The sequence below is a fragment of the Podarcis pityusensis genome (assembly GCF_964106645.2).
Source record: "Podarcis pityusensis genome assembly, chromosome: 6".
Taxonomy (NCBI): domain Eukaryota; kingdom Metazoa; phylum Chordata; class Lepidosauria; order Squamata; family Lacertidae; genus Podarcis; species Podarcis pityusensis.
In genome coordinates, this window is record NC_138030.1 from 98,742,934 (window position 1) to 98,887,112 (window position 144,179).

The window sequence follows — 144,179 nt, forward strand, 5'->3', positions numbered from 1 at the left end:
TAGGTTGGCAGGAGCTGGGACAGAGCAACAGGAGCTCACCCCGTTGCGGGGATTCAAACAGCCTACCTTCGATCAGCAAGCCCAAGAGGCTCAGCGCCACCCGTGTCTCTCTGCCAACCTAGCAGTTTGAAAGCATGCCAATGCAAGTAGATAAATAGGTACTGCTTCGGCAGGAAGGTAAACGGCATTTCTGTGCGCTAGCCATCTGTTGACAAACGCCAGCTCCCTTGGCCTGAAAGCGAGATGAACGCCACACCCCCAGAGTCGTCTGCGACTGGACTTAACTGTTCAGGGGTCCTTTACCTTTACCTATTGGGGAATAAGTTCAGTGGGACCTAGTGGCTGTGTTCACATTTAATGCTAAGCCAGAAAATATGAATTCCTACTTTGCTTCTGCCTTCTGCAAGTGGGGAAACCAAACCACAAAGTGGTTGGCTTAGTATGTCATCCAAACCTGGAATCATAGTTGTTTCCTACAAACAAACCACGGTTGCCATGACTTCAAGTTGGCTAGTGGTCATGATTTGTTTGAGTTCAAATGTCACAGGAAACCATACCCTCCATGGTTTATTTTCCTGAAGCAGGAATGCCTGTATCAGTGCCTAGCTTGAAGTTTAATCCATAGTGGTTTAATAAACTTTATTTTCTGGCTTCGCATTACATGCAAACACAGCCTGTGGAACCTGATTCCAAGTAAACATGCAGAGAAGTGAGAAGTTGACAGGTTTGTAAACACCATTGGAAATCATTAAGGAATTGAAACATACCTTCAGTTCACACAAATAAGCAAATGTTTTAAGCAAAGTATTTTCCTCTATTTTCAGTGTATTAGTACAAAGTTTTTGCATCCCTCAGGTGCATGCATGTACTTTTTTATGGGGTGAGGTGAAGGGGTTGGTGCTACAGGCTTGCTTAAGGTGGCATTTGGTGGCTTACAAAAAGAACTTGCACAAGTTAGACCAACTGTCAAACAAAATTGGAAGCTGAAAATTTGCATCTCTTACTGACATTACACATTGGTGAATGCAGTGTTAATGTGACTTACCAGCTTTTATCTTGATCACCAGTACTCAAATGGCATTCCTATGTCCTTGTGTCATAGAATTGCTTTAATAGCTGAAAATTCTAATTTTTTATTTTCACTATTGTAAGGCACTCCAGTTTCCCTGTAGTGTGAGATACTGAGTGAGCAAGGTTAGATCATTTTGTAATTTTACACATTTTTTTCTGTTTGGGAAACACAGGTAGGAAAGAGGCACAATTTTTCAATCTAGTCAATAGGCTATCAAAGGGATGTAGAGGCTTTTTGGAAGTGATCTTGGTCCATGCTATTTTCCATATGGCAAGTGTTCTATCACCAGTCGGGATTTAAAAAAAATATTTTATTAAAGTTTGTAAAAGAATACAAAGATTAATATCAGATATCTTTTTATCAGGGTAAAAAAATAATCTAAATAAAAACAGACCAAAAAAAAGGGGGGGGGGGGAGAAGAGAACTCCTAACTTCTCAGGAGTTAGGTACCAATTTTACATCATTTTGTAATAACTCTCTTTTAAATCACAACACAATGTGTATTTTAACTATTTAGTCCACATTTGTTTTTCTTGCATTTCAAATTTCAACTAAGTTTATATATTTCTGCAATAACATGTTTGTCATCTGTACGCAATTGTATTTCAATATCTGTTTTTTTTTTGTTCTATACCAAAAGTCTTATTATCCAACTTAAATATTTCTGTTAATTGTAAATGAGAAAACAGTTGGAGGCCATAACCTTTCACTGTTTACTGTTCCCTTGTTTTAATTGTACAGTCTCCTTGATTCCACATTTTTCTCTCTACTGTCCTGTATTGGGGAGACCACGTCATTCCAGTCTCCCATAAGGCACAAATTTTCATATGAAAAGTCCATCAACCTGTCCACAAGTTCTTTATAAAATACAGATTTCTCTTCATTTGGGGCATAAATGCCTACAACCAAAGTTTCAGTCTCTTAGATATTAATTTCCACCCCAACATATCTACCTTGTTCATCGGAAAATACCAGTTTGAGGCAAAATCGGGAATGTATATATAGAACTCCATTTTTTCTTCAGTCCTGCAGGGATAGATTCCTCACCTATTTTCTTTTAATCAAATATTTTATATCCCTTTTCTTGATATGTGTCTCTTGTGAACAAATTAGATTCAGTTTCATTTGTTTTCAAACCAATAACTTTTTTCTCTTTTGAGGAGCATTTGCTCCGTTTATATTTCACATTAAATATTTGAAATCCACATCTGGGCAAATTATTTTGTCAAGTCTGTACTTACAGCTCCCAGTTTTGTTCCTTCAGTCTCATCTATTTACATAACTGCCACACCTAGTTTAAATTTCTCTTGCTTTCTGTACTGAATCCAGTCAATATCTGTGATGTTTAAAGGTGAAAGTCACTCCCTCTGGTGTGTTCCATCTAAATTGGATTCTTTTCTGCGTATGTTTACTTGACTTTCTTTTATGCGGTGTCTGCTGTGGGATTTCTTTCAGTACAATCACATCTATATTGTCAATTTTCAACCTAGTCTCAAAATGCTGCTGCAGGACTTTGTCTCTAATTTTCTTTCTAACAGATTGGACCAGAATATCTCTTGGCACCTTTCTTAGCTTTGCAAAACGTGATTTTGTCTGTTTCTGCCTCCAAATCATCCATAGTCTTTTCCAAAAAGCATGCCAGGGAATTAATGACTTTAACCCTAATATCTTCACCCTTCTCTTCAGGAATTGTTCTAAATCATGGGTAGAACTCTTTGTCTTTCAATTCTAATAATGCCAAATTATCCAAATATCTTTCTATCTCTCTGTCTGACTTCCCAGAATTTCCACTTTATCATTTAATTGCTTCATTTCTCCAGACAGTTGCATATAAAAGGCTTCTATTTTATTAACAGCCCCTTCCTAACCATGTCAAATGTTCACCTTTTTTTAATTCAAAATGTCCGTGTCCTTTTAAATTGCCTTTATGATTTCATTTTTAATTTCATTCATCTCTGCTTTAAGAGATTTTGCCTGTTTCAGCACCATCTGCTGTATGTAGAAGAGTCTGTTCCATGTCTTATCAGATGATAGTGAAATAGTGATAAATAGTGTGTATGCTGAAAATGTCAAAGAAGCAGCAACATTATTTGTTTTCAGTAGAGGATACTCCTCACTCACATGGAGGTTGCATTCCGGGGCCCCGCACACATAAGTAAGATGCTTGTTTTCTGTCTCCCCCACTTTTGCTTGGAAGGGTAAGAGGGGAACAAGGGGCAGCGGAGACCCTCTTCCTCCCTTCTCGCCCTCAATCTCCCTTGGGCAGGGAAGCTGTGCAACTCAGCCGGCCGCAAGAAACAACTTCCCTCCCATCAGCTGTTGAGCGGACGAGCAGAGCGCAGCAGCAGAGAGCACTCCCGCCTGCCATTGTGGAATCAAGGACGGCGCGTGGTTGGCTCACATGGAAATCAATGGCAGAAGGACAAAGCATTAAGGGGGAAAGCTGCCATGAAATGAATCAGAAATTGTGGCATCAAGGAAGCCGTTTTATTTGTATGCCACTTTCCAGAGTTAAAACCATGCTCAAGGTGGCTTACAACATACAGTACGCCCACAACTTACGTGCATTTGTGCACATTCAGCTTTACATGTGGGGCAAAAAAATAAAAAAGGGGATGGGGTTTGGGGGGAAATGACTTTGACATTGCAGCCCACCATTGAACCCAATGTGTTTTTGGTATACACTATTTTGGCTTTAGGCGCAAGACCCTGGAATGTAACTCCCACATAAGTTGTGGGTTTATTGTATTAAAAAAACACCTAACTACAGACATACCAAAAGTAGTCATAAACAATAAACAAAATATCAAAAATTACACAACCAAATTGAACAATTTCCACATAAATGATAAGATCCAAAATAAAGATACAAAAAATTAACAGAAACAAGAGCAACATCCCACCCCCAGCACCACACAGCCACTAAGCAACACCCCAGGCCAAAAGTCTGTTCAAGGCCAGGCCAGGTGGGAAAAGACCTGCAAGGCAGGAAGCAGGTCTTCCAGGACTGTCAGCTAAGTTCCATAACTACAGGTTGGGTGAATGCACTGCATGATTCATGAGTCAGCAAGAAGCAGTGCTGGAAAATGACGCTAATGTTGATGCTAACCTTTCTGCCTAGCAAGGCTTTTTTGGAGTCAGAACGCTCTGGAACGCTGTTCCGGCATAAACTTGCCTGCTGCACCTCTGGTTCACAAGAAGACCCTCCCTGGAGTGCAAAGGGGACATCCTCTGGACTCCAGAGAGGGTGTTCTTGTGAGCCAGAGGTGCAGTGGAGCTTTGATGAGGCTCTTCAGCCTCCCTGCGCATCTGCTGTGCAAAACACCCTGCTTGTGTGTGCAAGCCAGAGAGGCAGGGCTGCTCTGTGCACTGGCAGAGCTGATGCATATGGACTCCTAGTACAAAGGTCTGTTTGCGATGAGTTCCTGCACCGTTTTTTTCCTAGAAAAAAGCCCTGCAGTCTAGTATGTCTGTTTCATACTAGTAGGTAGGACTTTCTCCTTGAGGAAATAGGTGTTACCCTTAGAAAGATCAGGTCCAAGGGTCATGACATGTATGTGGAAAATGCCCAAAGATTCCTCTGCTGCTAAGAATGCACAAAATGAATTGGCTCCCATAATGAACTAAACAGATGCTATAATATGTCACTCCACAAGGTGGAAGCATTTTTCTTTTTTCCTGCATTAGTAATAAATGTGCAAGAATGTCAGTTACCTTTCAGTTTAACACAGTTGGTCAAACTGCCAGAAAGGAACAAGCCCACTGATAGTATTATAAATAAAGAATAGTAGCATCTTGAATGTTGTGTTCCATGTTGGACTGAAAAATAGTTGGGGGACTATGTCTCCCACTTGTTTTGGCTTCTGGGAGCTACATCTAATGGAGGGCTGCTTTTTCTGCAATACTTGTATGCACAAGATGGCTAGGAACCAGAGTAGGCTCCCTTTTCCTTCCCATCCCTTAGATGTTAATCCAAGTCATGTAAACAATTGCCCTCCAATATTAGCTTAGGTCTAGGTAAATTTGTGCAGCCCACTGCTAGCTTGAACAGCAGCAGCAGCAACAGCAACAACAACAACAACAACAACAACAACAACAACAACAACTTATTATTTATACCCCGCCCATCTGGCTGGGTTTCCCCAGCCGCTCTGGGCGGCTTCCAACTGAATATTAAAAACAGTACAGCATCAGACATTAAAAACTTCCCTAAAGAGGGCTGCCTTCAGTTGTCTTTTAAAAGTAAAATAGTTTATTGCTTTGACATCTGCTGGGAGGGCGTTCCACAGGGCAGGCACCACTACCGAGAAGGCCCTCTGCCTGGTTCCCTGTAACCTTACTTCTCACAATGAGGGAACCGCCAGAAGGCCCTCGGAGCTGGCTGAACGATGAGGGTGGAGACGCTCCTTCAGGTATACAGGACCGAGGCCGTTTAGGGCTTTAAAGGTCAGCACCAACACTTTGAATTGTGCTCGGAAACGTACTGGGGAGCCAATGCAGATCTCTCAGAACCGGTGTTATGTGGTCCCGGCGGCCACTCCCAGTCACCAGTCTAGCTGCCGCATTCTGGATTAATTGCAGTTTCTGGGTCACCTTCAAAGGTGGCCCCACGTAGAGCGCATTCCAGTAGTCCAAGCGGGAGATAACTAGAGCATGCACCACTCTGGCAAGACAGTCCGCAGGCAGGTAGGGTCTTAGCCTGCGTACCAGGTGGAGCTGGTAGACAGCTGCCCTGGACATAGAATTAACCTGTGCCTCCATGGACAGCTGTGAGTCCAAAATGACTCCCAGGCTGCACACCTGGTCCTTCAGGGACACAGTTACCCCATTCAGGACCAGGGAATCCCCCCCACCCCCCTGCCCCCTGTCCCCCAGAAACAGTACTTCTGTCTTGTCAGGATTCAACCTCAATCTGTTAGCCGCCATCCATCCTCCAACAGCCTCCAGGCACTCACACAGGACCTTCACCGCCTTCACTGGTTCTGATTTAAAGGAGAGGTAGAGCTGGGTGTCATCTGCATACTGATGAACACCCAGCCCAAACCCCCTGATGATCTCTCCCAGCGGCTTCATATAGATATTAAAAAGCATGAGGGAGAGGACGGAACCCTGAGGCACCCCACAAGTGAGAGCCCAGGGGTCTGAACACTCATCCCCCCCCACCACTTTCTGGACACGGCCCAGGAGAAAGGAGCGGAACCACCGTATAACAGTGCCCCCAGCTCGTTATGGTCGATGGTGTCAAAGGCCGCTGAGAGATCCAGCAGAACTAGGAAACAGCTCTCACCTTTGTCCCTAGCCCGCCGGAGATCATCAACCAGCGCGACCAAGGCAGTTTCAGTCCCATGGTGAGGCCTGAATCCCGATTGGAAGGGATCCAAATGGTCCGCATCCTCCAGGCGTGCTTGGAGTTGTTTGGCAACCACCCGCTCAATCACCTTGCCCAAGAATGGTAAATTTGAGACTGGGTGATAGTTGGCCAATTTGGCTGGGTCTAAAGATGTTTTTTTAAGAAGCGGTTTAATGACCGCCTCTTTCAGCAGGTCTGGGAAGGCTCCCTCACAGAGGGAAGCATTCACCACCCCGCAGAGCCCATCGCCCAGCCCTTCCCGGCTCACTTTTATCAGCCAGGATGGGCAAGGATCAAGGAGACAGGTGGTCGGTTTCACTTGTCCAAGCAGCCTGTCCACATCCTCGGAGGTAACAGATTGGAATTGATCCCATGTAACAGGACTAGACAGAACTCTAGCACTCTCCCACCCTGGCCCTGCTCCCATGGTGGAGTCTACCGCCTTCTGAATCTGAGCGACTTTATCTGCAAAAAAATTTGCAAAAGCATTGCAGGAGATCTTGGGGCCCCGGTGGTGCAGGTGGTTCTGATAGATTGCGAACCACCTGAAAAAGTCTCCTGCTGTTTTCTGCAGATGCAATGGAGGCGGTGAAGAAGGCCCTCTTCGCCGACGCCATTGCCACTTGGTAGGCTCGACGTTGAGCTCTAGCCCGTGTCTGGTCTGATTCAGAATGAGTTTTCCGCCACCGGCGCTCTAGCCGTCTCAACGATTGTTTCATCACCCTCAGCTCCGGGGAAAACCAAGGGGCTGTCCGGGCTCCATGCAATCGGAGAGGGCGCTTTGGAGCCAGACAGTCAATAGCCCTGGTTAACTCCGCATTCCAGTGGGCCACCAGGGAATCAGCTGAAAGGCCATCAACTTGGGATAAAACATCCCCTACCACTCTCGGGAAGCCAATTGGATCCATTAAGTGGCGGGGCGGACCATCCGAATCGGTCCCACCACCCTGCAGAGGGGAAGGGTCGCGGAGAAGTCCAGTTGCACCAGGAAGTGATCTGACCATGGCACTTCTTTTGTTTCGCTTTTAGTTAATGTCAGATCACCAACATCCGTAGAGGTAAACACCAAGTCTAAGGCATGTCCGCAGCTATGAGTTGGGCCAAAATTATTCAGGGACAGCCCCATGGAGGCCATGCTTTCCACGAAGTCCCGAGCGGCCCCTTGTAAGGTCGTGTCGGCATGGATGTTAAAATCCCCCAGGACAACCAAGCTAGGTGTCTCCAGGAGCATATCCGCCACGACCTGAAGCAGCTCGGGCAGGGAATCCTTGGTGCAGCGGGGAGGTCGGTACACCAATAGGAATCCTGTACTGCCCCTATTGCCCAACTTCCAGAACATGCACTCAGAGAACTGGGTCTTCCCAATAGGACGCCTGGTGCAGACTAATGACTGGCATATATTATTTTATCAATTATATTTTTAAATATATATATAACAAATCTAAGAAACGATAAAGTAAACGTGTTCCTAAAGTATCTAACGAAGGTCAACTGCATCACGATCTATTACCAAATGAAATGAACTAGGCACCAAGCACAGGGGGAGGGGAGAAGCTTAGCAGGGCCTTAAGTATTGTCATAAGATTGGGGAGGGGCAGACTCCCTATAACCTCTAGATTCAGTAGAGGGTTAGAATTGGATCAAACTCATAAATTCATGGGTTAAGCAAAGTTTGGTTAAAAGTATGCCAAGTGCAGTTGCATTAAAGTTTAGGATCACAAGCCCAGGCAGCTCGCCTAGTTTGGGGGCTGGGAAATAAGCCATTGACAGACAAAGGTGTTGATTGTTGGTCACTAACACATCAAATGTGTTATTGGGTGTCCACACAACAGGAGTTGCCAAGGTTACCATAGGGGGTTAAGGTGTAGAAGTCCAGTTTCCACAAGTAGGAAGACAGTCCCACTTTGCTGTAGTGGAGTGTATGGAAGCGCTGCCTGGGGCAGGGGCACAGGGAGGGGGGAATAGTGGGAGCCTGCTGTAGCTCCTTTCATAAAGCGCACCCAGGGCGCACCTGGGAGCAGAACTGCAGCCAGGCACGAGGAAGGGGCACAGCTTCCCTGCAGAGGCGGCCTCCGCCCCTGGGTTGGGAGCCTGCTGTAGGAGTGTTTGGTTGTGGCCCCTCAAAAATTGCACGCAGGGCCACGCCCCCCCTCCTACTACAGCACTGCCACTTTGGAAAGAATATTATTCATTTATAATGAGCTTGAAATTGTAGAATATAAGAAAACAACTTTCAGGGCGAGGGTAGGAAGGTGATTTCTTATAGTATAAGAAATGTATTCCACACCTCTATAGGACAATGTGTGAAAGTGTTGGATTAAGACTTCTATATTGACCTCTTTTGGGACAAAAGGGAGGGCCACAGCTAGTGGAAGAGGAGGAGAATCTCGTGCTACCAGTGTGAGCCAATATGTTACTAGGTCTGCTGAAATCCAGTGGATGGACACAGTCATAGGAGCCAACTCCTAGGGGCTGAGCCCCACCCCCCCAAGTCAATAGTCACTGCCATTCAAATAGTATGTGTGTGTGTTGTGTCATGTGATTGATTATGCAGGCCAGGGCTTACCTGGACCCCCCAATATTTTATTCAAGTTAGCACTCCTGGATGCAGTCCTGGGTCACACACATCAGGCTTAGCAGGATCAGGGTGCTCATTCTGGGAAGGTAAACAGTGTTTCTGTGTGCACTGACTTTCGTCACGGTGTTCCGTTGCACCACAAGCAGTATAGTCATGCTGGCTGCATGACCTGGAAAAGCTGTCTGAGGACAAATGCCTGCTCCCTTGGCCTGAAAAGCGAGATGAGCACCGCACCCCATAGTCAAATTCAATGGGACTTAATCATCCAGAGGTCCTTTACCTTTATCTCTGGTATGTACAGTTTGGAACTGGGATACCAAAATGTTGTTTCACTTCATATGTATTCAATTGATCACTGCACTTTACAGAGAAGGAATCGGGTCTTTAGTGTGGCACAGTCTCTGATTGCTTGCAAAAAGCCATGGAGAGGAGGGGACATAGGTGGCTGTGAGGAGGCCAGGACTTTCAGTCTTGGCAACTGATCCATGGGCAAAAGCTACCAGAAATGAGGTGCTGTAATCATTAGGCCTGGCACCCTGCCAAGTCTGTGCAGCTTGTGTTCTTGCTCACAAAGAGTTAACTCCAGCTTGCACAATGTGATTTATTACCAGCTCACTCCTGACAGTAATACAAAGTGTATTAAAAAAATAATAAAAAAAATCCAGTCAATACTCTGGCCTCCCCTTCCCTTAAACGTTATAGAGTTTCAACCAACTGTAAAGGTAACCCATAGACTTTAGGACTTCTTATGGGCCGTTAGGAATCTTTCAAATACTTGTACCAATGCATATTTCCAAACACACATCAGTGTGTAAGAAATAATTGGAAGGAACACGCAGGACTGGATTGACAAAGACACTGACCTGGCTATTGCCAGCCTCTGTGTAAGAGATTTTCTGGCAGCTCTGTCCGCCCACAAGGCCCCAGAGTGCCAACTGCTGCGGCTTTTGACGAAACCTTTATGTCTTGTGAGCAGTGCAGGGAAAGCGCCACCAAATGCATGAAAGAGAGTATAGCCATTACCTATGGCAAAAGCCTGGAGAAGCCTAAGGCAGCGTTGGAGCATTGATGACAGGCAACTGTCTTCGTGATGGTGATGTGATCCTTCTGCTGTTTATTTTCAGGAGAAGGGAAAACTGCAAATTGTGCTTTTCAGAGCTCAGATACACATCTTGGCCTGGGTGGGGGGCAGGGATGGATTGTCTTGAAAATAATTTTTATTCTGGAAGAGGGGAGGCGGGCTTAGCGTGGTTTTGCTATCGTGGAAGGGGGCGGCTGCTGGAGACGGAGGGAGGCGCGGGGAGGAGCTGTGTGGGAAGAAGGAGGGATCAGGATCAGCTGCGCTGCTCCCTTTGATGTGGGGGGGGGGGCAGGCACTATTGGGAGGCGAAGTTGAGGCGCACGGGCTATACAGGGGCTGCAGTGTGAGATAGACAATGATGCTTTCCCCCCTCCCTCCCGTTGCCGTGGAAAGAAAATGCCCTCTTCCTCCTAGTTCTTTCCCCACCTTTCCAGGTCCAGTCTAGCTGTGTTTACTCGAAAGTAAGCCACTGTCCCCCTCCCCACGGAACTTTTCATCTGGTAAAGGGGGGATTGGACATTTCGGGGTGTGTAGACTTCCCACCTGCGCCAAGGGCCCTGGGAGGGGGCTGATGTGGGGGTAATGATTTATTATTATTTTTCTCATCATAATAATTTATTATTTATACCCCGCCCATCTGGCTGGGCATACCCAGCCAAATATATGTTTAAGTTGAAGAATGACAATGGGAGAGTGTGGTAGATCACTGCCAGTTTTTGATACTCGATAGTAGATTGCAGGCTGCTGGCAGTTGGACATGCCTGCTTTAAAGCTTCTCTTGGAAGAGATTTTGGCAGAGCTACAGATTCTGGTGAAAAAGCATACCGTGTTTTTCGCTCTATAGGACGCACTTATTCCCCTCCAAAAATGAAGGGGAAATGTGTGTGCGTCCTATGGAGCGAATGCAGGCTTTCGCTGAAGCCTGGAGAGTGAGAGGGGTCGGTGTGCACCGACCCCTCTTGCTCTCCAGGCTTGAGGAAGCTATCCGCAAGACTTGGGAGCTTGGTGGGAGTGCCCGCGGGCCCCCCAGGCTTGTGGATAGCAGCCTGCATCCCGAAGCCTGGGGCGCGCTTCGGGCAGATATCTGCAAGCCTTGGGAGCCCGGCGGGAGTTCCCACCGGGCTCCGCAGGCTTGTGGATAGCAGCCTCCAAACCCGACCTGGTTTGGAGGCTGGTGGTGGGGAAAGCAGCGCTTCTCTCCACCGCCAGCCCCACAAGCTGGGGGGACAGTGGGGAGGCGGAGCACCGCCTTCCCTCTGTTCCCTGACCTGGTCTTTGGGGCTGGCGGTGGGGGAAAGCAGCGCTCCCCCCACCAGCCTCAAAGAGCAGGTGGAAAGGAACCCAAAGCCTCCAGAGCCCAGCGGGAACTCCTGCTGGGCTCCGGAGGCTTTGGGTGAACGCACCTTGAACGCACAGAATGCATCTTGACTTAGAGGGGGAGAACAGGAAAAAAAATGGTCTGGTGCGTCCTATGGTCCGGTGCGTCCAATAGAGCGAAAATACAGTAACTAGGTGTCAAAATATTGGGTAAGAGCCGCATGGTTGCATCACATCTAAATATTTCTGTCTTAAATATTAGTTATTAACGGGTTTGTTACGGAAAAATCTAGGTGCGAGGCTGCTCAGTCACCCAGCTCGTCGGGCAGAGCCCGCGGGTCCCTGCGGAATAAAGGAAGGATTCCAGCCACCAACTGGAGCAAATAGCTGTAGACCAGAGTTTATTGTGCAATAGGTTCAAAGAGCAAATTTGAACCCCGAGGATGGGGTGACAAAGACTTTTAAAACTTTCCCACCATATCCCAGAATACAGTTCGTACAGCATCATTGCTACATCACTGACATGTCACAAAAAGGGGAGGGGTTAACCTTGGCAAACATGTCCAGACAAGTCCTTGGTACAAGATTAGCATAAGCAGACATGGCAGGGCAAGACTCAGGTGTAAGATTAGCATAGACAAATATGTCTTAAGTACCCACCACCCAAAAGTACAATAGAAGTTCCTTTGCCTGTCTGGAGCCTGAGGCGAGTCAGGTGATGAGATATGGCTTCCTTTGGCTAAAAATGAGCCCAGCAATTGTCACCTCTGGGAACTTCCTAGAGTCCTTTTTCAAGGGGAAAATAGCTTTGGAAAGAAGGAAACTGGGAAAGGAGATGATTTTATATTATTTTTAAAGCTAGGTAACTTCCCTGAGCTGTCAAGTTGAAAGGATACATTCAGGCATAATATTTGTAATATTTAACTTTAAAGATGTGGCCCCCCCCGGTAATTTCCATAACAGGTTCCAAGTTGAATAAAATATTGGGGGACAGGTAATCCCTGCCCTGCATAATCAATCACAAAACATGGTGCGAACACACTACTTGAATGGCAATGCCCATCAACGGGGGGGGGGGAGCCCCCTCAAATATTTTATGTGGGGTCCAAAGGGGCCTTGGCCCCTAGGAGTTGGCTCCTATGGTTATTAAGCTTTCTTCCATTGATTTTTTGGGACTGAAGAAACAGTCCCTGTTCACATGTACACTGGGATTTTTTATATTTCATTTTAATTAGACAAAAGAGGGGAAGGAGCAAACACATTTTAATCCTTTAGCACTGGAAAGGATGATGCACCAAGGTTAAGAAGAAGGATGTCCTGAACCCTGGTGTACCCCGAGGCAAGTCCTGATAGTGCACACGGTCCCAAGTGCAACACCAGAGAGTAGTCAGACAGTCCAGGCCCAATACAACAAGCAAGGTCTGAAGTCAAACTGTAAGGTCAGGATCGCACCTCTGCAGAAGGTCCAGGGTTGGAACATCTGTGGGTCAGTCCCAAAGTCATCGTCCAGTGGAGTTCCCCAAAGCAGCCAAGTCATGGTCCATCAATGGAAAAAGCTGCGTAGACCCAGAGTCTCTGGCTTGCTTCTCATTTATCCTTCCAATCTGGATGGACGTGTCTGGGTTTGCTCCAGCTGAGCAGCTATGCCTCCCCACTTGCAAAGGCATGTGATCCTCACCTGCCCTTAGCCTTATCCAACTAAATGACCACAACCTCCTCCCAGACCCAAAAATCCCCATGATCTCCACCTGGTCACTAGTGAGCCGAGCTGCATTCTCTTGCCTGCCTCAGTTGCCTGGGGTGCAAGTCCCACTGTTCCCCCAACCTGAAAGTCCGCTGTCTCTGTGGGGACAGGGGCCGCTCCTCCTAGACCCACTGAGCGTCAGCTGTCCCTTCGATGTCATCTGATGTCCCATGAGTACCCCCTAAGTCCCTAACCTCCCCTTCCTCATCTTCAGCTTGTCCTGAAGTGTATACCAGTTATGGTTACAACAGTTGCCAGGATCCTCCTATTCTGCCAGAGGAGAAGTATGTCTCTCAGTAGAGCCACAGGGTTGGTGGCTATTTAAAATTAATAGGCAATTTGGTGTGGATGGTGGACATCCAGCACCCTGTTCATTTTCTGGAGGCTCAGAATGGGAGCTGTATCACCCGCTTTCCTAATACAGTGGTGCCTCGCAAGACGAAATTAATTCGTTCCGCGAGTTTTTTCGTCTTGCGTTTTTTTTTTGTCTTGCGAAGCACGGTGTCGGAAAAGTTTTGGAAAAGCTTCAAAAATCACCAAAGTCTTCAAAAACCTCAAAAAAGGCTACCACACTGCGTGCTATGAGTTGCTCCTCGAAGTCAAGTCACAACTGTATTAACGGTTTTAAGAAAAAGGAAACAAACTTGCAAGACGTTTCCGTCTTGCGAAGCAAGCCCATAGGGAAAATCGTCTTGCGAAGCAACTCAAAAAACCAAAAACCCTTTCGTTTTGCGAGTTTTCCGTCTTGCGAGGCATTCGTCTTGCGAGGTACCACTGTATAATCCTTTCATAACAATGGCAAAAGTCCCTTTCTGCAGTGCCCCAATAGGGATGCTCTCCCTCACTACCAGCCCATTGCCTGTTTCCTCTGCCAGGGAAGCCAGGTCAAAAACAACCACCGTAAACTCTGCACTCACCACCAGAGTATAAACCACCATGAACTTTCAGTCAGGGATGACCCTGCCAGTGAGGGCTTCCTTCTCAAGGAAATTCTCTCTCCAGCACTTCTACCTCTTACTTGGGATCTACAGTAGACTGCCCAGAAGCAAATAATTACCCTTTGTTCTTCTTTCAGGAGTAATGCAATAGTGTCATATATTTAAAAAATCTCCTAGGGCCAGCCCCCTTGGCAGCTGCTACTTGCCACAGGCACCTCAGAGAAGCTGGCCCAAATCCCATGAGGCTTTGCCAAAGTTTCACAAGATGTCACCAACCCTTTGGCAAAGTCCCACACGTCTCAGCAACAATCATGACACATGACTGGGTGAGACTTTGGGCAGGAGCAGGTAAGATATCTCTCCACATGTTCAGCCTCAGTCTTAGGCAGGCCCTGCATGCTCTGATGCTCCCAACTGCTAGGTGCTGGCAGCCATGGCTGGGTAGCTGCTGCCATTACTTTCTCTTTTGTTTGAAGTGTAGCAGCTGCTCCATTTAAAATAAAATAAAATAAAATAAAATAAAATAAAATAAAATAAAATAAAATAAAAAAGGGAAAGTGGCATAACAGTGGTTCTCTGCAGCTGCAGCAGGGTGCTGGCCTGGCCACAGGGTGCTCAGCCAAGTGCAGCTGCTTGCGTTGCAGCTCACAGCTGGTGGGGACATGGGGCTCAGGCTGGTGGTAGGCTGGTGCTCATTCAACCACCTTTGAGACAAGTGTGGTTAGTAGTGTGGCCAGTCAGGGAGTCCAGTTATTAAAATCACAGTTGTGATCCCTTGCCTTTGTTCTCTCCAAATGTCCACTGCAAGGCAGATTCAATTAATGAGGACTCTGGCTGACCAACTTACTTTGTGGTTAATGTTGGGAAGTTTCCTGATGTGGGGCAATGGACATGAGTGTACGTTAGAGCACTGCCACCTATGTGCAGCCTGTATATTTGTAAATAAGCTCAAACGCTGCAAAACACATTGCCTCCAGCAATTTATTTGCAGACAAAACTAAACCTGAGTAAGCACTGCCCCCTCTGAAGTTCTCATAGCACAACAATGGTGGGAAATGTAACAGTCTTAAAAGGCGCATCAATGAAAACATATACAAACCTCACCCAAACTGCAAACATGTACATTTAAAAAAAATAGATCAACAACAGCCCTTGTAATGGAAAACCACAGGGAGAGAACAGGGAAATTTGAAGGGCAGTTTTCTGGCAAGATCTCAGCTATTCAAAGAAATAAAAAAATTATACTGGGGTAGTGCAAGCCCCTTGCAGAAATCAAAGTCTCTGTATCATGTTCACTGCAGCTCTTAAATCCACAGGAAATTGCTTTCCTTGGCACCTCTGACCCCTGCCCAAATATTAGTCACTGGACTGAAACTATTTTTTAAAAGGACAGTCCTTTACTCAATATGTGTTGTTCATCAATGTGCTGACAAGCCCTTTTAAAAACAACAACAACAACCCCTCTACAGTATTTTAAATGCTCCTTGAAGTTGATTCTTTAATGCCCCTAACAGGTTTGTTGCAAACAGGTGTTAGCATACCAACTCATCCCACAGTGATAAATCACGATGTTGTCAGAAGACCTCCACCCTCGTCCTCTGGCAAGCTACATTGAGATAAGTTCATCTCACGCCTGAGATGACAAAGTTGTTGGAGAGCTATCTTGTGACAACTGTAACTGCCCTGTACTTTGCCCAAGAGAGAGAGAAAGAGAACGAGAGAGAGAGAGCACACCCCTTCACAGGGAAGAGCCACCCAGCTCTCTTCTTCCTCCTGCTGTCCTTTTCTGGCTGCATGTGTAGATGATAGATAGATAGATAGATAGATAGATAGATAGATAGATAGATCTCCACATCCCGTGAGCGGACATCTCTCCTGGTTGTGCCTGGGAGGTCCGCTTCCAGCTGCATTTTCCTCCCCCCCCCCCCCGAGGATCCTAGAATAGCTGCGACATCCTCATCCTTCTCCCGCTAAAGCAGCCTGGGGGCTGGGGGAGGAGAAAGCAGCGAGGAAAAGCCATTGCGAGCAGCTGCTGCTGCTGCTGCTGCTGCCATCTCGTTGATGGGAGGAGCAGAAGGGTGGGATTTTGTGCAAGGAAGATCCCCCTTTCCTCACCCAGCTGCCGCCAACACCAAGTTGCTGCTCGGGACTTGATGTTGTGGAAGGAAGAACAGCCTCCCTGTGAGAAAAGGGGCTTGGTAAAAGGAATTGAGGGCTGCTCCAGAACCGCCTCTTTTCATCCCCAATGTGTGCTGCTTCTCCCCAAAATTGCGGGCTGCGCTTATTGCTCTTGAAAGATTCAGGATGGAGATTCATGCTTTATGGCTGGTGCAACATCTTCTCTTTGCGCTGTGGGGTAAGTACATGCTGCTGCTATTCATTTCAGCCATCCTGTCAATCAAAGGAATGCTGGTTCTCTTTTGTAGCCGATTTCATGGTTAATATCCCTCCCCTTCTCCCCGGAATTGCACGGCTTCTCCAGGAGTCCTGCTAACGAAGAAAAACAAAGAGTTTGCTAAAGTCTTCTTGTGGGTACTTTAAAATTCCTCTCTGGGAATGTTCTGATCTTGTTTGAAGAAACAAGGCAATTCCATGGGCATAGGAGCCAACTCCTAGGGATCAAGGTCTCTTCGCTTCCGCCATAAAATATTTGAGGGGGCCAGCCCCCCCCCCGTTGTTGGGCATTGCCATTCAAAGGGTGTGTCTTGTGATCAGTTATGTGGGGCGAGGCTTACCTGCATCCCCTGTTTTATTTAAGCTGGCACCTCAGCATGGAGGTGAATAGGAAATGGTTTTCTTACATGCTAGAAGAACAATAATAAAGTATTTCGAGAAATACAATGCACCCCCACTCTTCTCCAGCTTTTTTCTCGAATTGCTTCTGTTGGCAATGTTTCTAGCAGCCTGCATTCTCCAAGAGTGGGATGTTTGTAGGCGGACTCACTGCAAAAGCAGAAAGCTGGTATTGGGAGAGGACTCAGGTCTTTAGAACTTTTGCATGCCCCTCCAGGGCTATGGTAGATCAAAGGGCCTTAACTTTAATTGCGTTCCAGTGGAAATTTGGTGCAGTCAATAATATCAACATTTTCACACAGAATTAACATTCAGGGAGGGTCGCTGAATCATTGAAGCTGCAACCATGTTGTATATATAAAGAAAAAGTGAAGGCCCACCCCCAGTCAAAACTCACATGCTCCAAAGAAAGTCCTTTCTCCAAATCAAATCATTATCACTCCGTGGCTGATTTATTTAGCAGTTTATCTCCTTGGTCCAGAACATGCCTGTAGATTAACTCCAAATCAGTCAAAATCTTAAACTACAGAAGAACTTCTGCTCGTAATGGCTGAGTCGGAAGGTTACCGATAGGCAAAGCGCTTGAACTCAGCACCTCCTGCCTCCTGGATTCCGTTTGGAACTGAGAGCCAGGTATCAGGTGAACTGCGAGCGTAGCTCCCGCCCCCCAACCCTGGAGGAGGCTTACAAGCACAATTACCCTCAATCATCCTTGTTTATACTCAGTGAAGCGATCCCCACAAATGCGGGTGTGCCTCCACTATGGCAGTTAGCACCGGAAGTCACACACTGCAGACATCTTAAGCCTCCCCCCCAAAGGGCTTTACAATGTTTATCTCATTTAATCTTGTGCCAGACTTGGGAATTGGTAAAGGGTGTGTGCGTGTTCAGGGCTGCCTATTTAGGGCCATTTTAAACATTGCAGAAAGACAAACTTAGGTTGGCCCGGGTGTGAACCCTAAGCAGGATGGAGGCACTTATTGCCGCTCCATGACATTTGTTTCTGTAATATTTACACATTACATTTAGCTGTGTGTTTTAATGTCTTGCTTTAAATGCCCCCCCCCCCAACTGTAATGTGGAATGGCTCCTTTGGGTGGAAGCTGAGTACAAGTTCTGGTTGTTTTATCATCTGGGTTAGCTGAAACATACAGTGGTACCTCGGGTTAAGAACTTAATTTGTTCTGGAGGTCTGTTCTTAACCTGAAACTGTTCTTAACCTGAAGCACCACTTTAGCTGATGGAGCCTCCTGCTGCCACTGCGCCACCGCTGCACGATTTCTGTTCTCATCCTGAAGCAAAGTTCTTAACTCAAGGTAATATTTCTGGGTCTGTAACCTGAAGCGTATGTAACCCGAGGTACCACTGTAATTATTCTTATGAATTCTAGCTACCTTTAAATTAGAAACTTGTCCAATTGCCTTCATAATTATTTCTGCATCTATTTTCGTAGGCAAGCTGGTCACTGGTGGCTGTTTTTGACTTGGCTTTTTTCATAGTAAATAAGTCCTAATGAAAGCCAGAAGAAGTGCTTTATTTGTCTTCATGGCGGGTCATCTCTCTAAGGGCAGGGATTTGCTTACAACTCTTTCCCCTTCCTCTCTCTCCCCCCCCCCCCGCTTCCTTTGAAAGCAAACATCTGCTCCACAAGTGAGATAAGTATCTCTGGGGAACCGAGACTGTTCAATCCTGTTTCTTTTTTAAAAAATAAAATCTTCTCTTCTTCTCTCTCCTCTATTATCAATTAGTGAGAGATCTTTGTTCCACCTAAACGCTTCCCATGGGCTGCTCTCTTGCACAACTGATGACTAGAGATGCAGACCTAAATAAAATTAAAAATTAAAAACCAAATTTTCATTATAAATGGTGCAAACACATTTGTGCTGGTTTGGACATATATACAATAATGCTAATATTTCCTTGCCATTTCTTTTTAAAACACACACACAAAAATCATATGCAAATGTGTCCATCCATTTGGGGGGGGGGGAATCCAACGTTGACTAGGAATAGTTTAAAAAGAATAATTGCAAAGCAGTTGTGCTTGGCCAATTTCTTCCTTACCCTGGGCCATTTCATACACTAAAAATAAATACAAATCTTAGTCACAAACCTACAAAATGCAACATGAATGAGACAAATGTGTCTGAAGTATGTGCATCATGCAGGTATACTCACCAGAGACACACAATTAGGTGCAGCTCACAGGAAAGTGAACACACAGGAAATCCAAGTTTGTTCCTATGTATTGTGTAGAGTGACACCCCCCACCCCCCAAAATTAACCAAGCAACACAACAAACATGTAGGACTGTATTGTTGACAGAGTTTCATAGGGTTCTCAGTCTCCAGCCTCGAAGCAGCATCACACACCTCTCACCTCCATTCTGATCATCTGTCATTTTGCTTGGCAACGAGTTTAGTGAAAGTGCTGCCTTGAGCAATGAGTGTGTGTCTGTGGTTGGCCCGCATCACCTGTGCCAGCCTTTCCCTCCAAATTATTTGGCCATTCTGGCTTGGTCTTATGGAAATTGTAGTCTATTACATCTGAAAGACACCAGATTGGGGAAGGTTGCCCTCCTAAAAATGGAAAGTGAGCAAGCCCCCGTGCCAAAGCCACAGCACCCTCCATCCACCACTTGACCTTAGGTTTGGCAGCTAGGGGCCAGTGGGTACTTCTTAGGAGCTGGATTTGGCCCTGGGGTTTCAGCTACTGACCCAAACCTATAAAGTCCGGATGGATCAAAGTGTGCTGTGAGTACAATTAACAGCACCCAAATACCTGCAGGGTAGAGTGAGCTCAAGCCTACAAGGCATTTCTCTCTCTAAAGGACACAGGAGCAGCCTCTCGCTCCCAGAAGGCCATTGATAAATTTGAACAGGCCAAAGTCTGCTTGACCCAAGAGTGGTGTTCTATGAAAACCTGAACAGGAAGCACATATTATAAGAATTCCTAAAAGTACATTATGAAGCTGATGCTGAATTAGCTCTCTTCAGTTTAGTGTTCTTACTGGAACAGTGAATTCAGTATCCAATTTGTCAGGGATTTTATGTTTTGAATTGCTTTTATTGTAGCTTAAACTATGCTGCAGCTCAGCAGGCTCAGTGCCAATGACTCATTTTAATAGAAAAGTATACCTGAGCAGATGCAGAGTGCATTTTTCTCACCACTATCCCTCCCAGTTTGGTGTCATCTGCAAATGTGACAAGCATCTCCTCAGTTCCTTCACCCAAGTCATTTATAAAGACATTGAACAACAACAGGCCCAGGGACCCCACTTGTCACTTTTTTCCAGGATGATAAGGAACCATTAATGTAGTCTTTGGGTTTGGTTAGCCAACCAGTTTCAAATCCACCTTACAGTTACCTCATTTAGCCCACATACCACATACCAGCTTCCTCACAAAAATATCATGGAAGAGTTTGTCAGAAGCCTTACTGAAATCAAGATACACTGAGTCCACAGTATTCTGCTGATCCACCAAGCTTGTAACTGCATTGAAAAGAAAAAAGAGATTCGCCTGGCTTGGCTTGTTTTCGAGAAACCCATGTTGGATCTTAGTAATCACAGCATCCTTTTCTAAGTGCTCACAGACTTTATTTATCTGTTCTAGGAACTTTCCTGGAATTGATGTAGTTAATGCTTTTCCCTTTTGAAGATGGGGACATCATTTGCCCTGGAGATTTGAGTTCATTTAAACTAGCCTGGTGTTCTCAGGCCACCCCTTTTCCTATCTTGAGCTGCAGCTCTCTCCTTGCTTCATTTATGTTGTTTTTACCAGGTTGAGCACTGCTTCGCTTTTGGGTGAAGACAGGTGAAAAGTAGGTGGTGAGCAGCTCTGCCTTCTCTCTGTCACCCAATAGCATTTCTCCATCTTCTCCATTCAAAGGAATCTCCTACAGCTGTACCTTGGTTTTCGAATGGAATCCATTCCGGAAGTCCGTTTGACTTCCGAAAACATTAGAAAACGAAGGTGCATCTTCTGATTGGCTGCAGGAGCTTCCTGAACTCAGTCGGAAGCCGTGGAAGCCACACCAGACATTCGGCTTCCAAAAGACATTCACAAATAGGAACACTCACTTCTGGGTTTGCGGCGTTCGGGAGCCAAAACGTCTGAGTACCAAGGCGTTCGACAACCAAGGTATGACTGTACTTGCTTTTTCTTTCTCTTGCTTCAAACATAGCTGAAGAAACATTTTTTATTAGTTTTAACCTCTTTTGCAAGCCTGAGCTCATTCTGCGCTTTAGCCTGCCTGACCTTTACCCTGCAACTGTTGGCTACTTGTGTATATTCCTCCTTTGTGATTTCCCCTTTCTTCCGTTTCTTATATATGCCTTTCTTAAGTTTCAGCTCATCTGTAAGCTTCTTCTGCAATTTTCAAGGGTGCTCCTCACTTTTCTTTTTTGTTGGAATAGTCTGCATTTATGCTTTCAATATTATACATTTAAGAAACTCCTATCTATCCTGGACTACATTCTCTTTCAGTATTTCTGACCATGGGATATCACCCAGTAGCTCTTTAGGATTTTTGAAATCAGCCTCCTTAAAGATGAGAGTGCATGCTCCCCCCCCCCCCCGGTCAGCTTGGAAAGCTTGATGCCCAATGGGAATGCTGTTGGCATCTTCACTTAGGAAAAATAGATCCAGATATTGGAAGTTATCCAGGCAAACCAATGTGGGCAAGCGGCAATGCTTTTTTACAGTCAGGCAGGGCTCTATTTCTGAGAGAATGGACAAGGAAGTACATCCTAGGCTTGCTTCCCAGCCCCAATTTGTCCTGTTAATCCATCTTTTTGTTTCCCCCCACATTAGCTACTCTTATTGGTGCCAGTCATTTTTTTCACTCCCGTAGATTTGTGAGGGCTTCCGTTTACAACATGCATCCTTGCTTTGTGCAGTGCTTTTGTTTCCCCTGTTAACTTCACTTAGCTCATTTCCTCTGTTCTTTTCACATCATGTTATGATTGTTCTCCCTATTTTCCCACTGCAGGCTACTTTGCTCCTAAAGTGGGCAATGAGTAATGGAACAAAAAAGAACCTTCCAAACTAGACAGAAATGGGTATCTTTTGTATTGTGTTTGTTTTGTTGACATAATTATTTCAGTTTGTGTGCCTCTTAAAAAATGAGGACTTTGATTTTAACTTTATTTTTAGTGCTTCCATTTCCAGGACTAACCAGGTCTGCAGCATGCATGTATACCCTCCAGCCTTTTGTGAGAAAAATTCAGGGCAACCCACCACCACCTATCTTCACTGACCACTTCCTCGCCTGCCCTCCCTACCTCCCTCCTCTTACCTTTGCTGTCTTCATCCTCCTGAAGTGGCCTCCATGAGACGCCGCGCAACCTAGAGTGGCCTCCAGCAGATCACGCCGGGCCATGTGGCTTCGGTAGAGGCTGCCTGGCCTAGAGCATCCTCCAGGAAGCTTGTGCCAGGCTGTGTTGCGTCAGGAGAAGTGGTGTGGCCTGGAGTGGCCTCTGGGAAAATTGGGGCATCCTGGATTGGTATCAGAAGCCAGGGCAGCTTCTGTAAATTCGGGGTGTCCCAATTAAATCGGGACACTTGAAGGTTCTGCACATGTAGCAAATATTACCTGAAGTATTGTAGTATATGTGACTTTGTATATATGACTTTTCAAAGATAAAGCATGCGTGTCTGTACAAGTCATTTGTGACACACCCATTTGTTAATACACAAATCCCTGGCACTTGGTGATGTGGCTCACTAGCTGCCATTCTTTTTAAATTTCCTTCATGTTCCTCAAAGACCTATGCCAGGTCATACAGTGGCTGAAATTGTGAATGGAAAAGTTGACCCACTCCTACTGAGATCTCCTTAGGTAGGGTTGCCATATTTCAAATAGTAAAATTCCTGACACCCACAAAGTTGAGGGCTTTTTTTTTGTTTTTTTGAAACCGCCAAAATTGTTTCCACTGCTTTTTCTGTCGGGGCTTCCCTGACATTTTGGCAATTCAACAAAATTCCCTCAACACCATTTTTACACCAGAAAACCAGGACATGTCAGGAATTTTCCTGACGTATGGCAAACCTTAGGGGGCCTTTGGCAAGCCATTGTTCTCTCTGCCCCATCCCTCACCTGCTCTGCACACAGTGAGGATAATACTGAACATTTAGTTCACTGGGTTCTTGTAAAAATTACCAAGGTAATGGATGAAGTGCATTGAATAAAATACTATATTATGCTGGAACTACCTGCTATCAAGACAAATCACACATGGGACAGACAATCCACCATTTTTTCTTCCCCCTGACTTTGAATAGGATAAATTGTGTATTTGGGTTCAGTCTGCAACATTTCTGAGTAACAAGTTGTTCTGGCCTTCTTTTTCACCTCCCTGATGGTGGGAAAGGGGGCAGTAGGGGAGGAAGGGCTATGGAGATCTCATGAGCACATCAGATGCATAAGGGAGAAGGGCCATCAGCTCTGCCTCCAACAAGATGTGTCCTGTCCCCAAACCTTTATTTACTTGATTTCTCTGTTGGTTTACACATATATGCTCCCAGGTTCCGCCCCTGAGAATATCTTCTCATTGTTTCCGCCCTCATCTTGCATTCTCATTTCCACCTCCCATTCCCTGGCCCTGCTCCATTCACCAGCCTCTCTCTGGCTGTCCAATCCCCACATCTTATTATTCTCTTGCAGGGAATAAGAAGTGTAAGGGGACGCGGGTGGCGCTGTGGTCTAAATCACTGAGCCTCTTGGGCTCGCTGATCAGAAGGTTGGTGGTTTGAATCTGCTTGATGGGGTGAGCTCCCGTTGTTTTCCCCCAGCTCCTGCCAACCTAGCAGTTCGAAAGCACATCAGTGTAAGTAGATAAATACCGTATTTTTCGCTCTATAAGACGCACCAGACCACAAGACGCACCTAGTTTTTGGAGGAGGAAAACAAGAAAAAAAATATTCTGAATCTCAGAAGCCAGAACAGCAAGAGGGATTGCTGCGCAGTGAAAGCAGCAATCCCTCTTGCTGTTCTGGCTTCTGGGATAGCTGCGCAGCCTGAATTCGCTCCATAAGACGCACACACATTTCCCCTTACTTTTTAGGAGGGAAAAAGTGAGTCTTATAGAGCAAAAAATACGGTAAGTACCATTGCAGTGGGAAGGTAAATGGTGTTTCCGTGCGCTCTGGCTTTTGTCACGGTCCTCTGTGCTCCAGTGGTGGTTTAGACCTGCTGGCCACATGATCCGGAAAGCTGTCTGTGGACAAACGCCAGCTCCCTTGGTCTGAAAAGCGAGATGAGCACCACACCCCATAATTGCCGTTGACTAGACATACCTGTATGGGGTCCTATACCTTTTACTTTTTACCTCAGTTTAGTTTTCCACATCAAGCCAAGCTGTGTGCATAGGATCCCCTGCTCCTGACTGCCAAGATTTAGAGGTGGTGTGGTTAACCTGTGTGGCCCTCCTCATATTGTTGGACTACAACTCCTATCATCCCTGGGTCATGTCTAGGGCTCTGACTCCTTGTGCTCAGGTCATGGATTCAGAAGATATGTCAGACTTGAAGCAGAATGTGCCCTTTGAGCCAGTTTGACATGCCTGCCTCCTCAGGAATCCCAGCACCAGAGGAGCCCTTGTGGCAGCCCTTGTGCAGTCAGATGAAGTTCATGGACTTCCACTTCCTCTGCTCCACTGGGCCAGTGGCTCTGAAACAGGCTGGATCGCCTTAAGAATTGGACTCATCAGAATTGGGGCTAGCTGCTCAAAGGAAGCTGTCAACCTATTTAAGAGGCTCATCCACACCTCGGATTTGTCTCCCTAAGTGTGCTGCCTGTCAGCTGTGGGCTTCCCCTACTTGCTTAAAATTGTGCTACTCCTTTGGCTTCAGCTTTCTGTAAGGAGCATCTGCTTCAGTTTCCATACATATCTAGGGGGGATGTTAAATGCTCTCGTGCAGCAGTGTCAATTAAACAGACATCTGGCACGTAAATTCAAATTGCTATTGTTAAAATTAGCACTTTAATTAAGAAGCTTGAACTTTATTATGATCGTTTAGCAAGTAGATTGCTACTGAAATTTCCAGCACATGTTACTACATTTTAATCTTTAGCGATACTTAATTCAGTTGAATTTAATGGAATCAATTTACATTGGAATATTTGGACAGAACTGCTTTGGAAAATCATACCTAGGGCTGAGGAAATAACTTTGCTTTCCCTTTTTTAACATTCTGGTCAACTCCGGGACTCATTATGGTGTCACAAGCTCCAAGTGGAATATTTCTAACAGATCTGAAGGTCTTGATGCTGATTATTATCTGATTTTATTAAGCAGATCCAAAAAATGTTTCCCTTCAGGCTCTTGCTGTACTACTTTGCTACCACCCAACCAGGGGAAAGTGTTTCCTAGAGACCTGAACGCATCATGCCAAATCAAATTACAAGTTCTATGGCTTTTGTTATACAGTTACAACTAAATATTTCTGGCAGGCAGAAGTGCCCTTTCCTTATGGGAAGCGGGAGGGGCTGTAGCTCCTTGGAAGAGCCTCTGCTTCGCATGCTGAGGAACCTTTGGATCCACCCTGGACATCTCCAAGCAGGGCTGGGGAAAATGGTCGCCTGCAGTGCTGGAGAGATGCTGCCCCTCACTGCCCCCATACTGAGCTAGGCAGACAACAGCTTCCTAAATTTATATTTTTCATATCTTATTTGAAGGCGGAGAGGGTGAGGTGAGGGCAAGATGTTTTTTAAAAATAAAGTTTCAGATAACTTATTGGTCCCATTCACACACAACAGTAAATATTTGGCTTTATATTACATCAGAGCTGGGAACTCATAATTTATTTCACTCAAGCAAACTGCAGTTGGGAAGTCAAGAACAAACATTGGCTTTACCTTGTGGCTTGTTAGGAACAAAACAAATCACTGAAATGTTTTTGGATATAATGTTAGGCCAGGAATCATTGTTTATTGCTCCCACCTACATTGCAGCAAGAGCATAGAGGGAGCCACGTGTGTGTTTGTGGTACACCATTAAGCATGGAAACAGCTGGGAATCCTCCAGGCAAGCAGATTCTGAGTAATGCTTGAGATTCCCAGAGGGACAGGGTGGATGGTGTCTGGGCACAAGCAGGTCCAGTTGTGGAGGAAAATGCTGACTAGATACAGGACTGTCAGGTCCCTGGAGGGAGAGTATTGCAAGAGTCTCAGCACCAGCTTAAATCTTAAATCCTTCCTCATCTGACTTCCCCTCTGTTATGTACTGAGCTTGAATCCTAGAAAATAGGCTGGTAGGATCCTAGAATGCAACAACCTGATTGGCCAACAGGAGCACCCAAAAGTAGTATATTTCACCACCCACCTTGCTGCAGAGGGAAGTCTTAAAAGGAGCATACTCAGGCCTGGGTATGGGTGTAGCCAGGGCAGGGCTGGGGGAGAGCTCCCCCCCAATTAAGTAAGTAAATAAAAATACTTAACTAAAAGTAGAAATTGTAGAAAGATTTTGACAGATTTTCCTGAGCACTTGGATGTGGGGAGCTCCAAGCTGGCAGCATTCTTGGCTCTCCATGGTGGATGATGGCACCATTGGTGGGATTTGGCTGATCCTCTGCCCCACTGCCCCAAGGCTGCTGCGCATGTGGTACCCAATGTCTGAAGGGGGCCTAATGAGTTGGGGACCTTGTTCAGAGTCAGAATCAAGGAGATCTCTACACCAAGAAAGAGTTCCAGAGTAAACTGTCTTTAGACTTGTTAGCAAAAACAGTTGTAAATTCAAATCAACACATTACTGTTAAACAACTAGGAATGCAGTTCAGCTTTTTTTAGGTTCTTGCTTGTTAATTCATGCAAGTCCTTCAATCTGCTTGCTCACTATGTGAAAATTCACTAATCCAAAGATAAAGAATCATGCCCTGACCTCACTATACACTTTGCACAATCAGATATCCAAACAGCCAGTTTGCCCACTTCCTTGCTTGCTTGCTTGCTTGCTTGCTTGAGCTTTGCTGGTTTGCAGCAGCCATATTAGGGCAGAAACCATGTAGGGCTGGGAGAGAGATCCGACAAATCAGCTTTTCCTTTATCTCTTTTGCTGGTTGGCTGCAGCTATTTCAGGAAGAAACCATGGAGGGAGGCAGGAGAGAGATTGGACAAATCATGGATTAGAAATGTTCCCGTAGGAATCATAGAAATAGTTGACTCTTTGTGTGAATGCTCGACTAATGAACAATTTCCAAGGAACGCGTTGTGTTAGGGTAGTGGGACCACGTGCAGAGTCCAAGTACTATTCTCCCTCTGGTCCCAGAGAGCCATTTGGATAAGCAAGTTCATTAGGTAAACATTTTGCAGCTTTAGCTGCACAAGTACCTTTTGCACTTGCTACAGTTCTCTGAAAAAAGCAGACACTCTGCAAATGCAAACCACCACATAATATTTTATATACATTGAACATATATCCTTTACATAAGTTTGCACTGAAATCAAGGAAACAAACTAATAATGAGTTTCTATTGAAATCAATAGCATGTAATGCCACCAGCTTCATTTCTATCTAATTGTTTATGATTAATTTTGTTTATATACTATATTTAATAATAATATATATATAATATAAATTCATATGTTTATATATGTTTATATACTATATAATTTTGTTTATATACTACTTACTAATACTATAGTGTACTTCTGATAATTTTGGAATAATGGATCTCTAATAGCTACTTTTTTTCTTTCTAGTTAACGGTCTACTGACAATTGGATTAGCAGGTAAGAGGTCTAATCTGCATGTTTCTGTTTGCTCTTGTTCCTGATGTCTCTTTTATAAAGGAAACTTTCAAAGTATTGATTTCTGGTGCCTTCACTGGGCTTTTTTGATTATGTGCTGAATTAAAGAAAGATGGCAAACTGATTATATTTCAGGGTGGCAAGCTTGAAGCTTTTACATACAAACTCGAAATGTTTGCAAGAGCTGCTTTAGAAACACAATTTCCCCCCTACCTGGAGAGGTAGCATGTGTGAAGTCTGGTATGAAGTGCTCTTTATTTTTTCTATGAGTGCTGTGACTGGGAATTTGACATGTATCTCCGTATGCAAAGAAAAAGGAAAAAGCCAACCATACTTCACAAATGAGGGTTTTCACATTTCATCCTATACAGATTTAATATGAAGCGGCCACAATGATGGGAAGGATTGGTGCCATTCCCATAAACAGGTCTTCTTGCTCTATAGCTGGAATGGCAAGGTTGGCCTTTGCTTGTATGGCCTCTCTTGCACATAGACACATTCACAAAGAATGATCTGGATTGTTGCATATGCTGAATCAAATGTCACTCAACAGTGACAAAAATCATACTATAAAATAAGGGGCCTGATCCTGTTGCTTTTAATGCCTAAATAGGGCAAAACAGTGACTTGAATCCCAGGCAGGGGTGCCGACTTGCCCCCAACATTGGGGGCGTGGTCATGTGATGCCGCCTGGTGTTCGCTGGGCGGGGGCTATCTTTGCTTCACTCGTCCCAGCTGCAGTTCCGCTCCTGGGCTCCCAGGCTATGGCTGGGAGGAGCAAGTGCAGAGATTGCCCTCTGCACTTGTCCCAGTCACCTTCTGGCTCCTAGGCTGCTGGCCAGAGGCTGGGGTGTGCAGAGGGCACCTGGCAGTGGCAGGAAGTAATAGCCCCCTCAATATTGGAGGGGGTGCTGCCCCTTGCCCAAAAATATTGGGGGAGCTGACTTATTCAGACTTATTTATAGTGGGGTTTTTTCCTGTGTGTAGATCCACCCCCAATATAAGATAAGAAATCCTACCCTACTATAGTCTCCAGCTTCTATTAAGGCAAAAATAGACATCATTATGCATTACTTACAGATTTTGGTCAGAAACAGAGTTGTAAACCAGGAGCAGAGCAGAGCAGAGCACTCTACTGCCTGAGCCTTAAGGAACCAAAATAACCACACTAGAACAATGAAATAGTAACTATGCAGTTCATGGTACATGGTACATCCTGAATGTCCGTATGCACAAGGTGGTGGCACGTTCACACTCTGCGGCTTTGAGCCCCCGATAAGGGTGTGTGCTGTTTGGAATAATATGTGTATGGATGTGTTTGCACAATGTGGTGCGAGGAGCGGACTTCACCTACTCACGCATAGAACTGGTAAACATCAGGCTTGCAAGGAAATTAGAGATAACGAGAGGGTTTCAGCAGTCCCACAGTATACCAAATTGCATAGCGAGATCTCCAGGTTCTCCATGGATTGTCATCGGGAGGGGGAAGTGCCAAGAGAAGCGAAAGAGAAAGGAGCGAAAATAAAGGCGAGGGTGCAGAGCTGGTTTGTTGACTCGGCTTTGAAAACAACCTACTAGATCAGCACTGCCAAGTGTCTTCCTGGCTAACATCAGATCTCTCGTCCAAAAATTTGACAAACTAGAGTTACAGATGGCAGTAAGTAAGCCTCTTTGTGAGAGCTGTTTTGCAATTATTACGGAAACCTATTATGGAAACTTTCAGCAATACCAGATGCGGCAGTGGAGCTGACAAACCAAGTAATTTATCGCTCTGATAGAAACAGTAATTTTGGTAAGTGTCAGGGAACTGCCATCGGAAGGAAGGGAGGTGGAAGGGCTCACACAGGTTGGGAGAGACTCAGCAGCTGAAGAGGGAACCAGTAGGGGGAGAAGAGCTGAGCTGAGGGAAAGTGAGCAGGAGGGATGGCTCCGAGACACTTCCAGCGAAAACAGTGGGGAGGTTTCAGGACCTCCTGTAGGGACACCCACTCCTCGCCGGAAACTGTCACGCAGAGAGTCCAGAAGACGTGTTTCCGTTAAGGAGCTTTTATGTTGGAAGCGATTCCGAAAGCAACCACTGTCGGAATCTGCAAGCGACTGACAGAGCCATGTTTAACAGACAGAGGTTTGCAAACTTGACCAAACTCTGAGGGACTTGGATTTTACGCACAAGCAGCTCATCGTCCCATCACAGCATTCCGACAGTCTCTGTGAGCAGTTTGTGCAGGAGAAGGCATCATGAGCAACCCAGCCGGAACCGGAGAAGCAGGAGCTGGAGCGGGTCCAAGCCTGGAGGAAAGGTACCGGGCGTTGGAGGTCCAGCTAGCGCTGCAGACGGCGAGGCTCGAGGAGAGGAGGGCTCAAGATGCAGAGAAGGGGAAAACCACCCCGCTCACCAGAAAGTTGCCAGGATTGGTGCAGAAGTTTGGGGGGGAGGCCAAGGACTATCATGCCTTTAGGACAGAGATGCAATATGCCCTTAATCTGCAGTTTGATGACTTTCCCGACGAGGAATCGCGGGTGGCTTTTGTGATTGGGCATCTCGAAAAGGGGGCGAAAGACTGGGTGAGGCCCCTGATGGCAACAAACAATGACATCCTGAAGGATACGAGGAAGTTTTTTCGTGCAATGGATTTGATGTTTTCCAGCGATATTGAGCAGGGAGTGGTACGCAGACAGTTAATGGCGTGCAAACAGGGGAGCCGATCTGTGCGTGAGTACTGGACTGAGTTTACCATGTTGATCCATAAATTGGGGTGGGATCTATCGGCGGAACCCATTCAAATGCTCTTTGAAGAAGGGCTTGCTTCGGCGGTAAAGGATGAACTTTCCCGGGCGCCCAGGGCGGAGTCTATGGACCAGCTGACCAAATCAGCGCTGACCATAGGAGCGCGCCAAGAGGCGAGAGCCTTGGAGAGGCGGGAAGGGAAGGGGGAACGTTGGAGGGAGCTTCGCATTCCAGAGATTCCAGAGCCACCGTTCCCGCCGGGAGAGCCGATGGAAATTGGAACAGCGCGCGCGCGCGCAGTTTCAAAGCCCAGTGAAGAGCGGAAGAAGGAGGGAAAGGGCGCCAAGAAATGTTATCTCTGCCAACAGCCAGGTCATTTTGCCAGAGTCTGCCCCCAAAGAAAGGAATGGCAAGGAATGGCGGGAGCTGTTGGGGAGAGGGAGGAAAAGGTACCGGAGCAAGTAAAAGCCAACGCCTGGCTGCCACCGTCGGGGCACAGCAGCCAGGCCAAAGAGCAGTGAAAGTGCCCACGCCGGAACCTCCTAAACCCGCCCTAGTGATAGAGGTGTTACTAGAGCTGCCTAACGGACACCCACTAAAGATAAAGGCGCTATTGGACTCAGGCAGCTCCTGCAATTTCATGAGTAAGGAGTTTGCTGCTGAGCACCAGATACAGACTATCCCTTTAAGTAACCCTTTGCAGGTGACCACGATCGATGGAAGGGAGCTGCTGGGAGGAGAAGTCAGCCAGCAGACCGTCCCAATGATAATGAGGGTAGCAAGACACACTGAGCTAATAGCGTTTAATGTGGCTACCTTGGGAGGAGCTCCCATTATTTTGGGGATGAGCTGGCTAGTGTTACATGATCCGCTAGTGGGCTGGCATCAGAGAGTGGTCTCCTTTGGGTCAGCACATTGTCTAGAACACTGCAAAGAGCGGGAGGCTCAAGGAGGGGCCAGAGCCACTCTAGCAGGGACGGAAGTAACGGAGAAGGGGAAGGTTCCCCAACAATACGCCGACCTGAGCAACGTCTTCAGCGAGAGGGAGGCAGACAAACTACCCCCACATAGGCCCTTTGACTGTCAAATCAATTTACTCCCTGGGGCACAGCTCCCTGTAGGCAAGCTGTACGCCATGTCAGACAGAGAGATGCAGGAGCTAAGGGAGTTCATTGACAAGAACCTGAAGAGAGGGTTCATCAGAGAGTCCAGGGCGGTGGGGGGCAGCCCAGTGTTTTTTGTGGACAAAAAAAACACGGACAAACCCAGGCTTGTAGTGGACTTCAGGGCCTTAAATGCAGTGTCAGAACCAGTGACTTTCCCGATGCCCAGAATTGATGACATTTTGACAAGGGTCAGGAAGGGAAAGATTTTTACTAAACTGGACCTGAGGGGGGCGTACAACCTGATACGAATAAGGAAGGGGGATGAATGGAAAACCACCATGTTCACCCCTTTGGGGGCATTTGAATATTTAGTTATGCCCTTCGGCCTACAAGCAGGCTCCGCGTGCTTTCAATCGTTTATGAACCACGTCCTGGGGCCTTTGCTTTACAAGAATTGTGTGGCCTTCTTAGATGACGTGTTAGTATATTCAGAGACTGAGGAGCAGCATGTAAAAGACGTCAGGGAAGTGTTGGGCAGACTGCAAGCCAATCAGCTGTGGGTGAAGCTAGAGAAGTGTCAGTTTCATGCCAAGGAGGTGGAATTCCTGGGGTACCGCTTGTCGGACAAGGGATTGGCCATGGATCCTGGCAAGGTCCAAGCGGTACTGGAATGGAAAACACCGAAAACAAGGAAGGATGTGCAAAGATTCCTTGGATTTGGAAACTTCTATCGGAAGTTCATCAGAAATTTTGCCCACTTGACGGCTCCCATTACGGACTGTCTCAGCAGTAAGAGGAAATTCGTTTGGACGGCGGAGGCGGAGCGAGCTTTTGAGGAACTGAAAAGGGCGTTCGCTTCGGAAGAACAGCTCCTGCATGTGGATTTACAAAAACCGATGCGAGTGGAGACGGACGCATCAGACCGGGCTGTGGGGGCGGTGCTTCTGCAGCCTGGGAAGGAGGAGTCAGAGTGGAGACCGTGTGCCTTTTTTTCGCGAAAGCTGAACAAATCTGAGAGGAACTACACGGTGTATGACCGAGAACTACTTGCCATTCATGAAGCGTTCAGGAGATGGAGGCATTTATTAATTGGGGCACAACATAAGGTGCAAGTGTGCACGGACCACAAGAACTTAGAGTATTGGAGAACGGCACGAGTGCTCAACCAACGGCAAGTGCGATGGGCCCAGGAGTTCTCCAAATTTCACTTTGAAATTTGTTATGTGCCAGGTCCAGAAAATGTTAGGGCGGACGCTCTCTCACGCAAACCTGAATATTTGGAAGGGGAGGGGGGACCCGAAGAGAGACATGTCATCCCAGAGGACCGCTGGGTGTGTGGGGCGGCATTGGTGGGGCAAAGAGAACTGGTAGAGGAAACAGAGAATGATGAATATGCCCAGAATAAGCTCAGAGGTCTTAGGGGTGAGGGAGAGGAACCAGGGGGTTTTGAGGAAAGAAATGGAGCGTTGTATTACAAAGGGGCACTGTATATCCCCGAAGGAGACTTAAGGGGGAGGGTACTCAAGCAGTTGCACGACAGCCCCACGGCGGGGCATTTTGGACAACACAAAACCATGTGGTTGGTCACCAGGGAATTTTGGTGGCCTAAGGTGAGGGAAGATGTACGGGAGTATGTAAGAGGGTGTGAGCAATGCCAGCGAGCCAAAGGGGAGAGGCGGGCGCCGGCGGGGCTATTAGAACCCTTACCAACCCCAGAATGACCTTGGGAGGCAGTGTCGATAGATTTTATGACTGATCTGCCAAAGTCCAAGGGGAAAACAGCCATCATGGTGGTGGTAGACCTACTAACAAAGATGTGCCACTTTGTAGCCTGTTCGCATGCAGTCACGGCGGAAGAGACAGCGAAGTTATTTGTAGAACACATTTTTAGGTTGCACGGAGTGCCATTGAGGGTGGTCTCAGACAGGGGAAAACAATTTACTTCCAGGTTCTGGAGGAAGCTCATGAGCTTACTGCAGGTGGAGGTCAACTTTTCGACTGCCCGGCACCCTGAAACCAACGGGCAGGCGGAAAGAGCAAACGGTGTCCTCCAGCAATACCTGAGGTGTTATGTCAATGACAGAGAGAATGACTGGGTAGAGAAGTTGGCGCTGGCGGAATTTGCCTACAACAATGCAGAGAATGTGTCCACAGGGATGAGCCCCTTCTTGGCTAATTATGGGTGTCATCCCAGGGCATTCCCAGGGGGAGGAGGGGAGAGATGGAGCGTCCCGGCAGCCGAGCATTTCGTAGAAGAAATGGAAGCAATCCATCGTCAGCTCCAACTCAACTTAGAAAGGGCGAAGGAAGAATACAAGAGGCAGGCAGACAAGAACCGAAGGGAAGGTGAAACCATAAGGGTGGGAGATCGGGTGTGGCTGTCAACCCAAGGGTTGCCGTTCAAAGGAGGTTGTAAGAAATTAAGACCCAGGAGGTTGGGTCCCTTTGAGGTCATTCAACAAGTCAACCCAGTGGCTTTCAGGCTCCGGTTACCCAACCACATGAAACTGCACCCAGTATTTCACAGGTCGTTACTGTCACCGTATGAGGGGGGACGAGAAGGGATGTCCACTCGGGGACCGATCATAGAAGAAAGGGAATGCAGCAGCCATGTGGCAGAAATCCTCGATGCCAGGTGGAAGGGGGATCAGGTGGAGTATTTGGTAGCGTGGGAAGCGGAGTCAGAAAACACTTGGGTAATGGCAGAAGATATCAATGACGAGGTATTGATAGAAACGTTCCATCAAAGGTTCCCAAGGAAACCTCAGCCTGTGGAGAGGTTCCGGAGGGAATACTTTGGGACCACCGATGAGGAGGAGGAGTTGGGAGGATTCACGGATTCGGAAGGGGAAGGGGAGATGGACTCTGAGGAGGAGGAGTACTTCGAGACCAGGAACCGCAACAGGTGGAGAGAAGTGTTCGAGACATCGGAAGGTGAAGGAAGTTCCTTCCGAGGTTTTGCCTCCTCACCGCCCATAGAGGAGGGGGCGGGAGGGGGTGAAGGGGGCCCTGGAGGGGAGGTGGATGTCAGGGAACTGCCATCGGAAGGAAGGGAGGTGGAAGGGCTCACACAGGTTGGGAGAGACTCAGCAGCTGAAGAGGGAACCAGTAGGGGGAGAAGAGCTGAGCTGAGGGAAAGTGAGCAGGAGGGATGGCTCCGAGACACTTCCAGCGAAAACAGTGGGGAGGTTTCAGGACCTCCTGTAGGGACACCCACTCCTCGCCGGAAACTGTCACGCAGAGAGTCCAGAAGACGTGTTTCCGTTAAGGAGCTTTTATGTTGGAAGCGATTCCGAAAGCAACCACTGTCGGAATCTGCAAGCGACTGACAGAGCCATGTTTAAGGGGCTCCGTTACAGACAGAGGTTTGCAAACTTGACCAAACTCTGAGGGACTTGGATTTTACGCACAAGCAGCTCATCGTCCCATCACAGTAAGGCTAGGGGAGGAGGAATCTGAATTTATATACACAGTGGTTGGTGTATTAACAGCAGAGTAGCTTATACGTACTGCTCCCCAGATGTGGAATTGATGGTAGTTACATGTAGGCCCCCCTTCATGGATCACTGCCTTGCTGTGGCAAAGGGGCTTGAATAACTCAGAGAAGCTATGAACTATGTCGAGCAGGGCACCCAAGATGGACAGGTCATAGTGGAGAGTTTTGACCAAACGTGATCCACCTGGAGGAGGAACCGGCAAGCCACTCCAGTATCCCTGCCAAGAAAACTCAATGGACAAAGACAACAGACATATAAAAGTTATGACGCTGGAAGATGAGCCCCTCAGGTCGGAAGGCGTCCAACATGCTACCGGGGAAGAGCGGAGGACAAGTACAAGTAGATTCAGAGCTGATGAAGCAGCTGAGCCAAAGCCGAAAGGTCGCTCAGTTGCGGATATGCCTGGAAGCGAAAGGAAAGTCCAATGCTGTAAAGAAAAATATTGCATAGGAACCTGGAATGTAAGAACCATGAACCTTGGTAAGTTGGATGTGGTCAAAAATGAGATGGCAAGAATAAATATTGACATCCTGGGCATCAGTGAACTAAAATGGACAGGAATGGGCGAATTCAGTTCGGATGACCATCATATCTACTACAGTATGGGCAAGAATCCCATAAAAGAAATGGAGTGGCCCTCATAGTTAACAAAAGAGTGGCGAGAGCTGTACTGGGATGCAATCTCAAAAATGATAGAATGATCTTGATACGAATCCAAGGCAGACCTTTTAACATCACAGTAATCCAAGTTTATGCACCAACTACTGGAGCTGAAGAAACTGAAATTGACCAATTCTGTGAAGACTTACAACACCTTATAGAAGTGACACCAAAGAAGGATGTTCTTTTCTTTTCTTTTCTTTTTTAAATGATATTTATTGGAAAAAAAAAATTTAAATTACACACAAAAAAAAAACAAGACAGAAAAATAAAAATAAAAAATAAAACCATCATTCTCAAATTCTCCACTTTCAATACCTTCTTTCTTTGACCTCCTCCTCCTCCCTTTTCTTGTATCCTGATTAATAATAATCACAGCAAATCCTTTCCATAATTCATAGTATTCTGTCATTACATTACCTTAATGTATTTTCATCTCATCTTATAAAAAAAACACCTTAAAGTTTAAAACTTAAATCTTATTTTTACCAACTTCTCCTAGCCATAACATTCTTAACAAATTCTTTAGACATTTTTACAAGAGCCAAGTAATTTCATTTCAACATTTTTCTAGCATTCATCAATTTTATAGAACAATCCTAATGATAAAAAAAAAGAAATAAACAATCCAATCTTCATCCAGCGTCCCTTCCTCCTGGTCCCGGGTTTTGTCAGTCCTTTTTATCTTATTAGTCTAGCACATTAACCTGGTAATCTTATATCCGAAGCCCTCAAGTCTCTTCCATGTCGCTTCCGCAGCTCTTCTTCATATTTTCCTTTCATTCGTGGGAACTCCAACTTGGTAATGTTTTTGACCCTTTTCAACAAATCAGCCCCTTTTCCATAGTCCAGACTAGACTCCATGTGGTATTTAAAAACAAGTTTCAGATTCCCTCCAAAATTGAGAGCCCCCACAGCTCCAAACATCTGACGGCCCATTGCCAGACTCGAAAAGTCCAAATCTCCCTGTATAGGGGGGTCTGTCCAACCCCCCATTTCCAAACCAAACCAAACTTTATCTTTCCAAGTCTGGTTTTTTCCAAGTTCATTTGTCAAATCCAAAAATTTATGTTCCTGCTGGGCCGAAGCTCCCTCCGTCTCTGGCGCCCAAGATTCAGCAGCATCCTCTTCTCTCAGCTGTTCTGTCATGGCACACTCCTGTTTTAGCTCCTGGGAGGGCTCCATATAATTTCCCACTACCTGTTCAAAGGTTCTGGCCGCATTAGTCATCAAATCCGTCTTCTGGCTTAACTGATCCAATAGGGCATTTATTTTGCAGAGAGCACCCAACAGTGCTTCTGAAGACATTGTCCTGCAAGGTCACAAATCCTTTGCCACGGTTGTAATCTGTGGCAGCTGCAAGCTCCCAGGGATTAGTTACAATTTCACAGTCCCCCTCTAGGGGGAAATCTTCTGATTGTTCTTTCTTTTAAAAACAATAGCAACAAAGTTTCTTTTTTAAGGTATTTTGTCCATATTTGTTCTTTTTAAAATGCGAAAGGAAACAATGGAATCACTATGTTTCTCTTCTTTTAACTATCTGTCAAAGACATTTGTTTCTGGTCAATGAGCTTCAAACGTCAATTCTGACACCCTGCTCCAGGATCAGGACGGTGGAAAATTACTTTGCTTTAAACTCACTTCTGCAGGTTTAAACAGCCCAAAAAAGATCCCCCTTCTTCTCCTGCTACCGAAGGGGGGTTCAGCGATTTTAAATGATGAAAATCAATCCTTTGAAAGTGATTTTTAAAGCTCTAGTTTATGTTGTCTTTGCTTTATTCTGGCTACAAGGAAACGGAAGGCTGACTTCCTGTTTAGACCTTACCGTTTCAGTACCAAATTAAGGTAAATTTTAAAGTCCAAATTCCTTTCTATTTCGCCAGTTCTTATTTAAAGTCCAAATGTTCAATGTTCCAGTACTCACGGGTGGTTATTTTAGATGCCAAATTGTCCCAGGAAAAAGGCAGCGCTCTCCGGCAACGGCTATGCGGCTTCGCTCCGCAGAAAAAGCAATTGACTCACAGCACCGCGCCACTTCCCCCTCTTTGCTTCGGAGCCCGTTAGTGGGTTCCTTTGCGGGTTGGGGGGGCGCTAAGGGTGCCCGTCGAGTCCCACGGTCACAGGCTTCATCCGCCTGTGATTTCCAGAAGGGTCCCCGCTTCGCCGTAGCGGAAAAGACCCGTTTCATGCGGAGCTAGTCCCTCCAGTTCAGAGGGAGTCCGCCATTACCGATGGCGCCACCCCGGAAGTCGAAGGATGTTCTTTTCATCATAGGGGATTGGAATGCTAAAGTAGGGAATCAAGAGATAACAGGAACAACTGGCAAGTTTGGCCTTGGAGATCAAAACGAAGCAGGGCAAAGGCTAATAGAGTTCTGTCAAGAGAACAAGCTGGTCATCACAAACAATCTTTTCCAACAAGACAAGAGACGACTCTACACATGGACATCACCAGATGGGCAGCATCGAAATCAGATTGATTATATTCTCTGTAGCCAAAGATGGTGAAGCTCTATACAGTCAGCAAAAACAAGACCTGGAGCTGACTGTGGCTCAGATCATCAGCTTCTTATAGAAAAATTCAGGCTTAAACTGAAGAAAGTAGGAAAAACCACTGGCCCGGTAAGATACAATCTAAATCAAATCCCTTATGAATACACAGTGGAAGTGAGGAACAGGTTTAAGGATTTAGATTTGGTGCCTGAAGAACTATGGATGGAGGCTTGTAACATTATACAGGAGGCAGCAACGAAAACCATCCCAATGAAAAGGAAATGCAAGAAAGCAAAGTGGCTGTCCAACGAGGTCTTACAAATAGCGGGGGAGAGAAGGCAAGCAAAATGCTAGGGAGATAGTGAAAGATATAGGAAATTGAATGCAGATTTCCCGAAAATAGCAAGGAGAGACAAGAAGGCCTTCTTAAACGAGCAATGCAAAGAAATAGAGGAAAACAACAGAATGGGAAGAACCAGAGATCTGTTCAAGAAAATTGGAGATATGAAAGGAACATTTCGTACAAAGATTACCATAATAAAGGACAAAAGTGGTAAGGACCTAACAGAAGCAGAAGACATCAAGAAGAGGTGGCAAGAATACACAGAGGAATTATACCAGAAAGATATGGATGGCTCGTATACCCCAGGTAGTGTGGTTGCTGACCTTGAGCCAGATATCCTTGAGAGTGAAGTCAAATGGGCCGTAGAAAGCACTGCAAATAACAAGGCCAGTGGTATTCCAGCTGAACTATTTAAAATTTTAAAAGATGATGCTGTTAAGGTGCTACACTCAATATGCCAGCAAGTTTGGAAAACTCAGCAGTGGGCAGAGGATTGGAGAAGATCAGTCTACATCCCAATCCCAAAGAAGGGCAGTGCCAAAGAATGCTCCAACTACCACACAACTGCACTCATTTCACACCCTAGCAAGGTTATGCTTAAAATTCTACAAGGTAGGCTCAAGCAGTATGTGGACCGAGAACTCCCAGAAGTGCAAGCTGGATTTAGAAGAGGCAGAGGAACCAGAGACCAAATTGCAAACATACGCTGTATTATGGAGAAAGCTAGAGCGTTCCAGAAAGACATCTACTTCTGCTTCATTGACTATGCAAAAGCCTTTGACTGCGTCGACCACAGCAAACTATGGCAAGTTCTTAAAGAAATGGGAGTGCCTGATCACCTCATCTATCTCCTGAGGAATCTCTATGTGGGACAAGAAGCTACAGTTAGAACTGGATATGGAACAACTGATTGGTTCAAAATTGGGAAAGGAGTACGACAAGGCTGTATATTGTCTCCCTGCTTATTTTACTTATATGCAGGATTCATCATGCGAAACGCTGGGCTGGATGAACCCCTAGCCGGAATTAAGATTGCCGGAAGAAATATCAACAACCTCAGATATGCAGATGACACAACCTTGATGGCAGAAATTGAGGAGGAATTAAAGAACCTTTTAATGAGGGTGAAAGAGGAGAGCGCAAAATATGGTTTGAAGCTCAACATCAAAAAAACGAAGATCATGGCCACTGGTCCCATCATCTCCTGGCAAATAGAAGGGGAAGAAATGGAGGCAGTGAGAGGTTTTACTTTCTTGGGCTCCATGATCACTGCAGATGGTGACAGCAGCCACAAAATTAAAAGACGCCTGCTTTTTGGGAGAAAAGCAATGACAAACCTAGACAGCATCTTAAAAAGCAGAGACATCACCTTGTCAACAAAGGTCCGTACAGTTAAAGCTATGGTTTTCCCAGTAGTGATGTATGGAAGTGAGAGCTGGACCATAAAGAAGGCTGATCGCCGAAGAATTGATGCTTTTGAATTATGGTGCTGGAGGAGACTCTTGAGAGTCCCATGGACTGCAAGAAGATCAAACCTATCCATTCTTAAGGAAATCAGCCCTGAGTGTTCACTGGAAGGACAGATCCTGAAGCTGAGACTCCAATACTTTGGCCACCTCATGAGAAGAGAAGACTCCCTGGAAAAGACCCTGTTGTTGGGAAAGATGGAGGGCACAACGAGAAGGGGACGACAGAGGACGAGATGGTTGGACAGTGTTGTCGAAGCTACCAGCATGAGTTTGACTAAACTGCGGGAGGCAGTGGAAGACAGAAGTGCCTGGCGTGCTCTGGTCCAGGGGGCCACGAAGAGTCGGACACAACTAAACGACTAAACAACAACAACAACAACAACAACAACATGTAGGCCATTAAATCTGCCTAGAGAAGTAACTGTGATAATTATCATAGCCGCTTACATTCCACCTGATGCTAACGTCAGAGCAGCATTTTCTAAACTATATGACGTTATACCTTTGTTGTTGTTGTCATACCTAGGCAGCAGCAAATCCATCCAGAGGGTGTCCTTGTTGTGGCAGGGGATTTCAATCAGGACTGCCTGAAGACAGTTTTTCCTAAGTTTGAACAGTATGTGAATTTTGCCACTAGAGGGAAGAATATTTTGGACTGTGTGTATTCCAATCTGAAGCAGGCATACAGGGCAATTTCCCTCCCCCACATAGGTTCATCTGACCATTCTTCACTTTTTTATGTCCAAAGTATATCCCTCTTAGGAGAAGAATTCAGCCAGTTATAAAAAACAGTTAGAATCTGGCCAGAGGGCGCTTTCAGTCAGCTCCAGGATTGTTTTGAAAGTACTGATTGGAGCGTGTTTGAACATCAAAATCTGCACAGATACACAGACGCTGTACTTTCTTACGTTAAAGTGTGCACTGATAATGTAACAATGGAGAGGTGCATTAGAGTCTATGGGAACTGCAAACCTGAAGTAAGGTTGGGATACTGAAAGCTCGGGATACTGCCTTCAAGGCAAGGGAACATAGATATATACAGAGGGGCAAGAACAAAGCTCAGGAAAGGCATTAAGGCGGCAAAACAACAATATAAGCTTAAGGTGGAGAATTGCCTAGCCATTAACAACACGAAACAAGTGTGGCAGGGACTGCAGCATCTAACCAACTATAAGGGCAATATGAGGAACACGGTTAAGGCCGATGATTTGTTGGCAGAGGAGCTGAACATATTCTTCGCCCACTATGAGGTAAAAAGATCAGGTATCATAGCTCCTGCCGCCAGCCTACAAACTCTCAGCCACTTATTCTATATGACCATCAAGTGAAAGCTGCATTGAGGGCGGTGAATCCCAGTAAAGCTGCTGGACCGGATGGGGTGCTGGGGATAGTGGTAAAAAATTGTGCCAATCAGCTAGCAGGGGTCCTGACAAGGATTTTTAACATCTCTCTGCAAACGGCTTGTGTTCCATCATGTTTGAAAGCAGCCACCATTGTCCCAGTCCCAAAGAAAACAGCAACTAACTGCCTAAATGACTACAGACCTATTGCATTAACATCTGTAGTGATGAAATGCTTTGAGAGATTGGTCCTTCAACACCTTAGGACATGCCTTCCACTGGATTTTGATAAACATCAGTTCACCTATAGGAGAAATAGGTCAACAGATGAAGCCTTTCCCCTTGCAGCGAGTCATCTGGAGAGACTGGGGAATTATGTTAGAATTTCATGTTAGAATGTTGTTTATTGATTAAAGCTTGGCTATTAATACCATCCTTCCAGACATTCTTATCAAAAAGCTGATGGAACTAGACCTTTCTTCTACCATCTGTGACTGGATTAAAGACTTATTGAGGGATCGGACACAAACAGTGAGGATTGGGCCTGTTGCATCTACCTCCCTGAAGCTCAGCACTGGCACCCCACAGGGACGTGTGTCAAGTCCCTACCTCTACTTGTTGTATACATATGACTGTATTTCATCTGATCCACCCACTGTAATTATTAAGTTTGCAGATGATACTACCGTAATGGTGTGTCCCTTAGCTGCTCCCAGGTGTGTCCCTTAGCTGCTGGTGGCGCAGGCCTAGATTCTTGGCATGCTTGACAGGCGGAAACCCAGGCAGTGATGGCATCGTCCATGTTAGGGCACCAGACGTAACACAGAGCCAACGCCTTCATTTTGATGATTCCCGGGTGGCCAACGTGCAGAGTTTCAAAGATGTTTGACGGAGTCTTTGGGGAATCACGACGCGGTCTCCCCACAGCAGACAGCCGCGATGAGCCGAGAGTTCATGTTGTCTGGTTGCGAAGGGCTGGAACTCCGATGCAAAAGGCCCTTGTGGCCACCCCCACCACACCCAGTTGAGCACACGGCTGATGGTGCGATCCTGGGCAGATGCAGAGGCCACAGTGGCAGCCGATACAGGCACTGCCGGAAGATCCTCAATGAGGAGGAGCGATGAAGCAGGAGCCGGGTCTTCCACAAACACTGGAAGAGGGCAACGGCTGAGGGCGTCGGCATGGCCCATCGATTTCCCCAGGCAATGGACGAGCCGGTAGTGGTAGGCAGCCAGGAAAACAGTCCATCGCAGCATGCGCGGCGAGAGGACCGGTGGAGTTGGTCGATCACTGGCGAGGAGGCCCAGGAGCGGCTTGTGGTCGGTGATGAGGTCGAAAGTCCTGCCGTAGAGGTATTCATGGAATCTCTTCACTCCAGCCACAAGTGCCAGTGCCTCCTTGTTGAGCTGGCTGTAATTCCGTTCAGTAGGAGATAGCGTCCTGGAAAAGTAGGCAAACGGTGCTTCTCTTCCGTCTGGAAAACGGTGTTAGCGCCGATGCCAAAAGGTGAGGCGTCGCAGGCAAGGACCAGCAGCCTGGCTTCACTGTACTGTACCAGCACTCTGACCGATGAAAGGAGAGCCTTGACCACGTTGAAGGCCGCCGTCTCCCGATGACCCCAGGACCAAGGCGTCTTCGTGCTGAGGAGTCGATGAAGAGGCTCAGCCACCGTGGCTTTGTGGGGCAGGAACATGTTATAAAAGTTCAGTAGTCCCAGGAACGCCTGCAACTCCGTCTTGTTCTTTGGGATGGGGGGCCTGGCCTGCTGGATAGCGCAGATCTTGGATGTGGTCGGGTGAAGGCCGGAGGCGTTGATAAGATAGCCCAGGAAGTCCACCTGTGGAACGGCGATCTGGCACTTCTCCCTCTTTACCTTGAGCCCGGCCTCCTGGAACCTGGTCAGCACAGTGCGGAGGTGCTCGAACAGCTGCTGGTGTGAGTCTGTGGATACCAAGACATGGTCAAAATACGGTACCACGCCTGGAAGCCCTTGCAGGAAATGCTCCATAAGGCTTTGGAAGATGCCAGGAGCCACACTCACTCCAAACTGCAAACGGCGGCAATGGAATGCCCCTCGGTGGGTGACGATCGTCTGGGCTTCAGCGGTGGCATCATCGATGGGCAGTTATTGATAGGCTTGGGCAAGGTCCAGCTTAGCGAAGACCTTACCCTCACCCAGGGAATGCAGCAGGTGTTGAACAACAGGAACCGGGTAAACGTGCTGCTGAAGTGCCTTGTTGATCGTACACTTGTAGTCGGCGCAGGTTCTCACCGACCTGTCTGGCTTGACAGGCGTGACGATGGGGGTTTCCCACTTGGCGTGGTCAACCAGCTCCAAAACTCCTTGGGCTATCAGCTTGTCCAGTTGTTCGTCCACCTTAGCCTTGAGAGCAAAGGGAACCCGGCGTGGCTTTAGCTTGATGGGGGCAACTTGTGGATCAAGGCTAAAGTACCTGTATATTGCCCCAAAGTGCCGTCAATAACCTTGGCAAAGTCTTTGACCAGACCCTCAGTCTCTGCGTTAGAGATGCAGTTGATGCCGGTGACTTCCAGTCCGAGGGCATCAAACCAGTCTAGCCCTAGGAGGCTTGGCTGCTGACCTTCGACCACCACCAGTCGGAGCAGGCCAGAAAAATCCTTGAAGGCGATCCGGAGCCGGCCAACGCCTACCACGGGAATGTCGTTTCCCTGGTAGTCTCTCAGGTGTACGCGGTGAGAGTCGAGTTGCCTTTTAGACACTCTGGGTACCAGTCTTTCGATGGTGCTCCAAGACACGATGGACAGGGCAGACCCGGTGTTGATCTCCATGTCACATGGAGCTCCTTCAATGAGCACCGTGACGTTCAGTTTGCGTCGCGTAGGCGAGTCGGTTTGGCTAATTGTGGTTCCAGACGGGCAGTGGCAGTTGGTGAGAGCGAAACAGCTTTCCTTGGCGGACTGGAGTGAAGACTTAGACTTGCGAGTCAGTGAAGGGGGGGGTGCTGGACGGAGCCAATCGGCAGACCTTAGCGATGTGGCCCTTCTGGAACACTTCCGACAGATGGCGTATCTGAATCGACACTTGGCACGGGAATGGTTGCCTCTGCAGCCGGCACATTCCGATTGGCCCTTGGACTTCTGTTGGAACTTCCTGCGCTCCCGCTTTGTCTGGTGCACATCATCGTCTTCACTGGAGGATGCCTCATCAATGCTGGCCTCTTTGTGATGCACTGGAACTGGCTTCCTAGCAAGACGCGGGCTGCTGGCCTCGCGGATCTCCTGGGCGTTCAGCAGCTTCCGAGGCCATGGCCTCCTCAATGGCTTTCTGCAGCGTGAGGTCTGGCTTGGCGAGGAGACACCGTTGCAGACGGATGTCCTGGACCCCGCAGACGATTCGATCCATCAGGGCATCGTCTAAGTCTCGGAACTCGCAGTGCATTGCAGCCTGTCGGAGGACGGCAGTGTAGTTGTTAATTGGCTCCCCCTCTGCCAGGTTCCGGTGGTAGAACGCATGGCGGGCAGCAATCTTGGACGGCTTTGGTGCGTAGTGATTGCGGAGCTTCTCTTGAATTGTGTCCCACGGTGCTGCCTGGACTGCTTCAGGTGTAAGCAATGCTCGGGCTGTCTCAAACACCTCAGGCCCACAGAGGCCGAGGAATAGGCCCCGCTTCCGCTCCTGTGATACTTCTGTCAGCTCGTTGGCTTGGAGGTAGCAGTCGAACCGAGCGAGGTAGGTGTCCCATGATTCAGAGGCTGGTAGAGGCACAAGTGAAGCCATGATTCCGATGACGGCATGGTGGGCGATGGATGGAACACAGTGCTCTAACTAGAACAGTCAGCTCTGAATTGGTTCTGTTCAGTGATTTCGCTCAGTGATTCCGCTCAGTGATTCAGCTCAGTTCAGAGGGTGGCCGCATCTGGCTGTACTCTGATGTCCATCGATCCCATCGTCGTCGCCAGTGTTAAGTTGTGGGTGAACATATCAGAGGACACAGCAATTCTTCAAACAGCTCTTTTTTATTCAGAGGCCAGAACAGAACTGAGCTGAAGGGTTCAGTCAGCCTGCTTATATAGAGCTCCAGTACACATAATTGTAACAACTTTCTAAAACTATCCAATCACTGAACATCACTTTCGATCCCTTATTTGCATAACTATCTACAGTATCCCCCTGCTGGCCCAGGGTGAGAACTTCGGTGCATAACATACCCCATGATGCTTAGAGAATAACTTGCACCTAAATATTAGCAAGACAAAGGAGATGGTGTTGGACTTTTGGAGGAAGAGAGGGGAACTAGCCCTGTTGTATATCGGGGGGGAGGGGTTGTGTGGAGAGAGTCTCTTCCTTTAAATTCCTGGGAGTTTACCTTAGTGAAGACCTCACTTGGAAAAACAATATAACACAGGCGGTTAGGAAGGCCCAAAAAAGACTCCATTTCTCAGGGTCCTGCAAAAGGACAATGTTAAACAACAATTGATGACCTTCTACCAGTCTACAAAAAAAAGTGTCCTCTCATATTGTATCACAGTGTGGTGATACAGCCACGTACAGAAAGTCTTTACAGAGAGTGGTGAACACAGCACATGATATCATGGGCTGTCACCTGAGCCCGACAGATGACTTTGCAAGCGATCGTTGCCTTAGGAGAGTGAGAAAAATTCTCAGGGACTATTCACACCCTGGCCAGCACCTCTTTAATCTTCCAGCCTCTGGCAGGAGATATAGAAGTATAATCAGTCGTACCAACAAGCTAAAAAACAGTTTCTATCCATGGGCTGATAGGCTGCTAAACAGAAAATTATATATATATGTCAGAGCTGCTTCCAGATCCTAGCTCACAGAGGATCACGCTAGCCAGCGATCATTAAATAAAAGTCTTTATTGAGTTACAGTTTCCATTCTCAAGCTGCTGCGTGCAACTCTACGTCTCATGGTTAGATCGGCGAAGCTCCATCTGAGTCTCCGCCCCTTGTACACCAACTTAATATCCTAGCCTTGCTCCACCTTTTCCGCCTGACTGTTCTTCTCTGGGTCCCTCTGCCCCCCGGGGTCTCTTCCTTCCGGGATTCCTCTGACGCTGACGCTGACCCCCCTGACTCTTCTCCCTCCTTTCGGCGGGCTTTAGGACCTGGCTCCCTTTCCGGGCTGCCTACTGCGCCACTTTCCTGTGCATTTGAACTTGGCACGCGCGCCCAACCTTCCACCTTCCGTCTGACCGTTTCTTCGCTCCCCGATGGAGGTGTGGCCACTCCTGACTCGTGCCCTCCCCCCTGTTGTGAGCTGCCAGCGCTTGATCCCTGGCGCCCTTCCTCTTCCCTGCTCTCTGGCGGTGACGCTGGTCCTGATTTCCAACTGCTCCCCTCTGAGTCCCCTCTGGCTCTATCTTCCTGGGGTGTCCCCCTAGGCTCCCCCCTTGCCCTGGCCACTGGTGCTCCTTTCTGTGAATCTTCTGATTCACTGGAAAGACTCGGAGATCTCGGGTCGTCGTCATCACTCATCTTTTCTTCTGCCTCCTCTCCCTCGCTCTCTGTTTCCTCCCTTGCCCTTGCCTCTGCTCCTGAACCCCTGACATCCATCCCCCCCTCGAAGCCCCCTCTTCCCCCCTCCCCTCCTTCCGGTGCGGGATCTGGGTGCTGCCGTGTCAGGGGGATGAATGTCGGATACAGTTCGCTTCCCGTGGCGGGCCGCCATCCGAAGTCTTCCGGTTCTTCCTCCCTGCTCTCGTTGACGACGGTCACCTCCGCTTCCATCTCTGTGCCGCCGTGCTCGAAACCCGGGTCGTCCCCGAAAACGTCCATGTCCGTCTCTCCCTCGTTGCCTTCTGGAGACGTTGCTCGTCCTGGACCCTCCAGCCACCTTCTGCGGAACTGCTCCTCTGGTCGATCATCCCACCAATACGAGGGTTCTGAAGCAGATCCCGAGGGTGACCCCTCTGGGGAACGGGCGTCTCGTGTCGGTTCCTCGTCCGAGTCGAACCCCCGGAACGTGCTGGCTGAAAGCGTGGGCGTGAAAAGCCAGTCGTCGAAAATGTCTGCTGGCATTGGCCTATGTGGGAAGAGGGCATGAAACTCTTCTTTGAGCAGAGGTTCGTCTAAAGCGTAGCCCGGCACCCAGTTGTTGGCACTGGCCGGGGTGCCCTCCTTGGCGAGAAGGTATTCTACCCCCTCTTCCCCCCATCTGGAGTCCAAAATCTCCGTGACTTCGTTGATGCGCTCCTCCTGTGCCACTCCCCCTTGCCCGGTTCTCTCTCGGAGCGGACCCGGTGCCGTTCCTGGTTCCTGAAACCTGTGAGGTGCCTTGTAGGGAGTGAGCACCGATCTGTGGAACACCGGATGCATTCTGGAACCCTCCGGAAGAGCCAGCCTGAAAGCCACCGGGTTGACCTGTTCGTCGACTTGGTAGGGCCCCAGTTGTTTATGCCCTAGTTTCTTCTTCGCCAACGACCTGGCCGGCACTGCGTGGGCTGCTAACCAGACCCAGTCTCCCACATGGATCTCTTCGCCAACCCTTCTGTGTTTGTCCGCTTGTACCTTGTATGCGTGTTTAGCCAGCTCCAGGTGCCGCCGCAGCTGATCGTGGACCTCCTGCAACTCCGACGCGAACGCATCTGCTGTCTGCGGCTCCCCCTCCCCCATTCTTTCCAGTCCCGGGAAGGTTCTAGGGTGCCTCCCGTTGTTGGCGAAGAACGGCGTGACCCCCGTGGACACGTGCTTCGTGTTGTTGTAGGCGAACTCAGCGAGAGGCAGGTAATCCACCCACGTCGCAGGCTGTTGATTCGCATAACATCTCAGGTACTGCTGCATGATGGCATTGACCCGCTCCGCTTGCCCGTTGGTCTGCGGGTGTCTAGCCGACGCCAGGTTGATCTTGACGTTCAGGAAGCCCATCAGCCTCTGCCAGAAGTTTGAGATGAACTGTCGCCCTCGGTCGGACAGAATAGACCGCGGCAGACCGTGAACCTTGAACACGTGGTCTATGAACAGTTTGGCGGTTTGTTCCGCCGTGGCCACCTTCGCACACGGAATGAAATGTGCCATCTTGGAGAACAAATCCACCACCACCAGCACAGCCGTCTTGCCCCTCGAGCTGGGCAGATCCGTGACAAAGTCCAGGGCCACTCTCTCCCATGGCTCGAACGGAGTTTGCAGCGGTTCCAGCAGTCCGGCCGGCGGTCTGTGCACTGGTTTGGCCCTCTGGCAGGTGTCACACCTCGCCACGTAGTCCGCGACTTCCCCTCTCATTCCGGGCCACCAGAAGTCTCTGGCTACTAATTCCACCGTCTTCTCCTTGCCAAAGTGCCCGGCAGTGGGCGCGTCGTGCAGCTGCTGCAGTACCTTGGCGCGAAGTTCGTCTCCCGGCACGTAGATGGCCCCTTTACGGATGAGCAAACCATCTCGCAGCTGGAACTCGTCGGTCGCTGCCGTGCCCCTGTGCACCTCTGCCATCTTTGCTTGCGCGAAGGAGTCATCCTGCAACGCTCGTCGCACCGCATCCAGGTCAACTGTTGCCGCCGCGCACGCCCACACTGTCGGTGCGAAGATGTGCATGGCGGCCGCTGGCGTTGCCTCCTCCAGATACTGTGGCTTACGGGAGAGAGCATCCGCCATGATGTTGGTGTCCCCCGGGACATACTCTATTCGGAAGTCGAAATTCGCAAAGAACTCAGCCCAACGTATCTGCCTCTGGTTCAGGAACTGTGCCGTGCGCCAGTGCTCTAGATTCTTGTGGTCCGTGCAGACCTGCACCGTGTGCTTGGCGCCGATCAGGAAGTGCCTCCACGCTTTGAACGCTGCATGAATGGCCAGCAACTCCCTGTCCCAGATGGTGTAGTTCTGTTCGGACTTGCTGAGCTTCCTTGAGTAAAACGCTCCCGGCCTCCAAACCCCCTGCGGGTCTTTCTGCAGCAGGACTGCTCCCACGGCTCTGTCCGAAGCGTCTGTCTCCACCCTCATCGGCCTGCTGGGGTTGACATGAAGCAGCTGCTCTTCCGACGCGAAGAGACGCTTGAGTGCCTGAAAGGACTGCTCCGCCTGCTCTGTCCAGATGAACTTCTTTTTCTTGGAGCTGAGCGTGTCCGTGATGGCCGCTGTCTGCATCGCAAAGCCTTTGATAAACTTGCGATAGAAGTTCGCGAAGCCGACAAACCGTTGGACCTCCTTCCGGTTGCGTGGGCTTTTCCAATCCAACACTGCTCGGACCTTGGCGCTGTCCATGGCGAGCCCTTTATCAGACAACTTGTAGCCCAGGAAATCCACCTCGGTCACGTCGAATTGGCACTTCTCCAGCTTGGCGTAAAGCCTATGTTGCTGTAGCCTGCTCAGCACTTCCTTGAGGTGTCTGTCATGCTCCTGCTGCGATTCCGAAAAGATCAGGATGTCATCCAAGAAACAGACGCACGTCTTGTAGAGGAGCCCCGCCAACACGTGATGCATGAAAGCTTGAAAAACGTGGGAGCCATTTTGCAATCCAAAAGGCATAACTCTATATTCGTAGGTGCCCAGGGGCGTGAACATGGCTGTCTTCCACTCATCTCCCTCCCGCATGCGAATGAGGTTGTATGCCCCTCGCAGGTCCAACTTGGTGAACACTCTGCCCTTCCGTACCTTTGCGAGGAGGTCGTCGATTCGGGGCATGGGGAAGTCCGATGGCTTGGTCACACTGTTCAAGATGCGAAAGTCCACTACAAGTCTTTTTTGGGGCGTGTCCCTCTTCTTAACAAAGAATACCGGACTGCCCCCCGCTGCCTTGGACTCTCGGATGAAACCGCGCTCCAAATTATGATCTATGAACTCTTTGAGTTCCTGCAGTTCGTCCTCAGACATGGAATACAGCTTCCCTTTGGGCAGCGCCGCCCCCGGCAGCAGGTCAATTTTGCAGTCATATGGTCTGTGGGGGGGTAGCCTGTCTGCCTCCTTCTCGCAGAAAACCTCCAAAAATTCTGCGTACTTGTGGGGAACCGCTTGCAGCGTGCCTAGCTGCAGCTGTGACTCCTCTTCCCCTCCTTCCTGCCTGGGCACGATGCAGTGTTCAGCGCAAAAGGAAGAGCCGAAGGTCAGCTGCCTCTGGTACCAAGCCAGCGTCGGGCTGTGCTTGTCCAGCCAACTCATGCCCAATACAATGGGCGTGTCCGATAGTTGAGTGACATTGAAGCTGATGATTTCCCTGTGATTCCCAAGTCGCATCACCATTGGTGGCGTCTGCTTCACCACTTGCCCCCCTAGCAGCTCCCTGCCATCCACCGTGACAACCTGCAGGGGCAGCGTGGCAGGCAGCAACTGTATAGCGTGCCGGTCGACAAAGTCCTGCCCTATAAAGTCCGCATTGCTTCCGGAGTCAATGGTGATTGGCACGTCCATGGTGATTCCATTGGGCAGCTGGAGCGACGCGGTGAGCTTCACTACCGGTTTGGGCGGGAGGGGGTCCATGGGCTGTAAAATCTCTGGGGACTGCTTCACTGACACGTCTGGCTGGGCCCCAGTGCCTCTTCCTCCAACCAGACTCCTTCGTTTCCCTGCTGTGGTTGTCCTTGCTGCGTTGCTGCAGTTACCATTGCTGAGGCTGCAGTGTGCTTGTGGAGCCTCTGGGGACACTCTTTCGCCATATGCTGTGGATCATCGCAGATGTAACACTTCCTGTTCCCTCTAGGAGGCTTCGCTTTCACTGCTGCCGGTGCTAGGGCTCTGGCTGCTGACTGAGCCCTTGCACCTCCAACCTCCATAGGTTCCGCTCCTCCTCCTGGCGGAGGCGTGGATTGCGCACGCGCTGCTTCTCTGGGAAGGAAGGAGGAGCCCCTGGCTGGTTCGCGCCCTCCACGCCCTTCGTCCCTGCTCCACGGACGTCCTTCCAGCCGCACCCCCACCGCCAGCGCCCTCTGAACGATCTCCTGCGTGGTCCGGGGTCTCTCCCCCCTCGCAATTTCATCTTTAACCGAGCCGTGCAATCCCTCCCAAAACAGGTCTCTTACAGGAGCCGAATCTCTGTCCCATTCCAGGGCACTGACCAAAGCGAAAAAGCGGGCATGGTACTGCCTTACGCTGGCCCTCCCTTGCTTCAGTCCATGTATCTCCTGCCGAGCAAGATCCACGTCAATGCTTGATAAAAAGCACCCATCCATCGCTTTAATAAAGGCATCCGCATTTTGGAGCGCCGGATCCTTATCTCTCCACAAATTGCGCAGCCATGCTTTAGCATCTCCATGCAAATGGGACATGATGAATCCCACCTTCTCTTGCTCATCTCTAAAGTCTTTGTTCAGCAGTTGCAGTGCACACATTACATCTGCTCTAAAGTTGGGGTACTGTTGCAAATTCCCATCGAAGTGAGAGACCAGACCGCCTGTTCGTCTCCCCAACCCAATCCCCTCCGGTTTGGGTGTCAGTTGCCCTTGCTTCGTAAGCACTTCCAACCTGACCTGGAGATCCCTGTAGGCGGCAGCTGCGTCCTCCTCTCTCTTCCTGGATGCAAGAGCCTCGGCATTCAGTCGTGTCACTGCTTCTCTGAGTTCCACTATCTGCTGTTCGGCCGTCATGTTGTCTGCCGTTCGTGAGCTCGCTAGTAGGCACCCGCTTTCTCTCCTCTCCGCGAGGACGTAGATGCCCACAATCTAGAGGGATGGAGCTTACTGTCAGAGCTGCTTCCAGATCCTAGCTCACAGAGGATCACGCTAGCCAGCGATCATTAAATAAAAGTCTTTATTGAGTTACAGTTTCCATTCTCAAGCTGCTGCGTGCAACTCTACGTCTCATGGTTAGATCGGCGAAGCTCCATCTGAGTCTCCGCCCCTTGTACACCAACTTAATATCCTAGCCTTGCTCCACCTTTTCCGCCTGACTGTTCTTCTCTGGGTCCCTCTGCCCCCCGGGGTCTCTTCCTTCCGGGATTCCTCTGACGCTGACCCCCCTGACTCTTCTCCCTCCTTTCGGCGGGCTTTAGGACCTGGCTCCCTTTCCGGGCTGCCTACTGCGCCACCTTCCTGTGCATTTGAACTTGGCACGCGCGCCCAACCTTCCACCTTCCGTCTGACCGTTTCTTCGCTCCCCGATGGAGGTGTGGCCACTCCTGACTCGTGCCCTCCCCCCTGTTGTGAGCTGCCAGCGCTTGATCCCTGGCGCCCTTCCTCTTCCCTGCTCTCTGGCGGTGACGCTGGTCCTGATTTCCAACTGCTCCCCTCTGAGTCCCCTCTGGCTCTATCTTCCTGGGGTGTCCCCCTAGGCTCCCCCCTTGCCCTGGCCACTGGTGCTCCTTTCTGTGAATCTTCTGATTCACTGGAAAGACTCGGAGATCTCGGGTCGTCGTCATCACTCATCTTTTCTTCTGCCTCCTCTCCCTCGCTCTCTGTTTCCTCCCTTGCCCTTGCCTCTGCTCCTGAACCCCTGACAATATATATATATATTAAAATGATATTTATTGAAATTTTTTTAGAATTACAAAAGAGAACAAAGCAGAAAAAGAGAAAGAAAAAAACAAAGAAAAAACAAACCACATCAAACAATACAAATTCAAAAAACAAAAATACACCACAAACACTCAAAAACAAATCCATCATTCTCAAATCCTCAACTGTCATTACCTTCTTTCTTTGACCTCCTCCTCCTCCCTTTTTTTGTATCCTAGTTGTTAATTGTCGCAGCAAATCCTTTCCATATTTCATAATATTCTGTCATTACATTACCTTAATCTATTTTAATCTTATCTTACTATAAAGAACCTTAAAGCTTAAAACTTAAATCTTATTTTTACCAACTTCTCATAACCATAATATTCTTACATAATTCTTTAAACATTTTTGTTAAAGCCAAGTAATTTCGTTCCAACATTTTTCTAACATTCATCAATTTTATAAAACAATCCTAGTAGTAGAAAAAGAAATAAAAACAATCCAATCTTCATCCAGCGTCCCTTCCTCCTGGTCCCGGGTTTTGTCAGTCCTTATTATCCCATCGATCTAGCGCATTAACCTGGTAACCTTGTATCCGAGGCCCTTAAGTCTCTTCCATGTCCCTTCCGCGGCTCTTCTTCATATTTATAACTGTATTTTCCTTTGTCTCCTGCTCCTTTCACTCGTGGGAACTCCAGCTTAACAATGTTTTTGACCCTTCTCGACAAATCAGCCCCTTTTCCATAGTCCACACTAAACTCCATGTGGTATTTAAGAACATGTTTCAAGATCCCTCCAAAATTAAGAGCCCCCACAACCCCAAACATCTCACGGCCCATTGCCAGACTTGAAAAGTCCAAACATCCCTGCATAGGCGGGTCTATCCAACCCCCCATTTCCAAACCAAACCAAACTTTATCTTTCCAAATCTGGCTTTTCCCAAGTTCATTTGTCAAATCCAAAAGCTCATGTTCCTGCTGGGCCACAGCTCCCTCCATCTCTGGCGCCCAAGATTCAGCAACATCTTCCCTCATCTGTTCCCTTCTTCCCTCATCTGTTCTGTCAGGGCACACTCCTGATTTAATTCCTGGGTGGGCTCCATATAATTTCCCACTGCCTGTTCAAAATTTCTGATCGCATCAGTCATCAAATCCGTCTTCTCATATAGCTGTTCCAGTAGGGCATTTGTTTTAGAGAAAGCACACAACAGAGCTTCTGAATACATTGTCCTGCAAGGTCAGAAGTCTATTCCCACGATTGTAATCTGTAACAGCTGCAAGCTCCCCGGAGTTGGTTACAGTTTCACAGTCTCCCTCTAGCGGGAAAACTTCTATTTGTTCTTTCTTTTAAAGACAAGTCTAGCAACAAAAGTTTCCTTTTTCAGATATTTTGTCAATATTTGTTCCTTTAAAAAGCGAAGGGGAACAATGGAATCAATGTTTCTCTTCTTATAGCTATCTTGTCTCTGGTCAATGAGCTTCAAAAAACGTCAGTCCTGACACCCCGCTCCAGGATCAGGACGGTGGAAAGTTACTTTACTTTACACTCACTTCTGCAGGTTTAAACAGTCCGAAAAAATCCCCCCTCTTCTCCTGCTTCTGAAGGGGGTTCAACAATTTTAAATGATGAAAGTTAATCTTCTACAAGCGATTTTCTGAGCTCTAGTTTGCCATGTCTTTGCTTTAATCTATCTACAAAGAAACGGAAGGCTGACTTCCTGTTTAGACCTTCCCGTTTCAGTGCCAAATTGAGGTAAACTTTTAAGTCCAATTTTCCTTTCTGCTCACAAGTCCTTATTTAAAGTCCAATTGTCCGAGTTTAAGTACTCACGGGTGATTATTTTAGAAGCCAAATTGTCCCAGGAAAAAGGCAGCGCTCTCCGGCAACGGCTGTGCGGCTTCGCTCCACGGAAGAAGCAGTTGACTCTCAGCACCGCGCCACTTCCCCCTCTTCGCTCCGGAGCCCGTTAGTGGGTTCTTTTGCGGGTTGGGGGGGGCGGTAAAGGTGCCCGCCGAGCCCCATGGTCACAGGCTTCATCCGCCTGTGATTTTTGAAAGGGTCCCCGCTTCGCCGTAGCAGAAAAGACCCGTTTCCCGTGGAGCTGGTCCCTCCAGATCAGAGGGAGTCCGCCATTGCCGATGGCGCCACCCCGGAAGTCCCCTAAACGGAAAATAATATAGTGCAACTGACTTTTGGGGTTGGTGTTTTGTGCGACAAGCACACAGAGTGCAATAAGATTGAGTGTTTGTGGGGGGGGGAGGCTCGGTTAATTTCATTGTACACAGGTTGTACATTGACAATAAAGGTATTATTATTATATGTAATAGAAGCATCTTCACCTCCATCGTCCAAAACCAGACACTGAGGTCCACCTCTGAGGGCCTTCTGCTGGTTCCCTCATTGCCAAATGTGAGGTTACAAGGAACCAGGCAGAAGGCCTTTTGGTAGTGTCGCCTGCCCTGTGGAATGCTGTCCCAGCTGATGTCAAACAGATAAACAGCTATGTGATTATTATTATTATTAGACATTCAGGAAAGTTTTTAGTGTGTGATGTTGTATTGTGCTTTTACTATTTTTTGGTGGGACATGGTTGGGGCAACCCAGTCAGATGGGCGGTGTCAGATGGCAATGGTGGTTGCTCGTGAGTCAGGACTCCGACCTGTCTTTTTCAGATTTTTATTTTGGTGCAAAACTATTTATAGTGCAGAGCCACAACTTCATGTCTGCCTCAATCGCTAGCAGAATCTGGGAGTGGTTTTTTCCGGGACCTCCCCCAGCATAAGAGCTTCATCACCCCCAGCCTTTTCCTTCCTTCTTTGCATTTTACACCTCTGCGCAGGGTGGGTGACGGAAGGGGCGTGCTTCCCTCCTGGCCGGCTTGGCCAGGAGCGGTGCTGAGGCTCCCAGCAGCATCCTTCGGTCCTTTCCCCTTTTCCCCACTGGAGGTGGGGCTTTCCTCACCACAGGAAGAGGAACTGCTTTGCAAGATTTTCAGAGGTTCCCTGTAACCCAACTGCCCCTTTGCTTCCCTACCCTGTTCCGATGGCAAGCCCCTGAAAGGCAGCATAGAAATAACAACAACAACATGCTTGACAATGAGTTATCAGGAACATGCATGTACTGTACTATCAATAAAGCTAATGAATATTTGCATATAAATTTACAATTCTAAATATTCAACAAGATAAAAAAAATCCAGACCTAGTTAATTTCTACCTTTCATTCTTAGAGAGTGCATATTTTTGAAATATCTGTGATAGATAGATGAAGCTAGATAATCTCTGTTGCAGGTAATAAAAGTATCATTTTCTACATGACTGGAAGTCCCCTCACCTATTCTTTAGTAGCTGACAACCGCTTTTTAAGTGCTGCACAGATACAATAAACAGTGGTTCCTGGGATTTAAAAGCATGGATATGCAAACATAGATTTTTAATATAATACATCTGTTAAAATCTAGTCAGATTATGTCTTGGCCTGCAGTACAGCCCAAAGCCAGGTATAATTGATGCATTGCTCCCTTTCTGCTTTTTTTTTTAATGAAGGATTTAAGGCATGCAGAAATACTTTGGATGAAACAAGTGGTCCAATTTATGTATTACTGAGGAATGTTTTTCCACTGCTGAGAATACAGCAATGTGAAAGGATTGCATTGGTGTTTCCCTGCCTGCCCCTCCCCCACTTCATGCAGCACTTTCATGGAGTGGCAAGTCTTACTACCACCACCAATGGCTGGTTATGGCGTGTAAGTGACATTTGCTATGGAGATTCTGTTTCCTCCACAAGACCTGCATGTGCAGGAGCCCTGCCCTCTTTTCCATCTGATATGAGACCATGAGAAGTCTGTCCCCTGCCTATGCTACATTTGACAGGCCAGGGCAGACTGAAGCAGCCACTGCAGGTTTGTTGTGAGCCGTGGGAAGCTGGCTTGGGCTGCTCCAGAGGCCTCCGCCCTACATGCTTGAACTCTTCCCTGTCTCCAAGGCAATGGAGTGGAGGGAGAGGAAAAATCCCTGAGCACCAAGCAGGACGCCCTTTCCCAGCTCCTGCCACATCCCCGTTGGGAGCCAGGCAATGTGAGAGCCCCCAGTTCTGCTGCCTCCCCCAGAATGCCCCAATCCTCTTCTGCCTGCTCAGTTTTTCACCGATGCCCAGCAGCCCTGGTGCCAGGCAAGTGCCCAGGCTCTCAGGCAGGCAGGCAGATGGGCAGCCCTCTCTCCTCCCTCCCTCTCTTATCTTTCTCCTCCTCCTCCTTGTCCACCACCACAGCTGCTGCTTCTGCTGCCTTCCCTTCTCCCTCCCCTTGCCAGAAATGCCCGGGGAGAGTGAGTACCAGCACCTCCCCCCCCCCTAGAAAAAAAAGCACTGGTAGAAGGTGACTCCTTACTGAGGGGGACAGAGGCAGCAGTGTGCAGAGGTAGCAGGATGTCCTGGGTGCAACGATTCAAGAAGTGACAGAGAAGTTGCCAAGGCCCACTGGCCACAACTCCTCCCTTCTGATCCATGTGCATTCAAATGATACTGCCATCCCTTGATGTGTAGCAAGGAACTATGAGACTCTGGGCTGGAAGCTCAAGGACCTTGGGGCACAGATTCTTTTCTTTTTTAAAATTTTTTATTACTTTCAATGTGAAATAACAACAAAAATTACAAACATTGAATCCAAAATAATACTATTCAAACAAGATAGAAAAAGAGAACACAAAAAACAAAACAAAAAACAAAAGACAAAGCAGACATCTACAAATAAAACCATATCTTCATTCTAATTTAGTCATTACATACAAATACACATATTGACTTCCTTCCTGTTCTAAGTGTTGGCTATTTGCAGATTAGTTGCGCTGCAGAAAGCTAGCTAGGGAGACCACACATTACAAAGAACGCAAAATAACTTTAGCAAGGTTTTAATAACAAAAACAAAAACTCCTTTTACACTAAATACATCAACAAGCATGACCGACCCAACCACCAGGGTACTGAGAGAGCTAGGTGCTGACACAGCTTAATTAACACAACTTAACAGCACCTGCTATACTGCTTCACAGCTGTAAAACTGGGTCACATTATTTGCTCTGGCCCTTAAAGACATACACATCTTGTGGAACAATAATGAACCTTCAAATTTAAAGAGACCATTCAACACTAAGACCTCAAATTTTTTACTTTTTCTAAATTGTTTTGTCTAATATAGATTACTTCTGTCTTCTGTCTGCGTCTGCGCAGATGCGATTTCCGGCACCATGAAAGCAAGTCACCGCGCTGTGCCGGTTTAGTGCAGCGCACGGGGACTCGCTGAGCAGGTGGCTCAGTTCGGGGGCGGCTTGTGGGCTGGTTAAACGACCCCTGTGGGCTGCTTGTGGCCCATGGACCTTAGGTTGCCTACCCCTGATTTGGATTCCCATATAAATGATTTATGAGGGTGGTGTCAACAGAAAACCTGACAGTATCAATTCTTTGTTTGGATGAAGTGGATCCCAAGAAAGCAACATAATTAAAATACTTAGGAGAAGTTATCAAACATGACACCATTTGCAAGTTAAGAACTCATGTACTTCCTGAGACCTTCCTTTTTCCAGTAAAATTATACTGCTGCACAGATGTCATGCGAGTCAATATTATCCCACACTGTAAAATACAAAAAAGTAAACAAATGATATGTGGGGTTTATATGATCCCACAGCCTTTCAAACATAAACCACACATTTATTTATATTTTTAGCATGCACAAGTTGCACAGTGCAGTAATTATGAGTTGTGAACAACAGCGAAACTCACAGACCTTTCATCCACATTACTGGAGCAGCCTTTGTAGAATCCCCATGTTTTACAACTGCTGAGTAGGACATGCAAAATGGTTACTTGAAGCATAGCATTGCTGTGATTTGGGATCAATTTGCCAACTGCAGAGCTGACGCTCTTGCCTTTTCTTTGTGCCAGTGGCTGCTTCCTTTGAAGTTCCATGCAAGCAACTATGTGTCTAGATTCAACCCTGGGTTAGATCAGTTAGATGAGCTCTAGACCTAGACCTAACTAGGAAGTAATGTCTTTTGAGATGTTCATGCAATTGTGCACTTGTTCCGTTTCCAGCCAACATGGCAGTACCGCCATGGCCTCCACATACACTTCCAAATGCCACATTCAGTTTTATTTTAGCAAAGAATGTGAGAGCTGGCTTGTAGTCTGGCAGTCTTTCTAAATGTAAAACTGGGTCCACTGACTTAAATATGAATTGACCTCGTTATAAACCTCAAGACCCATCTAATCCAGCATCCTGTTCTTACAGTCATCAGCCAGACATATATGGGAAGCCTGTCTAATAGTTCTGTCTAGTCTAATAGTGCAACTCTGCCAGCAACTCTGCTAGGTGTTTCCTGGTCTGCTGCTTAAGATCCTTTAACTGGAGATGCTGAGGACTTCTGTACACACAAAATTTGCTCCATCTCTATGATTTGATTTCTGTCAAGGGAATAAATTATGCTACAAAAGCCTTTATTTTATCATGTCCAAATCAGCTCTGAGACATAAAGTAGGCAAAATGATCCTTTTCAAAATTGGTTTATCTTTTTCAAAAAAAAACAAAAAACGATTCTTTTAAAAATTGGTTTATGTTCTTTTGATCTGTGTTTTCAAACTGTTTAGTTCAATCTCTCTCCAGCGAGAGATTGAGAAATCATTAATGCTTCCTTGTTGGTTTTAAAAGATCCTTTCTTTTTGTTCTAGGTGCACAGCAAGGGGTTATCTGTAATGAATCCCTCATGTTACAAAACCTGCCTTTGTGTGGGAAATCTTTTCAAGAGATGATGCACAAAGTGGACTCTTCAAAATGGTGCAATCTAACGGAATTTATCCTGTAAGCTTCATCTCTCTCTCTCTCTCTCGGGTATGGATAACTGTTGTAGTCTCTTTAAAGCATGTGTGGCCAACCAGTAGCATGGCTACCCCAACTGGAACAGGCAGCAAGAATATGTGGCACTTCTGGACAAAGACAGGAGGAGCCAAAGGCATGACCATGGCATAATGAGACTGACTCCTTTGTCTTGCTTTTCTGGCTTCCTCATCTGGAAGAATAAAGCAAAAGCACCCAAAGGCTTAGCAGATGGAATATGCATTCCAGTGTGCCTTAGAGTGGCTCTCTATAATATTTTGAACTTGTGGCAGAACTGCCAAAAAGGGGTTGCCAGTGCCACCAGTACTTTAAAGAATACTACTACTAAATGCTCAGATCCCCAAACTAAGCAGCGCCTATTTTCCTAAACAGTTTACATAAGCATATGTTTCATTAGATAATTTATTCTTGTGTAAAGTGTCAGCCCTATGCTGAGAGCCCTTACCTGAGAGTAAGCCCCATTGAACAAGGTGGTACCTACTTCTGAGTAGACATGAATAGACTTGCATTCTTAGTCTTCTTATTAGAGCCTCAGTACAAGCAAAAGTTCAATAGCCATTAAGCCCTCTTTTAAGGTGTCACTGAACTGGGTTTTTTAAACCTTCTCTTATGATCTGCCCTCTATGAGGCACAATATTAATCCATCGTAGCCCTTGCATGTCTTCAAGCAAATCTTTCAGAATGTAATGCCTACTCCCAACTATAATTCATTGGCACATAAGAAATGGCTGATGTTTACTGAATTCAAGACAATGATCTGCCATTCAAACATAAGAATTTTCTGTGTGTAAAGAAATAAGTACTCAAATTGTGTATGGTATTTTTCTCTTGAGCCATGCTTCTTTAAGTGAGAGCAACTGGTCCTTTTTGTTGCTCAGCTGTTAATATAGCACCTCCAAGATTCTGAAAGATGGCCTCAGACTAAATCCATCACACCGAAACGATTTCAGCTTGTTTTATTATCTGCCAGATGATAGCTTTAAAAGCTTAGAACCACCTGTTTCTCCCCCACTCTTTCCACAAACAAGGGATTAGGAAGTTATGACAAGGCATCATTCTATTATCTATTATTCAGGCTGTCAGATTCTTATCTCTTTCATAAGAGACAGATGAAAAACATATTTAATGCTGTACTGAAAATTTTGGTCTATAGGAAACTGTGAGAGCTTGGCGAAACCAAGCTTGATTTAAAAATAAAAATCTATGGCTCTTTTATACCAGGCTGCCTAAAATACCAGTATTTATTCTGGCATTTGCAGTAGTTTAGTATCTATCGTGTTTATGCCCAAAGAAACCTGTTTTAAATGAGAAAGCCTTAAAAATTGGTTTAAATTTTCCATTCCATAATTTCCTTCTGATATTGTGGCAGATCTCTGCATCTTAGAGAGAATTGTTTTCTAGCTACCATGTCCTGTATGTCTAGTGTGAACTTATTTTACCCACATCACAACACAGTAAACTGGTTCATAAAGCACCCTGTGAGCAAGCCACCATAAACTCATAGGCTTCCTGGCACCTGTAGCGACTGTGAATTCAGGCACCCAAAGAAATCCCACTCCCCTGCTCCTTCCATTCAGCACTGGCTGATGCACATTGTGCACCCTCATCTTTCTCTGTCAGCAGAGTGAGGAGCAAAGGCTCTGCAACTTCTCTTTGCTGCAACTTCCTCGGTTCTCCTGATGCCAGAAGAAGCAAGGTGCTCTGGAAAGATTAGCTGAGGGGGTTGGGAAGGGTCTCTTGGCCTCTCTTGTGTTGTTTATGAAAGCAATTTTTAAAATCTAGCAGGGCTCTTCTCATATTTTAAAGTGGTCTGATCAAGGTCTCCCAAGTGAGCTTCATGCTGAGCCCTGCGATTCCGAGTCAAATTCAAGCACTCTTATCTACTAGACCACGGCGGTTTTTGTTCAGCGAATTACAGGTGCTGTTTGTTTCTTCTGACGGTATTTCACTTGCATTTGCAGCATGACTTGCGCTGGCAGCCTCTGTTTTTCAAGGAGAGCTTGGCTGATTAATGTATAGATGTGGCCACAGGCATTGGTTATAAATGCTTCTGCAGAGAAGTTAGAATATTTTTGCTGCATTCAGATGATTGCCTCTCCACCTGACCTCAGTTAAACTTTGGTTGTGGGGAGAAAACAGAGCACAATTGTTGCTTATCATGCACCTGCAGGCAGCACATTCTTCTGTCAGCAGGGAGAGGAATAGAGTTCTGCAACTCACCTCTCTGCTTTTTAAGACCTGACACACAGTGCATAGTGAACTCAGGAATTCACGACAATATGGAGTGATGGCCACAGACTTGGACAGCTTTAGAAAAGGATTAGGCAAATTTGCAGAGGATGCAGCTGTCAGCAGCTACTAGTCCTGGTGGCTCGATTTCTGTAGGAATAATGGATACGACGGGAGGTTGAATGCAGGTGAGCTGTGCAGAAGCACGCTGGCAAGCATGCTCCAAGCAAGCTGCCAGCTAGTTCTGTAGAGGCTCCTTTTATTAGCAGAAGTCAACAATTGAAAACAGTAGCGAAACCACCCTGAACATGACGTATTTCCATCTAAGCACATTTCCAGCATTAGCAAATACATGTGTCAGCAGGTGTTTCCCTAGAATGTTTTCCCCGATACTTGATTATGTCTGCGTTCCCGGTCATGCTCCAGCCAAGCGTTATGTCTAGTAAACAAATCTGTGAGAGGACAAACAGTCAGGGGAAAAACCCTGTTTTCTAGCCGATAAGGCAAAAGGTCAGGGAAAGCCAGTGCAACGCTCCTTGACATACTGTTGCATGTCTAGTGTGAGGTCTGCCTTCGCAAGGTGGAGCGTTACCTCCCCAATTTCTCCCAGTGTCAGAGGCTGTATGCCTGTGCATCCCAATTGCTGTGGATCCTAAGTGGAGGTGGGCTTGTGCCCGGCTTAGGGGCTTCCCAGAGGCAACTGGCTGGCCACTGTGAGAGACGGACGTTGGACGAGGTAGGCCTTTGGTCTGATCCAGCAGAGTTCTTATGCTTTTACTTCTATTTCCCTGCTCCAACTGAAGATGTTTAGAAAATGCTGTAAAAGCATCGTCTGTGTGCTGAAGACTAGAGAATGGCACACTTGGGCAGCTGTGCTGTATTTTCTGATCACTTCATAAATGTGGGGAACAGGAAGAGAAGATAAGTATTTTCTGCTGAATCCCTGAGAGTGCTGAAATACATTTAGTCAAGGGAAATAGCAAAGCTGTTGTGAAACAGAAAAATAGAAAAAGTATTACAGGTGCGTCAGAAAGATTAACTTAGGTTGCAATCCTTTGCACATTTATCTGGGAGTAAGCAGTGCTCCTTCAGAGAAACAGGTACAGGAATGCTCTGCAAAGCTGTTATATAAATACACATTTTTTCTGATTTGTACTTCAAAGATTTTGCTATCCATCAGAGATCTCCATGCAATCTCAGAAATTTCTGAGGTCAGCTTTAGTCAGCTAATAGTCAGTGGTGGCCACAAAAACTTTTGGTCATCTCTTGTTCTTCTGAAGTTAGTTAACAGCCTCCTCCTTCTGCTCCCTGTAATTGGGATCACAGCATGCAAGGTGAGGAGTCTTACACCCCCTCCAAATGGACAATTAGGATTAGTGTATTAAAAAGTTCTCATGGAGCACCAGTGGGAACTTTTGAAAAAATCAACAACGAATCCTCAACATTGGGGGTGGGGGGGAGTTGCACAGCTGGTGACAGAAGGCATAAATCTCTTCCCCATAACCTGTGATCCTGCCAACAACACTCTCCCCTCCCCTCCCCCCGCAAGAAAAACTCCTGTGGCTGTAATTAATTAAAGAAAATGCAAGAGAGATGTCAGTGTATTCTGGGCATTAACGGCAACCTGCAGTTTGACCTGGAGATTTCAGGACATGTGTAGAATTGCCAGGATGACTTAATATGAGTTCTCTGTGGTTGTGGCTTGTGCATTTTGAACAGCAGTGAGAATATCCCCGGATTGGATTTTGTTATACAACCAGATCTTGCAAAAAATATCCCAGCAGTAAATCAATCTACTCCCCCGATATCTTATGTATAGCTTTTTTCTGACATGCTCCTATTAATGTTTCTAATGTGTGTGAAGTGGGAAATATGTGGGAATTTGAGAGAGAGAGAGATTATGGGAGGCACATATGTGCTGGCAGCTTTTAATCATCTGTAGTATTCAAACTAGGTAGAGAAATAAAAACCCCAACATTAACTTTGCTTGAGTAAGTTTGCTTGAGTAAGTGTTGTGGGTTTAAGAGGATGCCCCTTGAGCAACTGGGTAGAATAAGTCAAACCATTTCACAGTAGGTGGGGAAAATAGCTATTATTTGTAAATGTTGAAGGATGGAATTTGGTGAGAGGCAGGATACACCTTAAAGCCTCCTAAGGAATAATGTTTAGGTCTGAATGATGCTTTTAGCTAGAAGATGTATTGGCAATTTGTTTTCAAGGTGCTATGCTTTTATTTTTACAGCACTGAAGGGGGCAGGGAATCACTTCAGCTGCAACAGTTTGTATGGTGTTGTGTAGATCTGCAGAAGGATAAAATCTCATTTCATGGGCAAAAGGAGAAAGCAGCCCAAAGTGATATAATAATTCAATTAATTTTCATTGGATAGACTCTTTAGGTAATAGGGAAGCTATGCTACTTTGCAAAAATAACAGAGGACGAAACGGGAGTTGCATGCATGTGAGCTGTGCAGGAGCAAGCAAGCAAAGCAAGCTGCCGGTAGCTTTGTAGAGCCTCTTTTTATTAGCAGAAATCAACAGTTGGAAACAGTAGCGAAACCACCCTGAACTTAACATATTTCCAGCAAGGGTACATTTCTAGCATGAGTGATACACGCGTCAAACCAGGTGCTTCCCTCAAATGTTCCCCTGATACTTGAAAGTCTGCTTCACTTGTCATGCTCCAGCCAAGTGAAACATAAAGCAAAGCTTTCTGCGAGGGAGGCAAAGGCCAAAGAGTGGGCATGGCGGCTATGTGGGAATGTTCTGGGGTGCAGGAGAGGATATATTGACTAATTATATCCTTATCCAACTTGTGCTAACAAGTTCCCAAAATATCAGCAGAGTTTATAGACATTCCCCTTTAAGTTCGCAACGGTAACGTGTGCACAGGTTCGCTAGAACCTCTATAATAATTACTCTGGTAATTTCCCCTTTTGTTCCCTCTTAAAATACAAGACACGACACAGTCTTTACAAAAGTATAAAAGAGTTTACTCACGTTCTGTTCACAATATGATCCCAGAAGGCAGACAGCTTAAAAAGGTTATATACATTCAGAATCTATCTTATAGCAAGATAGTCCTTTCCTCCTCTCTTGGCTGAGAGCCAAGAGAGCATCTTTAGATGCTTCCTCATCGAAGGAAAATGGCAGAGAGAGAGAGATGGCTGCCTGCCCTGTGCTTTTGTCATTACCTGCACAGGTGAGGCCACACCCACCTCTGGTCACATGCGGAGGAAGTCCGTCCCCAGGAAGTTTACCTGCTTGCTGGACAGACATCCCTCCCCATGTTCTAACATGTACACTCTAGGAATGTTGTCATTGACTGCTCCTGTGTTTACATCCCACAGGCTAGACACGCTGTGGCGTGGGGGTGTGCCCCCATGCTGCATCCACCATCCCCACACTATTTGCTCCTTTTGGGGGGGTTGGGAGGAAAGACTGATGTTATGCTCCAAGCCTGCACAGCATATGCCCCATGGGCCGCTTGTGGCCGGCCAAAGGATTTCGAACAGGCCGTGAAAAATGTAGCGGATGTAATAGAAAGTAAAGATGTAATGTGTGCTTTGTCTTAACCTGCCTTCCACTAGTCACGATTGTGCCCGTCATGTAACTTGGTGGGTGGGTTACCACTGCTCACTCTCTCCTCTTTGTCACGTGACCCACGGCAACCAACTGACAGGCTTCAAGGAATCGTCTTCCTCCCCCCCTTGGCAGAACAAAGTGAACAGAGTCTTCTTACCAGTTAGAATTCTTTAATAAGCCAGGCAAGGCTAACCTGTAGAGAACAGCACACAAGGTGAAAGCAGTCTTTTGCAGCAACAGAGAGATTTACTGCACACAGCACAAACATCATCCATTCTCACAGTGCAGGTGCTCCCAATTGAGTTCCTCCCACTTCCCTCTAGTTACTTGCATTTTCCCATCTCCTCACCATGTGATCCCTCCACCACTGAGCCTTTTGAGAGGCTGCCCTATCCAGACGCCTGGCTCTAGGGCTCATGGGCTGCACACTTTTTAGTGAGGGAGATTCAACCAGCTCTCTCTCTTCCCGTTCCTCTCCCCTTGGTTGCTCTTCTCCCAGCTCAGCCCAGCTGTCAGTTCCCGAACTGTGCCCTTCTGTGGCCACAGAAGTGAACCATTGCTCTAGTCTAGGTCAATACTATCCTCCTGCTCCAGAGGAGCTTCAGGATCAGGCCCTTGTGCAGAGGGAGAGGAGGGCTCCCACCATTCTTCCTCACAGCATACAAAGCCCTTCCTATAATTTTGAAGGAAAATGTCACCAATCCATTTGAAATTATTTAATTGCAATGCTTCAGCAAACAGACATTCCTTAGAGAAGACCAGGAGTGTTTATTCCTTTATTGTAAATGGAGCCTTACACTGTATTCAGTGGAGCTTACTCCCAGGTAACTGGGTAAAGACCGGACAGCCTTACACTGCAATCCAAAGCATTTTTACTCAGAACTAAGTCCCAATGAGTTCAATAGGATTTACTGATCATCCTCAGTTTCTCTTGTTGTTGTTGATGATGATGATATATCCCGCCTTTTTCTCTGGCAGCTGCTCACACATTTTTTCTTTACAACAATCCTGTGAGGTAGGTTAGACTGAGAAGTTGTAATTTGCTCAAGGTGGCAGATTTATATGTGTATATGACATACATGTGTGTGGCAAGATCATACTCTGGAGAAGCTTCCTGATGTAGAAGAGAATGTCTCTATTTTCATTGGATAAATGTTGGAGGGTATGATATATTTGTGATTAATCCAAACAGGGAATACTGGCAACTTACTTCTGACTTTTGGCCCCAATCCTGATAGAGGCGACCCCAGAGGGTGGCAAAGCTGGGTATTTCCAAGGCCATCTGAGGCCATGCTACCTAAACTAACTGCTCTGAAATATCCCCTTTGGAGAATGTGTCCAAGAAGATCAAATTCAGCCTAGGGGAATGCTCAGTCTGCATGTCCCCCTCTGTGAGTGGGTTTCTGGGGGCTCCTGGAGGGTGCCAGGTCTAAGAGCCTTCGGTATCCTGAAACCAGGACTGCTGAGTTAGGACTAAGGCTGTGATCTCATGCACACCTGCTAGGGAATCAATACTAGTGGGACAATACTATTTTTGAATATTGTTTGTATATTGTATTGTGTTGTATATTGTTTGTACATTGGGCAGGCGCTGGGCGTTGAGAGCTGGGTGAAGATGTTCTTCACCCTCCACATTGACCCAGCCCTTGCTGCCGGAGCCAGGTAGGGTACAACGGGGATCTCTGCAAGGGGCACCTGGTTCGTACCTCTCCATGTTCTGTGCCCAGGGCCATGGCCCCCCAAAGCCACTGTTACAACTCTTGATGGGGGACTCCACAGATGCAAAATGCCACCTCCTGGAACATGGCATGAGGCCCAGTGCTTTTTTTCTGGGGATGCTCAAGGGTACGCAGTATCAGTACCTCCTCTCCCCCCCCCCCATGTTAAAAGTGTAGCACTTACTGCAACAACATCACAGGGATGCCTCACAGTTCCTAGAACTTCAGTACGTTTCATCCTGAACTCCTCTTCCCCTTTTTTTGCATTCTCTCACTTATTCCCTTCCTACTAACATTTGAAGCCTGACAGAAATGACAAAAATAAAATAAAATGCATGACATCAATTACCATCAATGCCTTCCATTTTAAACTTTGTCTTTGAAAACCACTTCATGATATAACAAAGAAATGCAGTTAGTTTAGGGATAAAAAGTCAGTTTTTCATTGTAGACTCATTGCATTCATGTTGCCAGTAGCTCCCTATTTTTAATGCTGCTGGGATTTTTTTTATAATAGTTCTTGTAATATGTCATTTTAAAATGTGAAAAAATCATAAATTTTCAGTTCATAACTGTAGTTCAAGTTTTTTAGTATTACTTTAAAACAACCCCATGTTCTGTCTGTGAACATACAAAGTTAATCCTCATTAAGTTTCAATGTAACCAGTGAAAGAAGTTAAATACAAAGTGCAACTGACTTTCTCTGGAATAGGTTCATTGTATGAAATAAGCCATACTATGAAGCAAATGCGGCGCGGGTGGCGCTGTGGGTTAAACCACAGAGCCTAGGGCTTGCTGATCAGAAGGTCGGCGGTTCGAATCCCTGCGATGGGGTGAGCTCCTGTTGCTTGGTCCCAGCTCCTGCCAACCTAGCAGTTCGAAAGCACCTCAAAGTGCAAGTAGATAAATAGGTACCGCTCCGGCAGGAAGGTAAACGGCATTTCCGTGCGCTGCTCTGGTTCACCAGAAGCGGCTTAGTCATGCTGGCTCCCTCGGCCAATAAAGCAAGATGAGCGCTGCAACCCCAGAGTCGGCCACAACTGGACCTAATGGTCAGGGGTCCCTTTACGTTTTTATGAAGCAAATGCTGTTGTATCACCACTATGTATCACCGTCTCAATAACACTGACATCATCTAATACATCATCAAGCACGGCCCTCTTGATAGTTGCATCATGTAAGTGCCATAGAATTGCAGAGTTGAACCTGAGGGTCATAGACCAACCCCCTGCAATTTAGGAATCTCAGCTAAAGCATCCATGTCATATGGTCACCCAACCTCTGCTTAAAAATCTCCAAAGAAGGAGAGTCCTTCTGAGGGAGACTGTTCCACTGTGGAACAGCTCTTATTTTGGACACAATGCTTCTGTGGATGTAGCCCAGAATAGTATTAGCTTTTTTTTGGTGCTGCATCACAAGGTTGACTCATATGAAGCTTGTGGCAGGGGCGAAGCAAGGCTCTTTGGCACCCGGTGTGATGTGTTGAGGGGCAGGACGAACCACCCACAGGGGAGGGGCAAACCACCTGGTGGTGCATGCACAGCGCCACTACGTACCAGCAGTGGGGCGAGCTGCAGGTGGGGAGATCCTCCTCGCATTGCGGCATTGGCGGCAGGTGAGCTGCGCAGGGGGGCATGATCCACCACGTGCTGTGGCATCAGGATGGGCGATTCCCCACATGCTGTGGCGTCGGTGCGGGTTTGTCACCCCCCCTCACGGATGGCACCCGGGGTGGACCGCCCCCTGCCCCCTTCTTCCGCCACTGGCTTGTGGTTGACCAAGACCCCAAGATCCTTTTCACATGTACTACTGGCAAGCCAGGTGTCCTCCATCTTATACTGGTGCAGCTGGTTATTCCTGCCTAAGTGCAGAACCTTTCATTTGTCCCTATTCATAGAATCATAGAATCATAGAGTTGGAAGAGACCACAAGGGCCATCGAGTCCAACCCCCTGCCAAGCAGGAAACACCATCAGAGCACTCCTGACATGGTTGTCAAGCCTCTGCTTAAAGACCTCCAAAGAAGGAGACTCCACCACACTTCTTGGCAGCAAATTCCACTGTTGAACAGCTCTTACTGTCAGGAAGTTCTTCCTAATGTTTAGGTGGAATCTTCTTTCTTGTAGTTTGGATCCATTGCTCCGTGTCCGCTTCTCTGGAGCAGCAGAAAACAACTTTTCTCCCTCCTCTATGTGACATCCTTTTGAACATGGCTATCATATCACCCCTTAACCTCCTCTTCTCCAGGCTAAACATGCCCAGGTCCCTTAGCCGTTCCTCATAAGGCATCGTTTCCAGGCCTTTGACCATTTTGGTTGCCCTCCTCTGGACACGTTCCAGTTGGTCAGTGTCCTTCTTGAACTGTGGTGCCCAGAACTGGACACAGTACTCCAGGTGAGGTCTGACCAGAGCAGAATACAGTGGCACTATTACTTCCCTTGATCTAGATGCTATACTCCTATTGATGCAGCCCAGAATTGCATTGGCTTTTTTAGCTGCCCCGTCACACTGTTGGCTCATGTCAAGTTTGTGGTCAACCAAGACTCCTAGATCCTTTTCACATGTATTGAACTTCATTTTGTTAATTTGGGCCCAGTTCTCCAGTATGAATCCTGATTCTGTCTTCTGCAACATTAGCTACCCCTCCTAGTTTGGTGTCTTCTGTAAATTTGAATCGCCCCGGTTCCCGGGGGGGGGGGGTTGCATTTTCCTTCTCACCCTCCACTCTTCTCCTCCAGCACAGTTCTTATAATTTCCCATCGTGGAATTAATGATTTTTATCAGGAGTATACTTCTCTTTCGACCTTGGTTACCCAGTCCTTGTTTTGGAATGTTTACAATGGGGGGGGGATTGACTTCCTTTTTAGATCGCCCCCGCTCGTGCCAAATCCGAAAAAAAAATTCCTTTTTTTTCTCCTTTTGAACCCGGTTTCCCAATACCTCACGGGTTGTTGTTAATAGTCCAAATTTTCAATGGAAGAAGTCAGCGCTCTCCGTCGAATGGCATGCGGCTGCGCTCGGCAGGGAAAGCAGAAGACTCAAAGCACCACGCCACTCCCCGGCACCCGATCCGAAGCCTTTAAAAAGGCTCCTTCACGAGTCGGAAGGGCGCTAATGGTGCAAGCCGAGTCACCCATGTCCACGGACTCCGTGCCCGTGGTTTTTAAGGGTCCCCGCGTCGCCGGCGCGGTAGGACCCAGCCCCTGCCGAGCAGACTCCCTCCGGAGCTCGGAGGGAGTCCGCCATTCGGCGATGGCGCCAACCCGGAAGCCCCCAACAAAATGAGTTCATTGAATGCTCAACTCCTTCATCTCGTAATGGCTGTAAGCTGTTCATTCGAATCTGTCACAGAATCATAGAATCACAGACTGTGGACTCTCGAGGGAGACTATTCCACTGTCAAACAGCTCTCACTGTCAGAATGCTTTTCCTGAGGTTTAGTTGGAATCTCCTTTCTTATAACTTGAAGCCATTTGTTTGAGTCCTACCCTCCAGAGCAGGAGAAAACAAGTTCATTCCCTCTTCCATGTGACATCTCTTGAAGCTGGCTCTCATAACTCCTGTCAAGTCTCCTCTTTTTCAGACTAAACATACCCAGCACCTTCAACTGTTCCTCATAAGGCTTGGTTTACAGACCTTTGATCATCCTGGTTGCCCTCCTCTGCACATGTTCCAGCTTGTCAACATTCTTCTTAAATTGTGGTGCCCAGAATTGGACACAGTATTCCAGGTGTGGTCTGACTAAGGCAGAATAGAGCGGCACTATTACTTCCCTTGATCTGGACACTAGACTTCTGTTGATTAAGTCTAAAATAGCATTAGATTTTTTAAATATTTTTTTTGCTGCTGCATCACACAGTTAACACATTAAGCTTGTGGTCCACCAAGACCCCTAGATCCTTTTCACATGTACTACTGTCCCCCATCTTATAAAACAGTCAGTTTGTAAACATTTAGAAAAGGATGCTGTGATTACTAAGACCCAGGATGGGTTTCTTGAAAACAAGTCAAGCCAGGCAAATCTCATTTTTCTTTCTGATGCTGTTACAAGCTTGGTGGATCAGCGGAATGCTGTGAACACAGTGTATCTTGACTTCAGTAAGGCTTTTGACAAACTCTCCCATGATACTTTTGTGAGGAAGCTGGTAAAATGTAAGCAAACAAGGTAACTGTGGGGTGGATTTGTAACTGGTTGACTAACCAAACCCAAAGAGTACTCATTAATCCTCCTCATCCTGGAAAAAAGTGACAAGTGGGGTGCCGCAGGGTTCTGTCCTGGGCCCGTTGTTGTTCAACATCTTCATAAACAACTTAGATGAAGGAATTGAGGAGATGCTTATCAAATTTACAGAAGACACCAAACTAGGAGGGGTAGCTAATGTTGCAGAAGACAGAATCAGGATTCATACTGGAGAACTGGGCCCAAATTAACAAAATGAAGTTCAATACATGTGAAAAGGATCTAGGGGTCTTGGTGGACCACAAGCTTAATGTGTTAACTGTGTGATGCAGCAGCAAAAAAAATATTTAAAAAATCTAATGCTATTTTAGACTTAATCAACAGAAGTCTAGTGTCCAGATCAAGGGAAGTAATAGTGCCGCTCTATTCTGCCTTAGTCAGACCACACCTGGAATACTGTGTCCAATTCTGGGCACCACAATTTAAGAAGAATGTTGACAAGCTGGAACATGTGCAGAGGAGGGCAACCAGGATGATCAAAGGTCTGTAAACCAAGCCTTATGAGGAACAGTTGAAGGTGCTGGGTATGTTTAGTCTGAAAAAGAGGAGACTTGACAGGAGTTATGAGAGCCAGCTTCAAGAGATGTCACATGGAAGAGGGAATGAACTTGTTTTCTCCTGCTCTGGAGGGTAGGACTCAAACAAATGGCTTCAAGTTATAAGAAAGGAGATTCCAACTAAACCTCAGGAAAAGCATTCTGACAGTGAGAGCTGTTTGACAGTGGAATAGTCTCCCTCGAGAGTCCACAGTCTGTGATTCTATGATTCTGTGACAGATTCGAATGAACAGCTTACAGCCATTACGAGATGAAGGAGTTGAGCATTCAATGAACTCATTTTGTTGGGGGCTTCCGGGTTGGCGCCATCGCCGAATGGCGGACTCCCTCCGAGCTCCGGAGGGAGTCTGCTCGGCAGGGGCTGGGTCCTACCGCGCCGGCGACGCGGGGACCCTTAAAAACCACGGGCACGGAGTCCGTGGACATGGGTGACTCGGCTTGCACCATTAGCGCCCTTCCGACTCGTGAAGGAGCCTTTTTAAAGGCTTCGGATCGGGTGCCGGGGAGTGGCGTGGTGCTTTGAGTCTTCTGCTTTCCCTGCCGAGCGCAGCCGCATGCCATTCGACGGAGAGCGCTGACTTCTTCCATTGAAAATTTGGACTATTAACAACAACCCGTGAGTAATTGGGAAACCGGGTTCAAAAGGAGAAAAAAAAAGGAATTTTTTTTTCGGATTTGGCACGAGCGGGGGCAATCTAAAAAGGAAGTCAATCCCCCCCCCCATTGTAAACATTCCAAAACAAGGACTGGGTAACCAAGGTCGAAAGAGAAGTATACTCCTGATAAAAATCATTAATTCCACGATGGGAAATTATAAGAACTGTGCTGGAGGAGAAGAGTGGAGGGTGAGAAGGAAAATGCAACCCCCCCCCGGGAACCGGGGCGATTCGCGGAGCCTGGTGAAGAGAGACGGAGACTTTGACAGCTGTCAAAGTAGCTGTCAAAGCTGGAGAATATAAAGAGGACTTTGTTATGAGGACTTTGCTGGTTAATTTTGTTACAATTTGCTACAATATGGATATAAACTGTCGGAAAATAAGGAACAACAAATTTGACTTTTGGATTAGAGGATACAAAGTTATTACAATCCCCCTAGAGGGGTTTCGGGACATTACAAGAACGGTCGTAAGTGGAAAAATACTCTGGGATTCGCACAGGACTGGTTATCTTCTGGGAAAGCTGCAAAACTGAAATAGTATTTTGTCTACAGAGGTATTTACATTAAAGGAGACAATAGAATTTTCTACTGAAGAAAGGAAGGGACTGGACGTAAGTTTTTGTTCCTGAATAACAAACCTCTGTAGAGATACCAGATTTCTGAATTAGAACGTTTTAGCAGCTGAACAGGACAAGAAACCTGAGAAAGTGAGGAATAAGAAGAACAAAGGACTGACTACGACACGGAAAGAACAATGGGAGGAGTGGTAAAGATCAAGGAAATTAAAGGCCTTTGTTAGATTGGACACTTGAAGTTAAATATTATTAAAATTAATAAATTAAAAGAAAACCGGCAAGATGGAATTGGGGAGAAATTTGGCCATGAATTGAGACCTCCAGGCTGATAACGTATAGACTGATGGACATGGGGAATTCAAACCGGAGAAGGGGGGGGGGGGATTTAGAATCCAAAGGCTGTGTAACCATCTTTTGAATCTTTTTATATCTTTTATTTTCTATTTCTTCATATAACTTACGTATGTCATTTTATTTTGATTGGACGTGTTTAAAAAAGGGAATTCGTGGAAGGAACTGGGGTGGATCTTGGGGAAAATCTTTTTTCTTTTCTTGTCAATGATGTGGGACGGTGGTAAGATTTGTACAATTCAATTTGGATAGTGGGTTAAACAAATTAAGCTTCAAACTGGGAGTGAGAGCTTGTAGAACCAAATTAAGGAAAGGGGAATACAGTTGGGAGGGGGAGGGGGGGGAGTCCCAGAAAGTAGGCAATGAAAGTAAGGTTTTAAATATCTTTTTTTTCTCTTTCTTGTTTCTTTGTATTTCTATATTTCTGGAAACTTTAATAAATATGATTTAAAAAAAAACAAAACAAAAAAAACAAAACAATGAACTCATTTTGTTGGCCTGCAAAAATTAACTGCAAAAATTAAGTTTAACCATTGAGCATGGAGATTCTTCCTGTTTGGAAATATATCGTAAATTTCCTCTTTATTCCTGGTGTGTGGTCACTGCAAAAGTGAATTTTTCTACCTCTACAAGAGAGAGAGCACTAAGAATCTCCAGTGAGTGAGCAAGCAACATGGAGGACATGGGAGGAATGCAGGTAGTCTAAAACTCAATTTCATCTAACTGGCTCTGGCACCAGACCAAATGTTCAACATGAATTAACCTATCCAATCTGCTGGGATTTTTCTACAGCTGGAGATCAGTTGGTTTCTCTCTTATTTCTGCTTATAGCTCTCTACAGTATCATTCCATAAACTGAGTTGTTGGCAGGGGTCATGCCTGATTAGTTCACAGCAAAATGAAACTTTAATGTGTCTCTTGAAAAATGGGCTCCAAATGTTCATTTGTGGTTGGCAGTCACAAATGTCAAGATTTGAGAGCTCTTCTTAGTTAATCATTGACTCTCATTTCCTTGGCTGTTCGTTCTGTGACTTTGGGTTGATGATTCATTCCAGGTGTCTTTCGTGTTGCTGCTTTGGTTTCCAGCTGTATTATTCCAGCCGGGATCTGAGCAAAACACAATTTGCTTGGCTCCAAAATCTCTGCATATTGTAAAGAATGAACACGTTTAGGGCTTTTGTACTAACACAGAAAGCATCATAACACTGACTCCCAAGTGGCCATTAAGGGTGGGCGTCTAATTTCCTTTCCCGTTATAGTTTCCCACCATCTGTCCTGAAGCTCTGTTGAAGGCCTTGAATTATTTTATTTTGTTGTTAAAGAGAAATACATGTCATATTGCTCTTCCCAAGGAGCACAGCATCACTGTGGAGGTTTGCATCTGAATTGCAGGTTTTAAGTGTCTTAATGCTGGCCTTGGCCCTGCATGTGTGAGTATGCTGGATAGGGGGAAACAATGGAGTGGATCTGGCCAAGCTTGCTCTGCATACTTCCCCCTTTTGCCACATATCTTATGCTGATCTTGCCCAGGGTGACCTTGAGGTGAAGAATGAAATCAAGGAGGCATCCAGAGAAGGAAGTGACTTTGGTTACATGTGACTTTGGTTACATGTCCATTCCAGCCATGAGAAAAGGTGGAATTTCTGAGACCCCAAAGGACTGTGCCCTAGATGAGGCGAGATGAGGTGAGGAACCTTTGGCAGCCTGTAAGCTGCATACCTTTCTGAGCAAACTTTTAAGGGCCACATTCCAGTGGTAGGTGAGGCCAGGGGCAAAAGTGGGTGGAGCAATGAATATAAATTTTACCTTCATACATTCCTAGGGTGGGGGACACATGCAGTTCACATTTGAGGATGAAGTCAAATTGCTATGTTAGCAGCACTGAAATAACCTCTCTGGGGCACAAGCCTGGGCAGTGTGGATGGAGATCCTGGGCTGCCCGGATGACAAGACCCTCTTGACCTTGTTCCTGTGACCACAGAAAGCAGAGGAAGATGTTTGGCACCAGCTTGGTTGCAGGAGTTGCTGGAAGGAGGTCTTAGGCATGGGTAGACAAACTAAGGCCCGGGGGCTGGATCTGGCCCAATCACCTTCTAAATCCGGCCCGCAGATGGTCCAGGAATCAGCATGTTTTTACATGAGTAGAATGTGTCCTTTTATTTAAAATGCATCTCTGGGTTATTCGTTCATCCCCCCCCAAAAAAAAGATATAGTCAGCCCCCCACAAGGTCTGAGGGACAGTGGACCGGCCCCCTGCTGAAAAAGTTTGCTGACCCCTGGTCTTAAGGATTGCACTCTGGATTTGTGTAGGGTTTACTCCTTAGCCACTTCTCTCTTCTCTCGAATATGTCCCACAAGGCAGTGGAGGTTTAGGATCAGAGTTTACTTCTCCCAGGTGGGCTCCCTTCCCAGGTTGATGAGCCCCATCTACTCCTCACTTCCCTCCACAGCTTGCACAATAACTGCCTTCTTGACCATTGGACCTACTCTTGGTCTCATCTACTCAATCCGCTGGAGCCTGTCTTCACGCACAGGGTGAGTGAGAGTTTAAGACCCATCAGCTACCCTCACCTGGTTTAGTCAGCCCGTTGAAATAAAGCCTGGTTTTGCTCCTGGCTTAAAGCTGTTGAACCCAAGTGATATTGTCAGCTTTGAGCTGCTGTGAGTGTATATGCCCTTTTAATCTCCACAATTCCACAAGAGCCCTATTGTTAATATTGCAAGTGTCCTTGGTAAAATGTGACTAGTAAATTGTGTTTTAACTACAGGAAGAGTAGAATAAAGAATTGAAACCTAACCAAACAGATTTCCAACAGAATGTTTTTCTCTTAAGCAGAATATTTACAATCACTGCAGGTGTGGGCCAGGAAATAAAGCATATGTATTGTGACAATAAAATACCACCACTGGGTCTTCAAATACATTGTTCAGGATCCTTAAAACTGTGTTTACCCTAAACTCTGTTGACAGGATCTTCAGTAGACTATGTCAAATACCTCTTCCTTCTGCTATAAATTTTCTTCTGCTCACAGCTGTGTTTGTCTGCAAGAAGTAATGAATAGAACAGATGTGTTTGTGACAATGAAGACTAACAATAATTATCATTATGTTGAAAAAAAATCTTTTGACTTTCAATGACATTGCTCTAAATGTATTTGGGATGAGGTGAGATCATTTATATTTGGAGTTCCAATATTCTCTCCAAAAAGGACATGTGACTTCCCTCCTGCCGAGAAAGAATGGTTCTTAAAAAAAGAAAATAATCTTGGTAAATTTTGCTAAATTAAACTTTATTGAGTAGTTGCAGTGCAGGATAAGGATGTGCAGATCAGTCCTGTTCTGGTTGGTCTACTGAATTTCAACATGCTTCTTGTTGTTTCACAAACAGAAGATCATGTTTTTGCGACAGCTAAATTAGATCATTCTAAAGAATTGGAACATTCTACAGAATTCTTGAAGTTCTGTGACATGCCTTTCTCTCTCTGCTAACATCTGTTTCTCACTCATTTTGTTGTTGCTCAGAAGCCTTCCCTGCCTTGCTGGCGTTTTGGAGAACCTCTGGCATTTAGGGGTTGTGAGAGGAGCAGAGGAGGTGAGGAAGGTCCATTGTAAAGCAAAAAGTCACTGTGCTAGCAGAACTTTTAGTTGGTTAGCACCTGTGAATAGCAAAGCTCTGTGTTAGAACTTAGTTTTTCTTCAGGACTTTTGTCAGGATTGCAGCAGGGGAAGAAAATGTTAAACCCCCCCACCCCACAAACTATGGTTCTGATGAAAATTCATCCCCATGCCTGCTATTACTTAAGAAAAAAAGATGTGATTAATACATTTCAGTAAATCTCTTTTTGATACTGCCTTCTATGCATAGTAAGTTCATGTCCAGAGAAGATGAGCTGGTCTTTCTATATTGAATAGTTGTCTTGCAGTTACTCTCTTGTTTAAGCCTCATGTGTGAAAACTTTTCCAATCTGGATACAGTTGCCTGCCATTTCCTTGGAAGTTGGGGTTGTGTTAGCTGCTGTATTATGATGTTCATCCACAGTGAGAGAACTTTTACTGAGATGACTGACGCTTGGCTAATGCAGGCTAGCAATAATGATTTAACTGCACTTAAACCCAAGATGTTTCCAGAAAGGCTTTTATTTCTCCTCTGGGAGTCTCTCTTAAAAATCCAGTACACATTGCTTAGCACTGTGACTTTACTGCTGGTATTAGAAGCATAGCGGATGAATAGTGTCATTTTATGTGTTTGTCATGATCAAACTATGTAATGGTCAGGCTATTAGCATAGACGTAACAATGATTTTAATAGAAAATTATGTTAACTTCAAATGTTAATTTATATTGATAAGCAAAAGGCGTAATTGGTTTTTAACAAGCCAGATACACCCCCCAGGTATTTAAAGTAAAATAAAAAATTAAACAAGATGGAAGTTACTAAATTGCTGGGGAAAATAGCATTTTATTTTATTTTTTAGGAGCAGTTGCCGCCTTTCTGCCCTTTCAAAAGCTCATGGACATCTTAGATTAATAAATAGACTTTTGTGCTGTTTTCTACCATCAGACATGTGTCATGATTCCCCCTCTAGAGCAAATCAAACAAAACAATGGAAACAGCTCAACACAATGGACGCTTCAAGTGGTTTTCCCAAATTCAGCTGACAATACAACTTATACTGGCTTCTTCAGGCTCACTGTATTATTCAACCCCCTAAATAGAAACCCTCACAACAACACAAATACAACAGGTGTTGTCTCAAGCACACCTGATGCAAGTAATCAAGGGCTTCATCAGTTGTACCAGGTGAGCTGGAACACCTGAAATACCTGAACTAGCTAGGGGGTTGCAGAGTGTCAAATTTGGCTGCATGTTAGAAATATGGCTAAGTCAAGAGAATGGTCCAAGAAGGTAAGAGATCATCGCCCTTCACAAACAAGGAGCAGGATACAAAAAGATAACAAAGGCACTGCATGTTCCTAGAGACATTGTTGGAAGTATAGTTCGCAAGTTCAGAGTTAATGAACAGTGGTTACACTACTTGGACAGGGCAGAAAAAGTAAGCTATTTGGGGCAGCAACAAGAATTATGAGAAGGCAGGCTGGGGAAAATCCTTGGGTGACTGCAAAAGAGCTGGAGCAAGACTTGGTGGCAGCAGGCACTGAGGTTTCAGTGAGCACAGTAAGGTGTGTACTAAATGCAGAAGATTTCCATGCCAGAACTCCAAGATGTTCACCACTATTGACCCCAAAGCACAAGAAAACTCAGCTCTGAAATGCTCACCTATGTCCTTGGTTTAAGAACAGTCCTGTTTAAGAACGATTTGGTTTATGAACTCTGCAAAACCAGAAATAGTGTACCGGTTTGTGAAATTTACCTCAGTCTAAGAACGGAATCCAAAACGGTGGAAGGGCACTGGCAGTGGGAGGCCTCATTAGGGAAAGCGCACCTCAGTTTAAGAATGGCTTTGGTTTAAGAACGGACTTCCAGAACGGATTAAGTTCGTAAACTGAGGTACCACTGTAAATAAGCCACAGAAGTTCTGGGATTCTGTTTTGTGGAGCGATGAAACAAAATTGGAACTTTTTAGCGCCCCCCCCAACCCGCAAAAGAACCCATTAACAGGCTCCGGAGCAAAGAGGGGGAAGTGGCGCGGTGCTGAGAGTCAACTGCTTCTTCCGTGGAGCAAAGCCGCACAGCCGTTGCCGGAGAGCGCTGCCTTTTTCCTGGGACAATCTGGCTTCTAAAATAATCATCCGTGAGTACCTAAACTCGGACAATTGGACTCTAAATAAGGACTTGTGAGCAGAAAGGAAAATTGGACTTAAAAGTTTACCTTAATTTGGCGCTGAAACGGGAAGGTCTAAACAGGAAGTCAGCCTTCCGTTTCTTTGTAGATAGATTAAAGCAAAGACATGGCAAACTAGAGCTCAGAAAATCGCCTGTAAAAGATTAACTTTCATCATTTAAAATTGTTGAACCCCCTTCAGAAGCAGGAGAAGAGGGGGGATTTTTTCGGACTGTTTAAACCTGCAGAAGTGAGTGTAAAGTAAAGTAACTTTCCACCGTCCTGATCCTGGAGCGGGGTGTCAGGACTGACGTTTTTTGAAGCTCATTGACCAGAGACAACGTTTTTGACAGATAGCTATAAGAAGAGAAACTTTGACTCCATTGTTCCCCTTCGCTTCTTAAAGGAACAAATATTGACAAAATATCTGAAAAAGGAAACTTTTGTTGCTAGACTTGTCTTTAAAAGAAAGAACAAATAGAAGTTTTCCCGCTAGAGGGAGACTGTGAAACTGTAACCAACTCCGGGGAGCTGGCAGCTGTTACAGATTTTTTATTTATTTATTTATTTATTTATTTACGGCTATTAGCCCATAAAGGATGTACAAACATAAAAGCACAGAGGCATAAAGACCGATATATTCGGCACCAGAAGGTGAACACCATGATGCAAGGGTGGGTCATTGAGCAGAGCCAGATAATAGCTTGGGGCCCGGAGAGCTCCAAGGGACGGATCCCAGAAAAAGGAAAACTGAAGACAAGATCCGACATGCACTCTCTTCAGAACTGTCCGATTAGTTTTTGATGTTGTTGTTGTTTTTGGTGGTTTTTGTGTGTGAGATAACCGCATTCAGGAATCTCGCCACCTGCAGAGTTACAGAAGGATCTGTATCCTGCAAAAGTAGTGCGGCATGTGACTCAACAGGCCTGCCAACCAAGCGCAGTAAAGCAGGACCCAGGAATTTAGTCCTGGCTATGCTATGTAGGGGACAGTTGAACATTATATGTGGGAGAGAATCAACAGTTTTCCCGTCACACACGCATAGCGGAGACACCAAACCCTTGGAAAATCTGTGGCTCAGCAGGTTCGATGGAAGGACATTGAACCTTGCACAAATAAATGCAAGTCGGTGTGGTACAGATGAAAGAGATGACATGTATGATGGAAGGCCAAGTGGTGGGGTTATTCCGTGATACCTGGGGGAGCAGACACCCCCACCCCCGGCGAGGTTGTGTTGATTTTCAATGTCTGCTAATCTTTGCTCAATAAGGCTTTTGGCTGAGCGTAAGTTCATCTTTAAGGAGTCTGCTGGGGAAATTCCGATGCTCAGAAGTTTGGTATGGATTTTTCCTACCCACGGATTGACAAAGTCGTCCCGCCAGAGGCACTGAAAAAGGTAATGGTCGGGAAGCCTATGCCAGCTGGACAGCCAATAACCAAAGACTCGCTTCCAGATGACAGTCTCCAATGATGCAATCCTTAACTCCAGACGTATGGCTGCGTTGCTCACACACATGGGGAGTTTCAGGAGGCGACGGAGAAACTGATTCTGCAATGTCCCCAATGATGTTAAATTGGACCCTGGGGCCCAGAGCGGGGCAGCATAACAGAGGGTGGAAACCACTTTTGCATGGTACACCTTCAATGCAGAAGGGATGTGGGAGGCTCCGTCGGCCGCAAAAAATTGGAGTAGAGTATAAAGTATTGTTTTCCCTTTGTTTAGTAAATACTGTATCTGTGGCTTCCAGCTTAGGTTGTAGTGAAAAAAGACTCCCAGGTATTTAAATTTGAAAACCTGTTCTAATTGGACTCCATCTAACTTCCAGCTGTAAGTTTTCCGAGACCTGGTAAAGACCAGGACTTTAGATTTCCCATGATTAATTGTCAGATGGTTGAGTTTGCAATAAGCCGCAAAAATCTTTAGAGCTCTGCATAAACCGACTCTAGAGTAGGAAAGGATCGCTGCATCGTCGGCATATAGGAGCAGAGGGCAGCGAAAATCAGCTAGGCGGGGGGCATGAATGTTGGCTTGAGACTCATTCAGAAAGAGCTTCATATTGCTAATAAACAAGTTGAAGAGGAGTGGGGCCAAAATGCAGCCTTGGCGCACACCTCTGTTTATTGGGACCTCGTTGGATAGGTTTCCCGCCGGTGTGAGTCTCACTCTAGCCGACGACCCATGGTGTAATTGGGTTATAAGCCATAACAGCCTTCTATCTATGCCCCATCTCTCTAATTTCTTCCATAGACAGTTTCTTGGGATACTGTCGAAGGCGGCCTTTAGGTCTATGAAAGCGACACATAGGCGCCCCCGACTCGGGGCAGAATATTTTCTGGCAAGATGATACATAATTACCATATGGTCAGTGGTCGAATAATTGTTCCTAAAGCCCGCTTGCTCGTGGCCAATCAAATTTGAGTCGTTTGCCCAATGGGACAGCTTAGACAGCAAAAATTTTGCATAGATTTTCCCGATGATAGACAAAAGGCTGATGTTCCGATAGTTCTCCGGGTCAGCAGGGGGACCCTTTTTATGGACTGGCACGATCACGGCCTCCTTCCATGACCTGTTACAGATTACAATCGTGGGAATAGACATCTGACCTTGCAGGACAATGTATTCAGAAGCTCTGTTGTGTGCTTTCTATAAAACAAATGCCCTACTGGAACAGCTACATGAGAAGACGAATTTGATGGCTGATTCGATTAGAAATTTTGAACAGGCAGTGGGAAAATATGTGGAGCCCACCCAGGAATTAAATCAGGAGCGTGCCCTGACAGAACAGGCCCAACAGGAACATGAGCTTTCGGATTTGACAAATGAACTTGGAAAAAGCCAGATTTGGAAAGAAAAAGTTTGGTTTGGTTTGGAAATGGGGGGCTGGATAGACCCCCCTATGCAGGGATGTTTGGACTTTTCAAGTCTGGCAATGGGCCATGAGATGTCTGGGATTGTGGGGCTCCTAATTTTGGAGGGATTTTGAAACATGTTCTTAAATACCACATGGAATTTAGTGTGGATTATGGAAAAGGCGCTGATCTGTCGAGAAGGGTCAAAAATATTGTTAAGCTGGAGTTCCCACGAGTGAAACGAGCAGGAGACAAGGGAAAATACAGTTACAAATATGAAGAAGAGCTGCGGAAGGGACATGAAAGAGACTTAAGGGCTTCGGATACAAGGTTACCAGGTTAATGCGCTAGATCGATGGGATAATAAGGACTGACAAAACCCGGGACCAGGAGGAAGGGACGCTGGATGAAGATTGGATTGTTTTTATTTCTTTTTCTACTACTAGGATTGTTTTATAAAATTGATGAATGTTAGAAAAATGTTGGAATGAAATTACTTGGCTTTAGTAAAAATGTTTAAAGAATTATGTAAGAATATTATGGTTATGAGAAGTTGGTAAAAATAAGATTTAAGTTTTAAGTTTCAAGTTTTTTTATAGTAAGATAAGATTAAAATAGTTTAAGGTAATGTAATGACAGAATTTTATGAAATATGGAAAGGATTTGCTGCAACAATTAACAACTAGGATACAAAAAAAGGGAGGAGGAGGAGGTCAAAGAAAGAAGGTAATGACAGTTGAGGATTTGAGAATAATGGATTTGTTTTTAAATGTTTGCGGTGTATTTTTGATTTTTGAGAGGGAAAAATAGTGGAAGTGAACAGGTATACACATCATTGATGAACACCCTTTGGGTTCGGTCAGTCAGCCAGTTACAAATCCACTGAGTGGTAGCATAGTCAAGACCGCATTTTACCAGCTTCTTTACAAGAATATCATGGGGCACCTTGTCAAATGCCTTGCTGAAATCAAGGTAGGCTACATCCACTGCGTTCCCTTCATCTACCAGGCTTGTAATTCTGTCAAAAAACGAGATCAGGTTAGTCTGACATGACTTATTTTTCAGAAATCCATGCTGACTATTGGTGATCACAGCATTCCTTTCTAGGTGCTCACAGACTGTTTGCTTAATGATCTGCTCCAGAATCTTCCCTGGTATTGATGTCAGACTGACTGGGCGGTAATTATTTGGGTCCTCTCTTTTCCCCTTTTTGAAAATAGGGACAACATTTGCCCTCCTCCAGTCTGCCGGGACTTCGCCTGTTCTCCAGGAATTCTCAAAGATGACTGCCAGTGGTTCTGAGATCACATCTGCCAGTTCTTTTAATACTCTTGGATGCAGTTCATCTGGCCCTGGAGACTTGAATACATCTAAACTAGCCAAGTATTCTTGTACTATCTCCTTAGTTATTCTGGGCTGTGTTTCCTTTGCTGAATCATTTGCTCCAAATTCTTCAGGTCGGGCATTGTTTTCTTTATCGGAGAAGACTGAGGCAAAGAAGGCATTGAGGAGTTCAGCCCTTTCTGTGTCCCCTGTTTGCATTTCACCATCTTCTCCTCTGAGTGACCCCACCGTTTCTTTGTTCTTCCTTTTGCTACGAACATACCCATAAAAGCCTTTTTTGTTGCTTTTAACCTCTCTAGCAAGCCTGAGTTCATTCTGTGCTTTAGCTTTTCTGACTTTGTGTCTACACGTGCTGGCTATTTGTTTGAATTCCTCTTTGGTGGTTTCCCCCCTTTTCCATTTTTTGTACACATCCTTTTTAAATCTTAACTCAGTTAAAAGTTCTTTAGATAGCCACCCTGGCTTCTTTAGGCACCTTCCATGTTTCCGTCTCATTGGTATTGCCTGACGTTGTGCTTTTACTATCTCCCTCTTAACAAACTCCCAGCCATCATGAACTCCCTTTCCTTTTAGTATTACTGTCCATGGGATCTAACCAGCACTTCCCTAAGTTTTATGAAGTCGGCTTTCTTAAAGTCAAGAAATTGAGTCCTAGTATGCTTGGCTGCTCCTTTCAGAAGAGCATGATCACTCACGCCTAATGATCCTTCCACTTCTACCCCACTAACCAGATCTAAAATGGCTGTTCCTCTTGTTGCTTCTCCCACTTTCTGGACAATGAAGTTGTCTGCAAGGCCAGTGAGGAATCTGTTTGACCTTATGCTCTTGGCTGAGTTTGACATCCAACAAATATCCAGGTAATTGAAGTCCCCCATTACTACTATCTCCCTTCCTTTTGTATAGTAAACTCCCACAATGAGGTCACTGTTATTCTTCTCTCCCTTAATTTTGACCCAAATGCTCTCACTTTGGCTTTGAGGTTCTAAATCTTGGATCTCTTCACAGGTATACACATCCCTGACATATAACGCCACTCCTCCTCCTTTCTTGTCTGGTCTGTTTCTCTGAAATAGATTGTATCCCTCCATTATTACATTCCAATCATGGGACTTATCCCACCCGGTTTCAGTGATGCCTATTATGTCATAAATTTAGTTTGCTGTACCAAGAGCTCAAGCTCATCTTGTTTATTTCCCATGCTTTGCGCATTAGTGTACAGACATTGAAGTCCATTAATCATTCCCCCGTGTCTCTTATTTAAGGATTTTTTCCTCCCACCACTAGGTCTGCGTGCTGTTTCCTCCATTTGGTCTATGACATTTGGATGATCATCTTCATCAATTGATAGACTCCTACCTTCAGGAGCACTGTCTCCCTCCCCCACATTAGTCAGTTTAAAGCCCTCCTGATGAGGTTTCTGAGATTTTTGGCAAAAACATTCCTCCCAACCGTTGTGAGGTGCAGCCCATCGCTTGCCAGAAGTCCATCTTCAAGAAACTGCAGTCCGTGATCTAAGAATCCAAACCGTTCCTGTTTACACCATTTGCAAAGCCAGTTGTTCACTTCCACTATTTTTCCCTCTCTCCCTGGGCCACGTCGTTCAACTGGGAGGACAGATGAGATGACAATTTGTGCATTTAATTGCTTCAATTTCCTGCCCAGAGCCTCGTAGTCTCTTTTGATCTTCTGGAGGCTATTGCTTGCAGTGTCATTGGTTCCCACATGAACCAAGAGGAAGGGGTATTTGTCAGTGGGTTTTATGATTCCTTGCAGTCGTTCAGTTACATCTTGGATCTTAGCCCCGGGGAGACAGCACACTTCCCGAGACATCTTGTCAGGCCCACAGATCACTGCTTCTGTTCCCCTCAGTAGGGAATCCCCTATCACCACTACACGCCTCCTCTTAGGTTTGGTCGGGGTTCTTCCGTGACCTGTCCGTTCCAAGGTCGCCTGCACATTCCCTGAGGACTGACTTTGCTGCTCGTCTTCATATACCTGATCGACTGTAATGAGGGAGAGATCCTCAAATGGAGTCTGCTCTTCGTCTTCCATGCTAGGGGAGAGGACCTCAAAGCGATTGTGTATTTCTAAACAATCAGAGCGAACCCTGGGCCTCCTACTTCTTTGAGTCACGTTTCTCCATATATCTGGCTCCTGTGTTGGTGAACTAGCGTCCTTCTCAGGGGAGTCCCCTGTCTCCTCCTTGGTGGAGACGGTGTGCTCTGTTGCTTCCAAGAAGAGCTCCAGCTCTCTAATTCTTTGGAGCATAGCTACACTTTCCTCCAGTTGCTGGAGGACTAAGCCGCTTCTGGCGAACCAGAGCAGCGCACAGAAACGCCATTTACCTTCCCGCCGGAGTGGTACCTATTTATCTATTTGCACTTTGACGTGCTTTCGAACTGCTAGGTTGGCAGGAGCAGGGACCAAGCAACGGGAGCTCACCCCGTCACGGGGATTCGAACCGCGACCTTCCGATCGGCAAGTCCTAGGCTCTGTGGTTTAACTCACAGCGCCACCTGCGTCCCTAAAGGCTGCTCTACTAAGTACTAAAGATGCTTCCCATGAAGGGGTTGAATAATAGTGAGACTCGAGAAACCAGTATAATTTGCAATGTCAGCTGAATTTGGGGAAACCACCTGCAACATTTGTTGAGCTATTTCAATTGCTTTTGTTTGATTTTCTCATTGCAAACAGCTGAAAGTCTGTAAAGTTTGAAAATAATCCTGATTTGCAATGGGGTTGGAATAATTTCAAATGCAGCTGTATAATACAAGAGGATCCTCACTTAAGATGTGGAGGAGCTGAGCCTTTCCAGATTGTGATACCTACAATTGCTATGCACAATGTGTTTGAGTGCTGTGATCATCAGCTCCCCAAAAGAGCGGGGGGTGGGGTTGATTAGAGGAGCACTCACTCAATGGTAAAGCCCCTCCTAATGTACAAATTTGTTGTTTTAATAGTATTTATAAAAATGCATGGAGCTGGGAATGTGTGACCTGAAAATTGAGCTAAAGATAAACTGTTTTGAAGAACTGTACTGTAGAAATTGAGTGGTTTGGGAAAATGAGAGACCGCTTTTTTGGCTCAGTGTAACATAATGAGATGCACAAGACATACTCATGAGGATCCCAGGGAAGCAACAGTCTTGCATTTGATTTGTGAGAAACTTTTTATTTACTTCTTTACTAATTTTCATTCTGCTCTTCAACCAAGAAGGCTAAAGAACAAATAATTAAATTGCATGTGATCTTCAAATAGCCCTTGTAAGAAAGTGACTATGATGATCATTTGTCTCACTGCCATTGCCTTTTCTTGCTCACAGGGCAGCTGCTACTCATGTCCCTCTGTGAAGAAGCAGGAAGCGGGGGTGGAGATGACCAGAGTTCTTTTTCTTCCCACAGTGATTTCTGTGTGTGGGATAATTGAAATACCACACCACCCCCAAACATGAATCATCTATCCTTTAAATTAATTTTGTTTGTAATTAGGCTGAGCAATCATTTATCTAAAAGTTGCATAAAATACAGGGTGCCTTTCATGATATTTGACCTGGAGAGAGGCAAAACAATTGTGCCTTCTACAGACTCACATATCTGGATTACTTATTTTTAAATTGATGTGTAATTCTTAAAACCTCTAAATAATCTGAACAATTTTATTTTCAGACCAATGCATCCAAGAATAACTGAAAAGGTTTAAAGTATTTGGGGCCTTTAACCTTGTTCAACACAGTGGTACCTTGGTTTAAGAACAGTCCTGTTTAAGAACGATTGGTTTATGAACTCCGCAAAACCGGAAGTAGTGTTTGTGAACTTTACCTCAGTCTAAGAACAGAATCCGAACGCTGGAAGGGCACCAGCACCGGGAGGCCTCATTAGGGAAAGCGCGCCTCGGTTTAAGAACGGTTTCAGTTTAAGAACGGACTTCCGGAACGGATTAAGTTTGTAAACTGAGGTACCACTGTATTGTTATTCCCATAGTATGGGTGGGGGTGGGGGTGCTACCCCCGCCTGCCCACCCTAGAGAGTCTACGGAGCAGGCAGGGCTCTGAGAGTCAGCAGTCTTGCCAACCAGCTGCTGGGCAGGAAACAGTTGCAAGGGGAGACTCTGATCTCTTCCAAATCTCTCTTCTGAGCCGCTGCTAGGCAGAAGTGTCCTCTTTTGTGAAAGGACAAAACCTGTGCAGCCTCAGATTTTGAATCTGGTTGGGAAGTTAGACAAGTTGCACCCATTTATGATTCACCATTCAGGTGGGGATAGAAACATAAGAAACCCTTTCCCATGTTTGTATCACCCCAGCTGGCATGGAAGCCACATGTTGAGGATACAAATCACAATACCAGTCCAAAATATTTTCCTATAACAACTCAGCCACTCAACCTTCTCATCCATTTCCTCCAGCTGCCTATGTTTAAATATGTTTTAGATTAGATGTGGGTGATAGATAGTTGGTTCCTACTCTGTTCCTCTTTCACTACATTCTCATATTTTGCCATCTCCTTTGGAAGATTCATGGCCTCCAGACTCAGCTTTCTTGTCAGCACCACTGACAAATATTTAATCCAAAATGCAGGTTCTCCAAGTCATTTGTCCAGAGCAATGCCTATTTGTGTGGCTACTGTCGTTCCCTATGGGAAAGAAGGAATTTCTTGAGGAAATATGCCTCCATCAGTGGTCATTCCTGCATCCGCCTGGCTTTTCATTCCTCTGCCATTGCTCCTTTCCTTGTCCACCCATCCCAGCTCTTGACCAGCCTTGCACAGCCCTCTGGCTTCTTACTTCCTGCCACACTCCTTTTCTCCCAACAGATAAAAGTTCTCCTGCCCTTCATACTTGCGTGAGCTTTTTCTACACACACCTATTGTTTCTGTATCCCCAGCCCAGCTTTTCCTTTGGCCTCTTCCTTTTTCTTCTATACTTCCTCAGTTTTCTGTTTTCTTTGTCCACTGCATTTTCTGCTGTATTTTCTCAACTTCCTTGAGTCTCTGCCTCACACAGACGTGGTCATTAATGAATATTCTATTGATAATTTCCATTCCTTCCACAGTTAGGGTTTAGCAAGGAGTCCATGACATCACAGCTGCTCAGCCTCTCACTGCCAGGAGCTTTATCACCACAAAAACTCTTCACACAGTTCAACATAGAATTCTACCATAGCTTGTGTTGAAAAGCATTCATTTTTTGTTTTCCTGAATTATTCTGGGTGTCTTTCAGCATTTTCTACTATATATACAGTTTGGAAGTTTCCAACATATATCTGCATATACTATTTATTTTCTCTTTATACTGTGGCAGGGTATCATAGGGCTACCGTTATTATTTTTTCAGCAAGTCATGTCCTCATGCTGTAGTTGCATAGGTGTCTCTGCCAAATGATACAACACATGTGAATAATCCAAGGCTTACTCACTATCAAAAATATTGAAAAGCATTAAAAATAATTAATTGAGGTTCTGCCCCCCCCCAGCAGAAGCCTGCCCGCTGCCCCACGATGTCCTCTTTTTGTGGGAGCATTTCCTTTCAGTATTGTTGTTAGAATGTTTTCAGTTGCTGAGATAGCTTCCATTTGATCATTGCAATGGATTGCTTTGAAGTCATTTCTGCACAAGGTAAATTTTTAGCTCCCCAGTTTTCTCCCACCTATCCCTTATTTTGCCTGACCAAAGGTGGCAACCCAAAGGTGGCATATCCACATGGAAGTGTAACAGAGATTAGCATAATTCAAGGACAGAGCTGGGTATGGAGTCCTCCCAGCATAGATAATATTTGTCCAGCTCCAAATTGTTGCTGCACTTCTGTGGCAAGAAAATTGCTGGAAAGAAACAGATCCCTTGTCAAGAATCTGTTAGACTGGAGTGAAAGAAGGGAAAGAGTTGTCAGAAGAGTTTTTTGTATGTATTTGTCAAACTTATTGTCATGTTCTTTTCTCTTCAGGTATTACAACAACTTTACCCTATGTACAGAAGACAAGGCTGCAACAGCAAAGTGCTTTTGGCCTAACCCCATTGCTGAGGGCTTCATCACTGGAATCCATAAACAATTCTTTTCAAACTGTACTTCAAAAAAAGTGCATTGGGAAGATCCACCAGATAAAATTTTGATTACCCTGATTTTCATTCCAGTTCTCTTGACAATTGCCATGATTGGGCTAGTGGTATGGTGCAGTAAGAGAAATGATATTTTAGTGTAGCTAAACCTTCGTCACCATTCTTTATTATTTTTATTTTAGCTTTGTTTTTAGAATGACAGATGGCAAAACAATAATAATTTATACATATTTACAGAGTTCTAAGCTGTGTCAAGCAATAAAAGAAATATTTATGCAGCCACACATGCCTACAATCTGCAGCCATTACTGGTACTTCTCCAGCAGTACTGAAATTGTTTTGACAATGAACAAAATGGCTGACAATCATATTTCTGTAACGGAAGCCATATGGAAAGAACTGAAAATATAATTTGAACCTGCTACTTATAATGGAACGTTGGGTCTTTGTTCAGTATGTAAAAAAATAAATAAATTGTATTTACTACAGGTTTGTTCTGGAATTTAAAAGCATAAGGCTTTGTATTTAAGGCTTTGAAGCATAAATTTTTACAGCCCTCTGTAACCAAAGAACCGTTAACATGAGTGTTGCTGAAGAACCTGATTTCATCACTCTTCTGTTTTCCAAAACACATAAATGTGAAAAGGAGCAGCAAATAATAATAATAATAATAATAATAATAATATCCCACCCATCTGGCTGGGTTTCCCCAGCCACTCTGGGCGGCTTCCAGCAAAATATTTAAAAATACAATAATTCATCAAGTATTAAAAGCTTTCCTAAACAGCGCTGCCTTCAGGTGTCTTTTAAAAGTCAGATAGTTGTTTATTTCCTTGACATCTGGTGGGAGGGCATTCCACAGAGTGGGTGCCACCACCGAGAAGGCCCTCTGCCTGGTTCCCTGTAACTTCACTTCTCACAGTGAGGGCACCGCCAGAAGACCCTCGGAGCCGGACCTCAGTGTCCAGGGTGAACAAGGGCGGTGGAGACACTTTTTCGGGTATAGTGGGCCGAGGCCGTTTAGGGCTTTAAAGGTCAGCACTTGGCCACTCCCAGTCCACAGTCTAGCTACTGCATTCTGGATTAGTTGTAGTTTTCAGGTCACCTTCAAAGGGAACCCCATGTAGAGCGCATTCAAGTCCAAGCGAGAGATAACTAGAGCATGCACCATTCTGGCAAGACTGTCCACAGGTAGGGAGGGTCAGCCTGCTTACCAGATGGAGCTAATAGACAGCCGCCCTGGACACAGATTTGACCTGCACCTCCATGGACAGCTGTGAGTCTAAAATGACTCCCAGGCTGTGTGCCTGCTCCTTCAGGGGCACAGTTACCCCATTCAGGATCAGGGAATCCCCCACACCCACCCGCCCCCTGTCGGGGGCTTCTGTACAGTACTTCTGCCTTAAAGGATGGCATCGGGAGCTGGAGTGTACAGAATGAACTTTTGGAAAGATGCAGGTTTCTTTTTTACATAGCTGGAAGAAGAATGAGAGAAACTTGGCTGACTATGAATTTGTTAAAAGTGGCTCCTCTCTTTTAATTACCATTTTTCTTGTTAATTTTAGGACCGTTTCTACCTTTGTAGAACTTTGGGTCTTTTGTGCTTGTAATATGCTTTAAATAGACAATTCTAGGAAAAATAAATAAAATACAGCCACTATGTTAGTAGTATATGTGCCTTTCAGAATTTGTAAACTGGGATATCCTTTATGTGTCTTCCTTTTGGAAAGGAACTTTCCAGACAGATTTGCACATACAGGATGGGAAGCAAACTTCCATCAACAAACATACTATATGGGAAACTGGATGTCAATATGAAATGACAAATATATATATAACAACTTTGAGTCTCAGATTTGCCACATTTTACGTGCTCTACAAGCTAAATATTCCATTTTGAGAGCTAACATTTTCCAGTCATAAACAGTTTTGTTTTCAATCCTCACACAAATAAAGCTAGAACTGCTTACTATTTGTCTGTTGACTGTTATCTAGTTTCCATCTGTTGAGATGCATGTCTGTCATATGTTAGCATGAAAATGTTCTTTGTGTTACTGCTGTATTTGTATAAAATTCATTATGTGTTGCAGCTTGGCCTGTTCTGTTCAGAAAGGCTTGCTAATGTAAAATGTAACTCCAGCAATTTTTTGCACATCTTTTTGTATAAGGGCAGAGAAACCGAGGCAGAAAATCTGATCAAATCTATAAGATCATCTATAAGATGATATTTATTTTAATGGTTTTTTATCCAACAACCAACTCAGAATCAAAGCTTCTGCTTTCACAAGATCAGCAAAAAATAGGAACATATATAATTTATTTCATGGAATGCTGGGAACAGTGGATTGGGTATTTCCTCTCACATGACCTCAGGCAGGCGCAAAGACTTGTGGGAGGCAGACACTTCCTCAGTTTTTTCTCCTGTCTGACTCAGCAGTATGTTTCTCCTGCCTCTCCTGCTTCTTCAGATGATATTTCAATTTTTGATCTCATTCTGTTGTTGCTTTATTTCCCCAGTCTTCCTTAGTTTTAGCAACTTAGATTCTTTGAATCTTGCTATCTATCTATCTATCTATCTATCTATAGAAAATCGTCCCTCCGCGCCCCTGTTTGTTTCCCTTGCAACCTTAGTTCATCTTGGTTTTAGTTTATTTAGTTTACTTTCTTGCAGAGCTTCCTTGTATACTGCTCTCCTACAGTGTCGCTGAATATGCTTGTTTTTCACATGCTGTGGCTCCGTTTTGCTGCACACCATTTTATTGATCGGATTTAAATATAAGCGGGGGGAAATCCTACCTGAGGCTTTTCGCAATCATGGCTCATTTTCAGTTGCTGCTGGCTCCATAGCACAGCCTCATTTCTTTGGTGATTTCTACAGTCTTCAGCCATTATTTTCTGTATCATTTAAGACTGCTGTCCATGATATGGCAGAAGGAGCTGCGGTTATTATTCCTCCCGGTTCATAATCGCAGCGACGGAGTGAGCAGGCACTGGTAGACTGCTTCTGAACCTCCTAGTTAAGAAGTGATTCATTTGTTTATTATTATTTACGCTTATTATTCTGTGACTTGCAGTCTATTTCTTCCTAGCCCGCTTGTGGTGGCATTGGAGAGACATTGGAGTTTGTGCCTTTTCCCCATAGTCCACTGTGGTGGCATTGGAAGTGAATGCTACTCAGTCTGCCCTGTGTGGCTGCATTCAGAACAGTTTCATTAATTTCCATTTATTGATTTATTATATGGAGCCTATACAAGGAGCCCCTGAACCTCTTCCCAAAAAGGCTTAACCAAAAACTTAAGCACGTCTTACCCTCTAAGGGAATAGGACGCAATAAAGCTGCTGCTTCTGTCACCCCACCCCCAAATATTTTGACTGCAGTTTTATTGCAATCTAATGAGCCTGCAGACTCCAGTTCATAAGAATCAGTCTCTCTGATTGTGCTCTTCCACCCTATGAGACTGGAAGGCAGGTTATAGAAGATATGTCCGATTCTGAACCAGAATTTTTAGGATTCACGGATGACCAAGAAATCCAGGGTGCACAATAGTCTTTAACATCAAACTCTCAGACCAGGCAGGCTTCCTCAGCTTTCCAGCCACTCCAATTGAACAGGTGATTCATTAACAGGTGACATACAACCTAAAAAATCTACCTTTGTGGTTAAAAGGTGACCTTTCAACTTATGGCTAAATCTCCGGGGGGGCGGGGGGCTCTTCTCCCAATCCATTTACTTATATGAGGAAGGATTTATCTGATGCTGAGTATGTAGCACCTTCTTCTGAAACATCTTTCTAGAGTGGATTGATAGTTCTGTCCAAGAGGAATCTATTTCCACTACATTGTTCCAGGAAGCTAATGCTCCTATTTTAAATTGCAATGCATTGGGAATGGGCCCAAAATCTACCACAATTCCCGATCCTGCCTCTGAGAGTCCAGTTTCTTTGTTCATTGATAACCACACAAAATATAACTATGTGCTACTTCCTTCAGTGCTATAAACAGTAGTCAAATCAGAGTTGGATTCCCCTATGCAGTCCAAAAGAATTTATCTCTAGCAGATAAACTATATGACCTGGATCCTGACTTCATATCATATATTAAGACACCCACAGTAGACAGTCCTGTTTTCACTCTTGTTCCTAAAGAGGGAGATGCCCAATTGAAGGATGTAACCGATAGGAAGTTGGAATTTGCACTTCATAAAATCCATGATGCAGCTGCCCTATCTATAAGGGCATCTTGTGCAGCAACTTTCTCTGCACACGCATGCATTGTGTGGCTCAAGGACCTTTTGCACGCCCTTCCCCCAGATGCCGTTCGTCAATGCCAAACTCTTTCTAAACTTTTACAAGCACAAATCTTTATGGCAGGTGCAACTATGGATGCTATGCAATTTACAATTAGAGCTAAGTCCTCTCAAATAGTGGCACGCCGCACACTTTGGCATGCAGAAGCTGTGTCCAAAGTAAACCTCTCTACTGTGTCCTTTGCTGGGGGTCAGTTGTTTGGGGAAGCTGCTCTCAAAGATGTCTTGATTGAGTCTAAGGATAAACGCAAAATCTTAGTATCTCAAAAGGATGATAGGCATATGTCCAGATGCTACTTTCCTTATTCACAAGCTCAATCCTTTCATTCCTTTAGAAACCAAAATAGGCAAGGGATTTTAGATTTAAGTCATTCAGGCAGAGGACCCAAGACCACCATGGCTTCCAGCGCCCTCCTTCCTCCAATTCCAAATTCAACAAGCAGAGAACCCAGTGATGGGGTTTCTTCCCAAGTAGGGGGTTGTCTATCCCACTTCCCACTTGGCAAAGTTCTATAAACGATCATTGGGTGTTAGAATCATAGAATCATAGAGTTGGAAGAGACCACAAGGGCCATCGAGTCCAACCCCCTGCCAAGCAGGAAACACCTTCAGAGCACTCCTGACATATGGTTGTCAAGCCTCTGCTTAAAGACCTCCAAAGAAGGAGACTCCACCACACTCCTTGGCAGCAAATTCCACTGTCGAACAGCTCTTACTGTCAGGAAGTTCTTCCTAATGTTTAGGTGGAATCTTCTTTCTTGTAGTTTGGATCCATTGCTCCGTGTCCGCTTCTCTGGAGCAGCAGAAAACAACCTTTCTCCCTCCTCTATGTGACATCCTTTTATATATTTGAACATGGCTATCATATCACCCCTTAACCTCCTCTTCTCCAGGCTAAACATGCCCAGCTCCCTTAGCCGTTCCTGATAAGGCATCGTTTCCAGGCCTTTGACCATTTTGGTTGCCCTCCTCTGGACACGTTCCAGTTGGTCAGTGTCCTTCTTGAACTGTGGTGCCCAGAACTGGACACAGTACTCCAGGTGAGGTCTGACCAGAGCAGAATACAGTGGCACTATTACTTCCCTTGATCTAGATGCTATACTCCTATTGATGCAGCCCAGAATTGCACTGGCTTTTTTAGCTGCCGCGTCACCCTGTTGGCTCATGTCAAGTTTGTGGTCAACCAAGACTCCTAGATCCTTTTCACATGTACTGCTCTCAAGCCAGGTGTCCCCCATCTTGTATTTGTGCCTCTCATTTTTTTTGCCCAAGTGCAATACTTTACATTTCTCCCTGTTAAAATTCATCTTGTTTGTTTTGGCCCAGTTCTCTAATCTGTCAAGGTCGTTTTGAAGTGTGATCCTGTCCTCTGGGGTGTTAGCCACCCCTCCCAGTTTGGTGTCATCTGCAAATTTGATCAGGATGCCCTTGAGTCCATCATCCAAGTCGTTGATAAAGATGTTGAATAAGACCGGGCCCAAGACAGAACCCTGTGGCACCCCACTAGTCACTCTTCTCCCGGATGAAGAGGAACCATTGATGAGCACCCTTTGGGTTCGGTCAGTCAGCCAGTTACAAATCCACTGAGTGGTAGCATAGTCAAGACCGCATTTTACCAGCTTCTTCACAAGAATATCATGGGGCACCTTGTCAAATGCCTTGCTGAAATCAAGGTAGGCTACATCCACTGCGTTCCCTTCATCTACCAGGCTTGTAATTCTGTCAAAAAATGAGATCAGGTTAGTTGTTGATGATCTTCTGATGTTTTGGAAGAATCAGGCTTTGTACCAAAGTACCCTAGCTCAACTGAAGGAGCACTTTGACATGAAGGATCTTGGTGAGGTATCCAACTATCTTTCTCTGCAGGTGGAGAGGGACCAAGCAGGTAATTTTCTGGTACACCAAACACAGAAAATTGCTGATGTGTTAACCACAATATGACATAATAGGCATCACTGAAACCTGGTGGGATAAGTCCCACGATTGGAATGTAATAATGGGGGGATACAATCTATTTCAGAGAAACAGACCAGACAAGAAAGGAGGAGGAGTGGCGTTATATGTCAGGGATGTGTATACCTGTGAAGAGATCCAAGATTTAGAACCTCAAAGCCAAAGTGAGAGCATTTGGGTCAAAATTAAGGGAGAGAAGAATAACAGTGACCTCATTGTGGTAGTTTACTATAGATCCCCAAGCCAAACGGAGGACATAGATGATGCCTTCCTGGAACAGATGGCCAAGCATGCAAAAGGAAGGGAGATAGTAGTAATGGGGGACTTCAATTACCCGGATATTTGTTGGATGTCAAACTCAGCCAAGAGCATAAGGTCAAACAGATTCCTCACTGGCCTTGCAGACAACTTCATTGTCCAGAAAGTGGGAGAAGCAACAAGAGGAACAGCCATTTTAGATCTGGTCCTAACCAATGTTGATGACCTGGTTAGTGGGGTAGAAGTGGAAGGATCATTAGGCGCGAGTGATCATGCTCTTCTGAAGTTTACTATACAGCGGAAAGGAGCAGCCAAGCATACTAGGACTCAATTTCTTGACTTTAAGAAAGCCGACTTCATAAAACTTAGGGAAGTGCTGGGTGAGATCCCATGGACAGTAATACTAAAAGGAAAGGGAGTTCATGATGGCTGGGAGTTTGTTAAGAGGGAGATACTAAAAGCACAACTTCAGGCAATACCAATGAGACAGAAACATGGAAGGTGCCTAAAGAAGCCAGGGTGGCTATCTAAAGAACTTTTAACTGAGTTAAGATTAAAAAAGGATGTGTACAAAAAATGGAAAAGGGGGGAAACCACCAAAGAGGAATTCAAACAAATAGCCAGCACGTGTAGACACAAAGTCAGAAAAGCTAAAGCACAGAATGAACTCAGGCTTGCTAGAGAGGTTAAAAGCAACAAAAAAGGCTTTTATGGGTATGTCCGTAGCAAAAGGAAGAACAAAGAAACAGTGGGGTCACTCAGGGGAGAAGATGGTGAAATGCAAACAGGGGACACAGAAAGAGCTGAACTCCTCAATGCCTTCTTTGCCTCAGTCTTCTCCGATAAAGAAAACAATGCCCGACCTGAAGAATTTGGAGCAAATGATTCAGCAAAGGAAACACAGCCCAGAATAACTAAGGAGATAGTACAAGAATACTTGGCTAGTTTAGATGTATTCAAGTCTCCAGGGCCAGATGAACTGCATCCAAGAGTATTAAAAGAACTGGCAGATGTGATCTCAGAACCACTGGCAGTCATCTTTGAGAATTCCTGGAGAACAGGCGAAGTCCCGGCAGACTGGAGGAGGGCAAATGTTGTCCCTATTTTCAAAAAGGGGAAAAGAGAGGACCCAAATAATTACCGCCCAGTCAGTCTGACATCAATACCAGGGAAGATTCTGGAGCAGATCATTAAGCAAACAGTCTGTGAGCACCTAGAAAGGAATGCTGTGATCACCAATAGTCAGCATGGATTTCTGAAAAATAAGTCGTGTCAGACTAACCTGATCTCGTTTTTTGACAGAATTACAAGCCTGGTAGATGAAGGGAACGCAGTGGATGTAGCCTACCTTGATTTCAGCAAGGCATTTGACAAGGTGCCTCATGATATTCTTGTGAAGAAGCTGGTAAAATGCGGTCTTGACTATACTACCACTCAGTGGATTTGTAACTGGCTGACTGACCGAACCCAAAGGGTGCTCATCAATGGTTCCTCTTCATCCTGGAGAAGAGTGACTAGTGGGGTGCCACAGGGTTCTGTCTTGGGCCCGGTCTTATTCAACATCTTTATCAATGACTTGAATGATGGACTCAAGGGCATCCTGATCAAATTTGCAGATGACACCTGTCAGAGTTGCTTCCAGATCCTAGCTCACAGAGGATCACGCTAGCCAGCGATCATTAAATAAAAGTCTTTATTGAGTTACAGTTTCCATTCTCAAGCTGCTGCGTGCAACCCTACGTCTAATGGTTAGATCGGCGAAGCTCCATCTGAGTCTCCGCCCCTTGTACACCAACTTAATATCCTAGCCTTGCTCCACCTTTTCCGCCTGACTGTTCTTCTCTGGGTCCCTCTGCCCCCCGGGGTCTCTTCCTTCCGGGATTCCTCTGACGCTGACGCTGACCCCCCTGACTCTTCTCCCTCCTTTCGGCGGGCTTTAGGACCTGGCTCCCTTTCCGGGCTGCCTACTGCGCCACCTTCCGGTGCATTTGAACTTGGCGCGCGCGCCCAACCTTCCACCTTCCGTCTGACCGTTTCTTCGCTCCCCGATGGAGGTGTGGCCACTCCTGACTCGTGCCCTCCCCCCTGTTGTGAGCTGCCAGCGCTTGATCCCTGGCGCCCTTCCTCTTCCCTGCTCTCTGGCGGTGACGCTGGTCCCGATTTCCAACTGCTCCCCTCTGAGTCCCCTCTGGCTCTATCTTCCTGGGGTGTCCCCCTAGGCTCCCCCCTTGCCCTGGCCACTGGTGCTCCTTTCTGTGAATCTTCTGATTCACTGGAAAGACTCGGAGATCTCGGGTCGTCGTCATCACTCATCTTTTCTTCTGCCTCCTCTCCCTCGCTCTCTGTTTCCTCCCTTGCCCTTGCCTCTGCTCCTGAACCCCTGACAACACCAAACTGGGAGGGGTGGCTAACACCCTAGAGGACAGGATCACACTTCAAAACGACCTTGACAGATTAGAGAACTGGGCCAAAACAAACAAGATGAATTTTAACAGGGAGAAATGTAAAGTATTGCACTTGGGCAAAAAAAATGAGAGGCACAAATACAAGATGGGGGACACCTGGCTTGAGAGCAGTACATGTGAAAAGGATCTAGGAGTCTTGGTTGACCACAAACTTGACATGAGCCAACAGGGTGACGCGGCAGCTAAAAAAGCCAATGCAATTCTGGGCTGCATCAATAGGAGTATAGCATCTAGGTCAAGGGAAGTAATAGTGCCACTGTATTCTGCTCTGGTCAGACCTCACCTGGAGTACTGTGTCCAGTTCTGGGCACCACAGTTCAAGAAGGACATTGACAAACTGGAACGTGTCCAGAGGAGGGCAACCAAAATGGTCAAAGGCCTGGAAACGATGCCTTATGAGGAACGGCTAAGAGAGCTGGGCATGTTTAGCCTGGAGAAGAGGAGGTTAAGGGGTGATATGATAGGCATGTTCAAATATATAAAAGGATGTCACATAGAGGAGGGAGAAAGGTTGTTTTCTGCTGCTCCAGAGAAGCGGACACGGAGCAATGGATCCAAACTACAAGAAAGAAGATTCCACCTAAACATTAGGAAGAACTTCCTGACAGTAAGAGCTGTTCGACAGTGGAATTTGCTGCCAAGGAGTGTGGTGGAGTCTCCTTCTTTGGAGGTCTTTAAGCAGAGGCTTGACAACCATATGTCAGGAGTGCTCTGAAGGTGTTTCCTGCTTGGCAGGGGGTTGGACTCGATGGCCCTTGTGGTCTCTTCCAACTCTATGATTCTATGATTCTATGATTCAGGTTGAATTTGGTTGATGCAAACCCAGCAGACACACCGATGGTGACAGGTTACCAGGTAGATAGTACCGCTGAAGCATTTTCTGACACTACGCTGTACAGATGCATTCTAGGCAAGCTGAATTTCATTGCTAGATGCTCAAGACCTGACATAGCTGTAAGCACTAACTGCGGAGATTTCACCCCTCCCATATCCAAGAATCTCCTGAGGAGTCTGCTGATTCTCCAGAGAGGAGGAGGCGTGTTCTGCTCTCTACTAATTCTGCTCCAGCACCGAGTCAGTCAGTCAGTGTCGGAGAGAGAGAGAGAGAGAGACTGAGTGTTGGAGATCGTGTGTAGAGATAAGGTTGCTGCTAAGAGCAGCTGCAGACACTCAGTGCAGTGCAGCATTTATTTATGCTTAGACCTATTAAGCTCTGTATATAGTTTGTATAGTTGTAGATAGAATAAAAGAAGATATTCTACAGAGCTGCTCTCCGAGTTGTTTATATACTCTGCTAGAGTCTGCTGTACTCTGCTGTGCGACAACTGTCTTCTTGTTGGAGTGAATCCGGTGCTCACAACTCTAAGCTGTGAGTCCACAGCACTTTGACCTGTTCCTGTGCAGAAGGTGGTCTCTGGAAGTGCTACCCAGCTCGCCTAGCCCAGTCGGGGCTGAAGTGGATGAGTCCAGTTGGTGGCACTGGCTCAAGGGCGATGCTGACACTAACCTGCTTAGCAGACATGCTAATAATCCTACTGTTCAGGATTGGAAAGCTCTGAAGCGCATAGCCCGCTATTTGAAAGGGACTTTGCACTACAGGCTGAGGTTCACCAGTCAGAAGACTGGAGGTCTTGAAATCTTTGCAGATGCTAGTTTTGGAAGTGACACCACGGATGGTACAAGCACTTCTGGAGTATGCTACATGTACAACCACTGTCTGTTTGACTGGCTGTGCAAAAAGCAGACGACAGTAAGCCTAAGTTCCTGTGAAGCAGAACTCAATGCTCTGTCATTTTCACTCATGGATTGTGAATAGTTGATGCAACTGTTTAAGGACATCAGAGTTTCTGTGAAATGTCCTATACAAGTGTATCAAGACAATAGATCAAAGAACCAAGTACTTGCAGATTAAGCTACATTGTGCAAGAGAGTGTATTCGGAAAGGACTCATTCAGGTGTCCTACATGGCAGGAAATGAAATTCCTGCTGATCTGTTGTCTAAGGTTGTTAACAGAGAATAACTTAAGGTTTATGTACAGAGGTTGCAGTTGGGTTGAACCACAGGTACTACAGGTTACACGGAAAGGGGGAGGATGTTAGGATATTTCCGTTCCACCTTAAAAGGGAGCAGGATGTTTGTGTCACAGCCTGCGTATTTCCTGTTCACAGGATGTTTCTGTTGTGTCTATGCTTTCGTTTCTCTCTCTGTGCCAGAGACACTGAAGCAGGCAGTCATGTTTTCTTTGTTCTGATCAACGCTGAATAAACTTGTAAATAATGCTCTCCTGCGTGCATCTTTCGCTGTGCATTATCTGCTGATAGAGCGTGCATCGGCTCTGGAAAGTGGCAGGCTATTTCTGGAGCTCGTGTCGCTAATTGCTGATACTGCGTGTCTACGGGAGATCGATGGACATCCGGAGGCGGCTTGGGGGCCATGATGGACTTGTCTCCCTGGCAGTATCCCAACATGTAGCTCCTTAACAGCATCATCAGTTAAAATGTCATTACTTCCACTGGCCTTGTTATTAGCAGTGCTTTCTGAGGTCCATTTGACTTCACTTTCCAGGATATCTGGCTCAAGGTCAGCAACCTGGGGTGTACGAGACATCCATATCTTTCTGGTATAATTCCTCTGTGTATTCTTGCCACCTCTTCTTGATGTGTTCTGCTTCTGTTAGGTCCTTACCACTTTTGTCCTTTATTATGGTAATCTTTGCACAAAATGTTCCTTTCATATCTACAATTTTCTTGAACAGATCTCTGGTTTTTCCCATTCTGTTGTTTTCCTCTATTTCTTTGCATTGCTTGTTTAAGAAAGCCCTCTTCGTCCTCTCCCCCATGCTTTTTAATATCTATATGAAGCCGCTGGGAGAGATCATCAGGGGGTTTGGGCTGGGTGTTCATCAGTATGCAGATGACGCCCAGCTCTACCTCTCCTTTAAATCAGAATCAGTGAAGGCGGTGAAGGTCCTGTGTGAGTGCCTGGAGGCTGTTGGAGGATGGATGGCGGCTAACAGATTGAGGTTGAATCCTGACAAGACAGAAGTACTGTTTTTGGGGGACAGGGGGCAGGCGGGTGTGGGGGGTTCCCTGGTCCTGAATGGGGTAACTGTGCCCCTGAAGGACCAGGTGTGCAGCCTGGGAGTCATTTTGGACTCACAGCTGTCCATGGAGGCACAGGTTAATTCTATGTCCAGGGCAGCTGTCTACCAGCTCCACCTGGTACGCAGGCTAAGATCCTACCTGCCTGCGGACTGTCTTGCCAGAGTGGTGCATGCTCTAGTTATCTCCCGCTTGGACTACTGCAACGCACTCTACGTGGGGCTACCTTTGAAGGTGACCCGGAAACTGCAGTTAATCCAGAATGCGGCAGCTAGACTGGTGACTGGGAGTGGCCGCCGGGACCACATAACACCGGTTCTGAGAGATCTGAATCATAGAATCATAGAGTTGGAAGAGACCACAAGGGCCATCGAGTCCAACCCCCTGCCAAGCAGGAAACACCATCAGAGCACTCCTGACATATGGTTGTCAAGCCTCTGCTTAAAGACCTCCAAAGAAGGAGACTCCACCACACTCCTTGGCAGCAAATTCCACTGTCAAACAGCTCTTACTGTCAGGAAGTTCTTCCTAATGTTTAGGTGGAATCTTGTAGTTTGGATCCATTGCTCCGTGTCCGCTTCTCTGGAGCAGCAGAAAACAACCTTTCTCCCTCCTCTATGTGACATCCTTTTATATATTTGAACATGCCTATCACCCCTTAACCTCCTCTTCTCCAGGCTAAACATGCCCAGCTCTCTTAGCCGTTCCTCATAAGGCATCGTTTCCAGGCCTTTGACCATTTTGGTTGCCCTCCTCTGGACACGTTCCAGTTTGTCAATGTCCTTCTTGAACTGTGGTGCCCAGAACTGGACACAGTACTCCAGGTGAGGTCTGACCAGAGCAGAATACAGTGGCACTATTACTTCCCTTGACCTAGATGCTATACTCCTATTGATGCAGCCCAGAATTGCATTGGCTTTTTTAGCTGCCGCGTCACCCTGTTGGCTCATGTCAAGTTTGTGGTCAACCAAGACTCCTAGATCCTTTTCACATGTACTGCTCTCAAGCCAGGTGTCCCCCATCTTGTATTTGTGCCTCTCATTTTTTTTGCCCAAGTGCAATACTTGACATTTCTCCCTGTTAAAATTCATCTTGTTTGTTTTGGCCCAGTTCTCTAATCTGTCAAGGTTGTTTTGAAGTGTGATCCTGTCCTCTAGGGTGTTAGCCACCCCTCCCAATTTGGTGTCATCTGCAAATTTGATCAGGATGCCCTTGAGTCCATCATCCAAGTCGTTGATAAAGATGTTGAATAAGACCGGGCCCAAGACAGAACCCTGTGGCACCCCACTAGTCACTCTTCTCCAGGATGAAGAGGAACCATTGATGAGCACCCTTTGGGTTCGGTCAGTCAGCCAGTTACAAATCCACTGAGTGGTAGCATAGTCAAGACCACATTTTACCAGCTTCTTTACAAGAATATCATGAGGCACCTTGTCAAATGCCTTGCTGAAATCAAGGTAGGCTACATCCACTGCGTTCCCTTCATCTACCAGGCTTGTAATTCTGTCAAAAAACGAGATCAGGTTAGTCTGACATGACTTATTTTTCAGAAATCCATGCTGACTATTGGTGATCACAGCATTCCTTTCTAGGTGCTCACAGACTGTTTGCTTAATGATCTGCTCCAGAATCTTCCCTGGTATTGATGTCAGACTGACTGGGCGGTAATTATTTGGGTCCTCTCTTTTCCCCTTTTTGAAAATAGGGACAACATTTGCCCTCCTCCAGTCTGCCGGGACTTCGCCTGTTCTCCAGGAATTCTCAAAGATGACTGCCAGTGGTTCTGAGATCACATCTGCCAGTTCTTTTAATACTCTTGGATGCAGTTCATCTGGCCCTGGAGACTTGAATACATCTAAACTAGCCAAGTATTCTTGTACTATCTCCTTAGTTATTCTGGGCTGTGTTTCCTTTGCTGAATCATTTGCTCCAAATTCTTCAGGTCGGGCATTGTTTTCTTTATCGGAGAAGACTGAGGCAAAGAAGGCATTGAGGAGTTCAGCCCTTTCTGTGTCCCCTGTTTGCATTTCACCATCTTCTCCTCTGAGTGACCCCACTGTTTCTTTGTTCTTCCTTTTGCTACGAACATACCCATAAAAGCCTTTTTTGTTGCTTTTAACCTCTCTAGCAAGCCTGAGTTCATTCTGTGCTTTAGCTTTTCTGACTTTGTGTCTACACGTGCTGGCTATTTGTTTGAATTCCTCTTTGGTGGTTTCCCCCCTTTTCCATTTTTTGTACACATCCTTTTTAAATCTTAACTCAGTTAAAAGTTCTTTAGATAGCCACCCTGGCTTCTTTAGGCACCTTCCATGTTTCCGTCTCATTGGTATTGCCTGACGTTGTGCTTTTACTATCTCCCTCTTAACAAACTCCCAGCCATCATGAACTCCCTTTCCTTTTAGTATTACTGTCCATGGGATCTCACCCAGCACTTCCCTAAGTTTTATGAAGTCGGCTTTCTTAAAGTCAAGAAATTGAGTCCTAGTATGCTTGGCTGCTCCTTTCCGCTGTATAGTAAACTTCAGAAGAGCATGATCACTCGCGCCTAATGATCCTTCCACTTCTACCCCACTAACCAGGTCATCAACATTGGTTAGGACCAGATCTAAAATGGCTGTTCCTCTTGTTGCTTCTCCCACTTTCTGGACAATGAAGTTGTCTGCAAGGCCAGTGAGGAATCTGTTTGACCTTATGCTCTTGGCTGAGTTTGACATCCAACAAATATCCAGGTAATTGAAGTCCCCCATTACTACTATCTCCCTTCCTTTTGCATGCTTGGCCATCTGTTCCAGGAAGGCATCATCTATGTCCTCCGTTTGGCTTGGGGATCTATAGTAAACTACCACAATGAGGTCACTGTTATTCTTCTCTCCCTTAATTTTGACCCAAATGCTCTCACTTTGGCTTTGAGGTTCTAAATCTTGGATCTCTTCACAGGTATACACATCCCTGACATATAACGCCACTCCTCCTCCTTTCTTGTCTGGTCTGTTTCTCTGAAATAGATTGTATCCCTCCATTATTACATTCCAATCGTGGGACTTATCCCACCCGGTTTCAGTGATGCCTATTATGTCATAAATTTAGTTTGCTGTACCAAGAGCTCAAGCTCATCTTGTTTATTTCCCATGCTTTGCGCATTAGTGTACAGACATTGAAGTCCATTAATCATTCCCCCGTGTCTCTTATTTAAGGATTTTTTCCTCCCACCACTAGGTCTGCGTGCTGTTTGCTCCATTTGGTCTATGACATTTGGATGATCATCTTCATCAATTGATAGACTCCTACCTTCAGGAGCACTGTCTCCCTCCCCCACATTAGTCAGTTTAAAGCCCTCCCGATGAGGTTTCTGAGATTTTTGGCAAAAACATTCCTCCCAACCGTTGTGAGGTGCAGCCCATCGCTTGCCAGAAGTCCATCTTCAAGAAACTGCAGTCCGTGATCTAAGAATCCAAACCGTTCCTGTTTACACCATTTGCAAAGCCAGTTGCTCACTTCCACTATTTTTCCCTCTCTCCCTGGGCCACGTCGTTCAACTGGGAGGACAGATGAGATGACAATTTGTGCATTTAATTGCTTCAATTTCCTGCCCAGAGCCTCGTAGTCTCTTTTGATCTTCTGGAGGCTATTGCTTGCAGTGTCATTGGTTCCCACATGAACCAAGAGGAAGGGGTATTTGTCAGTGGGTTTTATGATTCCTTGCAGTCGTTCAGTTACATCTTGGATCTTAGCCCCGGGGAGACAGCACACTTCCCGAGACATCTTGTCAGGCCCACAGATCACTGCTTCTGTTCCCCTCAGTAGGGAATCCCCTATCACCACTACACGCCTCCTCTTAGGTTTGGTCGGGGTTCTTCCGTGACCTGTCCGTTCCAAGGTCGCCTGCACATTCCCTGAGGACTGACTTTGCTGCTCGTCTTCATATACCTGATCGACTGTAATGAGGGAGAGATCCTCAAATGGAGTCTGCTCTTCGTCTTCCATGCTAGGGGAGAGGACCTCAAAGCGATTGTGTATTTCTAAACAATCAGAGCGAACCCTGGGCCTCCTACTTCTTTGCGTCACGTTTCTCCATATATCTGGCTCCTGTGTTGGTGAACTAGCGTCCTTCTCAGGGGAGTCCCCTGTCTCCTCCTTGGTGGAGACGGTGTGCTCTGTTGCTTCCAAGAAGAGCTCCAGCTCTCTAATTCTTTGGAGCGTAGCTACACGTTCCTCCAGTTGCTGGACTTTGTCTTTTAAGAAGGCAATCAACATGCAGTTGCTGCAGGTAAAGCTGCCTTTGGCTCCCAGTACGATTCCGAGCACAATTCAAAGTGTTGGTGCTGACCTTTAAAGCCCTAAACGGCCTCGGTCCTTTATACCTGAAGGAGCGTCTCCACCCCCATCGTTCAGCCCGGACACTGAGATCCAGCGCCGAGGGCCTTCTGGCGGTTCCCTCATTGCGAGAAGTAAGGTTACAGGGAACCAGGCAGAGGGCCTTCTCGGTAGTGGCGCCTGCCCTGTGGAACGCCCTCCCATCAGATGTCAAAGCGATAAACAACTATTTTACTTTTAAAAGACAACTGAAGGCAGCCCTCTTTAGGGAAGTTTTTAATGTCTGATGCTGTACTGTTTTTAATATTCAGTTGGAAGCCGCCCAGAGTGGCTGGGGACCAAGGATGGTAGATTACCGAAAACATTCTTTGAGATGACAGACAACATGGACTTAGTGGACATCTGGAGGGTAAACAACCCCCTGGGAAGAGAGGGAACCTTCTTTTCTGAAGCCAAGATGACATGGACTAGAATTGACCAAATATGGATAACTAGAGGAATGGCACCAAAGATAAAGAAAGTTGAAATCTGCCCAAAAACCTGCTCTGACCATCAGAAGTGAAAAAAGATTTAGAAATTTGGTCAAATTTGAAGCTCTCACTGCTAGGCCGTATTGCTGCGATAAAGATGAATGTATTGCCCAGAATGTTGTTTTTGTTTCAAACTTTGCAGATCGTGGACAAAATGGATTGTTTCAAGAGGTGGCAGAAAGATATTTCTAAATTTGTCTGGCAGGGCAAGAAACCCAGAATAAAATTTAAAATACTAACGGATGCAAAGGAAAGAGGTGGCTTTGCCCTGCCAGACCTTAAACTGTACTATGAATCAGCAGCCTTTTGCTGGTTGAAAGAATGGCTACTTCTTGAAAACACTGACATTTTGGATCTAGAAGGTTTTAATAATGTATTTGGTTGGCATGCATATTTATGGTATTGTCAGGGGTTCAGGGACAGAGGCACAGGGTAGGCAGGAGATGGAGAGCGATGGGGATGAATCCCAGGACAGCGAGGAAGAGGATGACAATGACTCAAGAGATTCCATGAGTCTTTCCAGCGAATCAGAGGATTCCCAGAAGGGGGCGCCGGTGGTCAAGGCCAGGGGAGCCCCAGGGGGGACATGTCAGGAGCAGGGGGCCAGTGGGGGATCCCAAAGTGGCAGCTGGGTGTCAGGACCAGCCTCCACGCCAGAGTGCAGCGAAGGGGGTGGAGGTTCCAGTGTATCAGGGGAAGCAGCTCCGGCAGCAGAGAAAGGAGGGAGGTCGGAGCAAGCCACCCTCCCGGAAGGGGAGGGGAGTAGTGAAGGGAGTAGTGTAACTGTCAAAAGGAAGGTTAGAGGTTGGGCGCGCGCGCGCGCCAAGTTCAAATGTGGAGGCGCGCGGAAGTACAGGGAGCCCGGAGGAGGAGCCAGGTCCCAAAGCCCGCAGGAGGGGGGAAGAGCAATCTGGGGATTCCGCGTCAGGGGAATCCAGGAGGGGCGAAACCCCAGCGGGCAGGAAGACCCTGCGGAAAAGGAAAGAGAGGAAGAGGTGGAGCAGCGCAAGCCTCTTAAACTGGTGCAGGGGAGGGACTGACTCAGAGGGGACTTCAACGGTCTAAGCGTAACAGACGTGGGGCTGCGTGCCTCGGATGTGAAGCAAACAATGAACTCCAATAAACACTTTTGTATATAAGAAGAACTTGGCGTTGGTCTTTTGTGAGCTGAGACCTGAGGCAGCCCTGACAGGTATGATAAGGTCAAAGCACATAAAGCATTTAAAAACCATATTGTCAGGAAAGTGCTGTTTAATGTTTGGATAAGATATAAGGATTTGCTAGAAAATAAAACCCCAACGTGGCTGTCACCAATGGAAGCGAAAGCCTTGAAAAAGGTCAATATGGAGGTCAAATGGCCGAAATATTGGGAAATTTTGGAACAAGACGGAGATAGACTGAAATTGCAGAGTTTTGAAAAACTAAAAAACAAAGTGCGAGACTGGCTTCATTATTATCAAATAATGGAGGTATTTAAATTGGACAGGAAAATTGGCTTCCAGGTGGAAAGATCCAAATTAGAAACAGAATTGTTAGAACCCAATACTAAGAATTTGTCAAGAATGTATAACTTGCTGCTGAAATGGAATACTCAAGATGAAACGGTAAAATCGGCTATGATTAAATGGGCACAGGACGTTGGTCATAACATTATGTTTGCTGACTGGGAACAGTTATGGACCACAGGTATGAAATTTACGGCATGTAATGCCTTAAGAGAGAATATTATGAAAATGATATACAGGTGGTACATAACCCCAGTCAAGCTTGCGAAAATCTATCACTTGCCCGATAACAAATGTTGGAAATGTAAAGAAATTGAAGGTACATTTTTTCACCTTTGGTGGACGTGCCCAAAGATTAAGGCTTTCTGGGAAATGATATATAATGAATTAAAAAAGGTATTTAAGTATACCTTCTCTAAGAAACCAGAGGCCTTTCTCCTGGGCATAGTCGGCCAAATGGTGTTAAAAAAAGGATAGAACTTTCTTTATGTATGCAACAACAGCAGCAAGAATACCCATCGCAAAGTATTGGAAGACACAAGAACTTCCCACGCTGGAGGAATGGCAGATGAAACTTATGGACTATATGGAATTGGCGGAAATGACTGGTAGAATCCGTGACCAGGGAGAAGAGTCGATGGAGGAAGACTGGAAGAAATTCAAAGACTATCTTCAGAAACATTGCAAAATTAAGGAATGTTAGAGTGATGTTGGACTGAAAATAAGTGGTTTCCAGCTGCACAGGTTAAAGTTAAGGATAGATTAAGATTAAAGATTAAGATTAAAGAAGTTTAAAGAAATGGAAATTTGATTTTAAAAGGGAAAACTTTAAAGTTACAGGATATTAAGATCAAGGATTAGGTTTAAAAAAGTTGAAGTTATATATTTTAACATTTTATTAAATTAAAGATTGGGATTAAAAAAGTGGAAAAGAAACTGCTGGATAAATAATGTGGATTGGAATACAAAAGAGGGAGGTATGAGGAAGTCCAGAAAATAAGTAATTTAAAATTGGAAATGGAAAAGAGAGTTTGTTATTAATTGTTTTGTGTTTATATTGTTAAGTTTGGTATTGTTTTTTGTGTGTGTTGTTTTTCTTTTTTGTTTGTTTAAAACTTTAATAAAAAATTATTTAAAAAAAAAAAAAAACCTGCTCTGACCATAACGCTGTAAGGATGGAGATGAAACAAATAACAACTGGATCCTTAAGATGGAGGATGAATGACACCTTATTTAGAGATGAAGAAGTGTATAAAAAGGCCCAAAAAACTTTGAGAGATTACTTTGAAATAAATATGAACACCAACATAGAAAAAAGAGTAATCTGGGACGCAAGCAAAGCTGTTATGAGAGGGTTTCTGATACAACAGAATGCAATAAAGAAGAGAAGTCAAAATGAGAAGAAAGAAAATTTTTTGGAGAAAATAAAAGAAGGCGAGAAGAAATTGAGAGCAAAACCAAAGTCCCAGGAGATTTTGAGAGAAATAAAATTATATCAAGTACAATATATGGAAATGATGAACCAGGAAATAGAATGGAAAATCAAACAAATGAGACAAAAAACATTTGAATCAGCTAACAAATGTGGGAAATTGTTGGCCTGGCAAATGAAAAAAAGACAAAAATTAAATACCATTACAAACTTAGAAGTGGAAGGAAAGAGTATACATAACCCAATTGAGATTAGAAATTGCTTCCAGAGGTATTTTAAACAATTATACACACAAGGGCCACAGAAAGAAATGGACATAGACCAATTTTTGAAGATAAATGGACTACAAAAAATCTCTCAAGAAAGTAAATTAATGTTGAACTATAAAATATCTGAACAGGAAGGAGAAGGTGCCATAAAAAATATGCAATTGGGCAAATCTCCAGGACCGGATGGGCTGACTTCTAGATACTACAGATCTTTGAAAGAGTGGTTATTGCAACCCCTTTGAAGGAAGTCTGCAATGAAATATTGGAAGGGAAAAGGGCGCCAGAGTCATGGAAAGAGGCATATATTACACTTATACCGAAAACAGAGACTGAAAAGACCCAGCTTAAAAACTACCGCCCTATATCGTTACTTAATGTGGGTTACAAAATTTTTGCAGATATTTTGGCCAAGAGATTGAAAAAAGTATTGATGGAAGAGATCCATAAAGATCAAGCGGGCTTTCTCCCGGGAAGACACTTGTCTGATAATTTGAGGAATATAATTGATATCTTGGAAAAATTAGAAGTGAATATAAATACTAAAGCAGTTTTGATATTTGTGGACGCGGAGAAAGCTTTTGACAATATCTCTTGGAGCTTTATGAAGAAGAACCTACATGGGATGGTGGTAGCCCAAGGTTTTGAAAACGGTATAGGTGCAATATATTCTGAACAAAAGGCCAAATTGATTGTAAATAATGTGGTTACGGAAGAATTTAAGATAGAAAAAGGGACACGACAGGGGTGCCCAATTTCCCCACTGCTTTTTATATCGGTCCTGGAGGTTCTGCTGAATATGATTAGAAGGGACCGGTTGGTTAAAGGCATACAGGTCGGAGCCAAACAGTACAAACTGAAAGCATTTGCAGATGACTTAGTATTGATGTTACAGGAGCCAGAATCTAGTACTAAAAGGGTTTTAGAACTAATTCAAGAATTTGGTCGTGGCAGGATTTAAACTGAACAAGTCAAAAACTAAGGTTTTAGAGAAAAATTTAACACCGATTGAAAGAGAGAGGTTTCAGAATGAGACAGGTTTGACTGTGGTTAAGAAAGTGAAATACCTGGGGATTAATATGACAGCCAAAAATGGGAACTTAAAGATAATTATGAAAAATGTTGGACGGAAGTGAAAAAAGATTTAGAAATTTGGTCAAATTTGAAGCTTTCACTGTTGGGTCGTATTGCTGTGATAAAAATGAATGTATTGCCTAGAATGCTGTTTCTGTTTCAAACATTGCAAATTGTGGACAAGATGGATTGTTTCAAGAAGTGGCAGAGAGATATTTCTAGATTTGTCTGGCAGGGCAAGAAGCCCAGAATAAAATTTAAGATATTAACTGATGCAAAGGAAAGAGGTGGATTTGCCCTGCCAGACTTTAAACTTTACTATGAATCAGCAGCTTTTTGCTGGTTGAAAGAATGGCTACTTCTTGAAAACACAGACATTTTGGATTTAGAAGGTTTTAACAATGTATTTGGATGGCATGCATATTTATGGTATGATAAGGTCAAAGCACACAAAGTATTCAAAAATCATATTGTCAGGAAAGCATTGTTTAATGTCTGGATAAGATATAAAGATTTACTGGAAAATAAAACCCCAAGGTGGCTGTCACCAATGGAAGCAAAAGCTCTGAAAAGGCTCAATATGGAGGCCAAATGGCCGACATATTGGGAAATTTTGGAACAAGAAGGAGACAAGTTGAGATTGCAGAGTTTCGAAAAACTAAAAAACAAAGTGAGAGATTGGCTTCATTACTATCAGATAATGGAGGCATATAATTTGGATAAGAAAATTGGCTTCCAGGTGGAAAAGTCAAAATTAGAAACAGAACTGCTAGAACCCAAAACTAAGAATCTGTCAAGAATGTATAACTTGCTGTTGAAATGGAATACTCAGGATGAAACGGTGAAATCTGCTATGATTAAATGGGCACAAGATGTTGGACATAATATTATGTTTGCTGACTGGGAACAGTTATGGACCACAGGTATGAAGTTCACGGCATGTAATGCCTTAAGAGAGAATATTATGAAAATGATATACAGGTGGTACATGACCCCAGTCAAGCTTGCAAAAATCTATCATTTGCCCGATAATAAATGCTGGAAATGTAAAGAAACTGAAGGTACATTCTTTCACCTTTGGTGGACGTGCCCAAAGATTAAGGCTTTCTGGGAAATGATATATAATGAACTGAAAAAGGTATTTAAATATACCTTCTTGAAGAAACCAGAGTCCTTTCTCCTGGGCATTGTCGGCCAATTGGTGCCAAAGAAGGACAGAACTTTTTTTATGTATGCTACAACAGCAGCAAGAATACTCATTGCAAAGTATTGGAAGACACAAGATCTACCCACTCTGGAAGAATGGCAGATGAAGGTGATTGACTACATGGAATTGGCAGAAATGACTGGCAGAATCCGAGACCAGGGAGAAGAGTCGGTGAAAGAAGACTGGAAGAAATTTAAAGACTATTTACAGAAATATTGTAAAATTAATGAATCTTAGAAGGATGTTGGATAGAAACTAAGTGGTTTCCAGCTGTAATGCTTTAAGAGATACAAAAAAAGGTTTACAAATGGGTAAAAGCTTAATGGTAAGGATTTGCTGAACTAACAAACTGAACTGGAATACAAAAAAGGGAGGTATGAGGAGGTCCGGGGAAATAAGGGTAAGGAAGACATGCTATGGAAAGTTAACGTGTTTTTAACTGTTTTTATCTTGTATGTTTTTCTTTATTTTTCTTCTTTTTGTTATATTTTAAAAAATTTATTCTTTTTTCTGTATTTTGTATTTTCTTGTATTTTTATTTTTTGTTTTTGTATTCTTTGAAACTTTAATAAATATCATTTTTTTAAAAAAACACAGAGTGGCTGGGAAACCCAGCCAGATGGGCGGGGTATAAATAATAAATTATTATTATTATTATTATTATTATTATTATTATTATTATTATTATTGTCTCTCCTTTGGAAGATTCTTTGGAAATCTGCATTCAATTTCCTGTATCTTTCACTTGCGTTTTGTTTGTCTTCTCTCCCCTGCTATTTGTAAGGCCTCGTTGGACAGCCACTTTGCTTTCTTGCATTTCCTTTTCATTGCTGCCTCCTGTTACAAGCCTCCATACTTCAGGCATTCTTCAGGCACTCTGTCCACCAAACCTAAATCCTTAAAACTGTTCCTCACTTCTGTGTATTCATAAGGGATTTGATTTAGATTGTATCTTACTGGCCCAGTGGTGCTAAGGGGCAAATCTGTTTTTTTTTTTATGTTGATGGTATTTTTTTGTTGCTCTTGAGGGAAAGGGGGGTGGTTACCTGTTTTACTGCAAGCCTAATACTTTTATATACACTGCGTTTCACGCAATTTGTAAAACTACTCCACACTGAACTTTTTTTTCAATTTTCCAAAATTAAATTTTTCCCCAGAAAAAAACCGGGAAAAACATTTTTTTTCCTCATGGCTTCAAAATTTCTAGAATTTTTACATCTCTAGCTATCACTAATGCCCTCTGACGTTAATGGGGAAGTGTTATGCCTATCGATGTGGTTGATCGAGAGCGAACAGGCAAGATCCCTCACTGGTCTTTTCAAAGGCTTTATTATTGGTGCAAAAACATTTACAATGCAGAACGCCTCTATTCCATGTCTGGCTCAGTCACTAGCACTACTCCCCAGCAGAGTAGTCTCTTGATCCCCAGCCGACGCCTCCCCTCTCTGCACAAAAGCCTACTGCGCAGGGAAGGCTTGGGTAAAGGGGGACCTCCCTCCCTGCTTTGCTCAGGCACGGTGCCTTGGCTCTTTCTTGCATCCTCCGAGCCCTGCAGCTCTTGCCCACTAGAGGCAGGGCTTCCTTCCTTCGCTGAGGAAGTGCTGCTTCCCACGATTTTTGGAGGCTCTCTGTAATCCATCTGCTCTTCCACCTCTTGCCTCCCTGACAGGATGCTTCAAGCTAACAATCTTTTGCAGAAAATGGAAGAACTGGAATTTGTGTTTATGCTGCATTTCACAAGGTCAGCAAAGACTCTCCTCCTGCAAGAGAGGGGAGTGGTTGTGGTCGGGAGCCAGACTCCACCTCAAGTAGGGGGCGTTAGCCCCCTGCCTCCCACTCACCTGGCTGGCCTACGCCCACGGGCAGGCACCCAATCAGGTGCCTGCGAGGGGGCGTGTTTAGCAGCCCAAATTGCTGCGGCACCAGCCTTCCGGCCTCACTTTTCGTCGTCCCGTCGCGAGTCATCAGCTAGGAGTCATCACAGTCATCACAGGGAAGAGCCACGAGGTTTGGAGTCGGGGGGGGTGTCTGTGTGTGTGGAGGCTGCCTGGTTCCTGGCTTGCCTTTTAACTTTAGGAGGCTTGCGTGCGCTCATTGCTTTACTGCTTCTAAAAACCCAGGCATCCAGGTTTGCCTTGCTGTGTCCTCTTTTCCGTGTAAAAACCTACATTTAACCTTCTATTTCCCCCCACTCCTGGTGCTTGATTTGTTTGTGCGGTCTGAGTGCGAATTACCTTTCTTAAGCTGTAGATTGTTCCCTTGCCCAGCACGTGCCCCCAGCGAGGTCTGAGTGTGAGTGTGGCTCCGTCTTTCTTTCTTCCTCGTCTCCTCGCTTTCCTTCCCCTGCCTCTGCCTTGGTGGTTGTGCGTTTTTATTTAATTTTTGGCCAGGGTGCTTGCACGTTTTCCCCTCTATTGCCCTTGCCTGTCCAATTGCATGGCTGGTCTGGGTGACTGAGTGGGTTTGCCTTACATTTTAATTTGTTGGCCAGGGTGCTGGTGCGTTTTCCCCCTCCATTGTCCTTGAGAGCCTGGATAGCTCAGTTGGTTAGAGCATGGTGCTGATAATGCCAAGGTTGCAAGTTCAATCCCTGTATGGGACAGCTGAATATTTCTGCATTGCTTGGGTTGGACTAGATGATCCTCAGGGTTCCTTTTCCTGTTCCTCTCTAATTTTAAGTCGTGTGTGTGTGTGTGCTTGCAGCGTGTGTTTGTGCCTGCCGTTTGTTGATTTATTACTCTTCTAGCGTGGGTTTAATTTACCCTGCCATCCCTTCCATTGGTACCACTTAAATCGGGAGCCCCCTGTAAAATTTTAAAGGCTGCCGGGGCTTGGAATAGACTGTGCGCTTAAACCTCACCCCTCTTGGTTTCTCTAAGCCACACCCCCCCCCTTCGCTTGATGTTTGGGGGAAAAAATAAGGCAGGGCTTGGGGTGGACAATTCAGGGTTTCTGATCAGGGAACCATTCCTCAGCACTGCACGTTTATACGTTTAGAACCTTTGAAGGTGTGCCTTTGCCTGGTTCTTGTCATTGGCTTCACTTGCCAGTACAGGCTCCCTAAAGAAAACCACTTTTAAACAACAACAACAAAAAAGGTTTCGGCTTAGAGTACCTTACTGAAAAGTCCAGGTTAACCCACGGTTTATATTTCCACTCCATTTTGTTTTTGTTTTTTTTAAATAATATTTATTGGAGTTTACAATAAGAATAAATGTAACAGACAATATAACAAATATCTTAACATAGTTTCACATTTTTTTTTTGAACTTCCTCACATCTCCCGCTCCCACTTTCATCGTTATAACTTTTTACCAGCAATTTGTTATCTTATTTGCATTCTTATATCCCTTCTATATATACATAATCTGATAATTCTCAAGAAGAGTTATGTTTTCTCGATCTCACTTATTTTCTTAAATCATCTAGGTTAGTGGTGCTCAATTTATTTATGATCTAGCATCCTGCTTAGCATTCACTCAAGTTGCAATGTTTTTGTAAATAGTTCTTAAATTTCTTCCAATCCTCCTCCATCTTCTCTTCTCCCAGGTCGCGAATTCTGCCGGTCATCTCAGCCAGTTCCATGTAGTCTATCAGTTGCATCTGCCATTCTTCCAGTGTGGGTAGATCTTGAGCTTTCCAGTGCTTTGCAAGTAGTATCCTTGCTGCTGTTGTTGCATACATAAAAAATGTCCGGTCCTTCTTTACCACCCCTTGGCCGACAATACCCAAAAGAAAGGCCTCTGGTTTCTTTGTGAAGGTATACTTAAATACCTTTTTCAATTCATTATAAATCATTTCCCAGAACGCCTTCACTTTAGGGCAAGTCCACCAGAGATGGAAGAATGTTCCTTCACTCTCTTTACATTTCCAACACTTATTATCAGACAGGTGGTAAATTTTTGCAAGTTTGACTGGGGTCATATACCATCTATATATCATTTTCATTACATTTTCTTTCAAAGCATTACATGCAGTAAAGTTCAATCCAGTACTCCATAACCTTTCCCAGTCCTCAAACATAATATTATACCCAATGTCCTGTGCCCACCTTATCATAGCCGATTTAACCATTTCATCTTGTGTATTCCATTTTAACAGCAAGTTATACATCCTTGAAAGTACCTTAGTCTTTGGTTCTAACAATTCTGTTTCTAGTTTCGATTTCTCCACCTGGAACCCTAGTTTCTTGTCATTTTTAAAGACTTCTTTAATCTGAGCGTAATGTAACCAGTCTCGCACTTTATCCTTCATTTTCTCCAAACTCTGCAATTTCCAGTTGTCTCCATCTTTTTCTAGTATTTCCCAATATTTTGGCCATTTAGCCTCCATATTGGGTCTTTTTCGGGCCTTAGCTTCCAAAGGTGAAAGCCACCTTGGAGTTTTATTTTCCAACAAGTCTTTATATTTTGTCCAGACATTAAACAGTGATTTTCTGACAATATGGTTCTTAAAGGCCTTATTTGCTTTAACCTTGTCATACCATAAATATGCATGCCATCCAAAAGCATTGTTAAACCCTTCCAAATCCAACACGTCAGTGTCTTCAAGAAGTAGCCAGTCTTTTAGCCAGCAGAACGCTGCGGCCTCGTAATACAACTTTAAATCTGGCAGGGCAAAGCCCCCTCTTTCTTTCGTATCGGTTAAAATCTTAAACTTAATTCTGGGCTTTTTGCCCTGCCAGATAAATTTAGAAATGTCTCTCTGCCACTTCTGAAAGCACTCCGTTCTGTCCAATACCTGAAGTGTTTGGAACAAAAACAACATCTTTGGCAAAACATTCATCTTGATAGCAGCAATTCGGCCTAACAAAGAAAGTTTCAATTTTGACCAACTGTCTAAGTCTCTCTTGATTTCTGCCCAGCATTTTTCGTAATTATCCTTAAATAGACTTAGATTTTTTGCTGTTATGTTTACCCCTAGGTATTTTACTTTTTTAACCACATTAAGTTCTGTCTCTTTCTGAAACGGTTCTGACTCTGTATCTGTCAAGTTTTTCCCCAAAACCTTAGTTTTCTGTTTATTTAATTTAAATCCAGCCACCCGACCAAAGTCATTAATCAGTTGTAATACTCTTTTCGTACTAGACTCTGGCTCCTGCAAGGTCAAAACCAGGTCATCTGCAAAAGCTTTTAATTTATATTGTTTCTGTCCGACCTGGATTCCTTCCACCAACCGGTCCCCTCTGATCATATTCAATAGCACTTCCAGAACCGAAATGAATAACAAAGGGGAGATAGGGCAACCTTGTCGTGTTCCTTTTTCAATTTTAAACTCCTCTGTAACCACATTATTAACTATCAGTTTGGCTTTCTGCTCTGAATATATCGCCTCAATCCCATTCTCAAAACCCCGTCCCACTCCCATTTCTTTTAAATTTCCCATCATAAATTTCCAGGAGATGTTGTCAAAGGCCTTCTCCGCGTCTATAAAAATTAAAACTGCTTTTGTGTTTATATCTGTTTGCAAAAGTTCCAAAATGTCAATAATGTTCCTTGTATTAGCAAACAAATGTCTACCTGGGAGAAAGCCTGCCTGGTCCTTATGAATTACTTCATTTAAAACTTTTTTAAGTCTACTTGCCAAAATGTCTGCAAATATTTTGTAATCCACATTTAAAAGAGAGATGGGACGATAGTTCTTAAGTTGTGTCTTTTCAGCTTCCGTCTTTGGAATTAATGTGATAAACGCTTCCTTCCACGACTCCGGTGCCCTCCTCCCCTCCATAATTTCATTGCTGACCTCCATCAAAGGTTGTATCAAATAGTCTTTTAATGTCTTGTAGTACTTGGAGGTCAGCCCATCTGGCCCTGGAGATTTGCCCAGTTGCATGTTCTGAATGGCTTGTTCAATCTCTTGTCGTGTTATTTTGCAATTCAGGATTGTCCTATTTTCTTGTGACAATTTTGATAATCCATTTTTTGCCAAAAATTGTTTAATCTCGGCCTCATCTTGCGGCCCTTGGGTGTATAGTTTTTTAAAGTATCTCTGGAAACACTTTCTAATGTCCACAGGATTCTGGATGTTTTTTCCTTCAATCTCTAAATTTGTAACCGTGTTTAATCTTTGTCTTCTCTTCAACTGCCAAGCTAGCAGTTTTCCACATTTGTTCGCCGACTCAAACGTTTTTTGTTTCATTAATTTGACCTTCCATTCTATTTCCTGATTTATCAATTTAGAATATTGTGTTTGATAAAGTTTAATTTCTCTCAGAGTTGGCTGTGACTTCGGGTTTAATCTTAACTTCTTCTCTAATTCTTTTATTTTATCCAGAATCTTGTCTTTTTTCTCATTTTGTGTCCTTTTCTTCACAGCATTCTGCTGTATCAAGAATCCCCTCATTACAGCTTTGCTTGCGTCCCAGACGATTCTTTTTTCCACCGTAGTATTCATATTTATCTCAAAATAGTCCTTCAAAGCTTTTTGGGCCTTCTTGGTAATTTCCTGATCTCTAAACAAATTGTCATTCATCTTCCATCTAAAAGAGCCGGTTGGTAGTAGTGTCATATCCATCTTTACTGCATTATGGTCGGAGCAGGTCTTTGGGCAGATTTCCACTTTTCTGGCCTTAGGTGCCAGGCCTCTAGATATCCATATTTGGTCGATTCTTGTCCAGGTCAGTTGAGCTTCAGAAAAGAATGTTCCCTCTCTTCCTAGTGGGTTCTTTGTCCTCCAAATGTCAATCAAATCCATATTGTCTGTCATTTCAAAAAAAGTTTTAGGTAGTCTGCCGTCTTTTGTAACATTTTGACTTTGTGACTTGTCCATGTTAGTTGATACGACCCCATTCATGTCTCCCATCATTATGATGTTGTTGTAGTCCAGATAATCCAGCATAGTCTCCTGCAACTTCTTATAGAATTCCGATTTCCCTTCGTTAGGTGCATAAATTCCTAATATCAAAAGTTTCTCTCCTTGGTGTTGTATCTCAATTGCCAAAATTCTTCCATGTTCATCTTTAAATAAGAATTTGGGTGACAGGCTCTCTTTCGCATATATCACCACACCTCTCTTCTTCACTCTGTCCGAAGATATAAATTCCTGGCCCAATCTTTTATTTATTAACACTTTTCTGTGGAGCCTTGTCACATGTGTTTCCTGTAAGCAAATAATGTCCAATTGTTCTTTTTTTAATATATGAAATATTTTCTTCCTTTTTTCCGGAATGTTACAGCCATTTATATTCCAGCTCAACAGTTGCAGAGACATCCTGAATAAATCTGATTATTTTTCAAGGGGTGGTATCTTATTCACAGAATCTTCAGGTTCCACAGATGCCGGTACTGCCGGTGCTCCAGGCCCAGAAGGTAGTTCAATTCCTTTTTGAAGGTCCTCTCCGTATGTAGACAGAAATTTGTCTCTCTCTTCCGGTGTTCTAATTTTGACCTTCTTCCCTCTAAAGGTAAAGGATATTCCTTGGGGAAATTCCCACCTAAAAGCAATTGCGTTGCTCCTTAGTAATTTGGCAAGTTCAGAATAGGCGGCTCTAAGGTCCAACAGTTGTCTCGGAATATCTTTGTAGATTTCGATTCTTCTGTCCAAAATGTCCAGTGACTTTCTGTAGTGTAGGCCCAAAATCTTGTCCCTTTCCTCCTTTGATCTCAATGTTATCAGGCAGTCTCTGGGCCTCTCCTTTTTTATAAATCTTCCAAGCCTGAAAGCTGACACAATTTTAAAATCCTTTTCCTCTAAATTCCAAAACTTGGAAAATTCTTTGGTTAAAAACTCAGCTAGGTTACCTTCTTCTGCTTCTTGTAGCGACCTAATCCTTAGATTATTCTCACGATTTCGCAGTTCTATCATAGAAAGATAAATCTGATGTTCCCCTACTTGTTTGGTGAGTGGTCTTACCTCTTGTTCTAAGTTTTCTAATTTTTGTCTGGTATCCTCAGCCAATTTCCGATTTTCTGCTGTGGCCTCCGTCAACTGTCCAATTGCCTGTGTGTTCTGTGCCACTTGTCCGGTTAATTTATTTAGGCATTCTGTATTTTGATCAATCTTAGCTGTTTGCTCATCTGCTTTCTTGTCCAAAGCTTCCAATTTTTCATAAATTTTCTCTAGAATAGAAGCAGATGATCCTGAGGCCATATCTTCCAATTGTAACTGCTCTATTTCTCCCTCCTTTGCCTGTGGCAGAACGGCTTCTTCTACTTCTGAAGGCAGAGTAGGTACAGATGATCTACGTATCTGTGAGGCTGAGGTTAGAGTTGTCAAAGTTGTTTGTCTAGTTCTTCCTCTTCTTCTTGTGCCACTCATTCCAACGTTATCTATCAGTCAAGGTCACACTGAGTTATTCCCATGGGAATAGAGGGGCCCAGAGAAAGCAAGCAGTCGGGAAACAGAAAGTAAATGTAAAGTCACTGTTTTAAATCTCCAATCCTCTAGAGGGAGCTTAAAATGTCTTTCAGAGTCTGATTTAATGTCCAAGAACCTTCAAATACAAGTATTTAGCAGAGTTGATACTAATAGTCACTTTGTTTCAAACAGTGCTTACTGGTCTCCAAAAGATGTTTCAAATTAGGAGGTCTAAATACCCTTAGATTGTTGCAAGTTCTGATACACAATAGCCAAGTCTGCAAAACTGACAGCTCAGTCTCTCAAAGAGCTCAGGCAGCTCCGGACCCTGGGTTTCACCTTTCAATTTGTAATCCAATAAAAGAAGGATAAGTCAATTGCAAATAATAATTCCAAGTCCTAAACTTTAAGTCTTTACTTTATATAGCAGGTTCAGTGGGTGCTTAGATCAATAAGATTAAAAGTTCTTTTTTCAGCCTCCACTCCTCCAGCTCTTTGCTTTTTAAAGTTCAATGGCAGCGGAAGACGGACTTCCTGTTTCCACGTCTCTCCGCTTTCAGCCAAGTTCAATCCTTTAGTTTCAGCTTTTAGTCTCAAATTTAAAGTGTTTCAGTCTTTACTCACGAATAGGTTGTTGTTTTGTTCCGGATCCAAAATTTGCAGGAAAAGGGATCAGCGCTCACCGGCAGCAGCAGCGCTATATTTCCACTCCATTTTGGCTCACTGTAAAGGACAGCTATTTTCCTTGTCTTCAAAAACTTTCCCTTGCCCGGCATGTTCATTTTACTCCCCCCACCCCTCCTCCCTCCCAACTCCCCCCCACGCTTTCCTTCTCCTCCCCCCACCCGTCCTCCCTCCCTCCACCCCCCCACCCTTTCAGGAGATACATCGGTCTTTGGAGTTCCCTTTGCTTCTTGCCTGAGTCATCACAGTTACCAGACAGGTTTCTCAACTGCTGGGGCAGGCTTGATTGCTCTCTGAGTGACCGGCAGTTTGTGAGGCATTGTCTTTAAGCACCTGGCAGTTCAGCAGCTCTAGTTGCATTGTCAGTTTAACTAACCAGCAGTTTGACCAATTGCAGTCTTTTGTCTAAGCACCCTTATTTCAATCAACTGGTATTGAGCCGACCTTGTGGGCAAGGATTTACTTTTCTTTGTTTGGCAAAGTTTCATTTGTTTGGTAGAGATATTCCCCTTAAGAGCAACCTCACCCCTCCTTTTCAGAGGGCCGCTGGTGTGGGCCTGGAATCTTATTGATTTCCTTTTCTCTTAATTTGGCTGCAGCTTCTGAGCATCTCCTTGTAAGCAGTTATTTTCAATTCTGTTTGATTACTTGGCAATGCTTTGTGCCTAGATTTGCCTATCATTTAAAAGGGGCAACTTTTACTGTAGGCAATTATCTTCTAATTCTGTCTGACTGCAGTTGGGGTTGCTTTGTGTATGGGATTGTTCCTTGGAGCCAGGTGCTAATATGTAGCTGAGCGCTGCTGCTTGAATTCTTGCTGGGTTGTGATTTAATAAAGATAAATAAATACAAGCGGTGCAGTTAAGTGACGTATAGCTTGTTCATTTTGTCAGCAGTTACGTGGAGCAATTGATAATAGTAATTCCTACTCATAGCTATAAATCCATTGGCTATTAATTGAGATACTATCGATTAATAATTAATTTATCAACAGTGCTCCGAACTTTATTGATGCACAATAATTGTATACTAACATTTAATTACAGTCAAGTTATTAATTGATTGGTGATATTAATACTAATTAAAAATAACAACAATAATAAAATAAAATAATAAAATAAAATAAATTTGAAAAATAAATAAATAATAATTGATAATGTCAGAGTTGCTTCCAGATCCTAGCTCACAGAGGATCACGCTAGCCAGCGATCATTAAATAAAAGTCTTTATTGAGTTACAGTTTCCATTCTCAAGCTGCTGCGTGCAACCCTACGTCTAATGGTTAGATCGGCGAAGCTCCATCTGAGTCTCCGCCCCTTGTACACCAACTTAATATCCTAGCCTTGCTCCACCTTTTCCGCCTGACTGTTCTTCTCTGGGTCCCTCTGCCCCCCGGGGTCTCTTCCTTCCGGGATTCCTCTGACGCTGACGCTGACCCCCCTGACTCTTCTCCCTCCTTTCGGCGGGCTTTAGGACCTGGCTCCCTTTCCGGGCTGCCTACTGCGCCACCTTCCGGTGCATTTGAACTTGTCGCGCGCGCCCAACCTTCCACCTTCCGTCTGACCGTTTCTTCGCTCCCCGATGGAGGTGTGGCCACTCCTGACTCGTGCCCTCCCCCCTGTTGTGAGCTGCCAGCGCTTGATCCCTGGCGCCCTTCCTCTTCCCTGCTCTCTGGCGGTGACGCTGGTCCCGATTTCCAACTGCTCCCCTCTGAGTCCCCTCTGGCTCTATCTTCCTGGGGTGTCCCCCTAGGCTCCCCCCTTGCCCTGGCCACTGGTGCTCCTTTCTGTGAATCTTCTGATTCACTGGAAAGACTCGGAGATCTCGGGTCGTCGTCATCACTCATCTTTTCTTCTGCCTCCTCCCCCTCGCTCTCTGTTTCCTCCCTTGCCCTTGCCTCTGCTCCTGAACCCCTGACAGATAATAATAATAATAAATAATTATAATTATAAATAAAAATAAAAATAAAATAAAAATAATAATAATTAATATTAAAAATATAAATAAATAAATGAAAAATAAATTTAAAATAAAATAATTAGTGACGAAATAAATAGTAGGCGCATTTTACTAGTGCACAGAGCAGCTCATGGCGCCCAAGAGGAAGCGCACGGGTGCAGTACCAGCACACACTGCAGCTGTCAACCGTCGTAATAATAAACCCAAACCCATTTCGCAGTTCCTCAATGCCTTCAGATCATTCATTGTTGACTATGAACAGCGCTTTCTCTTAGCTATTCTTTAGTTCTATTTGCCTTGCGTTTCTTACTTCCTTGTTTCGCAAACCAGCGGCCAGCCTTTAAACTACCCAGGTGCAGGCCCAAGCCCTCAGACAGGAACAGCGGCTGTGCAAACTAGGTCTCAGGCTTGCTCGCCGACTTTCAGAACCGTACCGGGGCGCCTGCGTGGAGGCTGCTGGCCCGTATCAATAACTCGGTTGCTTCCAGTTCTTCTAGTTCTTTGCAGAATAAGCAGCCCAGGGTCCAGCTTCCAGAATCAGGCACCTCATCAGCCGGTGATGATGAGTCAGAATGGCTTACGCCCTTTCTGGGGAGGCCGCCGCTATTAGCATCTGGCAGTTAGCCCGTATGTTGAGAAGAAGCCATCAGAGGTGTATCGCACTGGAAAGCTGGGCCTTAGAAAGGATTTAAAACGTAAGGTGTGCTGGTAATTCAATAAAGGGCAATGCCAAAGGCAGTCTTGTAAGTACCCGCACAAGTGTGAGAGATGTGCAGGGGCTCCCCCAGCCACAGCGTGTTACAAAGGGAAGCGGCCCTTTTGGGGAGGTTGGGGCTTCCACCACTCTAGTTCCAGACGAGCCCCCGCAGCAGGGAACCATCAATAAAGTCCTTCTGGGTCTAGCATTTTCTCCAATTCAGCTTTCTCCTCTCCTCAACCTCTTGTCTATCCATCCGGACGGAAGTGCAGCATCCTATCTTTGGAAGGGTTTCTCAGAGGGTTTCAGAATCCCAGTAGTTGGTTCCTTAACCGCGAAGGACTCTCCTAATCAGAAGTCAGTAAGGGAAAGGACGCTCGCCTCACCCAATGGGTAGCTAGCCCCACCCCTGGGTGCACACTATGTGTGCCACTCCGGGTGCCAGAGCAGCTAGCTCCGCCTCTGGAGTCACACTATGGCATACAGCTAAGTAGGATGAACCCAACAGGGCCACCACTTAGCCCCTGCTTGGTCTCCAGGACAGAGGCACCCCTTCCCAGACCCACCCCCCTTTTGAGATTATTAGGCAACCAAATGTATCATTCCATAACACCTCACACAGGAATTATTTTTTCCTGGGGAACCTGCCTTTTTCTCCCAGATCAACTACAAGAGCAAGACCACAGCTTTAACAAAATGACAGCCCAAACAGGAAGACACATGGGAGCAATGGTACTGCTTTGAAGTGTTCCAGATCCATTTCCTGTTCTCCCAATGAGCAGGGCAGCTGTGGGCAAAATTGCAAAGAAGTACAATAATGATTTAGTCCTTAGTCCTAGAATCTAGTAAGCCTTTAAGCCCAACAGTCGAAATCACATAATTTCAATGCTTTAACTATATTAGGGAACATGTATAGTTAGTAAACAAATTGCTAGTTTGGTGAGAAATAACACTTCACTGAAGTGGATAATGCTTTGGCCAAGAGCTCACCTTTGGCAATCTTCTAGAACATGTTGCATATGTAGCAGTTCTTTCTAGCTAGAGTGAAACTGAAACCTGACATTTACAGTACCAGATAGAAGTGTTCTGGAATGTCCTGGCTGTGTCTGTAGTACAACAGTTTTGGAAATCTGTAGGAGAGCATCCCACCAATCTCTTGTCATACTAACAATCGTGTTATCAACTAACAATCAACTAACAATCAAAAGTGCTAAAATTTTAGCTACATTGGCAACAGGATGTTGGCTAGAAGCAACTGGTTTTCTGAAGCTAAAACTTACAATTTTGTTCTAGGAGTTACTTGATCACAATATAGAACTATTTGTTTATTCCTTATGAGTTTTACACATGATGAAAACATATCCTCACGCAGATATTTTTATTGTCACTGTACTATACAGTGCATAATGAACATCCACATTCAGTTAGTCTGTGTGCCAGCCCCCCTTCAGATTCAGCACAGAGAGCACCAAGTGACTCAGAAACAAATCAGAAGTTTAAAAGTCATGATACAAAATAAGTCTTGGGGCCTATGTGCATACCTAACCTTAAAAATAAAATAAAATAACAAACAAACAAACCGCACCACAGGGTAAGACTCCCAAAATCGTTTAAGACAGACCTTGAGATCTGGATCACGTTTCTGGAACGCTACAATGGAGTTTCCTTATGGCAGGAAATCCTCAACCTGTCCTCAGATTTCCAGGTTCACTCATGCCGCTGGGTCCTTGGGCTTCAGTTTATTCTTTAGGGGACGCTGGTGTGCTCAACAATGGCCTGCAGAGTAGCAAGGCTACAATGGGATCTCACTTTTCTGGAGTTTTTCCCCCTTAGTTGTGGCTGTTCACATTTGGACTGAGGAGTTCCAGAATCGCCGGGTGTGCTTCAGAACTGATAACCAGGCAGTGGTCAACATACTGGCTAAACAGTCATCGCGTTCCGAGAGGGTGTCGCGCCTACTCCAATCATTTGTCCTCCAGTGCCTCGCTTCCGAGCATTAGCTCCCAGGGCTCAGCCACTGCCAGAACCCGTTCCGGAGCACCTGTGGAACCTTGGAGACGTGAAGTGATTAAGGGAGTATTAGCCACTGTCGCACCCTCTACGCTTAGATCATATAAGAAGGTCTGGTGTGATTTCATGGGGTTCAGGTCCAAAGTATCCTCCCTTTCCACTAATGTTACACCCTCCACAGAAAATGTTCTGCAATACTTAACACACCTTCATGGCCTAGGTTGAGCCTCGAAAACTTTGAGGATACACATAGCCGCTATCACATTCTTTAGTAGACCCATGTTTTTCCACCAATTCGTGCTGTGACTTCATGGTCCGCAGGGCAATTGAAGGTTGGAGCTGACTGCAGCCTCCAAGTAACAAAGGCCGCAAGCCTATTTCTTACGAGCTGCTGTCCGAAATCCGTATGAACTTAGGTCAATTTGCTGGTCCAAGTTCGAGGCCCGGGTGTTCTCTGCGGCATACGTTATAGCCTCCTTTAGGCCGGGCCCCCAAAACGTTAAAGATACACGTAGCCACCATCAGCTTCTTTGTAAAGCCATGTTTTCCTCCGACCCGTGCAGTGACTTCCTGATCCTCAGAGCTATTGAAGGTTGGGGTAAGCTGCAACCCCCTAGAGCCGAGGGCCATAAGCCAATTTCTTACAGGCTGCTCTCTCAAATACGCATAAAGCTTAAGTCGATCTGTTGGACCAAGTTTGAGGCCTGCCTCTTTTCCGCAGCATATGCTAAGCCAATTTCTTGCGGGCTGCTCTCTCAGATATGCACAAAGTTTAGGTTAATCTGCTGGACCAAGTTTGAGGCCCGCCTTTTCCCCCCGCTGCATATGCGATCGCCTTTTGGCACCTTGAGGGTCGGTGAAGTAGTAGCCGAGGTTAATGCAACTGGGTCAACGCGCGGCCTCCTCACGGAGGACGTGCAGTTGTCCGAAGCTAGCACGATGGTGTGGATACATCAATCCAAAACGGATCAGGCAGGTAGGGGTTCCCTTGTAAAACTTACAGCTTCAGCGCAGCGGGGCCCATGCCCGGTCAAGGACACTAGATGGTACCTTTACCTCAGACTGCCTGGTCCTGGCCTGCTCCTGGTTCACGAGGATGGGTCACCTTTGTTGAGACACCAATTCACAAGGGTACTCCGCAAAGCTATTGATGCCTGTGGTTTATCTTCCCAGGATTATGCTGCACACTCATTCAGGATTGGCGCCACCACAACAGCGGCACTCTTGGGTCTGCCGGCGGATAGGATTAAAGAAATGGGCCGGTGGAAATCCGATGCTTATAAAGGTTACAATCTCTAGTATGCGCTCCGCTGCATTACCTCTACTTACCTGTCTTTCTCTTTCCTTTATTCTCAGCCGTTCTCAGAAAAAGTGTTTGGATTTGTGGCCACAGTATAGTCCATTGGGCCCATGTTGGCTAGCTGCGGCCTCACCCCTAATCTTGGGTTGCCACCTGGAGTGCGAGTTTCCTGGTTTTCGAGACGAGGCATGCATTGGGAAGAGCTTGTGCCATTGCTGAGGGAGAAAGTCGCCATGTTTGGCCCTCCCGACATCCTTATCCTTCAATTAGGGGAAAATGACCTTGTTAACAGAAGAAGTGCGGACTTGTCGTGGAACATAAAAAGAGATTTGGATGAGATTGCTGCCTTGTGTCCCGGAACAACGGTGTTCTGGTCCTCCTTCCTGAAGGGAATTGTTTGGCGCGGTGCGCAGAACTGTATGGCCATTGAAAAATCCAGGAAACTCTTAAATCCTGCAATAGCCCGTTGGGTGCGCTTTATGAATGGCCGAGTCCTTTTTCACGACCATATCCAGATTGGTGATCAGGTCTTGTACTGGAATGATGGGGTTCATCTTTCAGACCAAGGGAATGACATTTGGTTAAATAGCATCAGCAGAAGCATCAGGGATTGGTTACAGCTGTGAGGGTATTGGCGGCGAGCCTTTTTGGGCTCGGGTGGCGGTTAGGCATTGGAATAATGTGTTGTGGTGTGTTGAAGGGCTAGGTGTGGCCATCGCCTATGCCTTCAATTTTGGGGTATTCCGTTAAAGGAATCTGGCGGTCGTGTATTCTGTCCGATGCCTGCTTGGGGGGAGGCCATGGCACGACCCTCGGTGACATCAGGGGAGAGCTTATAGTTGGATTAGCATCAACAGGCTCCACCTACTGGTGAATAACCCCCCCTGTTTTAGACTCACCCCTCTCTGAGGGGGTGGAGTCAGCTGACGTAATCCATTGCCTAAGCCAATACCTTTTCACTTGCTGTAATCAATAAAGTTGTGGCCTTTTCTTGCCCATTAACCTTATATCACGTGTCCTCGTGTTTTCATTCCACTACGCGGGGATCGGGTCCTCGAACCACAAGTCCTTATAGAAATAAGAAATAAGACCTGTTGTTGAGTTCTTGTGCAAGTTTGTACAGTTCACTTCTGGATTTTTAAAAGGAAAATTAGAGAAGATTTTACTGAGCCTGAGAAACAAGCAAAAGCCACCTTGCCAAATGTTAACTACAAAACAAGGAGACAAAGAGTGAGGGAACAGCAAATAAATGTCAGAAGTGCACCTGATGCCTTAGATCATGGGTAGGCAAACTAAGGCCCGGGGGCCGGATGTGGCCCAATTGCCTTCTCAATCTGGCCCACGGATGGTCTGGGAATCAGCGTGTTTTTACATGAGTAGAATGCATCTCTGGGTTATTTGTGGGGCATAGGAATTCGTTCATTCCCCCCCCCCCAAAAAAATAGTTTGGCCCCCCACAAGGTGTGAGGGACAGTGGACTGAAAAAGTTTGCTGACCCATGCCTTAGATGCACTTTCTTCAAGAGATAAGTTTAGGATAAAATCCTTTATTCCTATTTTAGATGCACTTGAAGCCAATTTAAAAAGAAGTACTGTTGTACCATTGTTTTCAATTCTTGGTAATCTGACAGCATCTAAGCAAGAAATTCAGCAAGGTGTGAAAGCATACCCAGAAGATATTGACCTGAAACTTATTGATGAACCTTTGCACCTGTACTTGAGACAAAGCACATAGGCTTACAGCAGAGCACTCTCTGTCTCATACAGACCTTTATCAAATAATATACAAGGAAAAAATTCAGATGGCCTTTCCTAATGTGGAAGCAATCTTGCGGTTATTTCTTAGCTTTATGGCCACTAACTGCTCGGGAGAGGGGAGTTTTTCAAGACTCAAAAGAATAAAAAATGAATTAAGGGCTATTTTGTACATTGAAAGTGACAAACGTAGACAAATTTTGATGAAGTTTTGGATGATTTTGCTATGAGGAAGGCTAGGAAAAAACATTTTTAGTCTTACTGTATTTGATGGTTGTAGTTTACTTCTTAATATGTATTTTAAAACTGACTGTTTCATGACAACATAAAGTAGATTATAAAAGTGCCACATTGTCAGGTAATCATGATCATATTATTTACACTTCCCAGCAATATAATTTGTAAACTCAAGGGTTGTTTTTTTAAGAATAACATTACAACTTCATTTTCCTAAAAATTAATGCTTATTCCACAAAAGGTTTACAAAGTTCAGTTACTGCAAAAAGTTTTTCAGTGTTAATTTTAACATTTATGCATTTTTAAAAAAAATCACTATGGTATTTAACAGTAACATCTTAATGTCCTTTAGAGGAGAAATTGTGAATTGCAGAATTTAAATACCCATCATCATTCTTGGCTTCACTCAATTTTGTTTATAACACTCCTCCATTTTCTTCTAGTCATGAGGGTGGGGGATTGGGAGGGGCCTCATAAGTGGAGGAGCCGAGGGCCTCTCTTCATCTAAATCTGGCGCTGCTTGCAATGTAGCATACATGATGTCAGGACATTGTGCAATGTGCACGTGACATTCCCTGCAATAACACCATTCAATATTTCTTGGCTGTAGTTTCTTGTGCAAGAAAAAAATTGAGATTAATAAAATTGCTGGGGACTAATTTATGAGAACCATTACTGCTAGTGGCATGAGAAAAACAATTATACATTTGTATAATCCTAATATAGTAAAATATTTCCAGGACAGGACCTGGGTGACAACTCAAAAGGCTTGATTTTACTCAGCCCTTGTAAGGATAGTACAGTGAGTAACTAACTAACTGTGCTATCTTCTGATACAGGATGCAGAGGCAGAGCAAGGGGTGTGTGGTGGGGGCAGTCCGCCCCTGGTGTCATCCCTGGGGAGGGTGTGTGACAAAATCCCAGCCGGGCTGCAGCACCAGATCACGCCCCCCCGGCTGGGCACTGTACCCCCCCCCCCAGGCTGGGAGTCGTGGGATGGCTGGAAAAGGCAGGCAGGCAGAGGAGAGGATGGGAGTGAGGCAGGCAAGCAAACAACAGAGTAGGTGCCGCACACCCCATCCCTTCAGTCCCTATGGGTGGTTCACCATGCCCTCACCTCACCCCACCCCAGGTGCCCAAGAGACTTCTTCCGCCACTGACAGGATGACTAACCACCCAATTATGCACAGCCATTGACATCAGTGGCAGAATCTGCATCAGTAGAGAAATTCTGTTTCAGCTACAGCATTGTGCTGATGAAAAAAAAGAAACCAAATAAGCTGTATTCTTGCACATGTTCATTAGATGCCATAAATATGAATGAAAGCAAAAGGCTTTTAAAGAGCCTTTCCACATGATGCCTGCCATCGTTTCCAATCGTCATCCAGAGTCAATAGTTTTCCAAGGTGATAAAGGCTCAAATGTTAGCAATCATAGAATCATAGAATTGAAAGGGATCCCAAGGGTCATCTAGTCCAACCCTCTGCAATGCAGAAATCTTGCAGTAAGGGTTACATATGAAATCTTGCAGTAAGTGTTACATTATGAACTTTGTTCATTACTTGCATTTTTAAAAAATAATAATGGAGGATGTTTTACCAAACCTACACTAACCTGCATGTAAATGTGTCGGTGTGGAGTTATGGTATTTCAAGATCCTGGGCCCATAGTTGCACCTGGCCTGGGGGTGTTGCACTGTTCTTTAGGGGAAAGGAGCAGAAGGTCACAGATACTGGTAGTGTACACTTGGCCAAAATAGACACAGGACTCAGCTACAGTGGTGCCTCGCAAGACGAAATTAATTCGTTCCGCAAGTCTCTTCATCTTGCGAGTTTTTCGTCTTGCGATGCACGGTTTCCCATAGGAATGCATTGAAAATCAATCAATGCGTTCCTAGGGAAACCGCCTTCAGACCAGGTCCGGGGACAGTCTGTCCCCGGACCTCTTCTGAAGGCTGGGGGGGGGGGACAAGGGCTTTTCTTCCCACCCCCAGCATTTTAAAAAACCCCAGGACAGCGGAGGACTTCTCCGCTGTCCGGGCGATCTTAAAATGCTGGCGGGCGGCATTTTAAAATCGCCCCGGACAGCGGAGGACTTCTCCGCTGTCCGGGGCGATTTAAAAGCCCCTGGGAAGGCAGGCAGGGGGGACAAAGACTTTCGCCCCCGCCCGCCTTCAGAAGGTGTTCCCGCCCCCCGCCCCGCTTCGGAGCAGCGTTCCGAAGCGGGGCGGCTGGGGCAGGTGTTCCCGGCCCCCCGCCCCGCTTCGGAGCAGCGTTCCGAAGCGGGGCGGCTGGGGCAGGTGTTCCCGGCCCCCCGCCCCGCTTCGGAGCAGCGTTCCGAAGCGGGGCGGCTGGGGCAGGTGTTCCCGCCCCCCCGCCCCGCTTCGGAACAGCGTTCCGAAGCGGGGCGGCTGGGGCAGGTGTTCCCGGCCCCCCGCCCCGCTTCGGAACAGCGTTCCGAAGCGGGGCGGCTGGGGCAGGTGTTCCCGGCCCCCCGCCCCGCTTCGGAACAGCGTTCCGAAGTGGGGCGGCTGGGGCAGGTGTTCCCGGCCCCCCGCCCCGCTTCGGAACAGCGTTCCGAAGTGGGGCGGCTGGGGCAGGTGTTCCCGCCCCCCGCCCCGCTTCGGAACAGCGTTCCGAAGTGGGGCGGCTGGGGCAGGTGTTCCCGGCCCCCCGCCCCGCTTCGGAACAGCGTTTTAAAATGCTGGGGGTCGGGAGCGAAGCGTTCGCTGCCGACCCCCAGCATTTAAAAATCTCCCCGGGACAGCAGAGAAGTCTCTGCTGTCCCGGGGAGATTTTAAAATGCTGGGGGTCGGCAGCGAACGCTTCGCTCCCGCCCGCCAGCATTTTAAGATCGCCCGGGGCAGGCGGGGGGGAAGGCAGGCGGGGGGGAGCAAAGACTTTTGCCCCCCGCCGGCCTTCAGAAGAGGTCCTCTTCTGAAGGCCGGCTGTGGGCGAAAGTCTTTGCTCCCGACCGCCAGCATTTCCCTATGGGCTTTCGTCTTGCGATGCAAGCCCATAGGGAAATTCGTCTTGCGAAGCGCCTCCAAAACAGAAAACCCTTTCGTCTTGCGGGTTTTCCGTCTTGCGAGGCATTCGTCTTGCGGGGCACCACTGTATACAGCTGCAAATCAAACATTTTAAATGTGTTGTAAAGTGCTACATATAAATGGTGACACTGAGCTATGCAAAATTGAATGTATTTTTCAAAATGTTTTTTTAAAAAAAGCATTTTCTGTTGGGTTTGGAACTTAACAGGTTAAGTTGTTCCCATGATGCCTCAGCATTCTGACGTCAGTTTTCGAAGCTGGGAGGAGTCTGGGAGGAGTTACGCTCTGTTCCTCTCTGGTCTCTGAGGGAAGAGGTGGCAGTTTGTCATGGCTGCTGTGAGCCCAGGAGATTTCCTGGGGAAAGTCGGAATAAAGAACTGATATTAGACAAACCTGGTCTCTCTGTGTGTTTGTCGGAAGCTAAGTGGAAGCTACGTGACAGTTTCACCGCTGTGTTCAACTCTGCTGAGGCGTGACTGGAGAGCTACTGAAGACGGAGCTGAGTGGCGCAGCTCGGAGGAAGCGCGCCGGGCATAAAGAGCTAATTGTGGATCGTAAATCAATTAGCGGGGGTCACGCCAAACCAATAAATCAATCCAACAGGTTATGGGTGCTTAATCACCGATCGTAAAAACTGTCACAGGAACGCTTTGACGTGCCGGAATGCGTTTGAAGTCGCTGGCAGGAGTTTTTGCCTGGTGTTAAGAGGCAAAAGGAGAGCTGCGGAGCTAAGAGAGCGGCTGGCTGAAAGACGCAAAGTGTTTGCCTGTGCTGAGAGCTGAGTGCTGGGAGCTGAAGAGCAGCTGGAAAATCGTTTCCCCACGGATGGGTGCCGGAGGAGCTTGTAATCTGTGAGTACAGCTTGGGGCCCCTTGGGAGAACGGAAGACAATGGCAGGCAGCCAGGTCTTGGAGGACATTGCGTTTCAACAGCTCACTCTAAAAAGTTGAGCAAGGGCTGCCTGGGATGTGCTGTGAAGCTTCAGCAGGAGGCCAGAGCCCTGGAGAAAGTATTGAGAAAAGCCTAAAGATGACTGGTGCCCCTGTTCCTGATGTTTTAGCCTCAAGGAGTGCTAGTGAGCAGATCGGGGGGGCGAAGGATTCCAAAGGCAAGTGTAAAAGTTTTCCACTGTGCGTGCTGGAGTGGAATGTCAACAAAGCAGGTTCCCAGAAAGCCGCAGTGGGAGCCAGGCCAGAGGGGGCGGAGCTGGCAAGGAGTGTTTTTCCGGAAGAAGGAGGGCCAAGCCAGCTGGGAGGAGCCCCGGGCAGTGTTTTTCCACTGGAGTTCGTCGTTGCTGCCCATGGAGAGCGGAGACAGCTGGGCAGGAAGGTCCCAAGGTCAACCAGCTGAGTTCTCATGGGAATCAGTCTCGGAGAGGAGGCCAGCGTGGGAACGCAAGGGAAAGACGTGGTTCAGACGCTGGGGAGGGTTGTTTTCTTATCACTGCTTCTATGGCAACTGTGAAGAACAACTCCAGCCAGGACACGGTGACACGCTGGGTGTTGGATACTGCTGTTGGTCAGCACCTGCTAAGCGAGCCTGCTGGCGAAATGCGGAACTGCAGGGCTGTTTTCAACAGGACACAACTGTGATGTTAGCAGACGGAATGAGAAAGTCGGTTTCTGCTGTGGCTAACATGGTTTTTTCTCCTTTACAGGAGGAGCTAGAGGTCTACGTTGGGGGGAAACAAGTGGCCAACGTGAAAAGGGGGCAGAACAATCTCTTTGTTCTGGAGTCACCTCTGGAGGGTGGTGGGAATGCTGGAAAAGCACAAGTGCAGTGTGCTAAGGTTCCCAGTCATGTGCAAAAGCTGCACAGGTGCACAAAAGGGTACAAACTCCGGAAATGTGGGAGGTCCCTAGGGTGCAGGGCATGCAAGGGTGCACAGGTACATGGTTTTCCCGGGTTTGGGAGGGTAGCCAAAGAGTCCTTTGAGCTCTTTGAGGCAGGTGGTCCAAAGGTTCAGGAAATGATCTTCTGTGGATATGATCCTGCAACCAATGGGTGGAAGTTTGCATACCTACCCAGAGGGTGATCAAACCAAGCTGCTGGTCAGTAAGCAGGCTGAGTTCTGTGAACAGGATGGGTGTTCAAGACTCAGGGTTAGTCCTGTTTTTCTCTCAGAATGTCTGTCTGATTCTGAGGAGGAAAGGGAGCCAGAGGCTGATCCCGGTGATGGGGACCAGGTCCAGGATCAGGGTTCAGATCCCGGTGATGGGGACCAGGTCCAAGATCAGGGTTCAGGGCAGGTCTGGGCATCTCCAAAGGTTGTGAAAGGAGTGTCCAGGTGTGAGGCTTCATCTCCGGTTAGCGTAATGGAGAAAGCTCACAAACAGGGTGTCAAGTCAGAGGGGGAAGAGTCTGACGGAGAAGACACAACTGCTGGCCCAAAATGGGTCAGTAGGGTATCAGGTCACAAGTGCGTGGAAAAGTGTCGCACAGTGTGATTCTGGGAGTGTTGAAGGGGTTCAACAGGTGCCTGGGAAAGATGCCGGGAAGGGGCACAAGGCAAAGGGGAAGGTGTTGAACTCAAAAAGGTCTTGTCAGAATGGTTCGGCAAGAGGGGGTGTTGGGTTTGGAACTTAACAGGTTAAGTTGTTCCCATGATGCCTCAGCATTCTGACGTCAGTTTTCGAAGCTGGGAGGAGTCTGGGAGGAGTTACGCTCTGTTCCTCTCTGGTCTCTGAGGGAAGAGGTGGCAGTTTGTCATGGCTGCTGTGAGCCCAGGAGATTTCCTGGGGAAAGTCGGAATAAAGAACTGATATTAGACAAACCTGGTCTCTCTGTGTGTTTGTCGGAAGCTAAGTGGAAGCTACGTGACAGTTTCACCGCTGTGTTCAACTCTGCTGAGGCGTGACTGGAGAGCTACTGAAGACGGAGCTGAGTGGCGCAGCTCGGAGGAAGCGCGCCGGGCATAAAGAGCTAATTGTGGATCGTAAATCAATTAGCGGGGGTCACGCCAAACCAATAAATCAATCCAACATTTTCACAGCGTTTTTTTTAGATATGTGTAGATTCCACCAAAGTATGCACAAAGAATAAAATGATTGTACGGAGTTGCAGCCAGCAAAATTGTTACAGTGGACAACATAGTTAATCGGAACAAAACTTGAGCATAGATTTCATTAACTCCTCCCCATCCAGACCATGGATAGCTGAAATGGGCCCACCAGGTGCTTTGGACTATAACTCCCATCAGTCCTAGCCAGCATGAAGGAATGAAGGGTGTTGTAGTCCAAAGCCCCTGGTGGGCACCAGGTTGTCTACTCCTGAGCTAGGTTTAACAGATTATACTTGCTTGGTTCTATGATACAGGAGAAGGTGGACAGGTCTGCTTTTGTTGTATGAGGGGAGGGTGCTAAGAGTCTGATGGGACGCAATGAGACAAGTCATTGTACTCTTTTTTTTGTTTGAGAGCTTGGTTTCAAAATACATTACAAAGCAACACAAATTTCAAAGGATAGCTGTGCTTTGGTTCATGTATTGTTTTGGAAATTCAAACTAGGAAGCTTCACATTAAAATGTGAACGAAACTGAATCCCCCCCCCCATACATGTGACATGTATATAGCTGTGGCCAACCTCATGTGTGGGAAATTAGTTGTATTTACATACATTTATTTATTCATTTATTAAACCATTTACCATTTATTAAACCATTTACATAAAGACAAGGGATGTAATTATGCAGGTCTGTGCCTATTGCGTCTTTCTAACAAGCTGGACCTGGTCATACTAAATGGGCGCAAGAATGGGGAGACTTGTGGGGAATTTACTTTTATATCAAATGCAGGAGCTTCCACTATAGACTATGTTATGGTATCATTTAATCTTCTAAATAGAGCCCTTGAGTGCAAAGTGGAGGAGAGGGTTGATAGTGATCACTTACCACTCTGCCTCCTCCTGGATGCAAGAAAAGACTTATTTTGCAACGATAAACTTGAAGCCCCCAGGTCCTCCAACATGGAGTTGAGATACTCACGTATTAGATGGTCCGAAAAGCTGAATGCCGAAACATCTGAAAGGCTATACTCGGACATGTTCCTCATGAGAAGAGATAATCTCTTAAACTCACCATGTTCTGAATCTAGAATAATCTTGTTCCAGGATCTGATCTCACTTTTGCAACCCCACCTGATTCAAAAAAAGACATCGCGCCAACCTTTATTCCCCAACAAATCCAAACCCTGGTTTGATCAGGAATGTATTGCTACAAAGCGTTCTTTGTACAGGAATTACAAATCAGCGAACTTACCCTTGCTTCCCGCGGAATGGTTCGAAGCCAAACGTAAATATAAAGATCTGATTAAAAAGAAAAAACTTCAGGCCCAAAGGGGGGAGTGGCAACGTTTATTAGAGGCCTCTCGAAGGAAAGACTCAGCCACTTTTTGGAAAATAGTCGCGAAAAGTTGGCAAGACTCTCCGATTGAAATTGATTATACTATACCAGTTGGGATTTGGGAGGCTTACTTTCTATCTTTATATACATCAAATCAACATCTGCAGGCCCTGCCCCCAGCTCCGAGTGATATTGACGCCGAATGGCCCCCAGTAGCAACTGAAGAGATCTATAGGCTCATCCAATCCCTTAAACCTGGAAAAGCACCCGGCGTAGACAACATTACACCGGAACTCCTTAAGGCTAATGTTGAATGGTGGGCCCCTGTGCTAGCTGCCCTATTTACCAGCATAGATCAATCGGCCACTATCCCTGAGGACTGGGGATTAGCAACCATCATCCCTTTATTCAAGAAAGGGAGCCGATCAGATCCGGCTAATTATAGGCCAATCAGCCTCCTAAGTATCATTAGCAAATTGTATGCTGCCCACCTATGTGACAAATTAGTGGACTGGTTGGAACAAGACCACATTCTTTCAGAAGCACAGGCTGGTTTTAGGGCAAATCGGTCAACCTTAGACCAGGGCCTTGTTCTCCAACATCTTGCGGAGAAATATACATCAAGAAAAGGAGGTTCCCTATACGTGGCCTTTATAGATTTCAAATCTGCTTTTGATTTAATACCGAGGGACAGGCTTTGGGGAAAGCTAAGCGCCGCAAATATAAACAAACGCCTACTGTATCTCATCCACAGTCTATATGAAAATACACGGATCCAGGTAAGGTGTGACCGACAGGGCCACCTATCCAAGGAAATCCAAATCCATCAGGGGGTCAGGCAAGGGTGTGTCCTTGCGCCTACTTTATTTAACTTCTATATCAACTCGCTAGTAGGAAATATGGAGAAAGAAAATGCCCATCCCCCCAAATTGGCTGGTACGCCCCTCCCGGTCCTTTTATATGCGGATGACACAGTTTTAATTTCCTTTTCTTGTGTTGGATTAAGAAAACTTTTGAGATCTCTTACCAAATACTGCAGCACCGAACAACTAACAATTAACTACAACAAATCCAAAGTCATGGTGTTCTCTAAAAAAAGGAGGAGGCACAAATGGAGAATAGACAATCGCTCAATAGAACAGGTAGCAACCTTTAAATACCTGGGTGTAACCTTCCAGGAAAGGGGCTCCTGGCGCTTTCAGATTAATAATACTATTGCAAATGCAGAAAGATCTACCAAAGCGTTAATAAGATTCTTCTATGGGAAAGGGGGCCAACACATACCGGCAGCCTCCCAGGTCTTTGCTGCCAAAATACTATCACAATTGTTATATGGATCCCAGATCTGCAGCTTTAAAAACCTTACTCTCTTAGAGGCATTCCAAACTAAGCTTTTCCGCTGCCTGCTGGGGATCCCCTCATGCGTATCCAACATAGCGGTCCGTTTGGAGGTTGGGCAAATTCCTATCAGTACTCGGATATGGATATTGAAGATCCATTATTGGCTAAAGCTTATTTTCTTCCCGGTTGGGCTGGCACCTTTAACCTTATTAGATACCTACCAATCCAAATGGAAAGCTACGCTGCTGGAAAAGCTTAAAGGCTTGGGGATCCCACAGCAGACCCTGATAGCAACAGGCTTCGAGAAAGCTAGGACTACAATTCGCCAGCGTATCTGGAACGTAGAATTACAATGCCACATGAGCGAAATGATCAAACATCCAGCAATAAGAGACCATGGGAGAGGTTTCTCTCCAGCTAACTATCTGTCAGGTCTTCAGGTACCCAAATACAGACGGTCTTTTACCCTCGCCAGATTCAACGTTCTCCCTTCTGCCTTACTTCAGGGCAGATTTGAGGGTAAACCATACACAGCAAGGGTCTGCCCTTGTGGCTCGTTGGAAGTTGAAACTGCTTCACATGTACTATTACGTTGTCGTCTTTATGAGGATATACGTTTGACTTTTATTACACCTGTTTTGCAAAAGTCCAGGAAAGAATCGGAACACCATAGTTTAAAACTACTGCTAGAGGACAAGAATCCCAAGACTACATTAAATGTAGCCAAATTCTGTGCGTCTGCAATTAATCGCAGGAAGCAAGTGGTATCCCATAATGACCAAACCCCTAAATGTTAATTACAGGGGGCACGCTAATAATTAATTTTAATTTTTTATATTTAAATCCTTGTTATATTCATATTGTCCTCTGTATTTCTGATATTTTTTTATTTTTTTATTTTTTGTGATCTGTGATATTTTGTGTGTTGATGCTGGTCTGTGACCGTATTAATAAATTCATTCATTCATTTATTAAACCATTTACATAGTGCTATATAATAAAAACACATCACAGCAGTTTACAACGTAATGTAAAAGCATAAACCAGACCATAAAATCATAAGTTAAATTTATCTAGTTTGCATTTTCCAAAACAAAACATGAACTGAAACACAGCTGTCCTTTAAACTTTGCACCTGCTGGATTTTCTAAGCAGTTCTGCAGCCAAGCAATGTGTACAAGGTGTACAATGTGAAATTGTGTGAAAAAATTTTTTTGATGACAGTGACGTACAAAAATGCATTATACTAGGGAGCTTCTGCTTTGCAAAAATGGCTGTGTTAGGCAAACTTGTGTACAAACATGTTAAAAGAGGTTTGCACTAAAACACTATTGAGAGTGTTTCTTAATTTAAAAATTGGAAACATGTGGAAATGTGAAGAAATAGAGGGAACACAGGGGAACACAGGGAAATAGAGGGGGCTGGGTTGTCTCTTACAACCCAAATCTGCATCAAGGACCCAGTGGGTCAGAGAAGAAAGAACAGAGGCAAAAACCAGTCAAAGCAAGGCAGATCTTTATTTTTCTGTTGCAGCAGAGACCCCCTTGCAAGGAGGTGAGAAGGATCCAGAACAAAGGTGTGTGAAAACTTTTAAAGACTTTAGAAATTACCAGATTACCAAAGACCACGTAATATATATGGGATTATTAAGAAAGTCAATGTGGCTTTGGGACTGCTCTGTGTAATCTTATAAAGTGCTCCCCACTCCCCTGGAATATTTCCTAATTTTTGAAGGGTGAGGTGTGCAGTGAGCTGCAATTTGTGCACCTTAAAACTTGTATAACAGTACCCCGCCCCTCTACTCAATTATAAATCTGGCATGTTCAGCAAACATCTGAAGAGTACTTATCGGAATCACACATACCCTTCAGCATTTATTATTTAAATTTATGTTCCTAGATATAACTGTCAGGGGTTCAGGAGCAGAGGCAAGGGCAAGGGAGGAAACAGAGAGCGAGGGAGAGGAGGCAGAAGAAAAGATGAGTGATGACGACGACCCGAGATCTCCGAGTCTTTCCAGTGAATCAGAAGATTCACAGAAAGGAGCACCAGTGGCCAGGGCAAGGGGGGAGCCTAGGGGGACACCCCAGGAAGATAGAGCCAGAGGGGACTCAGAGGGGAGCAGTTGGAAATCAGGACCAGCGTCACCGCCAGAGAGCAGGGAAGAGGAAGGGCGCCAGGGATCAAGCGCTGGCAGCTCACAACAGGGGGGAGGGCACGAGTCAGGAGTGGCCACACCTCCATCGGGGAGCGAAGAAACGGTCAGACGGAAGGTGGAAGGTTGGGCGCGCGTGCCAAGTTCAAATGCACAGGAAGGTGGCGCAGTAGGCAGCCCGGAAAGGGAGCCAGGTCCTAAAGCCCGCCGAAAGGAGGGAGAAGAGTCAGGGGGGTCAGCGTCAGCGTCAGAGGAATCCCGGAAGGAAGAGACCCCGGGGGGCAGAGGGACCCAGAGAAGAACAGTCAGGCGGAAAAGGTGGAGCAAGGCTAGGATATTAAGTTGGTGTACAAGGGGCGGAGACTCAGATGGAGCTTCGCCGATCTAACCATGAGACGTAGAGTTGCACGCAGCAGCTTGAGAATGGAAACTGTAACTCAATAAAGACTTTTATTTAATGATCGCTGGCTAGCGTGATCCTCTGTGAGCTAGGATCTGGAAGCAGCTCTGACAATAACTATCAGATATATTAACATCACTTCATCTTACTCATTAGATTCCTATAGCACGAGCATTTAGTAGAACATAACATTTAATTCCCAGGATCAGGGATCAGGGAGAAATTCTGAAATAAAAAAGTAAAAAGTAAACATTTTCAGCTTCATTGGAGATGAAGCTCAGTGGCATTCACAGCTGGGTCCGTGTCCCTGGAAGCAGAGATTTTTTAAATCCCCATTCCTCACTTCTATGCGGTGACCTTCTAGATTGTTGAGTGGTTTGTTGTAAGGAGGTTGGCACCATTTACGGTAGCTCTTCAGCAGAAAACATTTTTAGCACACACACATACGTGGACATACATTTCCTGCAAAGGAGTAGCTAAGGAGTAAGCGATGCTTTAGAAATAAACATGGGAAAGAATGAATAATGAAGGGGAAATGGTTCTCTTGCTTTTGCTGAGCTGTTCTGCAGGCTGAAATTGCTTTCCTTGGAATCTAAATTGTTCCAGGAGTTGTTGACACATAGGGGACAAAAGGATGAAATTAACCCCCCCCCCCCAACCACACAGCAGGTCCAAAATGCCCCCAAATTCTACCCAGCAGCTGCACTTTAACTTCAGCGTGCACAGAGCTACTTTCATTTTTTCAGTGTCCATCTTTCTCCTCTCTTGAAAGCTGTGGTGACCCAATGCAAAGGAAGGCAGGGCTGTTTAGCCTCTTGGGTGACTGTATTCTGAGACAAGCAATTCAGCATTTAACAGATTTGCTAAACTTGCTTTGAAGGGACAGGATACCCAAATCCTGTCTGTGAAATCACCCCAGGCCTCAAAACTGTTTGTGAATCCCCCCCCCCCCAGCCAGGCCTCGCCTCAAGCTTTAGAACTGCATTTCCTCTAAGACAAAAAGCATTAGCTAAGCATATTCCGCTCTGCTGTAACAAAGGTTGCTGAACAGAACAATGCTTTTTTCATTTCTCAGGCTGGTTGGCCTTGTTAACCAGATTGCAACATCTCTGGACATGCTGAACCACTCTCTCACACACACCCTTTCCTGGGAAGGGCGCCAAGAGTCCAAGAGTCCCAAGACAGCTTTCTGTTCATGCTCAGAGGAACTCATGGGCAGGACTCTTCAAGAAGGAGGAGAAAAGGGGAGGGAACTGGAAAGGGGTATATATGTTTCTGCACATGACTGTGAACTCGTGCATGCTGTTTGTGAGTTATCACACTTGCTCCTTCTACCAGTTCATGGATGGTAGAAATAAAGCTTTTTCTCCGAAACTATTCCTTGAGTGTCTGTTGACTCCCACTTCCCTTTCCCGGGCGCAATATTTTTCCCACCCGAGGGCAAAGCCTCATAAGGCTACAGCTTTATTGTTAAGTGAGAAGTAAAAGTATTTGTATTTTTAAGAAGGATGTAAGGAATCTGAGGATCTAAACCTGACTTTGCCTTTATTCTTGTTTATGCAGCTGCAAATGATTCCAATATATATTGCCCATTGTTCCTTTGAACAAATGAATATAATGTTACATATTTATCTTGCTGAAGTTAATCTTCCACAGTGTAAATGAAATCTCAGGACCTCTGGGTTGAAAGTACTCTTAGACCTCTTCTTTCAAGCCTTGAGAAACCAAGTAAATAGCTTCCAATATTTACACATGTTTATTTAGCTAAAATTACATTTCCTGCACTTGTTTTAAATCAAAACAATACTATGCAGCTGTATTTTCTGAGATATTATATTGTATTTTTAGACCAAATAAACAGATTGAGGACATGAGAGAATAAAGAACTAGAATAAAGAAGACATTTGTTCAACATTCAGCAAAGAACAAAAGAAAATAAAAATCTGAAGTAAATCTGATTGGCAAACTAGAGCATGAAAATGTGCTCATGGTGGAGACTACTGTGAAATGGCCAATTAAAAAAGCAAGAGAAACAAAGAAATCATGTTTTGTGCACATGAGAAAATACTCAGTCATCAATCATGTGTGAACAAGCATTGTAGATATGACAGAAGCAAGAAATTCCAGAAAAAGCTTCTGTCAGAGCTTGCAGTAAGTGGGGATTTGTGGTCGGAAATTTAGAAGAGTCAGAGCAACAGCTTTCTTTCACGTAAGAGTGAAGAGAAGCCGTATAAATGTTAAACTGTAGCAAGAGTTTTTGTGATCAAGCAAGCATTAATCAATCATAAGAAAAAGAGCATGGAGGATAAACTGTATAAATGCAGAAATACCTTTAGCCAGAGCAGTAGCAGCCTTGCTTCACATCAAAGAATTCAAATGTTTCCGAAAGGTGCAAAGAGCTTTAATCAGAATATACTTAGCCATTTTAAAAAGCTTCACCAGTTGTGTGGCCAGAGATCCTTTTAGAGTCTTCCAAGTTCCTTATCCCCTTTTTCTCTTCCTGTGCCAGATCACCATGGAAACTGCCACTATAGTGTAACCAACCACACACCACACACTCACCTACCATACTAGCTCTGCATGGAACATCTTGAGCACGACATGCTGCATCAGGCAGTGGAGGGGGAGATGAAAGGACTGGATGGAAAATGGGCAGAAGAAGCCATGGCAGCAGAGTCTTTTGCCACAGTGGATAATTTAAAGGATGCCATAGTTGCAGCAGTTAGTAATGCAGTGGCCTCAAGCAGGAATGAATCAAATCAATTCACTGGAGCCCAGGTGAGCATTGTAATGTGGATTGGGCTGCACATTCATAGGCATATTCTGTAGACACATCTGGATCTCTCTTATGGGACCTACGTAAGGAACCTGGCAAATCTATTTCCTTCCCATTATGTTTCTCCCTTTCCAAACTTTTTTCTGTGGCATTTCAGTATTCTGGTATTGTGGACTTAATATGTGGCAGAATTGACTATGATATTATAGTCAATTCTGCCACATATTAAGTGTTAGAAACTGAGATATAAAAGCCAGGAGCCAAAGAACACCTTAAACCTAGGTTATGGTTGCCACAACCTAGGCACATTTTTTACAAGATTACAAAGCAAATGAAGGCAATATGGGGGATCTAGCTGAAGACAGAATAAATGCTTTTCACAAAAGGCAATACAAAGAAGCAATCAAGTGGAAAAGCAGTCTAGAAGAGATGTGACTGCAGTTTCATTCCAGCAGAAGTAAACACCAAACCTCTTTCACTCAATTAGAGGGGGTAGTTTGCCCAAACCCATATCTTTATAAATTTGTGAACAACTTTGTGTAAAGAATTTATTTGGTTCTTTTTGCAATTTGTGGTATTTGGAGCATTGTAACCAGCCATAGCAAAAGAAGTCAATACAAAGAGCACAATGGGATTTAAATTTAGGCATGTAGTAACACCCAGTGAACTTCATGTTTGAGTGGGGATTTGAACCTTGAACCCGGGTCTCCCAGGTCCTAGTCCTGCAGACACTCTAACCACACTGACTCTCACTGGGGTGAACTATTTTTTTTTCAGTTTGCAAAGTCACGGCTTCTGCGACAGGCGGAGCTGCCAGTGAGGGACATTGTCTCACTTTGTCCATTCATGCCCACATAACACGATTATTTTCAAAGTTCTAATGTTTTTATTTCTGTAAAGAAAAGCACCGCTCTGTACATGGTACATGGCACTCATGCAAATCTTTAAAAAAGTAGGGTGATACTCCATCACTGGAGTATTCTGGCAGTAGGATACAAAAATTGCACGTAGTATTCCAAGTGCAGCTGCACCATAGACTTACATAAGGCCATTCAGATATTTCCAGTTCTGTTTTCAATCCTTTTCCTAATCCCGAAAATACAATTCCCCCTTTTTTCCATTGCCACAACTCGGGTCAACATCTATCTACCTTGATCTTAAGATTCTTAATCAGTCACCCTCAGCCCAGCCCACAGTAGCATATACTGTATGTAATGTGAGGATATTTTGCCCCAGCACGCATCACTTTACACTTGTTAACACTGAATCAGATTTATCATTTTTATTTATTTTTATTTTTTAAATAATTTTTATTAACCGACCAATCAAATCAAA

General features: G+C 45.4%; 1 long non-coding RNA gene across 1 annotated transcript; it reads left to right on the top strand.

The window, feature by feature from the left end:
* The first annotated feature begins 14,661 nt into the window (after positions 1-14,661).
* On the top strand, positions 14,662-89,443 carry LOC308479932. Its single transcript, XR_013987902.1, has 3 exons — positions 14,662-16,436; positions 27,575-27,604; positions 89,325-89,443. It is a non-coding gene; the product is annotated as an uncharacterized lncRNA (long non-coding RNA).
* Positions 89,444-144,179: the final 54,736 nt, after the last annotated feature.